This window comes from Strix uralensis, chromosome 3, assembly GCF_047716275.1.
Source record: "Strix uralensis isolate ZFMK-TIS-50842 chromosome 3, bStrUra1, whole genome shotgun sequence".
Taxonomy (NCBI): Eukaryota; Metazoa; Chordata; class Aves; order Strigiformes; family Strigidae; genus Strix; species Strix uralensis.
In genome coordinates, this window is record NC_133974.1 from 110,976,816 (window position 1) to 111,119,136 (window position 142,321).

General features: G+C 45.2%; 4 protein-coding genes across 4 annotated transcripts; all 4 read right to left on the reverse strand.

The window, feature by feature from the left end:
* Positions 1 to 11,613: 11,613 nt before the first annotated feature.
* On the reverse strand, positions 11,614 to 41,697 carry LOC141941655 (TOG array regulator of axonemal microtubules protein 2-like). The gene is given in 12 exon segments (XM_074864625.1): positions 11,614 to 11,989; positions 14,271 to 14,357; positions 28,341 to 28,557; positions 29,709 to 29,937; positions 32,537 to 32,640; positions 33,575 to 33,692; positions 34,569 to 34,727; positions 35,936 to 36,171; positions 36,753 to 36,858; positions 38,503 to 38,626; positions 40,688 to 40,852; positions 41,694 to 41,697. Coding segments are annotated over 12 exon segments (1,794 nt in total). The 3' UTR covers positions 11,614 to 11,744.
* A 193-nt stretch (positions 41,698 to 41,890) lies between these two features.
* Positions 41,891 to 49,111, reverse strand: LOC141941656 (TOG array regulator of axonemal microtubules protein 2-like). The gene is made up of 7 exons (XM_074864626.1): positions 48,856 to 49,111; positions 48,169 to 48,404; positions 46,348 to 46,601; positions 45,116 to 45,162; positions 43,098 to 43,291; positions 42,003 to 42,162; positions 41,891 to 41,946 (listed from the first exon to the last, which is right to left on the reverse strand). The coding sequence occupies exons 1-7, from the start codon at positions 49,109 to 49,111 to the stop codon at positions 41,891 to 41,893; spliced, it is 1,203 nt and encodes a 400-aa protein (XP_074720727.1).
* Positions 49,112 to 58,056: 8,945 nt separating this feature from the next.
* Positions 58,057 to 62,602, reverse strand: LOC141941346 (TOG array regulator of axonemal microtubules protein 2-like). The gene is made up of 5 exons (XM_074863905.1): positions 62,487 to 62,602; positions 61,670 to 61,905; positions 60,260 to 60,418; positions 59,266 to 59,383; positions 58,057 to 58,331 (listed from the first exon to the last, which is right to left on the reverse strand). The coding sequence occupies exons 2-5, from the start codon at positions 61,837 to 61,839 to the stop codon at positions 58,236 to 58,238; spliced, it is 543 nt and encodes a 180-aa protein (XP_074720006.1). The 5' UTR covers positions 61,840 to 61,905; positions 62,487 to 62,602; the 3' UTR covers positions 58,057 to 58,235.
* Positions 62,603 to 81,117: 18,515 nt separating this feature from the next.
* Positions 81,118 to 114,455, reverse strand: LOC141941347 (TOG array regulator of axonemal microtubules protein 2-like). The gene is given in 21 exon segments (XM_074863907.1): positions 81,118 to 81,479; positions 82,630 to 82,788; positions 82,791 to 82,833; positions 85,452 to 85,555; positions 86,490 to 86,607; positions 87,484 to 87,642; positions 88,873 to 89,108; positions 89,690 to 89,795; positions 91,440 to 91,563; positions 93,635 to 93,799; positions 94,958 to 95,117; positions 96,053 to 96,246; positions 98,071 to 98,117; positions 99,159 to 99,331; positions 100,899 to 101,134; positions 101,586 to 101,870; positions 102,593 to 102,727; positions 105,132 to 105,266; positions 105,542 to 105,682; positions 106,419 to 107,743; positions 114,432 to 114,455. Coding segments are annotated over 18 exon segments (2,706 nt in total). The 5' UTR covers positions 105,160 to 105,266; positions 105,542 to 105,682; positions 106,419 to 107,743; positions 114,432 to 114,455; the 3' UTR covers positions 81,118 to 81,245.
* Between the last annotated feature and the right edge of the window lie 27,866 nt (positions 114,456 to 142,321).

Here is a 142,321-nt window from a genome sequence, read left to right on the forward strand (position 1 = left end):
GCCCAGGCTTTGTCACCTGTGAGAGAAAAATTCCCTACTACCTATTGTTACCATTACATGGATGATATCCTGTTAGCATCAAACAGCAAGGAGCAGTTGAACGACATGGAGAATTTGGCCAGAGATTCATTACAACAATATGGATTGGTTGTTGCCCCTGAAAAGGTACAAAAGGTAGAACCCTGGAAATGTCTAGGAATGACAGTTACAGGTAAGCAGGTAATGCCTCAACCTGTGAAATTTAACCTTGAAGTTAAAACCCTTAATGATGCACAGAAATTAATGGGATCCTTGAATTGGATCAGGCCCTATCTCGGACTGACCAATTCGCAATTGCAACCATTACTGGAATTATTAAAAATTTCCAATGATCCAACAGAACCCAGAATATTAAATAAGGAAGCATTAAATGTAATTCACATGGTGGAACAATCTATACACGAGAAATTTGTTTCTCAAATAGATCTGTCTCAACTGGTACAACTCTTTGTACTAATTGACAAAACTGTGCCATTTGGTGCTTTAGTGCAGTGGAATCCTGAGTGGGATGACCCATTACATATTTTGGAATGGATGTTTCTGTCATTCCGACCACGAAAAACTGCTCCTGGACTGTTTGAGCTTATTGCTGATGTAATCATAAAAGCCAGAAAACGATGTTCAGAACTAACAGGGCGTGACCCAGCTACGATTGTTTTACCTGTTCAAAATTGGTATTTTGAATGGTGTCTGGTGAATAATTATGAGCTGCAAGCAGCCATGGCGGGCTTTCAGGGACAGATACCATATCACCTGCCATCACACCCGCTGCTGAAATTGACTCGAGAAGTACCATTTGGTCAGAAAAATTTAAGCCAACCAGAACCAGTGAACGGCCTTACTGTTTTTACAGATGGTTCAGGAAAAACAGGTAAAGCAGCAGCAGTATGGTATGAAAACCATGACTGGAAGAACAAGGTGGTATATCAAAAGGGCTCTCCACAGGTAGTAGAGCTACGTACTGTAGCTATTGTTTTTTCTAGTTTCACTTCTCCTGTAAATATTGTAACTGATTCAGCATATGTAGCCAACTTGATTGGTCGACTAGACAAAGTAGTTTTAACTACGTCGGACAATCAATTGTTATTTGAAGTACTCCTGGAACTCTGGAAGAGTATTCAACAGTGAGAAGAACCCTACTTTGTCATGCATATTCGTAGTCATACTACTTTACCAGGGTTTTATACAGAGGGTGATGTCAGAGCGGACGCTCTTGTTTCTGCTATGGCTCTGAGTACTGTTCCTAACATAAAGCAACAAGCTGTATTATCACATCAATTTTTTCACCAAGGATTTTGAGCTTTACGACAGCAGTTCGGCTTGTCTCACACTGAAGCTCGTTCCATTGTGGCTGCCTGCCCTGATTGCCAAGGGACTCACACACCAGTGTATTTTGGTACTAATCCCAGAGGTATATGAGCCTTGCAGATTTGGCAAACTGATGTTACTCATGTGCAGGAGTTTGGCCAGCAAAAATATGTTCATGTTTCTATTGAAACTTATTCTCATACCTTAGTAGCAACAGCACATAATGGAGAAACAAGAAAAGATGTAATTTGACATTTCCAAAAAGCTTTTTCTATGCTTGGGATACCATACCAAATCAAAACAGATAATGGCCCTGCATATGTTTCGAAGAAAGTTCAGACATCTTTTGATATGTGGGGTGTTACTCATGTTACAGGCATTCCTCATTCCCCCACAGGGCAAGCAATTGTTGAACGTGCGCATGGTACACTGAAGCAGCAGCTTCAAAAACAAAAAGGGGGAATGATTGGGGAACCCCCCCAGACACGTCTAGGTAAAGCAGTTTATGTTCTCAACTTTCTCCATTATGGGGATAATTCCTCTCTGCCTCCTCTTTTTCAGCATTTCTCTTTTTTCAAAACTGGATTTGCAAAAGGGCATCAAAGTGCATGTTAGAGATCTAATTACTGGCCAGTGGCGTGGACCATGTGAGCTGTTAACCTGGGGCGGGGCTTATGCTTGTGTCTCTACAGATGCCGGCCCTCGCTGGGTTCCTGCTCGGTGTGTTCGGCGTGAAGGATGGGTAGTTCCACAACCCAAACAGAATGTCTGGGTAACTCTGCATTGAAAAAACAAACAAATTTAGGGTGTTGGCTTAGCAAACAAACTGATGCTACCTCATTAGCCCTTAGTGGTCTTTTAACTGATGTTGATAGTGTTAGGCATGCCACCTTACAGAATAGAGCTGCTATTGACTTTTTGCTTTTAGCACAAGGACATGGGTGTGAAGATTTTGGTGGAATGTGTTGCATGAATTTGTCTGACCACTCAGAATCTATTTTTAAAAGCATACAGCAGCTAAAAGATGATGTCAAGCGTTTAACAGAAGATGATGCTCCAGGTTGGCTAACAAGGATGTTTAAAGTTGGGGACTTTCTGGATGGTTGATATCCCTGGTCAAAACTGTGGGGGTAACGATCTTGATAATTGTAACCGTGCTTTGAATGTTGCCCTGTCTTGTCAGTCTTCTGCAAAGGGCCCTGCAGAAGACTGCTCACGCAATATTTCTAGCACAAATACAAAAAGGGGGAGTTGTTGGGGGAGGCAGCGGGTCTGCCACCAGCCTGATTGAAGAAGAATTTAGCCTTGACGAAATTCCAGTGTACCCATGAGGGGCCGGAAAGTCCCGAGAAGAGCTGAACAAGCAAGATAAGAGAAACTGTGAGCTGAGAAACAGCATGAAGAAGCTGCAGTTCTGCACGTCTACACAAAGCACAAGGAAGAAAAAGAACTAGCCAATAGTAATGTTGAGGAACAACTTTATGACCCATAAAAAGAGCACACGGTATTGTAATGAGGATGTATAAGAAGAATGTGAATAATAAAATTATGAGACATTGCTTGCACCAGTTATTGTTGTCGTGTCCGTCTCTACCGTGACAACTGAGTGGGACGCTGGCCTTCCTCACATCCAACGCCCTGAAGGAAACATGCAGCTACCTGCAGTCTGCTGCAAGCAGCTTGGAAGGAAAACTGAAAGGAAAGCAAAGCTTTGATGAGCGCCTGCTACAGACAGTAAAGCTGCTGGAAGCCTCGGCGCTGGATCCTCTCAGTCCCGCAGTGATGACAGGACTCTCTATTCTGAGGACAGTGGCATTGGTGTGGACAATGAATCCCTCAAAGAGTTCAGTGCTCTCAGCCAGCATGGAGGACAAGCATGTGACTCCTGTGCATATGGACATCTGTCCCAAAAGCACACCAGAACAGTGGGGCACGTGCATGATGGGGCAGTGTCACCAGGGACAGCCGCATCCCGTGACTGTGCAGTTGAAAGGAATTCTAATGATATATTTTATTCATCCATGCGGAGTAAGGAAGCAACTTCTTGTCAGGGTGGAGCACCAGAAGGCATTTCTACCATGCCCCAACATGCAAGCTTGAGCAAAAGCCATTCCTGTAATTCGTTCCAGTCTGACTCCACTCAGGAAGGTGAACACTTCAAACTCTGTGAATCAACAGGTTTTCCTTCTGATGATGATGAGGATGACGATGAAGGGAGTACCCTGGGGGAGGATGATGACAACACAAGTTTATCAGAAATGGGGAAGGATACTCTGCCGAGGAGGCCCCGGTCTTCGCCTGCAGTAGCTGATAACACACAAAGGCAGTTCATCAAGAGGACTGAGAATGCAGAGACAGAGGAAATTATTCTGAAGATGAAAGATGCCATCAGTGAAAAAATCAAGTTTGTCCCAGCTAAATCTGGACGTAAAGAATGGATAGAGGATGAGAGCGGAAGAGCAGTCCTAACAACAAGGCCCAGTACAGCAACAGGCAGCCAGAAAACCTTCAGGAAACAACGACGGTCCAGGTCAGACGAGTCCCTCAGAAGCCAGGCAGAGGACCCGACCCTCCTAGAGCTTCAGAGAACTCAAAAAGAGCTAAGCAAAAGGCTGGAAATGTTTTACAGAAAGAAGGATACAGATAACAAACCAGAGACTCGGAAAACAAGAACAGCACCTTACTTGCAGGATGAGCAAATTACATCTAGGTCCTCTAGCAAACTGAAGGCGTGCCTCTAGCCCCAGGGTTCCCAGCCCACCCTTGCAGAAGAAGCTGCCCTCTCCACCACCCCAGCGAAAACCACTCAGCCCTCCCGCAGGGCACAAGCAAAGCTCGCCAACGCCACACCAGCTGCTGGGCTCCCCAGCCTACCGCCGAGATGCAAGCCCCCCTCCATTCCCCACCACCCCCTCCCCACCAACCTCCCCATCCCACTCTTACAAGGGGCCAAGAGCTGGGCTGGACGAGCTGGTGCTGGGGACGAGCACCAGCTCTCATCCTCCAAGAGGGGCAGCAACACCCGTTTGATATTTTGCCTGGCCACCTCTTCCTTATTCGAAGCCAGACCTCCTCTGGTACCCACCAAACCCACTGTGGAGCTGACCAGCCAGCCTGAAGCTTCATCGCTTTCCCAAAAGAGTAGTCTGCTTTTCTGGCAGCCTGGAGACCGGATCAGAAAGCTGTCCCTGAGTGCCACCAGTCCTCAGCCATTTGTGAAGAGAAGTTTCTCTGACCGCCGACCAGGGGTCCAGTTTTGTCTTCCAGCTCCCGTAACATCTGGCAGCCAACACATGCTTAACCAAGCAAGGTAAGAAACTTCCCACTTTAGACCAAGAAAGCAGAAGTATAGCACTGCATTGGCTTTCTAAACCCCTGAGGGGAAATTAATGTTGTTAAGGGCTTTCCCAGAAAAGTTCCCTGTTCATGTGCGGAACAGATGGCTGGGCAAAGATAACATTGCAGTTGGACTAGATGATCATTGTAGGTCCCTTCCAACTGAAATATTCTATTCTATTGTCTGGCCCAGATTTCAGTAGACTACCAGTCTGAATAAAGGGAAGAGTTAACTTTCCATGGCTTGCTCTAGCCTTACACTTACACATCTGCTGTGACAGTCACCCCAGGGAAAATTCAGTTTTGGTTTCATGGCATAGAACTCCACTTATTTGTGTGGGGGCTAAGGACATCCACATTCAATTTTTAAAAGCTCTGAACTAACCCTCAGGCTATAAACATCTTTCAATAACCATGAGAAGGTGGGCTTGGACAAAGAGACAGGGTATTGTTCCTAACATCAGCCTCTAAGACAGTAAACTGTTCAGCTGAAATCTGTATTAGAATGTTTCAAATCAGCTGGCAAGAATGGGGGACAGATAATGTGTAGTCAAGGATCTATATGGATCCTTATAGCTTGAAATTTTGAGCTTCTCGTGTGGGCTTTTAGATCTAGGTACTGATTGCAAGTTTTGATGGGTCCAAAGCCCAAGCCCAGTTTTTGAAGTGGAAAAAACCCCCATAGGTACTGGAGATTCATTGTACAGACAATGAAGGAACAGACTTCAGCCCCGTTGTGGCCCTAAAGAGGGCTGGTGGGTTAAGAAAATGTCTTTAAGAGAAAAACTGCCTAGTCAAAGTGGGTCCCACCAACCCTACTAGCACTGAATATACTAGTGTGTGAGGGCAGGCTGGGGGGTGGGGGGGGTGGGCTTGAGTATGAGAGGAGCGTTGAGGAGAAGGGTTTGTGGGAAGAGGAGGCACAGTGCTTGCCGTGGGCCAGATCAAATGTTTCTGGGCTGGACGTTCCCCACCCCTGCTTTAAGCATTCCAGACCCCACTGTGACGACACCGCGGCCCCCCAGGGGTCTGCAGACCGCAGGTGGAGAACCACTGCTTTAAGCTACACAAGAAGATTAAGACCCTTCTCAGGTAACCTTTCCTCATGAGAGGAGTATTTTTACTCTTGCCACAGAACAGCTGAAATCACATGAGTCACCTCCATGAGTAGGGATTGCAAGACCAACCCTAACAGGAGATAAAATTGCACGTGTAAGTGCACGAGCACTCAGAGAGTTGCAAGTACAGGGACAGTCATGGATACTGAACTCAGGTGTCCAGGCATTCCCTCCCCGAAGACAGAATAAGGGCTAAGTTTCCCACACTGACAGTAGAGGAACATGCTGAACAAAATCTGCAAAAAACCCTGGGAAATGCACTGTTTTGCATTCCCAGTTGTAATATTACATTATATTCTGACATTTGAAGATTTCCTAAAAGTTCTGTACGTTGTTGCTGGGTTTTCTGTTGTTATGTACTGTGTGAAGTCAGCTTTTTCTACTCCAGTGCCCGCTAGCAGAAACAAGTGTTTTCAAAAGAGGCTTTATGTCGAACCTTGCAAGACAAAAGCCCTGACGGTTTTATGGATCAGTTTTAAAAACAGTCTATTATAAATTGTTAGCTACTTTATGCTTCAATGGGGTGTATTATCTTTCTATTCTAGTCTGTCAGAGCATAGAAAGTAATATAAAAAACCACTGTAAATAAAATCATCTCTTTCATGAAAAAAATTACATATCCGAGTGTTATGATATACAGCAATTTGGAAGAACAAAATATATCCTGAGCCAAATTCAGCTTACCATTTATACAAATGGACATCAAAAGTAGTCCTACTGAGTTAGTCCTAATTTATATCAATATAAGCAAAAGGGAAATTTAGCCCATTAATTACCACATGCACTGATTTAAGATGCAATACACTACTGTGTGTTTTCTTACACTTCAAGTACAAATATCACAGCCCTGGAACTTTTGAGTGAAGAAGAGAAGGAGGAAGGAAATAAGACAAACAAGGAGGAAGACCAAGGTCCACCAAGGCCGGGTCATTCTAGACCAGGTATTAAAACCAGTTCTAAAAAGAACCCCAGAAGAGTCATTGCAGTGGGTGACTCCATTCTGAGGGGTACCGAAGGCCCCATATGCAGAGCAGACCCGTTTCATAGGGAAGTCTGCTGCCTCCCTGGGGCCCGCGTCAAGGACCTCAAGGCAAAACTCCCCGCTCTAGTGAGACCCAAGGACTACTACCCTCTCCTGGTTTTTCAGGTCGGTAGTGACGACATTACAAGGAGAAGTCCTAGAGCAATGAAGAGAGATTTCAGGTCCTTGGGGAAACTGATTAAGGGGTCGGGGGCACAAATTGTGTTCTCCTCCATCCCTTCAGTTGGGGGGATGGATGAAGAAGAATACCGGAGAAGTCAACAGATGAACTTGTGGATCCAAGACTGATGTTACCTTCAGGGCTTTGGATTCTTCAATCATGGGTTGGTATACAGGGCACCAGACCTTTTGGCATTAGATGGAATGCACCTGTCCCAGAGGGGGAAGAGGATCTTGGGGCAGGAGTTAGCTGGGCTCATTGACAGAGCTTTAAACTAGATTTGAAGGGGGAAGGGGACAAAACATCAGCCCATCTGAAGTGCATGTATACCAATTCACACAGCATGGGTAACAAACAGGAGGAGCTTGAAGCCATGATGAAACAGGAAAAATATCATGTTGTGGCTATTACAGAAACATGGTGGGATGTCTCCCATGACTGGAGTGCACCTGTTGACGGCTACAAGCTCTTTAGGAGGGACAGACAAGGTAGGAGAGGTGGTGGGGTGGCACTGTATGTTAGGGACTGTTACGATTGCTTTGAGCACAAGTGTAGTGAAGACAGGGTAAAGTGTCTTTGCGTTAGAATCAGGGGGAAGGCCAACAGTGCTGATGTTGTAGTAGGAATCTACTATAGGCCACCCAACCAGGACAGAGAGGTGGATGGAATATTCTGTAGGCATTTAGGAGAAATCTCACGATTGCTTGCCCTTGTTCTTGTGGGAGACTTTAACTTCCCAGACATCTGCTGGAAATACAACACAGCAGAGCGGGACCAGTCCCGGAGATTCCTGGAATGTGTGGGAGACAACTTCCTGACGCAACTGGTGAGAGAACCAACCAGAGAAGGTGCCCTACTGGATCTCCTCCTTGTGAACAGAGAAGGACTGGTGGATGATGTGGCGGTCGGAGGACGACTAGGGCACAGCGATCATGAAATATAATAGAGTTCTCTATTGTTAGAGAGGCCAGTAGAGGGCTAAGCAGAACCGACATCCTGGACTTCCAAAGGGCTGACTTTGTCTTGTTTAGGCACCTGCTTGAAAGGATACCTTGGGAGACGATCCTGAAGGGTATAGGGGTCCAGGAAGGCTGGGCACTCTTTAAGAAGGAAGTGTTAATGGCTCAGGAACAGGCAGTCCCCAGGTGCTGTAAGAGAAACCGGCGACAGAGAAGACCACCCTGGCTGAACAGGGAGCTTTGGCTGGAACTCAGGGAGAAAAGGAAAGTTTACCTCCTTTGGAAGAAGGGACTAGCCACTCACAGTGATTACAAAGATGCTGTGAGGCTATGCAGGGCAGAAATCAGGAGGTCTAAAGCCCAGCTGGAAATTACCCTGGCTTCAGCAATCAAGGATAACAAGAAATGTTTCTGTAAGTATATGAGCAGCAAAAGAAAGATCAGGGAGAGTATCCATCCCCTGCTAGACACAGGTTGAAACATGTTAACAAGTGACAAGGAAAAGGCTGAGGTGCTTAATGCCTTCTTTGCCTCAGTCTTTAATAACAAGACTAGTTGTACTGAGGGAACCCAGCCTCCTCAGCCAGAAGACAGAGACTGGGAGAACGACCCCCCCGCAATCCAGGAGACAGCCAGTGACCTACTGCATCACATAGACACACACAAGTCTATGGGACCTGATGGGATACACCCGAGGGTGCTGAAGGAGCTGGCTGGGGTGCTTGCCAAGCTGCTTTCCATCATTTACCAGCAGTCCTGGCTGACCGGGGAGGTCCCGACAGATTGGAAACTGGCCAATGTGACGCCCATATATAAGAAGGGTCGGAAGGATGATCCAGGAAATTACAGGCCTGTCAGCTTGACGTCGGTGCCTGGGAAGCTGATGGAGCAGCTCATCCAGAGTACCATCATACAACACATGCGGGACAACCAGATGATCAGGCCCAGTCAGCATGGGTTTATGAAAGGCAGGTCCTGCTTGACAAACCTGATCTCCTTCTACGACAGGGTGACCTGCTTATTGGATGAGGGAAAGGCTGTGGATGTAGTTTACCTCCACTTCAGTAAGGCCTTTGACACCGTTTCCCACAGCATTCTCCTGGCGAAACTGGCTGCTCGAGGCTTGGATGATCGCACGCTTTGCTGGGTAAAAAACTGGCTGGATGGCCGGGCCCAAAGAGTTGTGGTGAATGGAGTTAAATCCAGTTGGCGGCCGGTCATGAGTGGTGTCCCCCAGGGCTCAGTTTTGGGGCCACTCCTGTTTAACATCTTTATTGATGATCTAGATGAGGAGATCGAGTGCACCCTCAGTAAGTTTGCAGACGACACCAAGTTGGGTGGGAGTGTTGATCTGCTCAAGGGTAGGGAGGCTCTGCAGAGAGACCTGGACAGGCTGGAGCGATGGGCTAAGGCCAACTGGATGAGCTTCAATAAGGCCAAATGCCGGGTGCTGCAGTTCGGCCACAACAACCCCCAGCAGCGCTACAGGCTTGGGGAGGAGTGGCTGGAGAGCTGCCAGTCAGAGAGGGACCTGGGGGTGTTGATTGACAGCCGGCTGAACAGGAGCCAGCAGTGTGCCCAGGTGGCCAAGAAGGCCAATGGAATCCTGGCTTGTGTCAGAAATAGCGTGGCCAGCAGGGACAGGGAAGGGATCTTACCCCTGTACTCGGCACTGGTGAGGCTGCACCTCGATGACTGTGTTCAGTTTTGGGCCCCTCACTACAAAAAGGACATTGAATTACTCGAGCGTGTCCAGAGAAGGGCAACGAAGCTGGTGCAGGGTCTGGAGCACATGTCGTACGAGGAGCGGCTGAGGGAACTGGGGTTGTTTAGTCTGGAGATGAGGAGGCTGAGGGGAGACCTCATCGCTCTCTACAACTACCTGAAAGGAGGTTGCAGAGAGCTGGGGATGAGTCTCTTTAACCAAGTAATAAGTGATAGGACAAGAGGTAATGGCCTCAATTTGCGCCAGGGAAGGTTTAGACTAGATATTAGGAAGTATTTCTTTACAGAACGGGTTGTTAGGCGTTGGAATGGGCTGCCCAGGGAGGTGGTGTGGTCCCCATCCCTGGAGGTGTTCAAGAGTCGGGTTGACATAGCACTTAGGGATATGGTGTAGTTGGGATCTGTCAGTGCTTGGTTAACGGTTGGACTAGATGATCTTCAAGGTCCCTTCCAATCTAGATGACTCTGTGATTCTGTGATCTCCTTGCGATGGGGTATGGCTGCCGCAGCCTCGCAGGCCACTTGCCAACATTGAAAAAATTGCAATTTTTGGGAAGCTGTTAATAAGGTTTGTATAATCATGCACACGTCATACAGAGTCAATAAGTGTGCTGTAAAAATATGCTGAATGACTGAATTAGTATATGGTGATTTTAACCCATATTGTGCTACTGCTAATTTTGCCTCCTTAATCATTTTCCAATCTCAGGCCTCCCACTCATTGCTGTATGGGGTTACTATTACCGGAAACACCATTGGTCCAAGCTCGTTAAACTGCCCCTCAATTATTGCATCCCGAATAACTCCCTGCCATCAGTGTGCTGGATTACCATTACCACCTGCGCCTCCCAGTGTCGCCCTCCCATTTGAGCCAGCGGCCCGATTGCCACTGTTTCCCCCTGACCAACCACCCTCCCCCCCAGTGTCATGAAAAAAGGTGTTAATAGGAAGAGGGGGTGGCGGCGGTGCCGTAGGAATAGGCTGAGCTGATTCCTTCATTCACATTTCAAGTTGCTCTAGTTTTCTCGTTAGTTCTCACAAGTGTGGATTTTGTAAGCCAGAACGAGATTGTTCATGCACCAATCGGGGTGATGGAGGCGAGGACGGGGGCAGGGGTGGGTCGGCGCCTTCCTCTGGCGAGGCGGCAGCGCGCGCGGGGTCGGGCAGGAGGCGGCGGGAGTGGGGTGGGGTGCTCAGGTGATTGTTCCCTTGAGCTTGAATGGGGGGACTCAAGCGGTGGTGAATCTGTTGATTTTTGCTCTTGACTTTCCTGACGCACAGGTGCTGCGCGTGAAGCGTCCCCGTCCCTCCTTTTAGGAGCCGCCTTGGGGAACAGGGATCCCGCGAACGTCACAGCAGTAGCGGAATCCTGAGCGCCAGCGCTTTCTGCCTCTGCTGACAAGGCAGCGAAAGCAGAGGCGGGGGTCTGCCGTTCTGCTTTCAGTTCTGTCAGAGTCTCTAGGATCAATCTCCACAGGGTGGAAAATTTCCCACTGTCTTTAGAGCCTGAGCTAATGTCGTCCCACAGTGCCGCGCCGATCTTTTCCCAAGTAGCTAATTCAAAGGCTGCGCTCACTGAGGGGATTAATCCATGCTGCCGAGCCCATGACAACAACTTCCTCAGGTTTCCCTCATCATCCCTCTTAGAGAGTATATGTTGGAGGAGCTTAACCACTGCCGCTTCTTCTTTGCTTAGCCTGGACCCCATCTCCTCCCCAGCCGCTCACCTGATCAGGGCGAGATACCCGACGATTGCACGTGCGTCTTCCCAGGCGCCGGGGCAGCACCTGCTACGGCTGCTTCTGCCCCCTCTGGGCCGTCTTCTCTTGCTCGGGCGAGCACCGACGGGAGGGTCCCTGTTCAAGTACCACTTGCTGATGTGGAAGTCCCGGACACAATTTATACAACCAATGTGATCGAGTTAATGCCACTTTATTAAAGGACACACAGCCCTTTATACAATAGCATAAAGTAGACATGTTGCTATTTTATCGCGATATAGACAATTTCCAGCCATTCCACATCTCTCCATCAGCTCCCTGGAGCACACCAAGTCTTCACCCGATATTCAGGCCGAAAACGTTCCAGAGGTTCTTTGCCACATGCTGAGGCTGAGTGGCAGCGTGGTCCCTCAGGCTCAAGCCCATCACTTGGTTGAGGGTCTTTGCAAGCTTGGCAACCACAGCCCTGACATTGCTGCTTCCGACAGGCAGGGCTCTGTTTCCCAGGAAGAACCAGAGTATGGGCAGGGCATAGTGCTTGACAGCTTGGGGTTTCGAGGGATAAAGAGATGCCACGAGCACTGCCAAGTGAGAGAGACAAGCTTCTTAACAACCTTAATGCAAACAAGAACCTACCTTTATTTTTGGCTCTTGGAAGCCTTTTCTGGCTAATATCAGCAAGCACAAAGAGCCCGATGATCCAGAAACAGGCAACAGTGGTTGATCATCCACTGAACAGAACAACCAACTGCTGAGGACCTTTAATTTTTCCAAATCAGAGGCTTTGCATCCGTGACAGACTTAGTAAAGTGAATCACACACATTTTGTAAATCATTTCACTATCCACTTCTGCATTACAAATGACAAAAATGTCAAATCGCTGTTTCCTTCCATTCAGAAGTTGTCTAAACCAGCTGCTGAAGATTCTGAAATGCAGCTTAGAGAGGTAATTGAAAGATTTCTAATAAAAAGGATGATTACTCTTTTGGTGACCTTTGATGAAAAATGCCAACAGTCTAATCTGGCAGTTCCCTTTGCTCAGTGGCACACAGTAAACGGCAGTGTAATAACACACTTCAGAACTCCAGCCCACAAAAGATGTGTGCCACTTGACAGTTTTATTAGAAACATCAGTGACTAACTGATGTCTTTGGCACAATGGTCTAACCTGAGGTTTTTTCCCTTCATACTTGGTGGTTTCTAATGAACAGCTGTTTCAAACGTCAGGATGTCTTAGATAATTACCCAGACCCCATTGCCATGGCATTTGGACATCTCGCAATTTTAATGGCATTTACCCTCACAATGTTCCCTGAAATAGGGATATAGAGATAGAAAAAAATCTTACGCAGGGAGCTGAAATCTAACAAAAACCAAGCGTTCCCTCTCATTCTCTCTGAAGTCTGCTCTCAGCTCATTTTCTGAACTGAACTATATTGAATACAAACAAAAATTTACGACCAATAGGCTCCTTGCACGGCAGATTTTGCTGAGAGATCAAAATCTGAAATGGTCTGGAGACAGAGTTCTTATTTTCTTTTCAGTGGAAATGTTAATGTGATTCTGTTATAAAGTAACCATTTCTTATTCTGTAGTGGAAGGACCGCAATTTTCTCTATGCTGTTAATCTAGCATAAGTCATCAACATTTAAACAGCTCCTGAAAGTACCTAAAAACAATTCTGCTAAGAAGGGTTATGGTACCTATTTTAAAATGGGAGTTAATTTGAGTTTAAATGCTATTAAACACAGCGGTCACTATGGAGCTTCAGAAGAGACAGAGCTCTCTGTTTCCAGTAAATCGTAGAGAGAACATCTGCTCCCTCTAAAGCAGTCCCAATTTATGTTCAGATGCTTTATTTGAAAAAAGATTAAAATAACTGTAAAACTAATTCGATGTTTATGGAGATTTACTTTATGCAAATGATCTTTAAAGGCCCTTCCACATTCGCTATGGCTAAGCATGCCCTTTTGAGATTCATAATGAAGAAGCAAAGTGTATTAAACCTTGGATTAAAAGATGCTGGCATAATTAGCAGTGGATTCAGCCCTAACTGAAGCAAGGGTATAAATAGTCTTTTCTAGTATATATTGAGATTATCATTTTTTCCATTCCCTGGCTATTGCTGACATAGCAAGCTACTATTCTAAGTCAATTATCAGCTGCCTTTGTAGTGTGTCGGGCACCACTGATATAGAAATAGACTGTTTGCACACCCTGAAATGCTCGGAGTCCAATGTCATATCTGCAACACGGGCAGGGAGCCTCAGTGGGTTGGGCTAAATGGGTTGGGCTTCTGCCCCTCCGTCCCCAAATTCTGCCTTGCGCAAAATCCTTCCCTGTAACATGTGTGTTGAGTTTTCACCTACGCTATGACCCCCAGGCTCTGCAGAACTCAGCGTCAAAAGTTTCCGACAGAAAAATGAGAATCCCGTGATGACAAACCAAACTGATTGTCAGAAATACCAGTGACCACAATTTTTTCTGAAGGATGGTTGTTCACGTTAGAAAAGGGACCTCTTCCAGGTCCACGACATTTACGGTACTGTCCTTCAAAGAGAGGAGCCAGCCAGGGTATTTTTAGCCCCTCTTTTTCCTGGAGGCAGCTGCTGAGATGCCCCAGTGAGAGCTCAGCGCCGGAGCCCGAGTGCTGTCCTCATCTCACATGCTGCACACCTCTGCAGCAGCCAGGCAAACCCCTGCCAAATACACCTATTACGTGTATCTCACAGGAGAGACAAGCTCAGAACCTTCCAGTGTTTGATGAGCTACTGCACCGTCTATTCAGAGGCTTTCCCTCTAAATGTTCCCTCTGAAGACTTCTTCATTTAGAAGTGGAGATTAGCTGAAGCAGGCAATACCTGAGAGATGTTCTGTGACATCCAGCAGAGCCTGGCCGCTGAGGAAACGCACTCGGTGGCCAAAAGCTTGCAGCATCAGTCTGTTATCTGAAAGAGAAACATTTCTTTCTGCTCACACTGCTGAGGTTACAAGAAAAAAAAGAAAGGGGGAGGGGGAAGGGCAGAGGTAACTGCATTTTGTAAAATAAAGTAAATTTCAATCATTTTCTGAGTTCTTTTCTTCTTCTCTCCTTCCAGCTTTACTTGGGGGGATTTTAAATTCAAAAAGAAAAGCTTTCATTTCACATTTGTAAATACAAAGTTGGCCACTGTACAAGGAGCTATGTTAAACATTTCACATCAGGGCCCTCAAAATTTAAGTCCCAAGTAAGCAGTGAAAAGGTTTTGTGTCCCGGAGCTTTGCAGAAGTGACCTCCTCCCTCCTCTAAGGAGAAGGGTGAGAAGGCTCAGAAGTCCACACATCCATTCACACTTTAAAGATAAGCTGGTGTTAAAGATTTAAGTTACCTGTTGGGATCTATGGACAAGACTCCCAAGTTACTCTTACAACAGAGAATTACTGCTTATTGCCAACACCATCCACTCTCAGGGGCTCCTGTAACATCTCTCAAATCAGATCTTGGCAGAGAGACTGGAAAACAAACTCATTTTCCAATACTTGACTATCATATGTATTTTAGTTTTCCTATGCTGCCTGTTGTTGATTTGGGGTCTTGTTTGAATTTATGAACTGTTGCCCGGATTGGTCTGCAAGCCTCCCGTCTTACTGCTTCGATAAGCCAAGCAAAGCTTTTCTTGGAGGCAGAACGCACGTGGGATGCGCTACGATACCTCGCAGTGTCACCAGGAGTGGCACCGATAAAGCGAGCAACCTACTTCTTTGTGAACCGCTACAGAGACAAATCCCAAAGTGGTTTTAAGTAGCACTGTGCTATTAAGTGCTCCTTTCTGCATGAGATATAAAAAGGAAGACCCTAATGATCTTCTTGCAAGCATGCAGTAAAGAAGTGATCCCGCTATCCTAATTAAGCTTCTGCTTTGGTAATTACCCTCTTCTCATTCACCTTTTTAAACACTTCACTTTTTGCTTCACACACTTGCAGCATTGGCAGACACAGTTTCATACTTGCTGTTCCTCCCCAGAAAGTTACCTTACAACTGCTGCTTTGAAAAAAACACCCTGACATCTGGAGATCTTGAAGGAGCACAAAATGTTAATTAATCGTTAATATCAGGATCTACACAGATTTTCAGGGGAACACTTGGGTTTTGGGCGGGGGAGGGGGAACTGTTTGTTTCCTTGGTTTTTAGGAATCTATAGGCACTATTGACCTTTCAATTTAAGGGTTTCAAATGCCCCATGCATTTTGAAACACTAAAGCTCGAGTCAATAACAAATTTACCCAACCATTACTTTCGCTGCCTTGAGAGACCTAAAGACAGAGCAGCTTTTAATGGCTGTTAGAGAAAACAAGGCAGCAGGCAGTTCAATTCTTATTAACTCAGCTTTAATTCTCTGCGCTACGTAGTAGCTAAACCTGCTGGCTACAGGACAGGCAGCCCAGCATTTGCAATAAAAGCAAAAGAAGAATCTGCTTCTCCACACTCTCACTTTCACTGTGTCCCCCTCTTTGCTACGTTAACACCTACAGGAGAAACATCCTTCCCCTCTTGTAGAGGGCTGGTTCCTCCGGGAGCTACTCGGGCTGCTGGCCTGATTCCGCACCCTGGCGTCAGGCAGTGGCCATCTGAAGGGCATTTCTCTCATGACAGAGAACAGGGTAAGACAGACGTCAGAGGAGAGCAAGATCTACGTCATGGTCCCATTGCAGTTGGGCTTGATTTGCTGATTTGCCCCCATCTACAAGGTGGCTCCCTTGAGTGGGAATAGGTTCCCAAGTCACAGCTAAGGAATGTGTGTGGCCTTCAGCTGCAGACATTCAAGCCAATGTCACAGTCAAGCTAAACAAATTATTCAGGAGTTATTTGGAAGCAAATTAGTGTGTTTGTAGGTAGAATTTTGGTCTTGGGGATGGGGGGTTTTGTTTTGGGTTTTTTATTGAGTGTTTGGTTTTGTTTTTACATCAAGTGATCAAGGCATTTTCTAATCAGCTTGCATTTTTGCATGGATGATTAAAGGTGATAAATGAGGAAGCCTCAGAATCTGAGGCATGACAACCCAGTCTCAAAGCAATAGCTGGGCTCTTAGCTATGAAACTCAGTGGAGCAACGGGACAAGACATTGCGCTCACTTATTCTAAGCTATGAGCGTTGCACAATCCTTTAGAGTTCAGGGGGGTGTTGTCACTTGCCACTTGATTTTCAATTGTAAAGGCAGACAATTTTAAAGCATGTGGGAAGGTTTCGCTTGTGCATTTTTCCAGTAGAGCCTTCTTTCCACCACTAACTGAATTTTGAATTATTTGAGATTCAGCTGCCTGTTTGAATTTTTGCAAACATTCACAAAAATGAGCAGAACCAAAAAAATCTATCCCACCTTGTTTGCTTGAACGTGTCTCTGGGTAAAGGCAGTGTGATGCGAGACAGATGTGCCTTGCTCCTGTTCTGACATCTACCAGCACGGAAAATTTACAGTGCTCTCTCAGAATTGGTGAGAAGGGAATGACAGAAAGCTCCATACAAAACCCTGAAGGGATCTGTTTGCCACAACCTCTGTTAGCAGGATTCTGCAACTTTTCCCCAACCTTCTACCAGGCACCACAAAAAATGGGTAAGGGCCAAAAGCAGTACAGATCTCACACCCTTCTCCCCGCTTCATGATTGGGAACAAACCTGTACTTGGGACACAGAAAGGCGGTGGGTCAGCAAATTCACTGAGTTCACAAAGCAGCTGGTGTGGAGGAAGTTGTTCATTCCCCTTTAAGACCTGCCTCTTCAACACTAAATTTTTCAGGCATATTCACCCAGTGCTGCATTTTCACAGCTGACATAAATCTGCGTGGCAAGGGAATTTACAGCAGACCTTGGCTATGTAGTTATTGGCTATAGCAATCTTGCCCCATGCAGAACAACATGTGGAACAAGCCATCATTTACAGCTGGATTTATACCTGTTTGTTCTAAAGAAATGAACTTGGCAAATCATAAATTCCCTTTTATCAAAAGAAGACAAAGAAGAAAGGTGGGAAATAGATGGGACCAGCTAATGCCTGTAATGTAAAGCCTTCCAGAAAGCAGTTCTGCAGAAGCTCTGATGGGTCAGTGTCCCTTCACGCCAACAGCAAAGCAGTTCATTTGGGAAGTCAAATTGGGGCCAAACAACCTCCAAAAATCCCTTCGTCCCTGAATTCTAGCAAAGTTGTACTCCAGGATTTATTGTTCAGCTCCTTCTGCACCAAAGCAGACAAGCAGCGTAGAGCCGAAGGCTCCTGGGACTTTGGGGAAACGCTGGCACACAGTCCCCTGTCTGGGAACTGGTGCATAAGGACTGCATCACCACAGTTGCTGGTTACCCAGCTCACCAGTTACAGCTGGCAGGAATTCAGGTCCTTTGAAATATGGCATAAATGACACGAGTGAGTCACAAACCTGTCATCAACCATAGAACCCAAACACTTCATGTGGAACCTGCTTGTCTATAGTAGATCTTAATCAGTGTAAAAACACTCCTGGTGAACACTTCTATTGATGGCATTCATCTTTCCAAAACCAAATTCCTTGCATGCCTAGGTATGCACACACCAGCTCTCATCTCACATTTCAACAGAAGTCAGAGCTGGAGTAAACAGCACATGAAGAGCCCCAGGGACCACAAACTTCTGGTCACAGCTGCAGCGATGACAGTGGTAACACAAGTATTGCCAGTGTGCTGCTGAATCTACACCAGAAGATCAAAAGGGAAATTCAGGCCTGGATTCCTCTCACCAGACGTTAAACACTTCACTGGGGTTTCAGTGGGCAGACGTAAACACCTCCAGCAAGCTACACAGAGCAGTCTGAGTCTCCCTACACAATGGAAATGTGTGCAAAAAGAAAACCAGTGAATGTCAACACCTCTCCACTACATCCTTGCAGCTGGATTCTCCAGGGGATCCAGCTGCCTAAAATAAAGTGCCTAAGAATAACCTACGAGTCACAGAGAACACCACTTGCTACACACTTGGGTCCGGTTTTCAACCATGTCCCCTGGCTGCAACCAACCCCATCAGACCCTTCTGTACTCACTGTTGTGAATCATCAATATCAACCATAAAACTGGTGTGAGAGAAAAAAATCTTAGTATAATCCCGTTCTAGTTTACTCCTGTTCTTTCATTTCTGCTTTTCTGACTCCCTTCTTTTTAGGTTACTGCCTCCAAATCAAGGCAAATTGAAACCTGTGGCAGGTGAGGGAAAGCAGGGAGCTGACTTCAGGATAGCTTCTAAGAAATACATCCTACCCACATGCGTACAATCAGTTTCTAGAGCAGATCACAAGGGAACAATTCCAAATACACTGACCAAAAAGTAGCTGTTAAAAAACTCTTTTGATGAACTACGAAGACACCAACGTAGACTTCTGTAGTACTACCCATGAAGATGTTACCGAAAATCCGGAATAAAGAACTTATCAACACCAATTTGATGCAGATAAGCAGACACTTCTTTATTGACGGCCGGGCGCGCAGGGGAGTATTCTCACCAACAACGCGCACCAAGCACTGAAATCACACATCTTATATAGAACTTACTCATATACAATTCCCAAGGACACAGTTTCATACACAAACACAATTCCCAAGGACACAGTTTCATACACAAACATAATTCCCAAGGACACGGTTTCCTTGGCAGGTACTTGTAAACTGTTACCGTTGTTTCCCCCAGTTCCTGTTAATCCTAAACTTTGACAACTACTTGTATTCTCCTGGTCCTATATATATATATTACAAATCAACTTACAGATCAGTTTGTATTTGGTTACCTAGGTCCCAAACGTTTCTACTAAATGATTATGACCAATCTCTTTGGCCTCGGTATGGGACTGTATAGGTGATTTTAAAGCAGCAATCGGTTGCTAATACAAACCACAACAAGTAAAAATTTTACTAACTATTTCTTATGATTTTATATTTCTATTAAATCAAACACAATTTCTTCTACTTATTGGTAAATCGATAACATTTCCCCCCTTTGAAAGTGTTGAAAATTATTTCAATACTTTCACATTTTATTCATTTTCATTTTCAAAGTTAGTATTTGTTTCACCATATTTTGGTGGTGGACTGTATTCAGGTGGCATATGTGGTACTTCTCTCATAATCCTTCGGTGGGCTGCAAGTCTATTAATAAACTGTCTTTTAAGACAGGCATAAATTAACATGATCATCACAAAGACAATTAACAGCAAAAACAAGGTCTTGATTAGGGATTTCAGCCAAGAGCTCAGGTTCTATCCTAATCCACTAAAAATCTTTCCCAACCAATCTTCGGACATATCTTCTCGAATTGTTTCTGTTTCTTTTTCAATTTTGCCTAAGAGATCTAGATCATGCTCTACATCCTGAGTGACATTAGGAATATGAATGCAGCAATGATCTAAGCTATCCTTGAGAGATCCACACGCTCCATGCTCCTTTGGCAGAAGCATGTCTAATGCCATCCTATTCTGAAGCGTCATTCGGGAAGTTGCCTGTAATTGAATGTTTAATTCTTTAAATCCTTTCCTTGTGACGTTGGCCAATTTTTCTACTTGTCCTGTTAACTGATAGAGCCATTCCCTGTTTCTATATGAAGCTATTGGGTTCAAAAGGGACTCTAAGGCCCAGCCAATTTTCACTCCTGTTGATGATTCATTCCATGTGTCATCATCTGTTTCAGACCTCTTGGTTCGTTTTAATCTTAAATCTTCTAAGGGTCCTTTGAATGGTGATTTCTTCCAACTTGGACACAATGTTGACAGGCCTAAAGTAACTTGTTTCACCTTACCGTCTACTGGTAAGTGAGTTCTCCAGGTTCCATCACTTAATGCCCAAACTAAAGGTCCTGGACTCTGAATGGTAGATTTCTTACAACTAAAAAGGTATCCTCTCCTGGGTATAAATATACTTGTCAAAGTGAGGTTATTATGAAAACCTCGACAGTAACAACCAAACTTCAAAGCAGCTGCTAAGGGAGGAATTCTTTGAATTATTGAGTCTGCGTTGCTGCAATCATACACCTTTTCACACTTCCACCATGGTACTACATGTTCCTTTTCTATTTGTGTAGTACCTTTATCTACTACTGAAGGAAGAATTGCGAGTACACCTTTAATCCAAGTACCATCCCAAGTAAAACACCAGGGAGTTCTTATGTTCCAGGTTGGTCAAATTCACAGTTGAAATTCCCCAAGGAATAGATTCACCTACTGCTCTTGGTATTGGTAAACAAGCAGTAATCTGTGTAACATTCTGCAAATTGGCAAATCCCTTAATCAATCCTAACATCAAATTTTCTTCAGACATTTCTTTGGGAATGTTAATCAATTGTTCTGTGTCTTGTCTTTTGTTTCTCACCACCAAATCAGTCCACACCAGTGTCACCTGCCTAGCTAACACAAAGAGAATAATCACAAACTGATATAAATAAGTCTTTGGATCACGGCTAATAATCTTCCATGAAGTGGGCGCCTTCTTCACCCGGGTTTAGTGTATCCAAGCATCTGATTCTGCAATCTTGATAGCCGTAAAGGTGGTTAACAGTATCTGGAAAGGTCCCTTCCAGCGTTCTTGCAGAGGTTCGGAAGTCCACGTCTTCACATAGACATAGTCTCCTGGTTGAAAGTCATACACAGGGTTTTCCAGGGATAATGGTCTGTTCCACAGTATTGCGCTCCGAATTGCAGTCAAAGTTTTTCCTAAAGAAAGTAAATAGTTATACACATCTTGCTTCCCTTTCACATGCATATTTGGATTTGGTTCTGGGGATTCATAAGGTTTCCCATACAATAATTCATAAGGACTGACTGAGGTTCCACCTTTTGGTTGTACTCTAATTCGTAACAATGCCAGTGGAAGCGCTTGAGGCCATTTTAAATTAGTTTCTTGACAGATTTTGCTTATTTGTCTCTTTAAAGTTTGATTCATTCTTTCTACTTTCCCACTGGATTGTGGCCTCCATGAAGTATGTAAGTCCCAAGTGATACCCAAAATTTTGCTAATATTTTGGACTACTTCTGCAACAAAGTGTGGACCTCTGTCAGAGGTAATTCCAATAGGAACTCCAAATCTTGGAATTATTTCTCGTAGTAACCACTTTACTACTTCTTTTGCTTGTGTGGTGCGACAGGGAAAAGCTTCTGGCCATCCTGTAAAAGTATCAACCCCCACCAGGATGTATCGATACCCATTTTGTCTAGGTAATTCTGAAAAATCTGCTTGCCAATAATCTCCAGGTTCCGTACCAGATTTTAACCTACCCATTTGAACTCTTTTCTTGATCACTGGATTATTTTTCAAACATACTTCACATTTTGCAGTTATTAATTTAGCCATGTCCATCATTTTCACTGATATAACTTGTTTTTGTAAAGATGTTACTAGAGCTTCTGCTCCCCAATGACATTCTTGATGTTTGGTTTGTATTATTTCTCTCATTAATGAAGGTGGAACTACTACTCGTCCATGAGGAGTTATCCACCATCCAGCTAAATTTTTTCTTGGCATTCAAAAATTGACCTAGTTTCTCATCTTCCTCCGAATATTTTGGCTTTTCTCTAGGAAGGGTTACTGTCTTGGAGGGAATTAATGCCATTTGGAATGCTCGTCCCTTTGCTATTTTCTTTGCCATTCAGTCAGCCAAATTATTTCCAACAATTTCTTTTGTGTTCCCAATTTGATGTGCTTTACAGTGCATGATTGCTACTTGATCTGGTGTTTGAACTGCTTGTAATAATTGTAAAATTTCATTTTGATGCTTAATATTTGATCCCTGGGAGGACAATAATCCTCTTTCTTTCCACAAAGCTCCATGGACATGTACTACCCCAAAAGCATACTTTGAGTCTGTCCAAATATTTACTTTCTTCTTTTCACTTAGTTCTAAGGCTCGAATTAAAGCAATAAGTTCTGCTTTCTGAGCTGATGTGGTACCCGTCAATGCCTTTGCTTCTGTAACTGTGGTGTCTGTTCTTACCGCATATCCAGCGTATCGGACCCCTTGCTCCATAAAGCTGCTACCATCTGTATACAGTTCCCAGTCTGGTCGCTCCAATGGTACGTCCTTCAAATCGTCTCGACTGGGATAAACATACTCAATAGTAGCCAAGCAGTCATGTTCCAGTTGTCCTTCTTCCTGTATGGAACTTAAAAACACTGCAGGATTTACCAGGTTAGTTGTTTTTAGAATCACATCATCTTGTTCAGTCAGTATTACCTGGTACTTCATCATCCGGCTCGGAGACAGCCAATGTCCCCCCTTTTGTTCTAAAACAGTTATCACCATGTGTGGGACATAGACTGTTATTGTTCTTCCCAAAGTCAATTTCCGAGCTTCTTGTATGAGCATCACTGTTGCAGCCACTGCTCGAAGGCAGTTCGGCCACCCTTTACTCACTGTGACCAGTTGTTTGGAGAAGTATCCGACCGGTCGTTTCCAGCTTCCTATTCGCTGCGTCAGCACACCCAACGCCAGACGTTGTCTCTTATGGACAAACAACTGAAAATCTTTGGTTAAATCCGGAAGTCCTAAAGCAGGTGCAGACATTAAGGCGCGTTTTAATTCCATAAAAGCCTTTTGCTGTTGTGGGCCCCATACGAAAGGAAAGTTTTTCTGGGCCTCATACAATGGTTTAGCTATCAGACCGTAGTTCATGATCCAAAGGCGACACCACCCCACCATTCCCAAGAACGCTCTGAGTTCATGAATATTTTTCGGCTCAGGTATACTACAAATAGTTTCTTTGGGATCTTTTCCTAATTGTCGCTGCCCTTTTGAAATTTCAAAGCCCAGATAAATCACAGTCTGGCAGGCTATTTGGGCTTTCTTCCGAGACACCTTGTACCCATTCAGTCCCAGAAAATTTAAAAGGGCTGTTGTTACCTGTATGCAGGTAAATCTTTCTTCTGTGGCAATCAGTATGTCATCCACATATTGTAAAAGTAAATGTCCAGGCCTTGGTTTATCCTGTTTCCAAATTTCAAGCTCTTTTGCCAGCTGATTTCCAAAAATCGTTGGGCTATTTTTAAATCCTTGGGGTAGTCTTGTCCATGTCAACTGCATTTTTCGTCCCGTTTGTGGATTTTCCCACTCAAAAGCAAGCAATTTTCTGCTTTCCTTTTCCAAAGGTATACAAAAGAAAGCATCTTTTAAATCAAGCACTGTAAACCACTGATGAGTCTCCTTTAACGCTGTTAACAATGCTTAAGGATTTGCCACCACAGGATATATGTCCTTGACTATTTGATTTACTGCTCTCAAGTCTTGCACTAACCTATATTCACCCGAGGGGTTTCTAACTGGTAGAATAAGAGTATTATACTCAAATTCACACTCTCCTAAAATTTTGTACTCCAAAAATTTATCAATTAATTTCTTCAGCTCCTGTCTAACTTCTGGTTTGATTGGATATTGCTTAATTTTTACTGTCCCTGCACCTTCTTTTAAATCTATTTTCACAGGCTCTGCCAATTTTGATTTGCCAGGAATATCTGTTTCCCATACTGTAGGAATCACTGCAGAATCCACCTCTGGTGGAATTTCCTGCTCTTTCACTTTTTCCTGTATCATCAGGATTTCTCCTGTTTTTGATTCAGGTATTTTCAAGAAAAGTTCTCCTTCTTCAAAAACAATCTGTGCATTTAATTTGGATAACAAATCCCTTCCTAACAAGGGTATCGGACATTCTGGTACATACAAAAATTCATGTGTAATTATTTTATTTCCAAATTTTAAATCCAGGGGTTGCAGAAATGGCCTATTTTCCTCCTTCCCTGTTGCTCCTATTATGTTTGCTGGTTTTGTTCCAATTTTTCCTTTACAAGTATTCAATACCGAAAATGTTGCTCCCGTATCCACTAAAAATTTAACTTCTTTATCTCCCAGCTTAATTACAACCAGAGGCTCAGCTGGGTTCCCCTCCAGTCCCCTTCGGTCATCTAAAACCATCAATTTGGCTATTTCTTGCTGAGCATTCCCGTTTCTTGGGCAGTCTCTCTTCCAATGTCCTTCTTGTTTACAAAAGGCACACTGATTCACTCCTAAGGGGGTATTAAAGTTTTGATTACCATAGTTCATAAATCCTCCCCTTCCACCAATTCCTCGTCCTCTTCCTCTGCCCCTTCCTCTGCCTGCTGTCCCTGTCATTACAGCCAACAATCCACTTTCTCTGGTCTTCCTTTCCTCTTTTTCCCTGTTGTTATATACTTTCCATGCTGCTTCTAGCATTTTATTCAAACTCCTTGAATCCTCCCCTTCAAGTTTCTGGAGTTTCTTTCTTATATCTGGTGCCGATTGTCCCATAAAAATCAAAGCCAATTGTATCTGAGCCGCCTCTGTTTCTACTCTTAAGTCAGTATATTTTCGGGCTGCTTCCTTCAATCTCTCCAGAAACGCTGAGGGAGATTCATTCTTATCTTGTCTCACCTCATATAATTTAGACCAATTCAGAGACTTAGGCATGGCATGTTTAACTCCATACAAAATCCATTTCTGGTATCGATTCAGTCTTTCTCTGTGCTCTACATTATTTGGATCCCACTGCGGATCCCCAGATGGAAAATTCTGCTCTGCTGTTCCACCTGTTGTCCCACTCAATACAGCCACTTCTACCTGTGCTTTGCCAGTCTTTAATACCATCTGCTTTTCTGTATCATCCAGTAAATTATCCAAGATCACCTGTAAATCACTCCAGTCCGGATTCTGTGTTCTGATTATAGTATCTACCACTCTGCCTACTCTTTCAGGATCTTCTCTATATATATACCTGCTGCCTGTTTCCAAGCCATCAAATCCGTAACTGAAAAAGCCACTTTTACATACACTGGCCCATCATTACCAACGCCCTGCCGTAGAGGAGCTATTGTTTGCACCTGCTGCCGAGTTCTTCGGGAGACAGGAGTATGAATTACAATCTCAGACGGCCCTTCCTCCACATCCTCTATTCCACTACTCTCTGGTTCCTCCACCTGTTCCCTATATTCTCGCCCCCAATGTCTTTCTCTCCGCGGAGGGGATATATCTAATTCTGGCCCTTCATCCTTTTCAACAGAAGCAATTCTTTTCTTTAAACAATCTTTTCCCAACTCACATGTTGAACAACACTTTTTCACCTTTTTATCGTCAGAAGTCATAGCCATTACTAAATTATCCCTACTAATCAACTTAAATTCTTTTTGCCAATCTTTCCTCTGTCTTAAATAGAAAAATAAATCAACATATGGCACTTCACTCCATTTCCCTTCCCTTCTACAGAACAGCATTAACTGCAGAATGGTGTTATAATTCAGTGTCCCATTCATAGGCCATTTTTCCTGATCTTCCAAAATATACAGAGGCCACCACTGATTGCGATATTCAATCATCTGACTCTTTCGCAAATCATCATGCAAATCTCCCCAATGTGCTAACAAACATCCTAACGGAGAAGTTTTCGGAACTTTGTCACTTACGGCCAGATTACCCATGCTTTTACTTTTAAACAAATGAGTCAGCTTAGATGCCATAATAAATCACTTTACAATACAATATACAATCAATCACTCAAATCTGTCGCTTCGTTCTTCTCCGGCTGCACCCCTCGCAGAGTAACAGAAACGTGGATCCAAACTCCGCACTCTCTTCGTGCTCAATTGCACGTCTCACACTTACAAGCACACTCACACTCACACCTTTCCACAACTGTTACTATATACAAAGGTATATAACACAATATTATACAATTCTTAAATTCTTATACAATACTCTACAAAAAAATAAACAATTTTACAATATAACACATGTAAAACTTCTAACTTCTTGTTAGAGGCACTTCCTTTGAGAACACTATAGCATATAGGTTCTCTTGTTTCCCAATCCACAATTGTCCAACCCTGCAATAGCTTTCGCTTATGTCTTACGGGCAGACGCCTAGGCTTCCAATACACGAGGATCCTCTAGCCCAACCCTGCGCAGCTTTCGCCGCGTCTGACAGGCAGGCTTATACAGTGGGACTCTAACCCACTGTGGGGGACTCTAACCCACTTTCCAAGGGTGAGACTCTAACCCACTCCTAAGTGGGACTCTAACCCACTTTACAGGGTGGGACTCTAACCCACTCCTAGTACAAAAAAGAAGTGTCTTACCAAAATCCAGGGAACGTCGCGAAGAGCCTTATGGATCGGGGATTGATGGGTATCCCCGAGAAATCCTTGGTGCCGGCTGGAACCGATCAGGTCCCCAACTCCTCCGGTCTCTCTCAGCGAGGTCCCATCTGGGTCGCCAGAAACTGTTACCGAAAATCCGGAATAAAGAACTTATCAACACCAATTTGATGCAGATAAGCAGACACTTCTTTATTGACGGCCGGGCACGCAGGGGAGTATTCTCACCAACAACGCGCACCAAGCACTGAAATCACACATCTTATATAGATCTTACTCATATACAATTCCCAAGGACACAGTTTCATACACAAACACAATTCCCAAGGACACAGTTTCATACACAAACATAAATCCCAAGGACACGGTTTCCTTGGCAGGTACTTGTAAACTGTTACCGTTGTTTCCCCCAGTTCCTGTTAATCCTAAACTTTGACAACTACTTGTATTCTCCTAGTCCTATATATATATATTATAAATCAACTTACAGATCAGTTTGTATTTGGTTACCTAGGTCCCAAACGTTTCTACTAAATGATTATGACCAATCTCTTCGGCCTTGGTATGGGACTGTATAGGTGATTTTAAAGCAGCAATCGGTTGCTAATACAAACCACAACAAGTAAAAAATTTACTAACTATTTCTTATGATTTTATATTTCTATTAAATCAAACACAATTTCTTCTACTTATTGGTAAATCAATAATGAAGGAACATGCCACTGTATTTACCAGTCCAAGGCATGCAAACACATAGCTTTTGGACAGCCATAGGGGATGGGCTGGAGGTGCACTCTGCAGGGTAGGTGCTCCCAGCCAAAGCAAGCCTGACGATCCCCAAGAGCTTTAGCATGACCCTGGCAGGCAGCAGAAGACATGGTTCAGGACACAGGGCAGATTGGGACCTCACCCTGTCCCTACTGCAGGTACATATTTTACATCAGCAGGTATATATGTGGCCCCATGCTCAAGCATCCTGAAAAGGGGACGATAATGGGCTGCTTACACTTCTGGAAGAAGGAAGTCAAGGCATTTCTAACGCCACACACGTGGAGACCTCCAGGCTGACTATGGAACAAGCATTTCATCCTTCATCTGATCTCTGCTATGATCTTTCATAACAGCATTGTACTAAATTCAAGGTCTCAATCTTTGAATTCCAAAGGACATCTTCATTTGGGCTTTACATGGCTAAACTGCTACCTAAAACTGCAAAATTAGTAACTGAGTTCAAAACTTTTCATATTGAGGTCAGCAGGGGCCAGACGCATCTGCTCAGGAGAGCTGCCACTGCCACGGTGTGGAACAAAGTCCAGCAAGAGCAAAGAACCTCCACCACCCTTCCCACCATGCGTTCCAAGGAAAAAGCACATTCCTTTCATCTTGTTTTCGTGGATATAAACTTAATAGAAAGCACATCATAGAAATCCAATTCAATAAAAACAAAATGCATGCAGTTTCCCAGGAGGAAGGAAGAAAAATAATCATGACTGATGTTAGTCACTTCCCTCAAGCTCTTCTGGCAGGAACTTAAAATAATCCCTATAATGTCCTCTCTACTGAATTAATAATCAGACACATGATCCAGGTGATAAGCAGCATCCATTCAGCCGCACATCACAACATCGTACAACAGATTGGGATAGAGAGAATGCAGGCAGGACTTCATAATCATCTTGCAGCAGCTGGATACTTCCACAGATGACAACAGCTATCAACAGACTCAGTGTTCACTTAACTCCAAGGTGGAGAAAGCTGCAGTTGAGGAGAGCCAATGTCAGAGGTCAGCCTTACCTAGGTGAGCAATGGCTGCTTCCAGTGCTTTCACAGCTGCAGCATAAATCCCCGAGTGCTTGGAGTTCAGGTTGTCGATGACTGCTGATACCAGAGAGAATAGCACTGGGTGTAAGGCATCTTTGAGCACGGGTATTATCAAAGCCAGCACCTCCAGCGCCTGCTGGTTCACTTTCTTGTTGCAATCCTGAAGTCTCAGGACAAAAACATCAAAAATCTGTTAAGAAAACAAACGACATGAAAGTCTTTGTTTCAAGAAAGGATGTAGAAACAAGTACCCAGCAATGCAAAAGAGGAATGTAATCCTTTCTGTCAGGTCAGCGCTTGCCAGCACGATTTCATTGTTCTCCTGTAGTGGTTGCACAACCTCATGCTGGTTGAAAAGATTTTCATCTTTTATTAAGAGGTTTGGGTGGGGACAGGATAGTTCATGTGGTGTTTCTCTTTACCTATAAATCACTAAATTAATCCCATTTTAATAATGCAAAATAGTATCTTTGGTATAGAGGTATGAAACCAGGTATTTCTGATGCCCAGTTTTCTATAAAATTGTCTCAAGTACTGAGGATAGTTTTGATTTTGCCAAAACTGTGGCTGGATGAGATCCCAGTTTTGTTTTACCTGTCTCAGAACCTGCATCTGGAGGAGTGCAGGGCTCTGATGAACTCTTCAGGATCCAGACCATTTGCCTAGCTAACAGGTAGACTTCTGAAGTTTAATGGGCTGTGCAGTTCTCGTTAGAGCAGGTTCAGTCCCTTGGCAGCCACATTATCAGGCACCATTTCCTGAAAAAGGGGAAAAAAGCAGCTGCTAGGAGAAGAAGGAAGAGAAGATCTGTCTCTAGCCATTTTCCTCCTCTTTCCAAAGAGAAAAAAGGACCCCCAGGAAGAATAACAATCCCAAGCAGGAAAGGGATGAGGACAGAACTCAATAGGCAGAGTTGTGTCTGCACAAGACAAGATAAAGTTTACAGGAGCATCCTTTAAAAACAAATATTTTTTTTTTTTTTAAATCAACCCACCCTGATAGTTCTATCTCCCATCCCAACCCATTTTAGTTCTAGAGAATAATTGCCAAGCTTTCAGAGGCTGGATTTCCTTTATTTCAATCTAACTGGTTGTAGGAGACAGCAGAAGCTACAGCAACAGTACATTCTGTCATCATCTCATGAACAGCACCAATAGGCACCTGCCATCTGGACTGAAATTCCTTGCCCTGAAGCCTGGAGTTGAATTAAATTATTCTGGGTAAGAAGGGACCAGCCTGTCCCAAGCAACATGTAGTGCCAAGACACACTGAGTTAACTTTACTGGTACAGGCTTGGGAAGGGAGCTAACAGGAAAGGAGCAATAGAGAGGCTCTACATACCTGGAAAATGTTAGTGGAGACGAACTGGGGGCTGCTTTTGCAGTGATCTAGGAGGAGCACCACTCCCTCCCTTCGTGCCTGAAAGTCCTTGGCTGTCAGGAGATTGCAAAGCTCATTGAGCTGGTCAGCTTCTTCCACAGCCCGAAGAGACGTGCGACCTACTGTCTGATGGGGTAAACTGAGTACATCAAGTCAGACTTCAAACTGAAAAACAAACACAAGGGAAGACCTTTTGATAATATCTTCAGTTTTTTGTGAGGAAAATATCTCAAGAAGACTTCCTAATGATGTGATCTCAGCTACATCCTGACCTGAAAAACAACTTGATCTCATGACAATCATTACGGGAGGTAATCTGCAAGTAACATTATTGCTAGTGCTTACTCAGAGAAACCAAGGCACCGAGGATGGGATTCATCTCATTTGTCTTCAGATGTCTTCCCAGGTACTCGTCTAGCATCCCTTTGTGGGGAAAAATAGGCACTACTTCAAAGTTTAAATGCCTCATCTTATGGGAGGTGTCTGTATTATAAGGAAATTAGTTACTCTGGAGAAGTCTCTCTACAACAGGTATGGGAATCTGGATAAACAGCTCAGATGCATCTGAACAGATGAATCCTGCCCTGAGAGATTAAGGGCCATATCTGAAAGGATCCAGAGGATCAGTAAGAGTACGTGCTGGGTTTGGCTGGGATAGAATTAATTTTTTTTATAGTAGCTAGTATGGGGCTGTGTTTTGGATTTGTGCTGAAACCAGTGTTGATAATTCAGGGATGTTTTCGCTATTGCTGAGCAGTGCTTACACAGAGTCAAGGCCTTTTCTGCTTCTCACCCCACCCTGCCAGCGAGCAGGCTGGGGGTACACAAGAAGTGCGGAGGGGACACAGCTGGGACAGCTGACCCCAACTGACCACAGGGATGTCCCACACCATATGGCATCACGCTCAGCATATAAGCCAGTGGGAAGAAGGAGGAAGGAGGGGACGTTTGAAGTGATGGTGTTTTGTCTTCCCAAGTAACTGTTACACATGATGGAGCCCTGCTTTGCTGGGGATGGCTGAGCACCTGCCTGTCGATGGGAACCAGTGAATGAATTCCTTTTTTTTCTTTGCTTGCACGTGCGGCTTTTGCTTTACCTACTAAACTGTCTGTATCCCAACTCACAAGTTTTCTCTTTTAACCTTCTGATTCTCTTCCCCATCCCACCTGGGGGGGAGTGAGCAGATGGCTGTGTGGGGCTTAGTTGGGGTTAAACCACAACACAGAGATAAAAATAGAAGCCAGACATCCCACCACTGCGCTCACATTATTGCTTCCCCAGGTACTGTATCCAGAGCTTAACAAACCCAGTGGGAACAATTCTCTTGGATCAACCTCTCTCTGACATGAGCATGGGGAGGTCCCAACTATGCTAGTGAGGCATGTGGTCACCTTCCTGCCACCACTGAGCGCAACAGAGCTAAATAAATCCACTCTGTTATCAGAGGAGAACAGGTACAAGTAGATCTCCCTCTGGCATGGGCAGACAGCAAGTACCACATTCCTATCTTGAATGCTGATTGCAGCACAGGGGAAAAAAACATGCTGTCCACCAGACAACTAGTAATGGGTCTGAATGACATGAATAGCTACAGAAAAAGTCCACGTTGAGATGTCTTTTGACCAGAACTACTCAGGAATTGTCTTGCTGGTACTGTTTGAGGGTCACAAAGCCATGATTCAGCCAAGGCAAGCCACATGCATGGAAAGTGCTACTTTGGGGAATGGCATCTTTGTTCTAGACTGGGACTTCTCATGAAACCACCCATCTAAAAAAGACTCCACTCAGGTAAGAACAGCCTGATTGAAATTACTTGTCCCAAGTCAAAGAGGACAGACGTGACCCTCTCACAGCCTCCACAACACTGTGCTGGCCACTGCATTGGATCTTCTGAGCTGCAATCAGTGGCTGTCTCTTCCTCTCTCTCACTTTTTGTGGAAAGCCAGACAACTTGTGTTCAGCCTAATGCAGAAGTAGACATTTTTTATCCTAGAAGATTGTGAGACTCTGAAATGTCAAATGACTGTCTCAAAGCTTGCTTGAGTCTGTGCAAACCTCAAGGACAAGCTGCGGCCTTTGGATTAGTCTAAGGAACGTCACCCAAGGAAGCAGGAGTGTATCGAAGGATGCACCCCCCACTCCCTTGCAGTTGCATTGTCAAACTCCTTACATAAGCCTCAAAGGGGGAGACACCAAATGTTTATCACTGACTCCATCCTGTAGCCATTTGTGACTCTATTGTTTACGCCAGACACCATGCATGCATTGCTAACGGACTGATAAGAGGCGAGCATTTCATGCCCATGAAGCATAAAGTCAGCAAAAACCTGTGGGACCAGAGGAAAAACTAAAGGTGGGCAGATATGCTAATCATCTGAGACGATGAACTTCAAAGGCAACAGAAAACTCTGCTGCGTGCGCACCCACCACCGAAGAACTGAAGACTGAGGACCAACGGGACACCGCTGGGTACACGGTGGTGACTATTCTTGCAACTCTATTCCAGATGCTTGCCTGATTTCTGTCTTTTCCTTCCATTCTGTCCTATCGCTACCACTCTTCACTTTTAATAATAGAAACGGTTTGGGTGTACGGCATGTGACCTCGTTTGTGTCTTAATCTCACTCTTGGGATCATATCGAAACCTCCCCTGACACTGGATTGGGACAAAGATTTGTAGGGCAAGGAAGCAATCTCTGGCACAGCTCCTCTCCACCAGATTTTACTGAGGAAGAGACATGTAAAGCTTGTCATGTGCTTTGTCAGATATAACACAAGTGCTCAGTACCTTTCATTAGAAGACAGGTTTTGCTGGGCCGTCATCAAGCTGCTCTTCCTAGACTTCTTGGGGGCCTTCACAGATGGAAGGTCACATTTATGGTCTTCTCCGCCCTACATATATATAAAAACCCATGAATTTATAGAAGATAAAACAAGAAATTACTTGTTTAAAACACAAATTATAACCAGGACCACTGCTACCAAGAAAGGCTTAGGAAAACACTTCGTAACTTAGACAGGGAGACAGGTCAGAGATTCAGTGACGTCTACTATTTGTTTTCAATAACCCAAGGCTTTGGTGCTACCATAATGGGCAGCCATGTAAAATCCTGAATTCATGAGTCTTGAGCACAAATGGGAATAATGCGAACTGGTGGGGAACAAGCCTCCTGAAAGGGAATAGCGAGAAACTTTTGGACTGTCTGGAGGGTGGCCCATTGCGTTGCAAGTGGATTTGGTTCTCACTCACTCTCCCTGTTCCTGCACAAAGGCACATTCCTTTCTCAAATGTAAATGGAGAGGAATGGAAAAAAAAGGGTTGATTTTCCACTGGATGCTGAATTCACAAAGCTTCTTCCAGCTCCACAGTGCGTGACAGCAGGGCAGTGTTGCCAGAATACAGACAATAGATGTACTAACTGTGATTGCCTTGTGCATCTTTTGTATATTTGGAAATTTTCTTGGCACTACTACTTCTTTGTTGCTAAGACTCTATTAGCTTATCAGAAGCACTATTCTCACTGCCTTGCTTCATTTGGGGAGGGTGTAGTGTTGGGTTTTTTATGCTTGAAGGTAAAACCATTTTCTCCTACTTCCCTTTCCTGTTTGTGGCTGATATTCAAAATACACCCACTTTATTTCTAATGATACTACTTCCTTCACTGTCTGCAGATAAACAGGCTGAGGATCAACAGTTCATTCCCAGGAGCAAAATGATTCAGTGGAAGAAGAGTGAGATTGGTATATTTAGATTAGGTACATTTAATCTCATATTAGCGATGTCAGCACTTACATAAAGGAGACATTTCTCCTGCCAAGCACTTACTTTCTGCTTAAGTCTTGCCATAACATCTATCAAGTCACGTGAGGGGACAGACTGTTTCAAATACGTATCAAAATTTTTATGACTCATCAATACAGTCAGCATCTTCCGACCATAAGACCTAACACAGGAAAGAGAGAAATGAATACAGACTATTACTGTCTTTTCTCCCTTGGGAATAAACAAAGGAAACGTGTTAAGAGAATAAGCTGGTATTTTAAATTCATCATTGTGCAATACCTTCATGAGAAGGTTATTACCTATTCAGCAAAGAGAGATTATTTGCCTTCACTTGGAGTCACTGCACAATGCTGCCAGCTGACCACAAGAGGAAAGAGGAGAACACAGGGCAACAGGAAAATTCAATTTCACTCAGAAATTGTAATTTATCTTCCTTTAACTGGCAGAAAAGCCAGGGCAAATCACCTCATGCTTACTATTTATTATTCTATACTACATGTATGCACACAGGCAACTGGTTGCTCATGTGTTCTTGCCATCTATTAATGGGAATTTAATAATCAAAATAAGGATTTTTGGTTTGGTTTTGCTACTATGAAACTACACCTATCTTAAAGAAGAAATTTGGAGGTCATTCAGCCACAAGATGACAACATCATACAATGATTGGCAAGAACAATTTGTGACTATCATCGGTAACTAAATCTGCAGAAAGGGGGTAGAAAGACTGAATACGTTGGTTAAAGACAGCTGGAATTTTTCTAGGACAGTCTTAACCTTATCAGAAATAAATGCTTGGGGTCCTTCAGTGATGAACATCAGCCAACGCTTCAGCTTTGCATTGTGCACATAAGACCAAGCAAAATTGTTTGACTGAGTAATCTGAGCTCAGCTGATCTGCATAAAGAATCATTCAAGTCACAGGAATTTGGCAATGGTCCTCCTTGCTGGACAACCTCATCTTATCCAGTACAGTCATTTCCTGACAGATATCAAACAGTTTTCATATTTTAGGAGGTGAAATGAAGATCATCACCTTGTGTCCGGGTGACAGTCCTGAGCAAACCTCACCACTGTGCACACCAGCAGCTCAGTCCTGTCACGTGCACCCGACAGGAGCTTCCCAGCTCCAATTCGCTCCACCGCAGTCAGTAGGTGTTTGGCCGCACACCTCCGCACCAAGACGTTGCAGTGCCTGGAAACAAGAGAACAGACAGTGGAGCAGAGGAAAAAGGAGGGCCAGAAGCACAGGCCTCAGCCATAGCATGCTCCCCCTCATTGCTGGGGGAAGGAGCCGTCTGTTCTCCCTGCACTTTTAGCCACCTGTAGAAGATCCTGTCCTCAGATAAAACCAAAATTGGCATCGTACAGAGGGACTACCTGCAAGGAAGAGGGAGGAATTCAATCTCCCTGGACTATCTGATACTCAATTTCTTTTCCCAAATTAACTCTGACAAAGAGGGAAATGAAAGATAATTCATGCTGACTCATCAGAGGGCTCCCACTACACAGACAGAGCTGCAGCAGGATTGAAGCTTATTCCACCTGTTTATCTCCAAAATCTGAAGACCCTTGAAAAAAAAAAAATGGGGCTGAAAACCCTGTGGGGTATGAAGCTGCAGAATATCCAGCAATGCAGCCAGTTTGTTCTTTCAGGCTTGGCAAGAGGTACATTTGAGTGTTCTACCCTTTTCAAAAGGATAGCAGTCATTTTAGCCAGGTTGTCCTTTCTAGAGGGTGCGTGTCTGAAACTATCAAGCACAGCACGAATATTTTAAAGCAGCATTTGCTTCAGCTGTCCCATGGGAGTCGGCCTGTGAAGGCGCCTGTAAAGTGACTCACCATCTCAAGGCTAACATGCAGCGTGAATCTGTATAGAAAGTGGAGCTCTAAGGGCACCACAGTCAGACAGACTCCTCTCATCAGGAGCTGCGCCTCCTGTGCAAACTGTGCTGCACCCAGCAGGTTCTCCCTGATCTGCTCCGTGTCCCAGCAATTAGCCTCCTCATTTCTCAAGTTAATTGCATAATGATGATGCATGGGTTTTCCCAGTGCCTCTGTGGTTAGCGTTGTGAAATATCAAAGGGCGCTCACTGCTGGAATTGCCACTGTCCCTCTTCCCGCAAAGCCACAGGCTATGTCACCACCCTTTGCAGGGACTTTCACTTCCCCATCATTCACCACGTCTAGGCAGTGTTGACTGAGGAAAAATAGGCTGTAGTAGGACAGAAGTAGATGTCAAGAAGGAAGGAGCAAGGTTGATCAGAGAATCTAAGTGCTGAGTTCACAGAAGATGCAGGAGAAAGGACCCTTCCCTCCCATCATTCCCCTTCTGCCTCCCATCCCTTCCCTCTGCCCACACAATTTAAGGGGAAGGATATCACTAAGAGAAGAACAACATACTGGACTCCACTAGCCATGAGAGCAGTCATTGCTCGTGCAGCAGTCACACTCTTCACCATGATATCCAGGGATTGGTCGGCTGCTTTCTGAATGAACTTGCTGGAGTCCCCCATCCTCTGGAGCAAGACCTGAGCAATCCCATCCACCTCATGGTCCATGTGCTTCTTCATGGTCCTGAAGAGCTCTCCAAGAGTGCTGATGGCAAATTGAGACACCTTCGAGCGGAGGTTGTTCACCTGGGCAAGTCATGAAGGGAAATGTAAGAATCACCTTGTAAAGAAAATATGTTCCCCTAGACAAAGGTCCCAGGAAGCAACAAGACTTCTTGCTGTGTACAGCTGGAACATAAGAGCATGGTAAGCGCAGAAGACCACAAGCACAGAAACACGCTTACTCTGATAGCAACTTCTTCTCTGGCCTCAGGACCACTTCTAAAATACAGATATCAGGAAACACTGGAAAATAAATACCTGCAGTCAATCCCCCAGGATGCTGAGGAGGAGGCAGTGGGAGGAAGCTGGGAGGCAAAAGCTGCCGTGTTTAATTACAACTTGGGCAGAGACCTGGGCTGTTGCAAATCACCTGATCAGTGTCTCAGACTCTGCATTTGTATATGGCATAGCTCAAAGAGGAGAGAGACAGATGTCCAGTGGATATAGCTGTATGTACAGACAGATCATAGAGATAGGTGACATAACTATTAGAAAAATGAGTAATGAAGGCAGACACTGAGCACACATGTAGATGAACAAGCACATATCTACTCTACAACCCATGTACAAGGTACAAGGGACGCAACTGAACACAACATTCTCACCTCTTTGGTAACTGCCAAGGAAACAGCATGAAGCTTAGAAAGAAGGACTTCTGAGTGGCAGACAGCCAGGCATCTGATGCTGAAGAGTCCCTTTGCCTTCTGCTCCCTGAAAGGCAATTACCAAAAAGATTGATTTTTCTCACCACCCAAGAACTAGGCAGCACCCTCTGAAATTACCAGAGTGTCAGCTCAAACAAACAAAGGGAGGTGCTTCTCATACAGCACTTAATTCAGTCGTGGAACTCGTTGCCACAGGATGCTGTGGCAGTCAAAAGCACACATAAATCCAAAAGGCAAATAGATGCTTTCAGAGGGGATGGGTTAATTTGTGACCGTTAAACAAGACAGCCTTTCTGAAATCCCTGGCACATGAAGTCCCGATGTTGCTGCTTCCTAGAAGCTGGCAGACTACGCCGTGTTTCTGCTGCTTGCACCCTCCCTGTACCCCGTCCCTGAGATACAGTCCCATCTGGCTGTTACTGGGGCATTTTCCCTCTCCGCCATCCCCAGAGGGCAGTTCAGGAGTGAGAGTCTGCACTGCCACTCCAGAGATGAGTCTGCACTCTGCAATCTAGTCCACACGCCGTACACACACACCTGCCCCACCCCATCCCATCCCACAAAAAAAAGGCAGTATGTCCTAAAAGATTGCACACCTGGGCAAGAAGAGCCAAAATGCTGGATTTTCCCTGCTTAAAATAACACCCACAACAGCAACATGTTATTTAAAAGTCGTAAAAACCCACCTCTTTCAGCACTTCCTTTGTGAAAGACCTGAGCTGCATGAAGGCACGTGATGCAGTCACTGGTTCACCAGGGCTGCAGGCAAGGACTGGGAACCCATCCCCACCGGGGTCCCTGAGTGTAACCCAGACCCCCCACACCTGCAGCAGCTCTCTGTACCTCACAGGTCACCACACAGGAACAGGGAAGAGAAAGGGGAGAGGGGCAAAACAAAGCAACCGTGGAAGATTGTTCATGGTTATCCCAGTATGAACGGAGCCCTAGTGTGTGCTGACCCAGAAATCAAAAAGACAACCAATACTATCTGAAATTTGTAGAGCCTCCTCCTGTCTACGTCTAATTTCAGGACACACTGTGATTGTCAACAAAACATCTTTGGCCCATATTAAGCAGTGAGAAGGCAGAAGTTGAATTCTTAAAGTGCAAGATTCTGAAAGGATTGTTTTTTCTTTTGCCTTGTCTTCTGCCATGAGGTCTTCAGAAGAAATGACAGGCTGAGCAACTCTGCACCACATCTAAGTTCATCCCCAGAAACAGGAACTCCCTGTAAGCACTCCTGGGACTCACATGCAGGAGGTCACAGGCAAGCCCCATCTCCTGCTGCTGCTGCCAACAACAGGACCAGAGATAAATCCTTACTCAGTCCCACCTGGGCCAGTGACCTGAGGCCCCCAAGACTCTAAACTCAAGACCACTTCTGTCCTGCTTCTGGCTTCAGCCAGCAAATCACATTGTTCCATAACTTTCCCTCTTCCCTGAAGATTTTGTTTGCAGTTACGTGGACCAGAAGGCAAAGCCAGGAAACAGCATGGACCTGCTGCAGCTGTAGCACTGCTATTAGGACCAAGGCAAGTAAAAGGCTGCTCTCGCACCTTCATACTGTGACTGCTTTGGAGTAGTTTCACCAGTTCCCTTTGGACATCTGGGCTCAGAGGCACTAGGAAAAAACCTTTCCAGTTTAGCTTTACACTGAGAGGGAGAAAGAGTGAACAGGGGTCTATCTTACCAATCGTCGCTGCTGAGCCCTGTGAGTGCTTTGAGCAGCTCCTGCTGTGGCTTAGGGACGGGTCTGGCTTCCCAGGTGTCCCCACACTCCAGGAAGTCCAGATCATTGGCCAGCAGCGAGTTTGCTGTAAGGAGAGGGTTAGACATCAGCATCGCATACCCCAAGGCAAGGCACCCCACCATCGAGCAGACCGCAAGCCAGTCTCCCAGCCAAGACTACAAACGGGTGCAAACTGGCATTGGTTCAGAGACTTCCCTGCTGTCTGGCTCATTGCTTTCCCCAGCACCCAACCATCTCCCAGTCACCCCCAGCTGGGCACCAGCTCCTTGTTTAATCCTGAAAATTGCACACACAGAGCCAGCTCCCAAGTCCATAGAGGTACCACAGCCAGCCTGCAGATTCATAGTGCCACAGAGCTCAAGCTCACTGCTGCCCAGTGAAACTTGCTACCCTGGGAGTAAGCTCCTGAGATGTGCACATACCTCCCTCTATCACCTCCCTGTAACCTGGAGCACTGGGAACAGAGACACGCTGTAACTTTCCGAGGAAGCATCTCCAGATGCCCTCAGTGAGCACCAAGCCTGAACAACTGAGTCCTGTTGGGCTCGGGCGAAACCCCAAGGAGCAACCACCAGGCAACAGTGAAACCTGACCCTCTAAATCTGACAGTGCCTCTGTTTCCATTTACTTCAAATATTCTAGACAGAAGGCAGCTGAGTGCACGTACATTTTAGCATACTGTTGGGAAAGTAGTAGTTTATGGATTTTTCTATTTTCCGAGTGTTATGAATATTTACTATTTCAGAGGTACCCACTAGCTGTATTTCGAAGATGCTGAGGTGAAATTTATTTGTTATCAAATGTACTTGTTTGCAAACTGCAGTGCCTAAGCTTTCTCTTGTGGAAAAATGCAATTTCTAGTCGAGATAGTTGTGACAAAAAAGCCTTCCAAATGTGAACTGAGAATAAAAATATGTAAATATAAATGCAAATTGTTGGCAAACACATTCTCTTGATGATAAATATACAAGGTATAAGAAAATTCAGATGACAAATGCATTTGTTATGAAACCTATTTGTCATCAGAAGCACCACAGGTCAAAAATTTCATGTCTTGCACTCAAAAGCTCATTTTCTAAAGTGTAAATGAAAACACCTGAGCTGTCTAAAAGTATTGAGTATAAATATTGCACAGAATCTAGATGAACTGCTATGGACTCTGTAGGGTTTTTATGCTACCTTGCATGTTCTACAAAGTACAGAGGATGGAGAAACTGTAAAATCAAAACTATTCAGGTGGGGCCTAATTTGGGTGTCACCAATATCCCTGTCAATGACATCAGTGATGTCACTGCACAAGTATGTAGATATACACAACTATATTCAATATGAATGGAGAGCCACGTCAGGATAGTTCTGGTCAATTTTGAAAAGCAGAGTAGCATCACTAGAAAAGAACGTTCAAAGTATCATTCCTAGCTCCCTTTTTCTTAACTCATGCTACTCAGGATCATAACACAAGGTAGGCTACCCACAAAGGAGAGACAAGAATCACTGCAGACTCACTATCTGCTGTATATTTACTGCACGTAGCAAGAAGCCTGGGACGACCGGACAGCCTCTCCTGTATGTTGTCTGCTACACACAGCCACCGTATTTGGGTGGGGGGACAGAAGAGGCACTGCTTCTTCCCAGCTTGCGTGGCAGGCGGTAGGATGGGAGAGCCTAGAAGCCGTTAGGCACTTGTAGGTCCAACAACAGGATTGTACCAAGTCACTAACTTCCATGCAGAGACAACCCTTGCTGTGACAGCAGAAAAGCTGGCTGGAGAGCCAGACAGCAGCACAGGCGGAGGGCCAAGATGGTGAGTGGCTAACTGATCACAGTGGTACATGTATGTGCACAGTGAGCACCTTGCCAGGCTGCACCGGAGCTCAGCCCTGCAGTTACAGCTGCCTCCCGGCAGCAGTGTTATATTTTGGTATGGACAAAAGCTAGAGCTTAAGGCTTTACCACTACTTCATTCAGCTCAACTTTCCAACGGATCTGTAAGCACCAACTGCTCCAGTATCACTAAGCTGGAATGGATCCAAAGCAGGTTTGCTGTCAATCCTCAGAACAGTCTTTGGACCTAAGATCCTACCTGTGGTTAAAGAATGAGGTAGTTTGTGCTCCTTGTCCTCACCTGAGGATTTGCGCGGGAAGCTGTCACCCTGGCTGATGACAGGGATGCTGGGAAGTGGCGGCCCGTTGACCCGCTTCCTCAAGGCAGTACCAGCGCGCTCTCCGTGTGCGTTGCTCGTGCTGGGAGACATGAAATCTGTCCCATTGACAGGCTGTGGGCCAAAGCCTGCAGAGACCGAAAAGGACCTTGTAAAATGGAGAGTGACAGCTATGGGCTGGGAAAGGTCTAGAACTCTTGCTGGAGCGGGGAAACATCCCTTTGTTGTCCCAAACAACTCCCAGCATAACAGTTGCACACTAAAGTGGGACAGTGATCATAGAATGATGGAATCGTGTGGGTTGGAAGGGATCCTTAGAGGTCATCTAGTCCAATCCCCCTGCAATGAGCAACAAGATCAGGTTGCTCAGAGCCCCATGCAACGTGACACTGAATGCCTCCAATGATGGGGCATCGACAGCTTCTCTGGGCAACCTGTTCCGGTGTTTCATCACCCTTATTGTAAAAATATCTAGTCTAAATCTACCCTCGTTTAGTTTAAAAGCGAATGCAGTGATGCTTTCCCTAAGAAATGAGGAAAACTCAGTACTGCTTTTCTTTTGCTTTCCTGTTTCAGAGGCTGGATAGGGAAGTTACATTTCTGGGGCTCCCACCTCAGCACTCCTCACCAGTATACAAAATAATAGCAAGAAAAAGAGCAGGGAACCTCGTCCAATGCCCTTGGGCTGAGTGCTGACTCTGTGACATGGTAGCACATGCAGCAGTCCAATCAGAGCCCACCAGCTGTGATGAAGTCAGTAACACTGCTGGCTCATGGGGTAAGACATAAGCACTGCCTAAGGGCTCCAGCGCAGCTCTGCAACGTGAGATCCTCAGCAGGGAGTGGTGTGAGCAGCATAATCTGTCCTATCATGTGATCAAGATCGTTTGTGGTTTAATTAGAAATAGTTTAATTTGTTTCTTCCACCTTGGTGTGCACCTTGGTTGAAAAGCATTCTTTTGGACTCACCCATTCACCTTTCCCGGAGGCTAGACTCAGAGAGTCTGAAGCCCCGATGTAGTTTGCAATACAGAATTATCTAGTCTGAAAGATAGGAGAAGGGGGGAAGGTGATATTCTGTGACTGCCTCAGTGTGGGCCATGGGCAAGATGCTTCATGCCTCTGTATTTTTCTTTGGAAAATGGAAATAAATCCTATTCTAACTTTCACTCAGATGCAACTGTAACAGCCTTCCAGTGTGATTTCATAGACATTTGCAACACTATTTAAAGAGCAAGCAAGTGAACAAAAAGGCCCACAACTATAGTAACCACTTACTTTCTTTGGCTGTATCCCCAGGGTCAACACTCTGTGTAGGAAGCTGCAAGGACTTCTCCTTTTCTCTCTCTTTCTCCCTCTCTCTACGCAAAATCTCCATCTGTCTCATTCGCTTCTCGTCTATTTTCTTTTGAACTGACTTGGACAAGGTAACATGGATCTAGTTGCAATGAAAATACATCATGGAGCATAAAGATTGATACACGAACCATATAAAACACCTCATCAGGAACACGGTGGTAGAGTGTCATAGTCTTTAATGCAGCTCCATATACATCCCCATAGTTTCAGAAGAATTTCTCCTGTCCTCACCTTGGCATACAGTTACACCCAGTGATGTATAACACTTCAGTGCCATAACCTTCCACTGGCCCAAGGTACTGTTTCTCAATCTATGTCAGGAAGCCCTGCTTGAACCAAGAGCGTCAGAGGAGTGCTTCCAGACATATGAAGAGCTCACGTTACCAGTGAACAGGCAGTTCAGTTCCTACAGGCCAGGGCCGGGGAATAAAAACCATCTGCAATAACCAGCAGTGAGAGGTAATTTGCTGTTTCTTAACACTCACAGACAGTAATCGCAGCTGCTTCTCACGGACTCAAACGCTCTCTGAGAACATGAGTCCAAAAACGGAGTCATGTGAAAACAAGTTGGAGAAACATTGGTCTTAATGAATACAAAAATGAGAATGAGAGAGCTGCGAGATACAGCAAGAAGGTAACCAAGAAAAAGCAAGCTCTTCCATTTTAGTTTGCAGCCTTGCTTATTACACTCAACATTATAATCTTTGCTTCGGTGCTTCCGAGCATGCACTTTGCACATGTTCACTGATGTGTAACTTGCTCTGCCGTTCAGATCTGCTCTAAATTGGCCTTCGTACATAAAGAATACTTCTCATGTAACTTTACCACCATGTCCCAACCAGTGACTTCTGCACCAGTGAAAATACTCAAGCAATTGCTCTGTAGCTGTCAAATGTATTCCCAGGAGAAGCTGCTCCCCAAGAGGGGAAGATACTGATTTTCAGTGACATTTTGTGCTAAGCACTGAGCAGTCACTGAAGAGGAAGGCTGCTCACCCCTGTCCTTAGCCCTTACCCTTCCATTGCTGTACTTCAAGTCGTCATCACTCAGAAGGGAAGGGTTCATGAGATGATCCACCTCCTTGATCTGCCTGAGTGGGGGGCCTGTTAACGGGGACAACACAGTTTCACATAAATGTCCAGAAGACTTCAGGCCACCATCAACACGATGCTGGAGAACAGGCATGATGGGTTCCAGAGTCTGGAGCTCTGATAAGACATGGATATAGATTGTGTGTGAGAACAGCAAGGTACATGTAACCTCTCCAAAGAGATGGGGTACTACCATGGTGCACTGGCAGCAGAAATGACATTACTTTGTTGGCCATCAGACTCAGAACTACTGCATGATACAGGCCTCAGCCCTTGGCTTCTCGTGAGCAGCTTTGCTTGACAGAGAAGAGCAAAAAGAAGGAGATTGCTCTTGACAAAAGGGTTCTTATCTGTTCCTATCCATTTTGATTTTAGTAAACATCCTCATTTTCCCAGTTACCCCTGTTTTTTAATAGCTATATGCCTTTGTAGAGAGGAAGAATCAACATTCTCTCTTCTTTGCTGGAATATTTTAGAGGGCATTTAAAGAAAAGCTTAGGATTGCTAGAGTGTTACCAAAACCAGAATTGTGTTCTTGAAGCTAGCGAATTCATTTTCCCCAAGGAGTTTCATTCTAAAATGTAGCAGATCAGCCCACCTTCCAGGCAGCCTGACTAAAGGCTGATTTTCTTAATGGGAATAGCACAATGCAGCTCATTCTGAAATACTTTCCAACACTGCTGTTAAAACTCAGAGAACTAATCATTCCTTACATGGCTTCACAGATGATAAAATCATGTGATAGCCAAGCAGTAAAAAAGGAATAACTTTCTTAAATCGGGAGGTTTTATCCCTGCAGAATGGTCAGGTCAATAAGAAGAGAGAAAAATGGTTTCATGATATAGCTCATTTCTAGTCCAGAATGTATCCAGCAAAAATGTCACCTTACTTACTCAGCAATAATTCTCCCTAGTTGTACTCAGCTTCCTAGCTGCATATCAGCAATAAAGGAATCATTCCTATGGGGCGTGCCCAGTATTTGGCAGAACTAACACTGAGCTCAGGGACCAGTGGATCTTATCCCTTTTTTCACATCAGCAAAATTATTTGTTAAATTCTCATCTTTCCTATTGCTACAAACCCACAGATGACAAAGGAACAGCAACGGTGTCACTGAGGTTTTCAGCTTACAAGTACTGGCTGACACAGATCCACCAGACACTGCATTTTGCCTTGCAGAACTCTTATCGCTAGTGATAATGTGAGGCGGGGAGGGGAGAGAAGCCAGTAGGCATCTCCTACCGCAGCCTCAGTTTGCAATACTGACATATGCAGATAGAGTAGGGGAAGAGATTGGTAATCATAAAACTAGCAGATGTGGCTTGAGGCACATGAGTTGCACAAAGGAAACCTCAGTTCATTACTCAGCATTTAATTTAGGCTTGTGCTTTAAGAGGACGGAAAGCTCAGATCCTGCATAGGCTGGATCCTTTTTTAAGTCTCTTTCTCTGTAAATGGAAAATTCACAAGGACTTCCTATCACGCAAGGTTCCACTATTTCTCCCAGAGCAAAAATAGGCAATGTTGATTAATCTACCTCATATCTCAAAGACCTTGGTTCAGAAACTGCACCAAGGGAAGGTTTTCTCCTTCAAGTGTAGGAGGAAGGAGTGGGAACATTTCTCATTTCATGTGAAATGCCTTGTTTTTCTCTAATCTTTGTGACATTAGAGACTGTGCAGGGATGTTTTCTTTTCCTGCTGTGCATTTCCAGGGCCTCAAGGTACCCGCTCCAGCTCCTGCCATTCATAACCCCATGCTGGAGTCATTTTCACTGAATCACCAGAGCACATTTCCCAGTGACTGGGTTCTGGGGGAGCCATCTGAGCATATGAAGGAATTGAAAAAAGTGACAAGATGGTATTCAACCAAACTTTCACAGTGCCACCCATGGGTCAGGACTCCTATGGTCATTTTAGGACAGCCATGCCCTGTACCTACCTTGAAATTTAACGGTCTTCTCTTCAATTCTGCTGCCTGATCTTGGCCTTAAGAAAAACAATAAAAGAATATATGAGGAGATAGAAAGAGAAGGAGGGGTAGCGTTAAAGGCGGCAAACTTTCTTAGCGTGGTCGTCCTGATGAAGGAGGACATGCAACTCATAAACCCAAGAATATGCAAAGCTGATTAATTGTTATTAAACTTTCGGTTGCTGGAGTCACACAGAGCTCATCAAGCTCTAGTTGAAACACAGAAGTCATTCTTCAGTTTGGGCCAATTCTATCCAATTCTGCTGTCTCTCCTTTTGGAGCTACGTGGCTCTCACTGTTACATACGTCCTTTCTGACTCAGCAAGAGAGGTTAAGCCGGCTGCCTTTACTCTGCTGCAGAAGCCTAACTTTGCCCGGTCATGACTTCAGCTGATGACAGAATCTTGCTATACATGGTAATACCACTGCTGTCTCCTTAGAATAATATTACACCTCCCTGCTCTCCCAAGGAAAAGAAAGGTTTTTCCCACTCAACTGGGAGGTAAGTATATTCAGATTGCATTTTAAAAGTCATGCTGAAGCATGGAACTATATTTCTATGTCTCCTTATTTATTGCTATAACTAGGATAAGGTTGACAGCTAGATTTCCCCACGCATATCCAAGCAAATATCTTTTCATCAGTTACAGCCCTATAACTGTTCTCTAGTACCTTGTCCCCTTTGATCTTAAAACCATATGTAAATATTAAATATCTATAGGATTATACATCTATAAACCAAGATTTATCTGGGCTCTCATTTCACAGTGAAGACCCAGACACAGAGAAGCTACAACTGACACTTACAGAAGCAGCATCTGAATTTGCAGACAGCTATACAACAGCCAATACTTGCCCTAACATACTCTTGCAGGTACAGAAAGATCACACACAAAACCAGATGCTGTATTCAGATCTATGCAATACAGTTGCCAAATGGCACACAAAGATTACAGGATGAATCGGTATCAGAGTTCAGCAGAGGACCTGCTTTTAAGGTTCTCTTAAGTCTTGCCTCCTCCTCCCCACCACCACTCTTAGAGTGTATGATGTCAGTTTTGATATTGTGCTGGATCATCACAGACACACAAAATGGTGAATGCACAGAAGTTTGCCTAAATATATTGGAGAGCTGACTGAGCAAAAAAAGACAAGAAGTGCAAGGTGAATGGCATATTGGAGAAGCAGACACCTTGGCTTACCTCATTTCCAGGGCCTTTTGGAAAACCAGGTGCGGAGAGCTTGGGGGAGGCACTGCGCTTCTGCCAGGAGCCTCATCAGATGGTTTTGCAGTCTTGGGGATAGGGGGAATCAAAGCCAATCCCAGTGACTTCACTGCGCTTCTGCCAGGAGCCTCATCAGATGGTTTTGCAGTCTTAGGAATAGGGGGAATCAAAGCAAATCCCAGTGACTTCTTCCTATCCCCACCATTGCAATACAAGGGCAGCAGGGAAGCCTGGAAATAGAAGAACACAGTGCTCAGCTTGAGCATCCAACCTTCCCCCTCTGATGCCACAAGAAGTTTAGCCATGCTCTCAGCTAGGACTTGGCAGGAAAAGTCAAGCGGATGGAGTAGCTTGGCCTAGAATGGGCAATGGAAAGGGAAGTGTTGAGGGAGAGACTGTGTCCCACACTGTTGCCAACTCTCTTCCCCTCTCTCACCTCTCTGGTAGTGGCTGCATTACCACCTGGCATCCATCTGCTTGGCATAAGGATGTTCTAGGGTGCCATTGCCTCTGTTAGCCTTTCTGAGGGTACAGGAACGGGTTTAGATCACTGTCCTCTCACAGTCCCTGAAGCGCCTACCAGCCATTACTGAACTCTGGCCAAGTCCCCACAAAGTCATTTTGCATGCTGTCAAAACCTGCTTTTCTCAAGCCCCTAATTTTTGTCTGCTTCTACCCTTCCTACAGTCCCCCACCAGCCTTCAGCCCAGATGCTAATGTGCTTTCTGGATGCTCAGTGCTCTCCAGCTCCCACACAATTCATCATCTCAGGCTCACTGTCATTTACGAAGTTCAGCAGAGCTCCCTACCCTGCTGTTCTGCGTAAGGTCTCTCTGCCTGCTGAAATTACTTCAGGCTCCCCAATGACATGGCTAGGAAGGGGGATGGAGGGAGCGGGGGCAGACACACACCCTTTCTTAGTATCCCATCATTCTTGTCACAGCTAAAGAGCCAGATCAAGACCTGTTCAAACTCCAGTGAAACCAACAGAGTTAATGTCAAGCATACATTTGCCCCTGTATCTGTAAGACTGAAATAAAGTACACTATAGCCTTTTATTGGTTATCCTGTTCACAAAAGCTGTTACTCATCTGCCTTCTCCTGTCCACCACGGCAAAACCAAAACAACTGCAGCTTCTGCCCCTCCTGCAAAGGCAATCGAGTGGATGGGGTCTGGACTTCATTCCCCATGGCCAGAATTGCCAGTTTCCATCACTTACCCATGGGCAGACCCATGGGGGAGGATGAAGCTGCACAGAAGCCCCTGAACTCCAGAAATATTGGTAGAGATAACTGCGCAGGAGAACATGACTGTACAACTCAAAAGCTGAGACAACCTCAAGTTGAGTTTACAGGACTGCCTGCTCCAGCAATGATACCTTTTTCTATCTAAACCAGACAGAGCTGAATTAAAAAGCCACCAGGACACTGGTGTGTCTGCACTGGTGTCACAGACGCCTGTATTTTACTAACTGTAGAAGGATATGCTTGACCAGATTAGACACATTTAGTTGCTCCAACTGGTTGCTGGAGTTTTCTCAGTCATAAAACACAGCAGGAGCCACCAGAGAGCACAGAAACTATTTAGACACCTCTTCTCCTATTGATGTACACTGAGGACATGAAGTCTGTGGTATGCATGTTGCAAAGACATCTTGCAGCACAATGTCCAGCTGAGCTCTTCCTTGGATCAGCTGCTTCCCTGGACTCGCACCACAGGGAAAGAAGATCTCAGAGCTCTGCCTACAGGCAATAAACTGAGGAGGCACCACATGTGATTTGGCTTGGTTTCCTTACTTGAGCTCCTTTTGCCTCTGACGTCAGCTTCTTGTTATCCCCATCACTGTCGTCACAGCCTGTGCCATTTTCCCCATGCTCCTGCTCTCCGTTGCTCATACTGCTGAGCTCAGAGGGAGGAAGGCTGTTCTGGATGGGAGGCAGGGGCTTGGAGGTTGCCAGGAACCTCTGGGAAGCTGACATGGAAACTAGTGGCTTCAGGGGAACCCCCCCAGGGTCACTGCCGTTAGTCAGGCCTGCAAAGTAGAGACACAAAGTGTAATAGAAACAGCACTGCAAACATAAAGCACTCACCGCTAGATATTTCATTGGACAGATTTCTTGGAAACTTCTAAATAACTGCACAGGGAAACATGCTCATGCTGGCAGCCACTTGAAGCAGGCCAGTGGACAACACTTACCCACTTCCACAGAGCCATCAGAGAAACACCTGTTAGACAACAGGGAGCCCACGGACCTGTGCTTACCCTGAATGTCACCTGCACACACAACCTCCCACTCCTCTCCCTGCCCCCCAGTTATGCACTCCTACAGCAACAGGAGGGCTACACAGGGAACTGAGAGCAGGGCAGGTTATTTCAGGGGGGCACATGCAGGGGAGAACTGTTCAGTGGGAATGGCAGCTAGCTCTCTAGGCTGGGAAAAGACCCTTCTTCCCACAAGAGAGTGGGCAGGCTCCCGCCTTACCTCTATGTGAGGCTAAGAGATCCTCAGACATCCTCCTCATCTTCAGCTTGTCCTTGATCGGAACAGTTTTTCGGGCAGCACTGCTCACCTCCCTCTCTTGGAGTTGCTGGGTCAAGGGTTGGTGAGAATGGTGGGAGAGATCACCACCATCCCCAGTACTGAGGATGTCCAAACTAGCCTTCATCCAGCCATCCAGGGGAGGAATGGCCCTTGGGTACGGATGTTCCCCATCCCATAAATTAGGCTTCTCTTCCATCTCGGTTGTTAATATGGACTGAAAAGAAGCTGTAGATCAGGTAAAAGAGAAGTGAGTTAGAGCTGACCTCACACCTTTACAATCAACCCATCTAATGAGTGAGGCATTCAGGGGCTTTTTTAATCATTCAGAAGATCAGTTTATTTGTATTTTTCATAAAACTAGCATCAGTTTAATTCTTCTGAACAGCATTGAGTTAGCAAGCCAGGAGAGAGAGGTTGAAGGCCCCACTGGTAAGAGGGAAAAAAAAAATTCCCATTTCAGGACTTGGCTTCTGTGAAGACTACCAGTAAAGACCCACTCAGTGCTACTGATATTTCTGGAAAGCATAAAGACATCTCAGCAAGCAGGCAGACCATGCCAGCATTTCTACAGCATCTGAGGGGCAAGCAGAGGAAGAACTGGGAATTTACCTACGGCGAGACCATACATCAATAGCAAGAATAGAAACAGAACTCACATCTCATTACCATGCCTGATTCACGGCCAGTTGGGCCACAGTCTCTGTACTGTACACAGTGATCTGGCTACTGTTGATAAAGGAGAAAGCATAATGAACTAGTAGAGAGATGTGATGCCATGCACACCACTGGAGGAGGGCAAGATCATCTGCAGCTCTCTGTCAGCCACCTACTCTGACACAGAGTCAGCACATGAGGACTGACTTCCAGTGAACATTTCTCTCTGAAATCAGCTTTTTTTTTCATTTGGCTGAGGACACCTATGCACATTCAACCCCTTTCCATCCTCACCTTCTTCTTCAGTGGTCCACTTGCTGCCACAAAACTGCAAGTTTGAATCAATGCTTCCGCCTCGCAGAGCTATGTATCTGGGTTTGAATTTGGGAATGCTCCCACAGTAGACAGCAACCGGGGTGTGGTACTTAGCTTTAAAAGAAGGACAGTACAAATTACTCAAATTTGCAATACAGAATCGTAGAGTCATAGAATGGTTTGGGTTGGAAGGGACCTTAAAGATTACCCAGTTCCAACCCTGCCCTGCCATGGGCAGGGACACCTTCCACTAGACCAGGTTGCTCAAAGCCCCGTCCAACCTGGCCTTGAACACTGCCAGGGAGGGGGCAGCCACAGCTTCTCTGGGCAACCTGTTCCAGTGTTTCACCACCCTCACAGTAAAGAATTTCTTCTCATAGCTAATTCAAATCTATCCTCTTTCAGTTTAAAATCATCACCCCTTGTCCTATCACTATACTCCCTTATAAAAAACCCCTCGTCATCTGCCCTGTAGGTTGGCCACGTCATCTGACAGTTCCCTCACGACCCATAGATGCATCTCATCAGATCCCAGGGACCTGTGCACCTTCAGGTTCCTTAGATGGTCTCAAACCTCATCTCCTCCTACAGTGGGCAGTTATTCATTCTCCCAGTCTCCACCTTTGCCTTTTTTGTCTTGGGCAGTGTGGCTGCAGCCCTTGCCACTGGAGACTGAGGCAAAACTGTCATTGTGTACCTCTGCCCTCTCCGTATCCATAGGAATCAGGTGTCCCATTTCCTTCCAAAGAGGGCCCACATTTTCCCTAGTCTTCCTTTTATCACCAAGGTATTTATAGAAGCTTTTCTTGTTGCCCTTGATGTCTCTGGCCAGATTTAATTCTGTCAGGGCTTTGGCCTTCCTAACCTGATCCCTGGCTGCTTGGACAGTTCCTCTGTATTCCTCCCAGGCTACCTGTCCTTGCTTCCACCCTCTGTAGGTTTCCTTTTTGTGTTTGATTTTGCATTTGATATGGAGAGGAAAAAACAGACACCCCTTCTCCATAGAAGACTAACACACTGTGATGGTTTTGGCTGGGATAGAATTAATTTTTTTTATAGTAGCTAGTATGGGGCTGTGTTTTGGTTTGGTGCTGAAGCCAGTGTTGATAATTCAGGGATGTTTTCACTATTGCTGAGCAGTGCTTACACAGAGTCAAGGCCTTTTCTGCTTCTCACCCCACCCCACCAGTGAGCACAAGAAGAGCACAAGGCTGGGAGCGCACAAGAAGTTTGGAGGGGACACAGCTGGGACAGCTGACCCCAACTGACCACAGGAATATCCCACACCAATGGCATCACACTCAGCATATAAACTAGGGCAAAGATAAGAAAGAGGGGGATGTTCAGAGTGATGGTGTTTTGTCTTCTCAAGTCACCATTACGCATGATGGAGCCCTGCTTTGCTGGAGATGGCTGAGCACCTGCCTGTCAATGGGAACCAGTGAATGAATTCCTTGCTTTGCTTTGCTTGCATGAGCGGCTTTTGCTTTACCTAGTAAACTGTCTTTATCTCAACCCACAAGTTTTCTTACTTTTACCCTTCCGATTCCCTCCCCATCCCACCAGGAGGGAGTGAGCGAGCGGCTGTGTGGAGCTTAGTTGCCAGCTGGGGTTAAACTACAAGACATACCAAGTAGCGACCTGCAGTCCTGGCGTCCACAGCGATCTGTTTGCCCTCATGCTATTCTGCTTTGTGATGCGCTTGCATTCCAGCACTGTGACAGACTGCTGAACATTCTATAAATTTGCATATGTCTGGCAGTTGCGTATCCATGGCTACAGGATTCCTTCCCTCTCCTTTTAAAGGGTAGGCAACACACCATGGTCTCTAGAATTTGACAATGTCTAGTCAATAGATGTTTTCAAAAGCTAGTTTGAAAGTGCTTTGTTTCTTTAATTTCCACTCAATTTTGAGTTGGGTTTTGTTGGTTTTCTTATTTCCCTTCACAACACAGAAAGTACGAGGACACAGTTAATCACCAGGTGTTATAACTAAAAGGTCTTCCCTCTGCATTACATGTCCCCAATATTCAGTGGGCTAATTTGATTACTCTATATGTAGGATCAGATTGTCCATCCAACCATTCTCCTTTGTTCTGCGTCACTGTTACAGGGGTTTATTCTGTGCTTTCTTCACTGCAGAGACACACAACCCCAACATAAACAGGGCCTGCCTCAAAAAATTTCTAATCTTGGCTGTTCCTGAAAATTCAAAATTGTACACAGCTTGTTTCCCTGCCCCTTGTCTTGGCCAATATCTTGCCCATTACCCAGCCCCTAAGGCTGGGCCCTCACTTGTACAGCATGAAGAATAGTTGCTGCACTGGCCAGCATCTCCAGGCTCTCATGATCAGCGCTTTGAATGCAGCTTTTGTACACGCTCTGCCTCCCTGAGCTGAGCAGCATTCCTGGGCACTGTCACTGCTGCTGCAGGCGAACATCCTCCAGGAAAAGGCTGCAGGAACAGGATTGCAACAAGCCCTGGCTGAAGAAGTCTCCAGTCTGCTGCAGTCCTTTACCTGCTGCAAAATCATCTTGCGTTGCCATGGTGGGGGGGGGGCATTGGGCTCTCTGCAGAGGAGAGTCTGCTCGATGTGCTGCTGGTCGCTGGGCCTGATACAGCTGCTGGTGGGTTCCTCTGCAGCATCGGGAGCCTACATGGAAAAATAACACAGCTAGTGCAAGTCACAGCCACCAATCCCTGGCATTACCCTGCCTACTGAGGTTCCTGTGTACGAAACTGCTCAAGTCAGGTGGTGTTAAAACAACATAAAAATACATTCAAGCTATGCTTTCAGCAAAATCATGGCCATAAATTCCAAATGCTGGAGGAAGATCGCTGTTGACATAATGGGGGAAACATAACTCCACCCCAGCAGCTGCTCTCCCCATGGCTGTATGAGCACGGCAGTAGAGGCACGTCTCTCACCGTGGCCGCTGCTGTTGGGCCCAGCGCAGCACACTGGAGTGGTTCCCGCTGAACTCAGCGCTGCCGCTGCAGCAGGAGCATCGTTTCACATATTTGACAACAAAGAGCTGTAACGCCACTCTGGACTTGCTCCAACAACAACTGAAAAAATGAGGGATATAATAGTTTGCTCATTTTTAATACAAATGTACAGGGATTTAAGGGGAGGGGGGGGGGGGCACTGGGCTAACAATACTGGAAACTGGTTGGTGTAACCCCTATGTCTAGCACTTTCTACCAGTCTGTAAGATTTTTTCTGTAGAAAGGGATAGATAAGATTTTATGACACATCCATGAGTAATTCTGAGCCACAACTCAAACCACAAGCCAAATACTTCAAATCTGCCACCCATTGGGAAAGGAGGGAGAAAAGCAGTTGAAAAAAACTGCTGTTGTAGATAAATTGCCTACATTTATAGTGTTGCTGAGGTACCTATAGCACTTGCAGCACCTCAGAAAGCCTGAGGCTACAGCATAACCCTTATTTAGGGATGCCAGCTACCCAGAAACTATCCACCATGCTCACATCAGCAAATGCACATCCCACAGGACTAGTGGAGATGTAGACAGCGTTATAGTTCGCAGGGCATATGAGGGTAAAGGAGGTTTATGCTTAGCCCTTCAGGTTAGGGCTACAGCAAAACGTGACACTTTTCGGCTTCAGTCCCTGCAGTTCGTTTCCTTACCAGTTTGGTTGCTTTCATTTCGAAACTCTATAGAAATTTGTTTTCACCTTCTGACTGACTTGCGGAAAACAGACTCTACAACTCGAATAGAGTTATAAGGCAGGTATGTTTACTCTGGCGCCGGGGTGCAAGGGGATTTCTCCACAAAGCTTGCACAACCCCAGCACATTTTACCAAAAACTTACAGAGTGTGGATACACATACTCACTGGATTACATAACACAAACATACACATGCATGAGTAAGGCTGGGTTAGTTCGAAAGGCTGATGCCAACAGTTTATGTTCTCTTTGCACCTGTGCACTCCCTCCTGGTGGTCGTCTTCGGGGATCTTTGGGAGGAAGGCTCGTAGTCTTTCTCGCCTTGTTTCTTCCCCGGAGCATGCGCAGATTCTCCTAGCCAATTTCTTGAACAACAAAAATGTTTTTCAGCTGGTTTACTCATCCTATCTTATTTAAGGGAACCAATGAAACTTCTACAACCCGTATATGGCTATCTTTACTCATTACCGAGGCCCAACTAGTTAGAGCACACCTGTTCCTCAAGGACAAAGCCATGATATTTTGCTGAACACTGCAGTTCTTGGTAGATTTTCACAGTAAACTGCTTTGTTTTGATGGACACAGTAGTCCTTGGTAAAATTCCACAGAACAGTCTGGGCAAGCAGGCTTCTTAGCAATATTTAAAAAATACTATAAGTAATACTATAACTTGCTAGAAGTAAGTAAATAAGTTGCTAAGCAGTTTTCTATAAGTAAATAAGTCTTAAAACAAGTAATCATTTCTCTGTATCAGTAGGAAAGAGCTGAGCTTCAGTAACAAGTACAAGCTGTGCTCCAATGCCTCCTCCACTGATAAAAATTAATGTGAACCGAAATACCAACATACAGAAGAGGTGTGTATGAAGGCCTTTTATTTTTAAAATGTTCATTTTCATCAATCGTGAATACACAGTAATAGAAAAAGAGACAAAAAAGCTGGACAGACAACAGGAAGAGTACAATACTGCTGTATCTGCTTCTCTCTATCTACCTCTGTTTTGCCCAGCCCTGAGGAGCATCAAGACCTTCCTGGCTTTTCCTTATTCATTAGACACTGTCCCTTAACTAGCAGAGGCCGAGGCCTTTGAGAGGGATACCACCTTCTAAAACCCTTCCTCCACCAAGTGCTGTCATGAAGAATAAATCAAATCATCAAGGAGTGACAAGAGAAGTGTGCAAGGCACACACCTCAAGGCCATGAAAGGCAAGCAGAGAGGAGCTGTTACGATACAAAAACATGCAAGGTAGAAAAACCTGCAGCTTCAGCATCTCCATATTGAGAAACCTCTGTTGCAGTGGAAGACTTCTGCACCGCTGCGTGCTGAGGCCAACACCTGAAACAAAACTCTCAAAAAACCAGTGCTTCAGTTTCCTTAAAGGACATGTGTTCTCTGAACAAAGCTCATGAAAGAAAACAGGAAAGGAAATGACAACTTTACACTTGAAAGCATAAAAACACAGAAATACTGAGGTCAGGGAAACTTATGACAGTAATACTTTGGACTTGTAATTAATTATATTGCAATTTACCTCTAATGAGCCCAGAGCAGTTTGCATTGCCACAAATGCAAATGAAGGAGCTGGCTGGGGTGCTCGCCAAGCCGCTTTCCATCATTTACCAGCAGTCCTGGCTGACCGGGGAGGTCCCGACAGATTGGAAACTGGCCAGTGTGACGCCCATATATAAGAAGGGTCGGAAGGATGATCCAGGAAATTACAGGCCTGTCAGCTTCATGTTGGTGCCCGGGAGGCTGATGGAGCAGCTCATCCAGAGTACCATCACACAACACATGTGGGACAACCAGATGATCAGGCCCAGTCAGCATGGGTTTATGAAAGGCAGGTCCTGCTTGACAAACCTGATCTCCTTCTACGACAGGGTGACCTGCTTATTGGATGAGGGAAAGGCTGTGGATGTAGTTTACCTCCACTTCAGTAAGGCCTTTGACACCGTTTCCCACAGCATTCTCCTGGCGAAACTGGCTGCTCGAGGCTTGGATGATCGCACGCTTTGCTGGGTAAAAAACTGGCTGGATGGCCGGGCCCAAAGAGTTGTGGTGAACGGAGTTAAATCCAGTTGGCGGCCGGTCACGAGTGGTGTCCCCCAGGGCTCGGTTTTGGGGCCACTCCTGTTTAACATCGTTATTGATGATCTGGACGAGGGGATCGAGTGCACCCTCAGTAAGTTTGCAGACGACACCAAGTTGGGTGGGAGTGTTGATCTGCTCAAGGGTAAGGAGGCTCTGCAGAGAGACCTGGACAGGCTGGAGCGATGGGCTGAGGCCAACTGGAAGAGTTTCAATAAGGCCAAATGCCGGGTGCTGCAGTTCGGCCACAACAACCCCCAGCAGCGCTACAGGCTTGGGGAGGAGTGGCTGGAGAGCTGCCAGTCAGAGAGGGACCTGGGGGTGTTGATTGACAGCCGGCTGAACAGGAGCCAGCAGTGTGCCCGGGTGGCCAAGAAGGCCAATGGCATCCTGGCTTGTGTCAGAAATAGCGTGGCCAGCAGGGACAGGGAAGGGATCTTGCCCCTGTACTCGGCACTGGTAAGGCCGCACCTCGATGACTGTGTTCAGTTTTGGGCCCCTCACTACAAAAAGGACATTGAATGACTCGAGCGTGTCCAGAGAAGGGCAACGAAGCTGGTGCAGGGTCTGGAGCACATGTCGTACGAGGAGCAGCTGAGGGAACTGGGGTTGTTTAGTCTGGAGAAGAGGAGGCTGAGGGGAGACCTCATCACCTCTACAACTACCTGAAAGGAGGTTGCAGAGAGCTGGGGATGAGTCTCTTTAGCCAAGTAATGAGTGATAGGACAAGAGGTAATGGCCTCAAGTTGCACCAGGGAAGGTTTAGACTAGATATTAGGAAGTATTTCTTTACATAACGGGTAGTCAGGCGTTGGAATGGGCTGCCCAGGTCCCCATCCCTGGAGGTGTTCAAGAGGCAGGTTGACATAGCACTTAGGGATATGGTGTAGTTGGGAACTGTCAGTGCTAGGTTAATGGATGGACTAGATGATCTTCAAGGTCCCTTCCAACCTAGATGATTCTGTGATCTCCTTGCTGAGGGGGTGTGGCTGTGCAGCTTCGCAGGCCACTTGCCAACATTGAAAAAATTGCAATTGTTGGGAAGCTGTTAATAAGGTTTGTATAATCATGCACACATCATACGGAGTCAATAAATTTGCTGTAAAAATATGCTGAATGACTGAATTAGTATATGGTGATTTTAACCCATATTGTGCTACTGCTAATTTTGCCTCCTTAATCATTTTCCAATCTCAGGCCTCCCACTCATTGCTGTATGGGGTTACTGTTACCGGAAACACCATTGGTCCCAGCTCTTTAAACTGCCCCTCAATTATTGCATCCCGAATAACTCCCTGCCATCAGTGTGCTGGATTACCATTACCTCCCATGCCTCCCAGTGCCCCCTCTCCCATGCGAGCTGATGATGGCAGTGGCCCGATTGCCACTGTTTCCCCCTGACCAGCCCCCCACCCCCCCGTCATGAAAAAAGGTGTTAATAGGAAGAGGGGGAGGTGGCGGTGCCATAGGAATAGGCTGAGCCAACTAGTTTTCTCCTTAGTGCTCACAAGTGTGGATCTTGTGAACCGTAACAAGATTGTTCATGCACCAATCGGGGTGATGGAGGCGAGGACGGGGGCAGGGGTGGATCGGCACCTTCCTCTGGCGAGGCGGCAGCGCGCGTGGGGTCGGGCAGGAGGCGGCGGGAGCGGGGTGGGGTGCTCCGGTGATTGTTCCCTTGAGCTTGAAAGGGGGGACTCAAGCGGTGGTGAATCTGTTGATTTTTGCTCGACTTTCCTGACGCACAGGTGCTGCGCGTGAAGCGTCCCCGTCCCTCCTTTTAGGAGCCGCCTTGGGGAACAGGGATCCCGCGAACGTCACAGCAGTGGCGGAATCCTGAGCGCCAGCGCTTTCTGCCTCTGCTGACAAGGCAGCGAAAGCAGAGGCGGGGGTCTGCCGTTCTGCTTTCAGTTCTGTCAGTCTCTAGGATCAATCTCCACAGGGTGGAAAATTTCCCACTGTCTTTAGAGCCTGAGCTAATGTCGTCCCACAGTGCCGCGCCGATCTTTTCCCAAGTAGCTAATTCAAAGGCTGCGCTCACTGAGGGGATTAATCCATGCTGCCAAGCCCATGACAACAACTTCCTCAGGTTTCCCTCATCATAAGATGATCCTCTCTCAGAGAGTATATGTTGGAGGAGCTTAACCACTGTTACTTCTTCTTTGCTTAGAGTAGACCCCATCTCCTCCCCAGCCGCTCACCTGATCAGGGCGAGATACCCAACGATTGCGCGCGCGTCTTCCCAGGCGCCGGGGCAGCACCTGCTATGGCTGCTTCTGCCCCCTCTGGGCCGTCTTCTCTTGCTCGGGCGAGCACCGACGGGAGGGTCCCTGTTCAAGTACCACTTGCTGATGTGGAAGTCCCGGACACAATTTATACAACCAATGTGATCGAGTTAATGCCACTTTATTAAAGGACACACAGCCCTTTATACAATAGCATAAAGTAGACATGTTACTATTTTATCACTATATAGACAATTTCCAGCCATTCCACATCTCTCCATCGGCTTCCTGGAGCACACCAAGTCTTCAACCGACATTCAGGCCCAAAACGTTCCAGAGGTTCTTCACCACATGCTGAGGCCGAGTGGCGGCGTGGTCCCCTTCCTAGACTTCCTGGGGGCCTTCACAGATGGAAGGTCACATTTATGGTCTTCTCCGCCCTACATATATATAAAAACCCATGAATTTATAGAAGATAAAACAAGAAATTACTTGTTTAAAACACAAGTTATAACCAGGACCACTGCTACCAAGAAAGGCTTAGGAAAACACTTCGTAACTTAGACAGGGAGACAGGTCAGAGATTCAGTGACGTCTACTATTTGTTTTCAATAACCCAAGGCTTTGGTGCTACCATAATGGGCAGCCATGTAAAATCCTGAATTCATGAGTCTTGAGCACAAATGGGAATAATGCGAACTGGTGGGGAACAAGCCTCCTGAAAGGGAATAGCGAGAAACTTTTGGACTGTCTGGAGGGTGGCCCATTGCGTTGCAAGTGGATTTGGTTCTCACTCACTCTCCCTGTTCCTGCACAAAGGCACATTCCTTTCTCAAATGTAAATGGAGAGGAATGGAAAAAAAAGGGATGATTTTCCACTGGATGCTGAATTCACAAAGCTTCTTCCAGCTCCACAGTGCGTGACAGCAGGGCAGTGTTGCCAGAATACAGACAATAGATGTACTAACTGTGATTGCCTTGTGCATCTTTTGTATATTTGGAAATTTTCTTGGCACTACTACTTCTTTGTTGCTAAGACTCTATTAGCTTATCAGAAGCACTATTCTCACTGCCTTGCTTCCTTTGGGGAGGGTGTAGTGTTGGGTTTTTTATGCTTGAAGGTAAAACCATTTTCTCCTACTTCCCTTTCCTGTTTGTGGCTGATATTCAAAATACACCCACTTTATTTCTAATGATACTACTTCCTTCACTGTCTGCAGATAAACAGGCTGAGGATCAACAGTTCATTCCCAGGAGCAAAATGATTCAGTGGAAGAAGAGTGAGATTGGTATATTTAGATTAGGTACATTTAATCTCATATTAGCGATGTCAGCACTTACATAAAGGAGACATTTCTCCTGCCAAGCACTTACTTTCTGCTTAAGTCTTGCCATAACATCTATCAAGTCACGTGAGGGGATGGACTGTTTCAAATACGTATCAAAATTTTTATGACTCATCAATACAGTCAGCATCTTCCGACCATAAGACCTAACACAGGAAAGAGAGAAATGAATACAGACTATTACTGTCTTTTCTCCCTTGGGAATAAACAAAGGAAACGTGTTAAGAGAATAAGCTGGTATTTTAAATTCATCATTGTGCAATACCTTCATGAGAAGGTTATTACCTATTCAGCAAAGAGAGATTATTTGCCTTCACTTGGAGTCACTGCACAATGCTGCCAGCTGACCACAAGAGGAAAGAGGAGAACACAGGGCAACAGGAAAATTCAATTTCACTCAGAAATTGTAATTTATCTTCCTTTAACTGGCAGAAAAGCCAGGGCAAATCACCTCATGCTTACTATTTATTATTCTATACTACATGTATGCACACAGGCAACTGGTTGCTCATGTGTTCTTGCCATCTATTAATGGGAATTTAACAATCAAAATAAGGTTTTTTGGTTTGGTTTTGCTACTATGAAACTACACCTATCTTAAAGAAGAAATTTGGAGGTCATTCAGCCACAAGATGACAACATCATACAATGATTGGCAAGAACAATTTGTGACTATCATCGGTAACTAAATCTGCAGAAAGGGGGTAGAAAGACTGAATACGTTGGTTAAAGACAGCTGGAATTTTTCTAGGACAGTCTTAACCTTATCAGAAATAAATGCTTGGGGTCCTTCAGTGATGAACATCAGCCAACACTTCAGCTTTGCATTGTGCACGTAAGACCAAGCAAAATTGTTTGACTGAGTAATCTGAGCTCAGCTGATCTGCATAAAGAATCATTCAAGTCACAGGAATTTGGCAATGGTCCTCCTTGCTGGACAACCTCATCTTATCCAGTACAGTCATTTCCTGACAGATATCAAACAGTTTTCATATTTTAGGAGGTGAAATGAAGATCATCACCTTGTGTCCGGGTGACAGTCCTGAGCAAACCTCACCACTGTGCACACCAGCAGCTCAGTCCTGTCACGTGCACCCGACAGGAGCTTCTCAGCTCCAGTTTGCTCCACCGCAGTCAGTAGGTGTTTGGCCGCACACCTCCGCACCAAGACGTTGCAGTGCCTGGAAACAAGAGAAGACAGTGGAGCAGAGGAAAAAGGAGGGCCAGAAGCACAGGCCTCAGCCATAGCATGCTCCCCCTCATTGCTGGGGGAAGGAGCCGTGTGTTCTCCCTGCACTTTTAGCCACCTGTAGAAGATCCTGTCCTCAGATAAAACCAAAATTGGCATCGTACAGAGGGACTACCCGCAAGGAAGAGGGAGGAATTCAATCTCCCTGGACTATCTGATACTCAATTTCTTTCCCAAAATTAACTCTGACAAAGAGGGAAATGAAAGATAATTCATGCTGACTCGTCAGAGGGCTCCCACTACACAGACAGAGCTGCAGCAGGATTGAAGCTTATTCCACCTGTTTATCTCCAAAATCTGAAGACCCTTGAAAAAAAAAAAATGGGGCTGAAAACCCTGTGGGGTATGAAGCTGCAGAATATCCAGCAATGCAGCCAGTTTGTTCTTTCAGGCTTGGCAAGAGGTACATTTGAGTGTTCTACCCTTTTCAAAAGGATAGCAGTCATTTTAGCCAGGTTGTCCTTTCTAGAGGGTGCGTGTCTGAAACTATCAAGCACAGCACGAATATTTTAAAGCAGCATTTGCTTCAGCTGTCCCATGGGAGTCGGCCTGTGAAGGCGCCTGTAAAGTGACTCACCATCTCAAGGCTAACATGCAGCGTGAATCTGTATAGAAAGTGGAGCTCTAAGGGCACCACAGTCAGACAGACTCCTCTCATCAGGAGCTGCGCCTGCTGTGCAAACTGTGCCGCACCCAGCAGGTTCTCCCTGATCTGCTCCGTGTCCCAGCAATTAGCCTCCTCATTTCTCAAGTTAATTGCATAATGATGATGCATGGGTTTTCCCAGTGCCTCTGTGGTTAGCGTTGTGAAATATCAAAGGGCGCTCACTGCTGGAATTGCCACTGTCCCTCTTCCCACAAAGCCACAGGCTACGTCACCACCCTTTGCAGGGACTTTCACTTCCCCATCATTCACCACGTCTAGGCAGTGTTGACTGAGGAAAAATAGGCTGTAGTAGGACAGAAGTAGATGTCAAGAAGGAAGGAGCAAGGTTGATCAGAGAATCTAAGTGCTGAGTTCACAGAAGATGCAGGAGAAAGGACCCTTCCCTCCCATCATTCCCCTTCTGCCTCCCATCATTCCCCTTCTGCCTCCCATCCCTTCCCCTTCTGCCTCCCATCCCTTCCCCTTCTGCCCACACAATTTAAGGGGAAGGATATCACTAAGAGAAGAACAACATACTGGACTCCACTAGCCATGAGAGCAGTCATTGCTCGTGCAGCAGTCACACTCTTCACCATGATATCCAGGGATTGGTCGGCTGCTTTCTGAATGAACTTGCTGGAGTCCCCCATCCTCTGGAGCAAGACCTGAGCAATCCCATCCACCTCATGGTCCATGTGCTTCTTCATGGTCCTGAAGAGCTCTCCAAGAGTGCTGATGGCAAATTGAGACACCTTCGAGCGGAGGTTGTTCACCTGGGCAAGTCATGAAGGGAAATGTAAGAATCACCTTGTAAAGAAAATATGTTCCCCTAGACAAAGGTCCCAGGAAGCAACAAGACTTCTTGCTGTGTACAGCTGGAACATAAGAGCATGGCAAGCGCAGAAGACCACAAGCACAGAAACACGCTTACTCTGATAGCAACTTCTTCTCTGGCCTCAGGACCACTTCTAAAATACAGATATCAGGAAACACTGGAAAATAAATACCTGCAGTCAATCCCCCAGGATGCTGAGGAGGAGGCAGTGGGAGGAAGCTGGGAGGCAAAAGCTGCCGTGTTTAATTACAGCTTGGGCAGAGACCTGGGCTGTTGCAAATCACCTGATCAGTGTCTCAGATTCTGCATTTGTATATGGCATAGCTCAAAGAGGAGAGAGACAGATGTCCAGTGGATATAGCTGTATGTACAGACAGATCATAGAGATAGGTGACATAACTATTAGAAAAATGAGTAATGAGGGCAGACACTGAGCACACATGTAGATGAACAAGCACATATCTACTCTACAACCCATGTACAAGGTACAAGGGACGCAACTGAACACAACATTCTTACCTCTTTGGTAACTGCCAAGGAAACAGCATGAAGCTTAGAAAGAAGGACTTCTGAGTGGCAGACAGCCAGGCATCTGATGCTGAAGAGTCCCTTTGCCTTCTGCTCCCTGAAAGGCAATTACCAAAAAGATTGATTTTTCTCACCACCCAAGAACTAGGCAGCACCCTCTGAAATTACCAGAGTGTCAGCTCAAACAAACAAAGGGAGGTGCTTCTCATACAGCACTTAATTCAGTCGTGGAACTCGTTGCCACAGGATGCTGTGGCAGTCAAAAGCACACATAAATCCAAAAGGCAAATAGATGCTTTCAGAGGGGATGGGTTAATTTGTGACCGTTAAACAAGACAGCCTTTCTGAAATCCCTGGCACATGAAGTCCCGATGTTGCTGCTTCCTAGAAGCTGGCAGACTACGCCGTGTTTCTGCTGCTTGCACCCTCCCTGTACCCCGTCCCTGAGATACAGTCCCATCTGGCTGTTACTGGGGCATTTTCCCTCTCCGCCATCCCCAGAGGGCAGTTCAGGAGTGAGAGTCTGCACTGCCACTCCAGAGATGAGTCTGCACTCTGCAATCTAGTCCACACGCCGTACACACACACCTGCCCCACCCCATCCCATCCCACAAAAAAAAGGCAGTATGTCCTAAAAGATTGCACACCTGGGCAAGAAGAGCCAAAATGCTGGATTTTCCCTGCTTAAAATAACACCCACAACACAGGTTTTATTTTGTGTACTGCAAATCCTAAATGAGTTGTCTGCGCCAATATTCCTTTTATTCTTAATTCTTTTAGTTTTTTCCCAATATTTTAATATACTGATGTATCATCATGTCTTCTATTAATGGATGCCCTAAAGGCATACCTTGGGAATATGGCATCCCATAGAACATTTCAAAAGGTGAAAGTCCTGTCTCTGAATTTGGCATAGTCCTAATATGAAGTAAGGCTAAGGGTAAGCATTTAATCCATGAGTATTTGGTTTCTATCATTAGTTTAGGTAACTGTTGTTTCAAGGTCTGATTCATTTGTTCTTCCCGTCCAGAACTTTGTGGATGCCACAGAGTGTGATATTCCCAAGTGATGCCCAGAGGTTCTGTAATTAACTTTATGATCTTAGATGTAAAATGAGTACCTTGATCTAAATCGAGTACTTTTACAATTCCAAATTGTGGTATAATTTGCTCCAATAAATTTGGTGCTAGGAAAGGCTTCTACCCAGTAAGTTAATTGATTTACCCTTACCAGTAAATAGTTGTATTTCCCAACTTTCGATAGTTCTGTGAAACCTATTTGGATCCTTTCATTCACTGCAGAAATTATTCTGCTGGTAGAAATACATGACATACTTTTAGTTTTCTCAAACATATTGATTTTAGGATCACATTCATTAACATTTTTGTCACCAGGTAAAAGATCAGAGTGCCTGCTTTTTATCCATGATGTGCCATTAATGGTATGCACTGCACAGCCATCAAGATCTTTCTTCTTGTTTGTGGCTTGAATTCTTAACTGGTTTTCATTAATCTCTTTTACACTGTACCCATCACCCAGAAGTTTCACTTCAATTCTGGTCTGGTTTGCAGAGTCTTCTGCAATTCTCCCTGTATCCCTATTGTCTAGAAGGATCCATTTCCCATTCACCACAGTGGCCCCCAATTTCTCAATCTCTGTTAACCAGATCTTTTCCTTGAGTATTAATCATTCCCCTTTCTTCCCAGATTTTTCCAAAGGTGTGAACCACCCCAAAGGCATTATTTAGAATCGGTGTATACAGTGCCTTTCGAGTCTTTGAAAATTTCAAGAGCTCGATATAAAGCACATAGTTCACATGCTCGAGCTGACCATGCAGGACTGGGAGGGCCTGATTCTTTAACCACCAACTTGGTTCCATCAACTATTGCATACCCCGATTTTCGTTTCCCATCTACAACCCTAGAGGACCCATCTATAAACAACTTTTTGCCTTCAGATAATTCAGTTTCTTCTAGATCAGGTCTTACTTTCATGTGTAATTCCATTACTTCAAGACGATTGTGACTTAATTCACCCCTAGGATCCCCATATAAAAACTGAGCAGGGTTTTGAGCACCGGTTACCCTCAGTTCCAATCCTGGTGCTCTCATTAAGATAGTCTCATACTTCAATAGCCGACTATCAGTGAGCCATTTCTCAGCCTTTTGCTGCAGTACCCCACGCACATCATGAGGGGAAAACACTGTGATAATAGCTCCAAAAGTTACCCTTCATGCCTCTTCAATTAGTAAGACTGCTGCCACTAAAGATTGTAGGCATGCTGGCCAGCCCCTGCTTACGGCATCTAATAATTTTGAAAAATATCCAACTGGTTTCTTACTTCCAGCCCAATCTTGGGTCAGAACCCCATAAGCAGTTTGATCTGAGGTAGTTACAAACAACTGAAAAGGCCTTTTAACGCCCATCAAACTTAACACTGGAGGCTCAGCCAGTGTTTCTTTTTAGTTTCTGAAACCTATTCTCCTCTCTTCTAACACGCACCTCCTGCGCTTCCCTTAACAATTCCTGTAGACCCCGCTCTTGCCAATCATCGAATTCTTCTAACTTCTTTCTAATATCTCCCCACAATTCGGCCGCGAATCGAGTTTTTAACAAAGCCTCCCCCACCGGGGATGCAGGGTCTACTCCCGAATACATCTGTGAAGTTTTTTACTCGCTCGCCGCTTTATTCCCCGGCCGGGCTCCTCCAGCAGCGCGCTCAGACCAGAGCGCTCGGCGCAGCCCCCGCGGGGGTGCAGCCGCGGCCGGGCCCCCTCCCTGCGGTGCCGCGGGGGGGCCGCGTCCTGGTGCGGGGTCGTGCCGCGGTCCTAGGGGCCGCCCGCCGCCGCCAACACCTCCCCAAACCTCTGCCCCACTATTTTCTAATTGTTTGTTTTTCTCGGTTACGGGTTCGGCTGCTGGTGGAGGGGAAGGAGCGCTAGGTTTCGGTTCCTCATCCTCTGAGCTTCCCTCATAAGGAGGAGGAGGATTTTCTAAAGGTTGCCATTCTTTATCTTTAGAAGTTTTCTTACCTGCATTCTTATTTTTCAACAGTAGGGTTTTTGATATTGTCCGGGAACCTTTCCACATGTGTGCATAGTCACATTCCTCTTGGTTGTAGGGTTTTTTATTACTTACATATAAATTTAATGCCTGACATGCCCAATCGCCAGTAGTTCCAAATTTCGGCCAAAATAAATGATCAGATCTGATAGGTTCTTTGGTCCATTCGACCATACAGTATTGAATCATTTTTTCTTTACTTTTTCCTTTTGTTTCAGACCAATTAGACCGATTTTTTAACATACCGCCCAGGGGACTGTCCTGGGGAATGTCCGCTAAATCGCTCCCTTTCTTGGAACCTCTCCGTGGGTTCCCCGAGCCGCGGGATTTACTCCCTTTCTGACCCAGACTAGTCACCCTGGTTCCGTATCACCCTGGGATAAAACCAGTCCCGTATCAACCCTGGGATAAAACCTATCCCGAATCTCCTGCCGGCAACCCTGGGACAAAACTAATCCCGTATCGACCCTGGGATAAAACCTATCCCGAATCCCTTGCCTGAGACCTTCCAAACTTCTCCTTTCGCTTCACCCTGTCACCAGCCAAGCTCCTCGCGGAACTCTGGAACCGCGGCTAGAAGGGCTCCGCACTCGCTTCGTGACACTGTCACGTCTCAGTCACACCGCACTCACTCAGGCAGAAAACCCTCCCGCACCAGGCGTCACTCACAGTCCGAGGTCTTCGCCTGGATCCTTCGCGGGGAAATCTCCGGGAGCTTCTTCTGCGATCTCGCTTCTCTTTTGCGTGTTCTTATTGCCCTTTGTTCGTGATACTGCCGGTCCGAGGGAGCACCGGAGTCCAGGGGACACCTAAAAGGTGGGGCGCCTCCCCTGAAAACCAACACTCCACGGGTTCCGCAGTGTCACGCCGGGGTCACCAAATTGTTATAAATGCAGAAGCAGAACCAGAAAATAGTTTTATAAATTGAAATAAGAACGAACAAACAAAAAAAAAAAAAAAAAAAAAAAAAGCTTGGTACGGCGGGTGAAGCATTTCCCGCTCCACACCAACGCACACTAGGGGGAGCTGTGCCACCCCTCTTATAGTCTACCCTCATGCATATTCACAAAATGGGCGTAATTCTCCCCAAAAAGTTTCCACCTCCTGGCTGCGCAAGCGCAATAGAGTTTCTCGAACCTTCCCCAGTCCGCACACGCGCAGCAGAGCTTCTCGAACGTTCCCGGGTCTTTCTGGTGTTGCTGGGGGCTCCTGGCAGGGGTCCCTCCAGTACTTTTCCACTTGCGCAATAGCAGTCCATAGGAGTCTGTGTTTACAGAGGGGAAAAAAAAAAACCTCCAAACCATTTTAACAACAAAACCACGGTAAATCCCCTTTAACTTATATACATTGCAAAATACCAGTAGCACACCTGCTCCTCATATTAAAGTCACTATATTTTTTAACATGAATCACCACCATATTCTTCACAGCTGGCATGCAAAAGCAGGAGCATATCCTCTAACGAGACCAGTTTAATTATCCATTTTATTACTCTTACATCTATTCCACTAAAGTCCCTGTACTATTCTTAGTGCTGTATTAACCTTGAAATACAACAGTTACCACTGCTCTGAATTTATTCCCATAAATTCCCATATTATATCATCTAATTCCACAGGCATTTAAATCCTTAGAGTGCCCAAGTGTCCACGTGCTGATGCCTGCTAAACACAGGGGCTGTCTTGCATCTGACCTGTTGCTCAGAGCCCCACACTGTAGTGCACGGAGGGCCCAGTGCAGGATCTTCAGTCAAGGTGGACAAACACCTATTTTCTAATACCTACCAGCTGGCAGCATCTACCTTGGGTGAGCCAGGTGCCAGTAAGAGGTAAAGGAGTAACACGCTGTCTCTGCAACAAACTGCAGTGCTTACAGGGAGGGGTACAAAAAAGAGCTGCCAGATTTGGACACACAGCACAGTAGAGCTGGCTGACAAAACCTTGCAACAATTTGGCTCACTGACCTGACAGAAAACACCACGTTGCCCCACTGCCATCACTTCCAACGTCCAAAAGTGAACATAGCCAAAGAACAGCATGAAAAGTGGAAGACTGCAGAAGCAGGGCTAGCTCTGCTGCTGATTCGTTGCCTGGTCTGCAGAGAAATAGAAATATAAATCTTAAGGCCAGAAATATAAATCTTAAGGCCAGAAAAAAGTTGGGAGCATATAAATGTGACCTCTGCAGGCCACAGATTTTGAACAGGTCAACTTTAGTTTCTTACAGGTCAGTATCTCCAACTGAAAAATGCAGATGATGCTTAGAAGCTTTGCAAAGCTCTCAAAGGCCCTGGCATGACAGATATTGCACAAATACACGTGGTTACCATTGTCATTACAGCAGTGGTCTCTGCAGCAGAGCCCCAGCTTGCTGAATTGTTAGGGGTGAGGGAGCATGGATATTACCAGGAAGAAAGGGAATGAAAAAAAGTGAAGCAAAGGCATTCTCTCCAGAAAGAAGGAGAGAAACAGGACAAAGTAACCAGCAAACACCCCTGATAATGAGCAGAGTCCCTGTATCTCAGCCCTTCAGAGAGTTCGGTTTGTCCTCCCTCTGCTGCTGTGGCAGGTCAGCATCTCCACAACCCAAAAGAAATTCAAGATGCGTTAGACTGTGGATCTTCCCTCCTCATACTCCCCAGATCCAGTTTTCAGAGATTCATACTTTTAGTAATAAACCCCTTTGAAAACAGAGGCTAAGCTGCAGGCAAGTATGTTCATCAGAGTGGTGTTGCTTTGCGACTAGACATTTACGTATCGGAGAGCCTGTGAGCTCACTGGAGTTCACTTCTCCTCTCTTTGCTTGGAGTAGAATTATTCCACTTGTCCCCCACATCCTTTGGAGTGAGGTGTCAATGTTAAACTTGGCGAAACATAGCAATTTAAGCCATTGACAAGAGCAGACTTGATTACCATCCTGCAGTGGTGAACCATCACCCCTAGGAGCCATATAACATTGACCTAAACCTCGGCAGGGGACAATTCAGAACGGTGATTTGAGTTTGACCTTCCTAGATTGTACCTGGAAAATAACAGTGTGAGCCCAGGAAGGACCAAAGGTGTACTTTTTGCTTTTTGGCCCCAGTCAGAGCAAGGAAAGTTTGAGCAGGAGCTGAGCACAGACTTGCCCGTTGGCCCACACACAGCAGCAAAGGCAGCCTGAGGGCAGCAGCTGAGCCAGGGTGGGAGCTCTCATTCTGGCATGACAGAGGCTCTCACTCTTCTTATGAAGAGGAGCTCCCCTGTCAACAAACCACCCCGTCTGTTCTGCAGTTCCTGCCTGTCCTCCTCTCCCCTCCTTCCATCCACCACCCCAATCATTGCTCTTCTTCCACACCTCCCAGGACCGTGTCTCTTTTAAATGACACCCAAGATGTCCGGTACACAGCTGGAGTCACCCAGCAGAAGCTTCCTTTGTGTGGCTTTAAGACTTTTCAAAACAACTTTTTGAACAGAGAAAAATAAAAGGAAAAATCATCAAATCTTTCTCCCAGATTTTATTGCCTTCTGAGAGAGGACGCTTGCACCAAGCAACCTCCACCAGAGCACAGTAAAAGCAACCCCTCTCCTGGCTCCTGCCAGCCCCTGCCAGAGCACCACCTTGCTGAGAAAGCAACAGCACACGAGACAGGCTATCCACCAACCTCCTTCACAAACACGCGTGTTCTTCACTTTGGAAATCTAGCTCCACGTTGTTAAGCTCGTAATCTCCCCAGGAGCTGTAAAGCTCCGCTGTGGGTTGCCTCCCACAGGGCAGTGAGGATTTCTTCTGCTCCAGACCCCGTGTTTCCAAAACTGGAAGCAGGGACAGCCATTTGTCAAGCCAGACCCCTTCTCCAGGAGGACAACAGGTTCCCCCTTCCAGGTGTACAAGCTCAGCAAGCACACAGTGTCACATACCAGGAATAAACAAGGCTGCATAGCAACCACTTCTCTGAAGAAATCTTGAGCGTGAGATGCAAGGATTGTCATTTGCCACTTGATTTTCAATTGTAAAGGCAGACAATTTTAAAGCATATGGGAAGGTTTCGCTTGTGCATTTTTCCAGTAGAGCCTTCTTTCCACCACTAATTGAATTTTGAATTATTTGAGATTCAGCTGCCTGTTTGAATCTTTGCAAACATTCACAAAAATGAGCAGAACCAAAAAAATCTATCCCACCTTGTTTGCTTGAACGTGTCTCTGGGTAAAGTCAGTGTGATGCGAGACAGATGTGCCTTGCTCCTGTTCTGACATCTACCAGCACGGAAAATTTACAGTGCTCTCTCAGAATTGGTGAGAAGGGAATGACAGAAAGCTCCATACAAAACCCTGAAGGGATCTGTTTGCCACAACCTCTGTTAGCAGGATTCTGCAACTTTTCCCCAACCTTCTACCAGGCACCACAAAAAATGGGTAAGGGCCAAAAGCAGTACAGATCTCACACCCTTCTCCCCGCTTCATGATTGGGAACAAACCTATACTTGGGACACGGAAAGGCGGTGGGTCAGCAAATTCACTGAGTTCACAAAGCAGCTGGTGTGGAGGAAGTTGTTCATTCCCCTTTAAGACCTGCCTCTTCAACACTAAATTTTTCAGGCATATTCACCCAGTGCTGCATTTTCACAGCTGACATAAATCTGCGTGGCAAGGGAATTTACAGCAGACCTTGGCTATGTAGTTATTGGCTATAGCAATCTTGCCCCATGCAGAACAACATGTGGAACAAGCCATCATTTACAGCTGGATTTATACCTGTTTGTTCTAAAGAAATGAACTTGGCAAATCATAAATTCCCTTTTATAAAAAGAAGACAAAGAAGAAAGGTGGGAAATAGATGGGACCAGCTAATGCCTGTAATGTAAAGCCTTCCAGAAAGCAGTTCTGCAGAAGCTCTGATGGGTCAGTGTCCCTTCATGCCAACAGCAAAGCAGTTCATTTGGGAAGTCAAATTGGGGCCAAACAACCTCCAAAAATCCCTTCGTCCCTGAATTCTAGCAAAGTTGTACTCCAGGATTTATTGTTCAGCTCCTTCTGCACCAAAGCAGACAAGCAGCGTAGAGCCGAAGGCTCCTGGGACTTTGGGGAAACGCTGGCACACAGTCCCCTGTCTGGGAACTGGTGCATAAGGACTGCATCACCACAGTTGCTGGTTACCCAGCTCACCAGTTACAGCTGGCAGGAATTCAGGTCCTTTGAAATATGGCATAAATGACACGAGTGAGTCGCAAACCTGTCATCAACCATAGAACCCAAACACTTCATGTGGAACCTGCTTGTCTATAGTAGATCTTAATCAGTGTAAAAACACTCCTGGTGAACACTTCTATTGATGGCATTCATCTTTCCAAAACCAAATTCCTTGCATGCCTAGGTATGCACACACCAGCTCTCATCTCACATTTCAACAGAAGTCAGAGCTGGAGTAAACAGCACATGAAGAGCCCCAGGGACCACAAACTTCTGGTCACAGCTGCAGCGATGACAGTGGTAACACAAGTATTGCCAGTGTGCTGCTGAATCTACACCAGAAGATCAAAAGGGAAATTCAGGCCTGGATTCCTCTCACCAAACGTTAAACACTTCACTGGGGTTTCAGTGGGCAGACGTAAACACCTCCAGCAAGCTACACAGAGCAGTCTGAGTCTCCCTACACAATGGAAATGTGTGCAAAAAGAAAACCAGTGAATGTCAACACCTCTCCACTACATCCTTGCAGCTGGATTCTCCAGGGGATCCAGCTGCCTAAAATAAAGTGCCTAAGAATAACCTACGAGTCACAGAGAACACCACTTGCTACACACTTGGGTCCGGTTTTCAACCGTGTCCCCTGGCTGCAACCAACCCCATCAGACCCTTCTGTACTCACTGTTGTGAATCATCAATATCAACCATAAAACTGGTGTGAGAGAAAAAAATCTTAGTATAATCCCGTTCTAGTTTACTCCTGTTCTTTCATTTCTGCTTTTCTGACTCCCTTCTTTTTAGGTTACTGCCTCCAAATCAAGGCAAATTGAAACCTGTGGCAGGTGAGGGAAAGCAGGGAGCTGACTTCAGGATAGCTTCTAAGAAATACATCCTACCCACATGCGTACAATCAGTTTCTAGAGCAGATCACAAGGGAACAATTCCAAATACACTGACCAAAAAGTAGCTGTTAAAAAACTCTTTTGATGAACTATGAAGACACCAACGTAGACTTCTGTAGTACTACCCATGAAGGTGTTACCGAAAATCCGGAATAAAGAACTTATCAACACCAATTTGATGCAGATAAGCAGACACTTCTTTATTGACGGCCGGGCGCGCAGGGGAGTATTCTCACCAACAACGCGCACCAAGCACTGAAATCACACATCTTATATAGAACTTACTCATATACAATTCCCAAGGACACAGTTTCATACACAAACACAATTCCCAAGGACACAGTTTCATACACAAACATAATTCCCAAGGACACGGTTTCCTTGGCAGGTACTTGTAAACTGTTACCGTTGTTTCCCCCAGTTCCTGTTAATCCTAAACTTTGACAACTACTTGTATTCTCCTGGTCCTATATATATATATTATAAATCAACTTACAGATCAGTTTGTATTTGGTTACCTAGGTCCCAAACGTTTCTACTAAATGATTATGACCAATCTCTTCGGCCTCGGTATGGGACTGTATAGGTGATTTTAAAGCAGCAATCGGTTGCTAATACAAACCACAACAAGTAAAAATTTTACTAACTATTTCTTATGATTTTATATTTCTATTAAATCAAACACAATTTCTTCTACTTATTGGTAAATCGATAACATTTCCCCCCTTTGAAAGTGTTGAAAATTATTTCAATACTTTCACATTTTATTCATTTTCATTTTCAAAGTTAGTATTTGTTTCACCATATTTTGGTGGTGGACTGTATTCAGGTGGCATATGTGGTACTTCTCTCATAATCCTTCGGTGTGCTGCAAGTCTATTAATAAACTGTCTTTTAAGACAGGCATAAATTAACATGATCATCACAAAGACAATTAACAGCAAAAACAAGGTCTTGATTAGGGATTTCAGCCAAGAGCTCAGGTTCTATCCTAATCCACTAAAAATCTTTCCCAACCAATCTTCGGACATATCTTCTCGAATTGTTTCTGTTTCTTTTTCAATTTTGCCTAAGAGATCTAAATCATGCTCTACATCCTGAGTGACATTAGGAATATGAATGCAGCAATGATCTAAGCTATCCTTGAGAGATCCACACGCTCCATGCTCCTTTGGCAGAAGCATGTCTAATGCCATCCTATTCTGAAGCGTCATTCGGGAAGTTGCCTGTAATTGAATGTTTAATTCTTTAAATCCTTTCCTTGTGACGTTGGCCAATTTTTCTACTTGTCCTGTTAACTGATAGAGCCGTTCCCTGTTTCTATATGAAGCTATTGGGTTCAAAAGGGACTCTAAGGCCCAGCCAATTTTCACTCCTGTTGATGGTTCATTCCATGTGTCATCATCTGTTTCAGACCTCTTGGTTCGTTTTAATCTTAAATCTTCTAAGGGTCCTTTGAATGGTGATTTCTTCCAACTTGGACACAATGTTGACAGGCCTAAAGTAACTTGTTTCACCTTACCGTCTACTGGTAAGTGAGTTCTCCAGGTTCCATCACTTAATGCCCAAACTAAAGGTCCTGGACTCTGAATGGTAGATTTCTTACAACTAAAAAGGTATCCTCTCCTGGGTATAAATATACTTGTCAAAGTGAGGTTATTATGAAAACCTCGACAGTAACAACCAAACTTCAAAGCAGCTGCTAAGGGAGGAATTCTTTGAATTATTGAGTCTGCGTTGCTGCAATCATACACCTTTTCACACTTCCACCATGGTACTACATGTTCCTTTTCTATTTGTGTAGTACCTTTATCTACTACTGAAGGAAGAATTGCGAGTACACCTTTAATCCAAGTACCATCCCAAGTAAAACACCAGGGAGTTCTTATGTTCCAGGTTGGTCAAATTCACAGTTGAAATTCCCCAAGGAATAGATTCACCTACTGCTCTTGGTATTGGTAAACAAGCAGTAATCTGTGTAACATTCTGCAAATTGGCAAATCCCTTAATCAATCCTAACATCAAATTTTCTTCAGACATTTCTTTGGGAATGTTAATCAATTGTTCTGTGTCTTGTCTTTTGTTTCTCACCACCAAATCAGTCCACACCAGTGTCACCTGCCTAGCTAACACAAAGAGAATAATCACAAACTGATATAAATAAGTCTTTGGATCACGGCTAATAATCTTCCATGAAGTATCCAAGCATCTGATTCTGCAATCTTGATAGCCGTAAAGGTGGTTAACAGTATCTGGAAAGGTCCCTTCCAGCGTTCTTGCAGAGGTTCGGAAGTCCACGTCTTCACATAGACATAGTCTCCTGGTTGAAAGTCATACACAGGGTTTTCCAGGGATAATGGTCTGTTCCACAGTATTGCGCTCCGAATTGCAGTCAAAGTTTTTCCTAAAGAAAGTAAATAGTTATACACATCTTGCTTCCCTTTCACATGCATATTTGGATTTGGTTCTGGGGATTCATAAGGTTTCCCATACAATAATTCATAAGGACTGACTGAGGTTCCACCTTTTGGTTGTACTCTAATTCGTAACAATGCCAGTGGAAGCGCTTGAGGCCATTTTAAATTAGTTTCTTGACAGATTTTGCTTATTTGTCTCTTTAAAGTTTGATTCATTCTTTCTACTTTCCCACTGGATTGTGGCCTCCATGAAGTATGTAAGTCCCAAGTGATACCCAAAATTTTGCTAATATTTTGGACTACTTCTGCAACAAAGTGTGGACCTCTGTCAGAGGTAATTCCAATAGGAACTCCAAATCTTGGAATTATTTCTCGTAGTAACCACTTTACTACTTCTTTTGCTTGTGTGGTGCGACAGGGAAAAGCTTCTGGCCATCCTGTAAAAGTATCAACCCCCACCAGGATGTATCGATACCCATTTTGTCTAGGTAATTCTGAAAAATCTGCTTGCCAATAATCTCCAGGTTCCGTACCAGATTTTAACCTACCCATTTGAACTCTTTTCTTGATCACTGGATTATTTTTCAAACATACTTCACATTTTGCAGTTATTAATTTAGCCATGTCCATCATTTTCACTGATATAACTTGTTTTTGTAAAGATGTTACTAGAGCTTCTGCTCCCCAATGACATTCTTGATGTTTGGTTTGTATTATTTCTCTCATTAATGAAGGTGGAACTACTACTCGTCCATGAGGAGTTATCCACCATCCAGCTAAATTTTTTCTTGGCATTCAAAAATTGACCTAGTTTCTCATCTTCCTCCGAATATTTTGGCTTTTCTCTAGGAAGGGTTACTGTCTTGGAGGGAATTAATGCCATTTGGAATGCTCGTCCCTTTGCTATTTTCTTTGCCATTCAGTCAGCCAAATTATTTCCAACAATTTCTTTTGTGTTCCCAATTTGATGTGCTTTACAGTGCATGATTGCTACTTGATCTGGTGTTTGAACTGCTTGTAATAATTGTAAAATTTCATTTTGATGCTTAATATTTGATCCCTGGGAGGACAATAATCCTCTTTCTTTCCACAAAGCTCCATGGACATGTACTACCCCAAAAGCATACTTTGAGTCTGTCCAAATATTTACTTTCTTCTTTTCACTTAGTTCTAAGGCTCGAATTAAAGCAATAAGTTCTGCTTTCTGAGCTGATGTGGTACCCGTCAATGCCTTTGCTTCTATAACTGTGGTGTCTGTTCTTACCGCATATCCAGCGTATCGGACCCCTTGCTCCATAAAGCTGCTACCATCTGTATACAGTTCCCAGTCTGGTCGCTCCAATGGTACGTCCTTCAAATCGTCTCGACTGGGATAAACATACTCAATAGTAGCCAAGCAGTCATGTTCCAGTTGTCCTTCTTCCTGTATGGAACTTAAAAACACTGCAGGATTTACCAGGTTAGTTGTTTTTAGAATCACATCATCTTGTTCAGTCAGTATTACCTGGTACTTCATCATCCGGCTCGGAGACAGCCAATGTCCCCCCTTTTGTTCTAAAACAGTTATCACCATGTGTGGGACATAGACTGTTATTGTTCTTCCCAAAGTCAATTTCCGAGCTTCTTGTTTGAGCATCACTGTTGCAGCCACTGCTCGAAGGCAGTTCGGCCACCCTTTACTCACTGTGACCAGTTGTTTGGAGAAGTATCCGACCAGTCGTTTCCAGCTTCCTATTCGCTGCGTCAGCACACCCAACGCCAGACGTTGTCTCTTATGGACAAACAACTGAAAATCTTTGGTTAAATCCGGAAGTCCTAAAGCAGGTGCAGACATTAAGGCGCGTTTTAATTCCATAAAAGCCTTTTGCTGTTGTGGGCCCCATACGAAAGGAAAGTTTTTCTGGGCCTCATACAATGGTTTAGCTATCAGACCGTAGTTCATGATCCAAAGGCGACACCACCCCACCATTCCCCAAAACGCTCTGAGTTCATGAATATTTTTCGGCTCAGGTATACTACAAATAGTTTCTTTGGGATCTTTTCCTAATTGTCGCTGCCCTTTTGAAATTTCAAAGCCCAGATAAATCACAGTCTGGCAGGCTATTTGGGCTTTCTTCCGAGACACCTTGTACCCATTCAGTCCCAGAAAATTTAAAAGGGCTGTTGTTACCTGTATGCAGGTAAATCTTTCTTCTGTGGCAATCAGTATGTCATCCACATATTGTAAAAGTAAATGTCCAGGCCTTGGTTTATCCTGTTTCCAAATTTCAAGCTCTTTTGCCAGCTGATTTCCAAAAATCGTTGGGCTATTTTTAAATCCTTGGGGTAGTCTTGTCCATGTCAACTGCATTTTTCGTCCCGTTTGTGGATTTTCCCACTCAAAAGCAAGCAATTTTCTGCTTTCCTTTTCCAAAGGTATACAAAAGAAAGCATCTTTTAAATCAAGCACTGTAAACCACTGATGAGTCTCCTTTAACGCTGTTAACAATGCTTAAGGATTTGCCACCACAGGATATATGTCCTTGACTATTTGATTTACTGCTCTCAAGTCTTGCACTAACCTATATTCACCCGAGGGGTTTCTAACTGGTAGAATAAGAGTATTATACTCAAATTCACACTCTCCTAAAATTTTGTACTCCAAAAATTTATCAATTAATTTCTTCAGCTCCTGTCTAACTTCTGGTTTGATTGGATATTGCTTAATTTTTACTGTCCCTGCACCTTCTTTTAAATCTATTTTCACAGGCTCTGCCAATTTTGATTTGCCAGGAATATCTGTTTCCCATACTGTAGGAATCACTGCAGAATCCACCTCTGGTGGAATTTCCTGCTCTTTCACTTTTTCCTGTATCATCAGGATTTCTCCTGTTTTTGATTCAGGTATTTTCAAGAAAAGTTCTCCTTCTTCAAAAACAATCTGTGCATTTAATTTGGATAACAAATCCCTTCCTAACAAGGGTATCGGACATTCTGGTACATACAAAAATTCATGTGTAATTATTTTATTTCCAAATTTTAAATCCAGGGGTTGCAGAAATGGCCTATTTTCCTCCTTCCCTGTTGCTCCTATTATGTTTGCTGGTTTTGTTCCAATTTTTCCTTTACAAGTATTCAATACCGAAAATGTTGCTCCCGTATCCACTAAAAATTTAACTTCTTTATCTCCCAGCTTAATTACAACCAGAGGCTCAGCTGGGTTCCCCTCCAGTCCCCTTCGGTCATCTAAAACCATCAATTTGGCTATTTCTTGCTGAGCATTCCCGTTTCTTGGGCAGTCTCTCTTCCAATGTCCTTCTTGTTTACAAAAGGCACACTGATTCACTCCTAAGGGGGTATTAAAGTTTTGATTACCATAGTTCATAAATCCTCCCCTTCCACCAATTCCTCGTCCTCTTCCTCTGCCCCTTCCTCTGCCTGCTGTCCCTGTCATTACAGCCAACAATCCACTTTCTCTGGTCTTCCTTTCCTCTTTTTCCCTGTTGTTATATACTTTCCATGCTGCTTCTAGCATTTTATTCAAACTCCTTGAATCCTCCCCTTCAAGTTTCTGGAGTTTCTTTCTTATATCTGGTGCCGATTGTCCCATAAAAATCAAAGCCAATTGTATCTGAGCCGCCTCTGTTTCTACTCTTAAGTCAGTATATTTTCGGGCTGCTTCCTTCAATCTCTCCAGAAACGCTGAGGGAGATTCATTCTTATCTTGTCTCACCTCATATAATTTAGACCAATTCAGAGACTTAGGCATGGCATGTTTAACTCCATACAAAATCCATTTCTGGTATCGATTCAGTCTTTCTCTGTGCTCTACATTATTTGGATCCCACTGCGGATCCCCAGATGGAAAATTCTGCTCTACTGTTCCACCTGTTGTCCCACTCAATACAGCCACTTCTACCTGTGCTTTGCCAGTCTTTAATACCATCTGCTTTTCTGTATCATCCAGTAAATTATCCAAGATCACCTGTAAATCACTCCAGTCCGGATTCTGTGTTCTGATTATAGTATCTACCACTCTGCCTACTCTTTCAGGATCTTCTCTATATATATACCTGCTGCCTGTTTCCAAGCCATCAAATCCGTAACTGAAAAAGCCACTTTTACATACACTGGCCCATCATTACCAACGCCCTGCCGTAGAGGAGCTATTGTTTGCACCTGCTGCCGAGTTCTTCGGGAGACAGGAGTATGAATTACAATCTCAGACGGCCCTTCCTCCACATCCTCTATTCCACTACTCTCTGGTTCCTCCACCTGTTCCCTATATTCTCGCCCCCAATGTCTTTCTCTCCGCGGAGGGGATATATCTAATTCTGGCCTTTCATCCTTTTCAACAGAAGCAATTCTTTTCTTTAAACAATCTTTTCCCAACTCACATGTTGAACAACACTTTTTCACCTTTTTATCGTCAGAAGTCATAGCCATTACTAAATTATCCCTACTAATCAACTTAAATTCTTTTTGCCAATCTTTCCTCTGTCTTAAATAGAAAAATAAATCAACATATGGCACTTCACTCCATTTCCCTTCCCTTCTACAGAACAGCATTAACTGCAGAATGGTGTTATAATTCAGTGTCCCATTCATAGGCCATTTTTCCTGATCTTCCAAAATATACAGAGGCCACCACTGATTGCGATATTCAATCATCTGACTCTTTCGCAAATCATCATGCAAATCTCCCCAATGTGCTAACAAACATCCTAACGGAGAAGTTTTCGGAACTTTGTCACTTACGGCCAGATTACCCATGCTTTTACTTTTAAACAAATGAGTCAGCTTAGATGCCATAATAAATCACTTTACAATACAATATACAATCAATCACTCAAATCTGTCGCTTCGTTCTTCTCCGGCTGCACCCCTCGCAGAGTAACAGAAACGTGGATCCAAACTCCGCACTCTCTTCGTGCTCAATTGCACGTCTCACACTTACAAGCACACTCACACTCACACCTTTCCACAACTGTTACTATATACAAAGGTATATAACACAATATTATACAATTCTTAAATTCTTATACAATACTCTACAAAAAAATAAACAATTTTACAATATAACACATGTAAAACTTCTAACTTCTTGTTAGAGGCACTTCCTTTGAGAACACTATAGCATATAGGTTCTCTTGTTTCCCAATCCACAATTGTCCAACCCTGCAATAGCTTTCGCTTATGTCTTACGGGCAGACGCCTAGGCTTCCAATACACGAGGATCCTCTAGCCCAACCCTGCGCAGCTTTCGCCGCGTCTGACAGGCAGGCTTATACAGTGGGACTCTAACCCACTGTGGGGGACTCTAACCCACTTTCCAAGGGTGAGACTCTAACCCACTCCTAAGTGGGACTCTAACCCACTTTACAGGGTGGGACTCTAACCCACTCCTAGTACAAAAAAGAAGTGTCTTACCAAAATCCAGGGAACGTCGCGAAGAGCCTTACGGATCGGGGATTGATGGGTATCCCCGAGAAATCCTTGGTGCCGGCTGGAACCGATCAGGTCCCCAACTCCTCCGGTCTCTCTCAGCGAGGTCCCATCTGGGTCGCCAGAAACTGTTACCGAAAATCCGGAATAAAGAACTTATCAACACCAATTTGATGCAGATAAGCAGACACTTCTTTATTGACGGCCGGGCGCGCAGGGGAGTATTCTCACCAACAACGCGCACCAAGCACTGAAATCACACATCTTATATAGAACTTACTCATATACAATTCCCAAGGACACAGTTTCATACACAAACACAATTCCCAAGGACACAGTTTCATACACAAACATAATTCCCAAGGACACGGTTTCCTTGGCAGGTACTTGTAAACTGTTACCGTTGTTTCCCCCAGTTCCTGTTAATCCTAAACTTTGACAACTACTTGTATTCTCCTGGTCCTATATATATATATTATAAATCAACTTACAGATCAGTTTGTATTTGGTTACCTAGGTCCCAAACGTTTCTACTAAATGATTATGACCAATCTCTTCGGCCTTGGTATGGGACTGTATAGGTGATTTTAAAGCAGCAATTGGTTGCTAATACAAACCACAACAAGTAAAAAATTTACTAACTATTTCTTATGATTTTATATTTCTATTAAATCAAACACAATTTCTTCTACTTATTGGTAAATCAATAATGAAGGAACATGCCACTGTATTTACCAGTCCAAGGCATGCAAACACATAGCTTTTGGACAGCCATAGGGGATGGGCTGGAGGTGCACTCTGCAGGGTAGGTGCTCCCAGCCAAAGCAAGCCTGACGATCCCCAAGAGCTTCAGCATGACCCTGGCAGGCAGCAGAAGACATGGTTCAGGACACAGGGCAGATTGGGACCTCACCCTGTCCCTACTGCAGGTACATATTTTACATCAGCAGGTATATATGTGGCCCCATGCTCAAGCATCCTGAAAAGGGGACGATAATGGGCTGCTTACACTTCTGGAAGAAGGAAGTCAAGGCATTTCTAACCCCACACACGTGGAGACCTCCAGGCTGACTATGGAACAAGCATTTCATCCTTCATCTGATCTCTGCTATGATCTTTCATAACAGCATTGTACTAAATTCAAGGTCTCAATCTTTGAATTCCAAAGGACATCTTCATTTGGGCTTTACATGGCTAAACTGCTACCTAAAACTGCAAAATTAGTAACTGAGTTCAAAACTTTTCATATTGAGGTCAGCAGGGGCCAGACGCATCTGCTCAGGAGAGCTGCCACTGCCACGGTGTGGAACAAAGTCCAGCAAGAGCAAAGAACCTCCACCACCCTTCCCACCATGCGTTCCAAGGAAAAAGCACATTCCTTTCATCTTGTTTTCGTGGATATAAACTTAATAGAAAGCACATCATAGAAATTCAATTCAATAAAAACAAAATGCATGCAGTTTCCCAGGAGGAAGGGAGAAAAATAATCATGACTGATGTTAGTCACTTCCCTCAAGCTCTTCTGGCAGGAACTTAAAATAATCCCTATAATGTCCTCTCTACTGAATTAATAATCAGACACATGATCCAGGTGATAAGCAGCATCCATTCAGCCGCACATCACAACATCGTACAACAGATTGGGATAGAGAGAATGCAGGCAGGACTTCATAATCATCTTGCAGCAGCTGGATACTTCCACAGATGACAACAGCTATCAACAGACTCAGTGTTCACTTAACTCCAAGGTGGAGAAAGCTGCAGTTGAGGAGAGCCAATGTCAGAGGTCAGCCTTACCTAGGTGAGCAATGGCTGCTTCCAGTGCTTTCACAGCTGCAGCATAAATCCCCGAGTGCTTGGAGTTCAGGTTGTCGATGACTGCTGATACCAGAGAGAATAGCACTGGGTGTAAGGCATCTTTGAGCACGGGTATTATCAAAGCCAGCACCTCCAGCGCCTGCTGGTTCACTTTCTTGTTGCAATCCTGAAGTCTCAGGACAAAAACATCAAAAATCTGTTAAGAAAACAAACGACATGAAAGTCTTTGTTTCAAGAAAGGATGTAGAAACAAGTACCCAGCAATGCAAAAGAGGAATGTAATCCTTTCTGTCAGGTCAGCGCTTGCCAGCACGATTTCATTGTTCTCCTGTAGTGGTTGCACAACCTCATGCTGGTTGAAAAGATTTTCATCTTTTATTAAGAGGTTTGGGTGGGGACAGGATAGTTCATGTGGTGTTTCTCTTTACCTATAAATCACTAAATTAATCCCATTTTAATAATGCAAAATAGTATCTTTGGTATAGAGGTATGAAACCAGGTATTTCTGATGCCCAGTTTTCTATAAAATTGTCTCAAGTACTGAGGATAGTTTTGATTTTGCCAAAACTGTGGCTGGATGAGATCCCAGTTTTGTTTTACCTGTCTCAGAACCTGCATCTGGAGGAGTGCAGGGCTCTGATGAACTCTTCAGGATCCAGACCATTTGCCTAGCTAACAGGTAGACTTCTGAAATTTAATGGGCTGTGCAGTTCTCATTAGAGCAGGTTCAGTCCCTTGGCAGCCACATTATCAGGCACCATTTCCTGAAAAAGGGGAAAAAAGCAGCTGCTAGGAGAAGAAGGAAGAGAAGATCTGTCTCTAGCCATTTTCCTCCTCTTTCCAAAGAGAAAAAAGGACCCCCAGGAAGAATAACAATCCCAAGCAGGAAAGGGATGAGGACAGAACTCAATAGGCAGAGTTGTGTCTGCACAAGACAAGATAAAGTTTACAGGAGCATCCTTTAAAAACAAATATTTTTTTTTTTTTAAATCAACCCACCCTGATAGTTCTATCTCCCATCCCAACCCATTTTAGTTCTAGAGAATAATTGCCAAGCTTTCAGAGGCTGGATTTCCTTTATTTCAATCTAACTGGTTGTAGGAGACAGCAGAAGCTACAGCAACAGTACATTCTGTCATCATCTCATGAACAGCACCAATAGGCACCTGCCATCTGGACTGAAATTCCTTGCCCTGAAGCCTGGAGTTGAATTAAATTATTCTGGGTAAGAAGGGACCAGCCTGTCCCAAGCAACATGTAGTGCCAAGACACACTGAGTTAACTTTACTGGTACAGGCTTGGGAAGGGAGCTAACAGGAAAGGAGCAATAGAGAGGCTCTACATACCTGGAAAATGTTAGTGGAGACGAACTGGGGGCTGCTTTTGCAGTGATCTAGGAGGAGCACCACTCCCTCCCTTCGTGCCTGAAAGTCCTTGGCTGTCAGGAGATTGCAAAGCTCATTGAGCTGGTCAGCTTCTTCCACAGCCCGAAGAGACGTGCGACCTACTGTCTGATGGGGTAAACTGAGTACATCAAGTCAGACTTCAAACTGAAAAACAAACACAAGGGAAGACCTTTTGATAATATCTTCAGTTTTTTGTGAGGAAAATATCTCAAGAAGACCTCCTAATGATGTGATCTCAGCTACATCCTGACCTGAAAAACAACTTGATCTCATGACAATCATTACGGGAGGTAATCTGCAAGTAACATTATTGCTAGTGCTTACTCAGAGAAACCAAGGCACCGAGGATGGGATTCATCTCATTTGTCTTCAGATGTCTTCCCAGGTACTCGTCTAGCATCCCTTTGTGGGGAAAAATAGGCACTACTTCAAAGTTTAAATGCCTCATCTTATGGGAGGTGTCTGTATTATAAGGAAATTAGTTACTCTGGAGAAGTCTCTCTACAACAGGTATGGGAATCTGGATAAACAGCTCAGATGCATCTGAACAGATGAATCCTGCCCTGAGAGATTAAGGGCCATATCTGAAAGGATCCAGAGGATCAGTAAGAGTACGTGCTGGGTTTGGCTGGGATAGAATTAATTTTTTTTATAGTAGCTAGTATGGGGCTGTGTTTTGGATTTGTGCTGAAACCAGTGTTGATAATTCAGGGATGTTTTCGCTATTGCTGAGCAGTGCTTACACAGAGTCAAGGCCTTTTCTGCTTCTCACCCCACCCTGCCAGAGAGCAGGCTGGGGGTACACAAGAAGTGCGGAGGGGACACAGCTGGGACAGCCGACCCCAACTGACCACAGGGATGTCCCACACCATATGGCATCACGCTCAGCATATAAGCCAGTGGGAAGAAGGAGGAAGGAGGGGACGTTTGAAGTGATGGTGTTTTGTCTTCCCAAGTAACTGTTACACATGATGGAGCCCTGCTTTGCTGGGGATGGCTGAGCACCTGCCTGTCGATGGGAACCAGTGAATGAATTCCTTTTTTTTCTTTGCTTGCACGTGCGGCTTTTGCTTTACCTACTAAACTGTCTGTATCCCAACTCACAAGTTTTCTCTTTTAACCTTCTGATTCTCTTCCCCATCCCACCTGGGGGGGAGTGAGCAGATGGCTGTGTGGGGCTTAGTTGGGGTTAAACCACAACACAGAGATAAAAATAGAAGCCAGACATCCCACCACTGCGCTCACATTATTGCTTCCCCAGGTACTGTATCCAGAGCTTAACAAACCCAGTGGGAACAATTCTCTTGGATCAACCTCTCTCTGACATGAGCATGGGGAGGTCCCAACTATGCTAGTGAGGCATGTGGTCACCTTCCTGCCACCACTGAGCGCAACAGAGCTAAATAAATCCACTCTGTTATCAGAGGAGAACAGGTACAAGTAGATCTCCCTCTGGCATGGGCAGACAGCAAGTACCACATTCCTATCTTGAATGCTGATTGCAGCACAGGGGAAAAAAACATGCTGTCCACCAGACAACTAGTAATGGGTCTGAATGACATGAATAGCTACAGAAAAAGTCCACGTTGAGATGTCTTTTGACCAGAACTACTCAGGAATTGTCTTGCTGGTACTGTTTGAGGGTCACAAAGCCATGATTCAGCCAAGGCAAGCCACATGCATGGAAAGTGCTACTTTGGGGAATGGCATCTTTGTTCTAGACTGGGACTTCTCATGAAACCACCCATCTAAAAAAGACTCCACTCAGGTAAGAACAGCCTGATTGAAATTACTTGTCCCAAGTCAAAGAGGACAGACGTGACCCTCTCACAGCCTCCACAACACTGTGCTGGCCACTGCATTGGATCTTCTGAGCTGCAATCAGTGGCTGTCTCTTCCTCTCTCTCACTTTTTGTGGAAAGCCAGACAACTTGTGTTCAGCCTAATGCAGAAGTAGACATTTTTTATCCTAGAAGATTGTGAGACTCTGAAATGTCAAATGACTGTCTCAAAGCTTGCTTGAGTCTGTGCAAACCTCAAGGACAAGCTGCGGCCTTTGGATTAGTCTAAGGAACGTCACCCAAGGAAGCAGGAGTGTATCGAAGGATGCACCCCCCACTCCCTTGCAGTTGCATTGTCAAACTCCTTACATAAGCCTCAAAGGGGGAGACACCAAATGTTTATCACTGACTCCATCCTGTAGCCATTTGTGACTCTATTGTTTACGCCAGACACCATGCATGCATTGCTAACGGACTGATAAGAGGCGAGCATTTCATGCCCATGAAGCATAAAGTCAGCAAAAACCTGTGGGACCAGAGGAAAAACTAAAGGTGGGCAGATATGCTAATCATCTGAGACGATGAACTTCAAAGGCAACAGAAAACTCTGCTGCGTGCGCACCCACCACCGAAGAACTGAAGACTGAGGACCAACGGGACACCGCTGGGTACACGGTGGTGACTATTCTTGCAGCTCTATTCCAGATGCTTGCCTGATTTCTGTCTTTTCCTTCCATTCTGTCCTATCGCTACCACTCTTCACTAATAGAAATGGTTTGGGTGTACAGCATGTGACCTCGTTTGTGTCTTAATCTCACTCTTGGGATCATATCGAAACCTCCCCTGACACTGGATTGGGACAAAGATTTGTAGGGCAAGGAAGCAATCTCTGGCACAGCTCCTCTCCACCAGATTTTACTGAGGAAGAGACATGTAAAGCTTGTCATGTGCTTTGTCAGATATAACACAAGTGCTCAGTACCTTTCATTAGAAGACAGGTTTTGCTGGGCCGTCATCAAGCTGCTCTTCCTAGACTTCCTGGGGGCCTTCACAGATGGAAGGTCACATTTATGGTCTTCTCCGCCCTACATATATATAAAAACCCATGAATTTATAGAAGATAAAACAAGAAATTACTTGTTTAAAACACAAGTTATAACCAGGACCACTGCTACCAAGAAAGCCTTAGGAAAACACTTCATAACTTAGACAGGGAGACAGGTCAGAGATTCAGTGACGTCTACTATTTGTTTTCAATAACCCAAGGCTTTGGTGCTACCATAATGGGCAGCCGTGTAAAATCCTGAATTCATTAGTCTTGAGCACAAATGGGAATAATGCGAACTGGTGGGGAACAAGCATCCTTAAAGGGAATAGCGAGAAACTTTTGGACTGTCTGGAGGGTGGCCCATTGCGTTGCAAGTGGATTTGGTTCTCACTCACTCTCCCTGTTCCTGCACAAAGGCACATTCCTTTCTTGAATGTGAATGGAGAGGAATGGGAAAAAAAGGGTTGATTTTCCACTGGATGCTGAATTCACAAAGCTTCTTCCAGCTCCACAGTGCGTGACAGCAGGGCAGTGTTGCCAGAATACAGACAATAGATGTACTAACTGTGATTGCCTTGTGCATCTTTTGTATATTTGGAAATTTTCTTGGCACTACTACTTCTTTGTTGCTAAGACTCTATTAGCTTATCAGAAGCACTATTCTCACTGCCTTGCTTCATTTGGGGAGGGTGTAGTGTTGGGTTTTTTATGCTTGAAGGTAAAACCATTTTCTCCTACTTCCCTTTCCTGTTTGTGGCTGATATTCAAAATACACCCACTTTATTTCTAATGATACTACTTCCTTCACTGTCTGCAGATAAACAGGCTGAGGATCAACAGTTCATTCCCAGGAGCAAAATGATTCAGTGGAAGAAGAGTGAGATTGGTATATTTAGATTAGGTACATTTAATCTCATATTAGCGATGTCAGCACTTACATAAAGGAGACATTTCTCCTGCCAAGCACTTACTTTCTGCTTAAGTCTTGTCATAACATCTATCAAGTCACGTGAGGGGACAGACTGTTTCAAATACGTATCAAAATTTTTATGACTCATCAATACAGTCAGCATCTTCCGACCATAAGACCTAACACAGGAAAGAGAGAAATGAATACAGACTATTACTGTCTTTTCTCCCTTGGGAATAAACAAAGGAAACGTGTTAAGAGAATAAGCTGGTATTTTAAATTCATCATTGTGCAATACCTTCATGAGAAGGTTATTACCTATTCAGCAAAGAGAGATTATTTGCCTTCACTTGGAGTCACTGCACAATGCTGCCAGCTGACCACAAGAGGAAAGAGGAGAACACAGGGCAACAGGAAAATTCAATTTCACTCTGAAATTGTAATTTATCTTCCTTTAACTGGCAGAAAAGCCAGGGCAAATCACCTCATGCTTACTATTTATTATTCTATACTACATGTATGCACACAGGCAACTGGTTGCTCATGTGTTCTTGCCATCTATTAATGGGAATTTAATAATCAAAATAGGGATTTTTGGTTTGGTTTTGCTACTATGAAACTACACCTATCTTAAAGAAGAAATTTGGAGGTCATTCAGCCACAAGATGACAACATCATACAATGATTGGCAAGAACAATTTGTGACTATCATCGGTAACTAAATCTGCAGAAAGGGGGTAGAAAGACTGAATACGTTGGTTAAAGACAGCTGGAATTTTTCTAGGACAGTCTTAACCTTATCAGAAATAAATGCTTGGGGTCCTTCAGTGATGAACATCAGCCAACGCTTCAGCTTTGCATTGTGCACATAAGACCAAGCAAAATTGTTTGACTGAGTAATCTGAGCTCAGCTGATCTGCATAAAGAATCATTCAAGTCACAGGAATTTGGCAATGGTCCTCCTTGCTGGACAACCTCATCTTATCCAGTACAGTCATTTCCTGACAGATATCAAACAGTTTTCATATTTTAGGAGGTGAAATGAAGATCATCACCTTGTGTCCGGGTGACAGTCCTGAGCAAACCTCACCACTGTGCACACCAGCAGCTCAGTCCTGTCACGTGCACCCGACAGGAGCTTCCCAGCTCCAATTCGCTCCACCGCAGTCAGTAGGTGTTTGGCCGCACACCTCCGCACCAAGACGTTGCAGTGCCTGGAAACAAGAGAACAGACAGTGGAGCAGAGGAAAAAGGAGGGCCAGAAGCACAGGCCTCAGCCATAGCATGCTCCCCCTCATTGCTGGGGGAAGGAGCCGTCTGTTCTCCCTGCACTTTTAGCCACCTGTAGAAGATCCTGTCCTCAGATAAAACCAAAATTGGCATCGTACAGAGGGACTACCTGCAAGGAAGAGGGAGGAATTCAATCTCCCTGGACTATCTGATACTCAATTTCTTTTCCCAAATTAACTCTGACAAAGAGGGAAATGAAAGATAATTCATGCTGACTCGTCAGAGGGCTCCCACTACACAGACAGAGCTGCAGCAGGATTGAAGCTTATTCCACCTGTTTATCTCCAAAATCTGAAGACCCTTGAAAAAAAAAAAATGGGGCTGAAAACCCTGTGGGGTATGAAGCTGCAGAATATCCAGCAATGCAGCCAGTTTGTTCTTTCAGGCTTGGCAAGAGGTACATTTGAGTGTTCTACCCTTTTCAAAAGGATAGCAGTCATTTTAGCCAGGTTGTCCTTTCTAGAGGGTGCGTGTCTGAAACTATCAAGCACAGCACGAATATTTTAAAGCAGCATTTGCTTCAGCTGTCCCATGGGAGTCGGCCTGTGAAGGCGCCTGTAAAGTGACTCACCATCTCAAGGCGAACATGCAGCGTGAATCTGTATAGAAAGTGGAGCTCTAAGGGCACCACAGTCAGACAGACTCCTCTCATCAGGAGCTGCGCCTGCTGTGCAAACTGTGCCGCACCCAGCAGGTTCTCCCTGATCTGCTCCGTGTCCCAGCAATTAGCCTCCTCATTTCTCAAGTTAATTGCATAATGATGATGCATGGGTTTTCCCAGTGCCTCTGTGGTTAGCGTTGTGAAATATCAAAGGGCGCTCACTGCTGGAATTGCCACTGTCCCTCTTCCCACAAAGCCACAGGCTACGTCACCACCCTTTGCAGGGACTTTCACTTCCCCATCATTCACCACGTCTAGGCAGTGTTGACTGAGGAAAAATAGGCTGTAGTAGGACAGAAGTAGATGTCAAGAAGGAAGGAGCAAGGTTGATCAGAGAATCTAAGTGCTGAGTTCACAGAAGATGCAGGAGAAAGGACCCTTCCCTCCAATCATTCCCCTTCTGCCTCCCATCCCTTCCCCTTCTGCCTCCCATCCCTTCCCTCTGCCCACACAATTTAAGGGGAAGGATATCACTAAGAGAAGAACAACATACTGGACTCCACTAGCCATGAGAGCAGTCATTGCTCGTGCAGCAGTCACACTCTTCACCATGATATCCAGGGATTGGTCGGCTGCTTTCTGAATGAACTTGCTGGAGTCCCCCATCCTCTGGAGCAAGACCTGAGCAATCCCATCCACCTCATGGTCCATGTGCTTCTTCATGGTCCTGAAGAGCTCTCCAAGAGTGCTGATGGCAAATTGAGACACCTTCGAGCGGAGGTTGTTCACCTGGGCAAGTCATGAAGGGAAATGTAAGAATCACCTTGTAAAGAAAATATGTTCCCCTAGACAAAGGTCCCAGGAAGCAACAAGACTTCTTGCTGTGTACAGCTGGAACATAAGAGCATGGTAAGCGCAGAAGACCACAAGCACAGAAACACGCTTACTCTGATAGCAACTTCTTCTCTGGCCTCAGGACCACTTCTAAAATACAGATATCAGGAAACACTGGAAAATAAATACCTGCAGTCAATCCCCCAGGATGCTGAGGAGGAGGCAGTGGGAGGAAGCTGGGAGGCAAAAGCTGCCGTGTTTAATTACAGCTTGGGCAGAGACCTGGGCTGTTGCAAATCACCTGATCAGTGTCTCAGATTCTGCATTTGTATATGGCATAGCTCAAAGAGGAGAGAGACAGATGTCCAGTGGATATAGCTGTATGTACAGACAGATCATAGAGATAGGTGACATAACTATTAGAAAAATGAGTAATGAAGGCAGACACTGAGCACACATGTAGATGAACAAGCACATATCTACTCTACAACCCATGTACAAGGTACAAGGGACGCAACTGAACACAACATTCTCACCTCTTTGGTAACTGCCAAGGAAACAGCATGAAGCTTAGAAAGAAGGACTTCTGAGTGGCAGACAGCCAGGCATCTGATGCTGAAGAGTCCCTTTGCCTTCTGCTCCCTGAAAGGCAATTACCAAAAAGATTGATTTTTCTCACCACCCAAGAACTAGGCAGCACCCTCTGAAATTACCAGAGTGTCAGCTCAAACAAACAAAGGGAGGTGCTTCTCATACAGCACTTAATTCAGTCGTGGAACTCGTTGCCACAGGATGCTGTGGCAGTCAAAAGCACACATAAATCCAAAAGGCAAATAGATGCTTTCAGAGGGGATGGGTTAATTTGTGACCGTTAAACAAGACAGCCTTTCTGAAATCCCTGGCACATGAAGTCCCGATGTTGCTGCTTCCTAGAAGCTGGCAGACTACGCCGTGTTTCTGCTGCTTGCACCCTCCCTGTACCCCGTCCCTGAGATACAGTCCCATCTGGCTGTTACTGGGGCATTTTCCCTCTCCGCCATCCCCAGAGGGCAGTTCAGGAGTGAGAGTCTGCACTGCCACTCCAGAGATGAGTCTGCACTCTGCAATCTAGTCCACACGCCGTACACACACACCTGCCCCACCCCATCCCATCCCACAAAAAAAAGGCAGTATGTCCTAAAAGATTGCACACCTGGGCAAGAAGAGCCAAAATGCTGGATTTTCCCTGCTTAAAATAACACCCACAACAGCAACATGTTATTTAAAAGTCGTAAAAACCCACCTCTTTCAGCACTTCCTTTGTGAAAGACCTGAGCTGCATGAAGGCACGTGATGCAGTCACTGGTTCACCAGGGCTGCAGGCAAGGACTGGGAACCCATCCCCACTGGGGTCCCTGAGTGTAACCCAGACCCCCCACACCTGCAGCAGCTCTCTGTACCTCACAGGTCACCACACAGGAACAGGGAAGAGAAAGGGGAGAGGGGCAAAACAAAGCAACCGTGGAAGATTGTTCATGGTTATCCCAGTATGAATGGAGCCCTAGTGTGTGCTGACCCAGAAATCAAAAAGACAACCAATACTATCTGAAATTTGTAGAGCCTCCTCCTGTCTACGTCTGATTTCAGGACACACTGTGATTGTCAACAAAACATCTTTGGCCCATATTAAGCAGTGAGAAGGCAGAAGTTGAATTCTTAAAGTGCAAGATTCTGAAAGGATTGTTTTTTCTTTTGCCTTGTCTTCTGCCATGAGGTCTTCAGAAGAAATGACAGGCTGAGCAACTCTGCACCACATCTAAGTTCATCCCCAGAAATAGGAACTCCCTGTAAGCACTCCTGGGACTCACATGCAGGAGGTCACAGGCAAGCCCCATCTCCTGCTGCTGCTGCCAACAACAGGACCAGAGATAAATCCTTACTCAGTCCCACCTGGGCCAGTGACCTGAGGCCCCCAAGACTCTAAACTCAAGACCACTTCTGTCCTGCTTCTGGCTTCAGCCAGCAAATCACATTGTTCCATAACTTTCCCTCTTCCCTGAAGATTTTGTTTGCAGTTACGTGGACCAGAAGGCAAAGCTAGGAAACAGCATGGACCTGCTGCAGCTGTAGCACTGCTATTAGGACCAAGGCAAGTAAAAGGCTGCTCTCGCACCTTCATACTGTGACTGCTTTGGAGTAGTTTCACCAGTTCCCTTTGGACATCTGGGCTCAGAGGCACTAGGAAAAAACCTTTCCAGTTTAGCTTTACACTGAGAGGGAGAAAGAGTGAACAGGGGTCTATCTTACCAATTGTCGCTGCTGAGCCCTGTGAGTGCTTTGAGCAGCTCCTGCTGTGGCTTAGGGACGGGTCTGGCTTCCCAGGTGTCCCCACACTCCAGGAAGTCCAGATCATTGGCCAGCAGCGAGTTTGCTGTAAGGAGAGGGTCAGACATCAGCATCGCATACCCCAAGGCAAGGCACCCCGCCACCGAGCAGACCGCAAGCCAGTCTCCCAGCCAAGACTACAAACGGGTGCAAACTGGCATTGGTTCAGAGACTTCCCTGCTGTCTGGCTCATTGCTTTCCCCAGCACCCAACCATCTCCCAGTCACCCCCAGCTGGGCACCAGCTCCTTGTTTAATCCTGAAAATTGCACACACAGAGCCAGCTCCCAAGTCCATAGAGGTACCACAGCCAGCCTGCAGATTCATAGTGCCACAGAGGTCATGCTCACTGGGAGCCACTGCTGCCCAGTGAAACTTGCTACCCTGGGAGTAAGCTCCTGAGATGTGCACATACCTCCCTCTATCACCTCCCTGTAACCTGGAGCACTGGGAACAGAGACACGCTGTAACTTTCCGAGGAAGCATCTCCAGATGCCCTCAGTGAGCACCAAGCCTGAACAACTGAATCCTGTTGGGCTCGGGCGAAACCCCAAGGAGCAACCACCAGGCAACAGTGATACCTGACCCTCTAAATCTGACAGTGCCTCTGTTTCCATTTACTTCAAATATTCTAGACAGAAGGCAGCTGATTGCACGTACATTTTAGCATACTGTTGGGAAAGTAGTAGTTTATGGATTTTGCTATTTTCCAAGTGTTATGAATATTTACTATTTCAGAGGTACCCACTAGCTGTATTTCGAAGATGCTGAGGTGAAATTTATTTGTTATCAAATGTACTTGTTTGCAAACTGCAGTGCCTAAGCTTTCTCTTGTGGAAAAATGCAATTTCTAGTCGAGATAGTTGTGACAAAAAAGCCTTCCAAATGTGAACTGAGAATAAAAATATGTAAATATAAATGCAAATTGTTGGCAAACACATTCTCTTGATGATAAATATACAAGGTATAAGAAAATTCAGATGACAAATGCATTTGTTATGAAACCTATTTGTCATCAGAAGCACCACAGGTCAAAAATTTCATGTCTTGCACTCAAAAGCTCATTTTCTAAAGTGTAAATGAAAACACCTGAGCTGTCTAAAAGTATTGAGTATAAATATTGCACAGAATCTAGATGAACTGCTATGGACTCTGTAGGGTTTTTATGCTACCTTGCATGTTCTACAAAGTACAGAGGATGGAGAAACTGTAAAATCAAAACTATTCAGGTGGGGCCTAATTTGGGTGTCACCAATATCCCTGTCAATGACATCAGTGATGTCACTGCACAAGTATGTAGATATACACAACTATATTCAATATGAATGGAGAGCCACGTCAGGATAGTTCTGGTCCATTTTGAAAAGCAGAGTAGCATCACTAGAAAAGAACATTCAAAGTATCATTCCTAGCTCCCTTTTTCTTAACTCATGCTACTCAGGATCATAACACAAGGTAGGCTACCCACAAAGGAGAGACAAGAATCACTGCAGACTCACTATCTGCTGTATATTTACTGCACGTAGCAAGAAGCCTGGGACGACCGGACAGCCTCTCCTGTATGTTGTCTGCTACACACAGCCACCGTATTTGGGTGGGGGGACAGAAGAGGCACTGCTTCTTCCCAGCTTGCGTGGCAGGCGGTAGGATGGGAGAGCCTAGAAGCCGTTAGGCACTTGTAGGTCCAACAACAGGATTGTACCAAGTCACTAACTTCCATGCAGAGACAACCCTTGCTGTGACAGCAGAAAAGCTGGCTGGAGAGCCAGACAGCAGCACAGGCAGAGGGCCAAGATGGTGAGTGGCTAACTGATCACAGTGGTACATGTATGTGCACAGTGAGCACCTTGCCAGGCTGCACCGGAGCTCAGCCCTGCAGTTACAGCTGCCTCCCGGCAGCAGTGTTATATTTTGGTATGGACAGAAGCTAGAGCTTAAGGCTTTACCACTACTTCATTCAGCTCAACTTTCCAACGGATCTGTAAGCACCAACTGCTCCAGTATCACTAAGCTGGAATGGATCCAAAGTAGGTTTGCTGTCAATCCTCAGAACAGTCTTTGGACCTAAGATCCTACCTGTGGTTAAAGAATGAGGTAGTTTGTGCTCCTTGTCCTCACCTGAGGATTTGCGCGGGAAGCTGTCACCCTGGCTGATGACAGGGATGCTGGGAAGTGGCGGCCCGTTGACCCGCTTCCTCAAGGCAGTACCAGCGCGCTCTCCGTGTGCGTTGCTCGTGCTGGGAGACATGAAATCTGTCCCATTGACAGGCGGTGGGCCAAAGCCTGCAGAGACCGAAAAGGACCTTGTAAAGTGGAGAGTGACAGCTGTGGGCTGGGAAAGGTCTAGAACTCTTGCTGGAGCTGGGAAACATCCCTTTGTTGTCCCAAACAACTCCCAGCATAACAGTTGCACACTAAAGTGGGACAGTGATCATAGAATGATGGAATCGTGTGGGTTGGAAGGGATCCTTAGAGGTCATCTAGTCCAATCCCCCTGCAATGAGCAACAAGATCAGGTTGCTCAGAGCCCCATGCAACGTGACACTGAATGCCTCCAATGATGGGGCATCGACAGCTTCTCTGGGCAACCTGTTCCGGTGTTTCATCACCCTTATTGTAAAAATATCTAGTCTAAATCTACCCTCGTTTAAAAGCGAATGCAGTGATGCTTTCCCTAAGAAATGAGGAAAACTCAGTACTGCTTTTCTTTTGCTTTCCTGTTTCAGAGGCTGGATAGGGAAGTTACATTTCTGGGGCTCCCACCTCAGCACTCCTCACCAGTATACAAAATAATAGCAAGAAAAAGAGCAGGGAACCTCGTCCAATGCCCTTGGGCTGAGTGCTGACTCTTAAGTTCCCTGCTGCTGCACTCATGGTAGCACATGCAGCAGTCCAATCAGAGCCCACCAGCTGTGATGAAGTCAGTAACACTGCTGGCTCATGGGGGTAAGACATAAGCACTGCCTAAGGGCTCCAGCGCAGCTCTGCAACGTGAGATCCTCAGCAGGGAGTGGTGTGAGCAGCATAATCTGTCCTATCATGTGATCAAGATCGTTTGTGGTTTAATTAGAAATAATTTGTTTCTTCCACCTTGGTGTGCACCTTGGTTGAAAAGCATTCTTTTGGACTCACCCATTCACCTTTCCCGGAGGCTAGACTCAGAGAGTCTGAAGCCCCGATGTAGTTTGCAATACAGAATTATCTAGTCTGAAAGATAGGAGAAGGGGGGAAGGTGATATTCTGTGACTGCCTCAGTGTGGGCCATGGGCAAGATGCTTCATGCCTCTGTATTTTTCTTTGGAAAATGGAAATAAATCCTATTCTAACTTTCACTCAGATGCAACTGTAACAGCCTTCCAGTGTGATTTCATAGACATTTGCAACACTATTTAAAGAGCAAGCAAGTGAACAAAAAGGCCCACAACTATAGTAACCACTTACTTTCTTTGGCTGTATCCCCAGGGTCAACACTCTGTGTAGGAAGCTGCAAGGACTTCTCCTTTTCTCTCTCTTTCTCCCTCTCTCTACGCAAAATCTCCATCTGTCTCATTCGCTTCTCGTCTATTTTCTTTTGAACTGACTTGGACAAGGTAACATGGATCTAGTTGCAATGAAAATACATCATGGAGCATAAAGATTGATACACGAACCATATAAAACACCTCATCAGGAACACGGTGGTAGAGTGTCATAGTCTTTAATGCAGCTCCATATACATCCCCATAGTTTCAGAAGAATTTCTCCTGTCCTCACCTTGGCATACAGTTACACCCAGTGATGTATAACACTTCAGTGCCATAACCTTCCACTGGCCCAAGGTACTGTTTCTCAATCTATGTCAGGAAGCCCTGCTTGAACCAAGAGCGTCAGAGGAGTGCTTCCAGACATATGAAGAGCTCACGTTACCAGTGAACAGGCAGTTCAGTTCCTACAGGCCAGGGCCGGGGAATAAAAACCATCTGCAATAACCAGCAGTGAGAGGTAATTTGCTGTTTCTTAACACTCACAGACAGTAATCGCAGCTGCTTCTCACGGACTCAAACGCTCTCTGAGAACATGAGTCCAAAAACGGAGTCATGTGAAAACAAGTTGGAGAAACATTGGTCTTAATGAATACAAAAATGAGAATGAGAGAGCTGCGAGATACAGCAAGAAGGTAACCAAGAAAAAGCAAGCTCTTCCATTTTAGTTTGCAGCCTTGCTTATTACACTCAACATTATAATCTTTGCTTCGGTGCTTCCGAGCATGCACTTTGCACATGTTCACTGATGTGTAACTTGCTCTGCCGTTCAGATCTGCTCTAAATTGGCCTTCGTACATAAAGAATACTTCTCATGTAACTTTACCACCATGTCTCAACCAGTGACTTCTGCACCAGTGAAAATACTCAAGCAATTGCTCTGTAGCTGTCAAATGTATTCCCAGGAGAAGCTGCTCCCCAAGAGGGGAAGATACTGATTTTCAGTGACATTTTGTGCTAAGCACTGAGCAGTCACTGAAGAGGAAGGCTGCTCACCCCTGTCCTTAGCCCTTACCCTTCCATTGTTGTACTTCAAGTCGTCATCACTCAGAAGGGAAGGGTTCATGAGATGATCCACCTCCTTGATCTGCCTGAGTGGGGGGCCTGTTAACGGGGACAACACAGTTTCACATAAATGTCCAGAAGACTTCAGGCCACCATCAACACGATGCTGGAGAACAGGCAGGATGGGTTCCAGAGTCTGGAGCTCTGATAAGACATGGATATAGATTGTGTGTGAGAACAGCAAGGTACATGTAACCTCTCCAAAGAGATGGGGTACTACCATGGTGCACTGGCAGCAGAAATGACATTACTTTGTTGGCCATCAGACTCAGAACTACTGCATGATACAGGCCTCAGCCCTTGGCTTCTGGTGAGCAGCTTTGCTTCACAAAGAAGAGCAAAAAGATGGAGATTGCTCTTGACAAAAGGGTTCTTATCTGTTCCTATCCATTTTGATTTTAGTAAACATCCTCATTTTCCCAGTTACCCCTGTTTTTTAATAGCTATATGCCTTTGTAGAGAGGAAGAATCAACATTCCCTCTTCTTTGCTGGAATATTTTAGAGGGCATTTAAAGAAAAGCTTAGGATTGCTAGAGTGTTACCAAAACCAGAATTGTGTTCTTGAAGCTAGAGAATTTGTTTTCCCCAAGGAGTTTCATTCTAAAATGTAGCAGATCAGCCCACCTTCCAGGCAGCCTGACTAAAGGCTGATTTTCTTAATGGGAATAGCACAATGCAGCTCATTCTGAAATACTTTCCAACACTGCTGTTAAAACTCAGAGAACTAATCATTCCTTACATGGCTTCACAGATGATAAAATCATGTGATAGCCAAGCAGTAAAAAAGGAATAACTTTCTTAAATCGGGAGGTTTTATCCCTGCAGAATGGTCAGGTCAATAAGAAGAGAGAAAAATGGTTTCATGATATAGCTCATTTCTAGTCCAGAATGTATCCAGCAAAAATGTCACCTTACTTACTCAGCAATAATTCTCCCTAGTTGTACTCAGCTTCCTAGCTGCATATCAGCAATAAAGGAATCATTCCTATGGGGCGTGCCCAGTATTTGGCAGAACTAACACTGAGCTCAGGGACCAGTGGATCTTATCCCTTTTTTCACATCAGCAAAATTATTTGTTAAATTCTCATCTTTCCTATTGCTACAAACCCACAGATGACAAAGGAACAGCAACGGTGTCACTGAGGTTTTCAGCTTACAAGTACTGGCTGACACAGATCCACCAGACACTGCATTTTGCCTTGCAGAACTCTTATCGCTAGTGATAATGTGAGGCGGGGAGGGGAGAGAAGCCAGTAGGCATCTCCTACCGCAGCCTCAGTTTGCAATACTGACATATGCAGATAGAGTAGGGGAAGAGATTGGTAATCATAAAACTAGCAGATGTGGCTTGAGGCACATGAGTTGCACAAAGGAAACCTCAGTTCATTACTCAGCATTTAATTTAGGCTTGTGCTTTAAGAGGACGGAAAGCTCAGATCCTGCATAGGCTGGATCCTTTTTTAAGTCTCTTTCTCTGTAAATGGAAAATTCACAAGGACTTCCTATCACGCAAGGTTCCACTATTTCTCCCAGAGCAAAAATAGGCAATGTTGATTAATCTACCTCATATCTCAAAGACCTTGGTTCAGAAACTGCACCAAGGGAAGGTTTTCTCCTTCAAGTGTAGGAGGAAGGAGTGGGAACATTTCTCATTTCATGTGAAATGCCTTGTTTTTCTCTAATCTTTGTGACATTAGAGACTGTGCAGGGATGTTTTCTTTTCCTGCTGTGCATTTCCAGGGCCTCAAGGTACCCGCTCCAGCTCCTGCCATTCATAACCCCATGCTGGAGTCATTTTCACTGAATCACCAGAGCACATTTCCCAGTGACTGGGTTCTGGGGGAGCCATCTGAGCATATGAAGGAATTGAAAAAAGTGACAAGATGGTATTCAACCAAACTTTCACAGTGCCACCCATGGGTCAGGACTCCTATGGTCATTTTAGGACAGCCATGCCCTGTACCTACCTTGAAATTTAACGGTCTTCTCTTCAATTCTGCTGCCTGATCTTGGCCTTAAGAAAATCAATAAAAGAATATATGAGGAGATAGAAAGAGAAGGAGGGGTAGCGTTAAAGGCGGCAAACTTTCTTAGCGTGGTCGTCCTGATGAAGGAGGACATGCAACTCATAAACCCAAGAATATGCAAAGCTGATTAATTGTTATTAAACTTTCGGTTGCTGGAGTCACACAGAGCTCATCAAGCTCTAGTTGAAACACAGAAGTCATTCTTCAGTTTGGGCCAATTCTATCTAATTCTGCTGTCTCTCCTTTTGGAGCTAAGTGGCTCTCACTGTTACATACGTCCTTTCTGACTCAGCAAGAGAGGTTAAGCCGGCTGCCTTTACTCTGCTGCAGAAGCCTAACTTTGCCCGGTCATGACTTCAGCTGATGACAGTATCTTGCTATACATGGTAATACCACTGCTGTCTCCTTAGAATAATATTACACCTCCCTGCTCTTCCAAGAAGAAAAAGGGTTTTTCCCGCTCAACTGGGAGGTAAGTATATTCAGATTGCATTTTAAAAGTCATGCTGAAGCATGGAACTATATTTCTATGTCTCCTTATTTATTGGAGATAAACCAAGATTTATCCGGGCTCTCATTTCACAGTGAAGACCCAGACACAGAGAAGCTACAACTGACACTTACAGAAGCAGCATCTGAATTTGCAGACAGCTATACAACAGCCAATACTTGCCCTAACATACTCTTGCAGGTACAGAAAGATCACACACAAAACCAGATGCTGTATTCAGATCTATGCAATACAGTTGCCAAATGGCACCACAAAGATTACAGGATGAATCGGTATCAGAGTTCAGCAGAGGACCTGCTTTTAAGGTTCTCTTAAGTCTTGCCTCCTCCTCCCCACCACCACTCTTAGAGTGTATGATGTCAGTTTTGATATTGTGCTGGATCATCACAGACACACAAAATGGTGAATGCACAGAAGTTTGCCTAAATATATTGGAGAGCTGACTGAGCAAAATAACCTCATGAGACAAGAAGTGCAAGGTGAATGGCATATTGGAGAAGCAGACACCTTGGCTTACCTCATTTCCAGGGCCTTTTGGAAAACCAGGTGCGGAGAGCTTGGGGGAGGCACTGCGCTTCTGCCAGGAGCCTCATCAGATGGTTTTGCAGTCTTGGGGATAGGGGGAATCAAAGCCAATCCCAGTGACTTCTTCCTATCCCCACCGTTGCAATACAAGGGCAGCAGGGAAGCCTGGAAATAGAAGAACACAGTGCTCAGCTTGAGCATCCAACCTTCCCCCTCTGATGCCACAAGAAGTTTAGCCATGCTCTCAGCTAGGACTTGGCAGGAAAAGTCAAGCGGATGGAGTAGCTTGGCCTAGAATGGGCAATGGAAAGGGAAGTGGTGAGGGAGAGACTGTGTCCCACACTGTTGCCAACTCTCTTCCCCTCTCTCACCTCTCTGGTAGTGGCTGCATTACCACCTGGCATCCATCTGCTTGGCATAAGGATGTTCTAGGGTGCCATTGCCTCTGTTAGCCTTTCTGAGGGTACAGGAACGGGTTTAGATCACTGTCCTCTCACAGTCCCTGAAGCGCCTACCAGCCATTACTGAACTCTGGCCAAGTCCCCACAAAGTCATTTTGCATGCTGTCAAAACCTGCTTTTCTCAAGCCCCTAATTTTTGTCTGCTTCTACCCTTCCTACAGTCCCCCACCAGCCTTCAGCCCAGATGCTAATGTGCTTTCTGGATGCTCAGTGCTCTCCAGCTCCCACACAATTCATCATCTCAGGCTCACTGTCATTTACGAAGTTCAGCAGAGCTCCCTACCCTGCTGTTCTGCGTAAGGTCTCTCTGCCTGCTGAAATTACTTCAGGCTCCCCAATGACATGGCTAGGAAGGGGGATGGAGGGAGCGGGGGCAGACACACACCCTTTCTTAGTATCCCATCATTCTTGTCACAGCTAAAGAGCCAGATCAAGACCTGTTCAAACTCCAGTGAAACCAACAGAGTTAATGTCAAGCATACATTTGCCCCTGTATCTGTAAGACTGAAATAAAGTACACTATAGCCTTTTATTGGTTATCCTGTTCACAAAAGCTGTTATTCATCTGCCTTCTCCTGTCCACCACGGCAAAACCAAATCAGCTGCAGCTTCTGCCCCTCCTGCAAAGGCAATCGAGTGGATGGGGTCTGGACTTCATTCCCCATGGCCAGAATTGCCAGTTTCCATCACTTACCCATGGGCAGACCCATGGGGGAGGATGAAGCTGCACAGAAGCCCCTGAACTCCAGAAATATTGTTAGAGATAACTGCGCAGGAGAACATGACTGTACAACTCAAAAGCTGAGACAACCTCAAGTTGAGTTTACAGGACTGCCTGCTCCAGCAATGATACCTTTTTCTATCTAAACCAGACAGAGCTGAATTAAAAAGCCACCAGGACACTGGTGTGTCTGCACTGGTGTCACAGACGCCTGTATTTTACTAACTGTAGAAGGATATGCTTGACCAGATTAGACACATTTAGTTGCTCCAACTGGTTGCTGGAGTTTTCTCAGTCATAAAACACAGCAGGAGCCACCAGAGAGCACAGAAACTATTTAGACACCTCTTCTCCTATTGATGTACACTGAGGACATGAAGTCTGTGGTATGCATGTTGCAAAGACATCTTGCAGCACAACGTCCAGCTGAGCTCTTCCTTGGATCAGCTGCTTCCCTGGACTCGCACCACAGGGAAAGAAGATCTCAGAGCTCTGCCTACGGGCAATAAACTGAGGAGGCACCACATGTGATTTGGCTTGGTTTCCTTACTTGAGCTCCTTTTGCCTCTGACGTCAGCTTCTTGTTATCCCCATCACTGTCGTCACAGCCTGTGCCATTTTCCCCATGCTCCTGCTCTCCGTTGCTCATACTGCTGAGCTCAGAGGGAGGAAGGCTGTTCTGGATGGGAGGCAGGGGCTTGGAGGTTGCCAGGAACCTCTGGGAAGCTGACGTGGAAACTAGTGGCTTCAGGGGAACCCCCCCAGGGTCACTGCCGTTAGTCAGGCCTGCAAAGTAGAGACACAAAGTGTAATAGAAACAGCACTGCAAACATAAAGCACTCACCGCTAGATATTTCATTGGACAGATTTCTTGGAAACTTCTAAATAACTGCACAGGGAAACATGCTCATGCTGGCAGCCACTTGAAGCAGGCCAGTGGACAACACTTACCCACTTCCACAGAGCCATCAGAGAAACACCTGTTAGACAACAGGGAGCCCACGGACCTGTGCTTACCCTGAATGTCACCTGCACACACAACCTCCCACTCCTCTCCCTGCCCCCCAGTTATGCACTCCTACAGCAACAGGAGGGCTACACAGGGAACTGAGAGCAGGGCAGGTTATTTCAGGGGGGCACATGCAGGGGAGAACTGTTCAGTGGGAATGGCAGCTAGCTCTCTAGGCTGGGAAAAGACCCTTCTTCCCACAAGAGAGTGGGCAGGCTCCCGCCTTACCTCTATGTGAGGCTAAGAGATCCTCAGACATCCTCCTCATCTTCAGCTTGTCCTTGATCGGAACAGTTTTTCGGGCAGCACTGCTCACCTCCCTCTCTTGGAGTTGCTGGGTCAAGGGTCGGTGAGAATGGTGGGAGAGATCACCACCATCCCCAGTACTGAGGATGTCCAAACTAGCCTTCATCCAGCCATCCAGGGAAGGAATGGCCCTTGGGTACGGATGTTCCCCATCCCATAAATTAGGCTTCTCTTTCATCTCGGTTGTTAATATGGACTGAAAAGAAGCTGTAGATCAGGTAAAAGAGAAGTGAGTTAGAGCTGACCTCACACCTTTACAATCAACCCATCTAATGAGTGAGGCATTCAGGGGCTTTTTTAATCATTCAGAAGATCAGTTTATTTGTATTTTTCATAAAACTAGCATCAGTTTAATTCTTCTGAACAGCATTGAGTTAGCAAGCCAGGAGAGAGAGGTTGAAGGCCCCACTGGTAAGAGGGAAAAAAAATTTCCCATTTCAGGACTTGGCTTCTGTGAAGACTACCAGTAAAGACCCACTCAGTGCTACTGATATTTCTGGAAAGCATAAAGACATCTCAGCAAGCAGGCAGACCATGCCAGCATTTCTACAGCATCTGAGGGGTAAGCAGAGGAAGAACTGGGAATTTACCTACGGCGAGACCATACATCAATAGCAAGAATAGAAACAGAACTCACATCTCATTACCATGCCTGATTCACGGCCAGTTGGGCCACAGTCTCTGTACTGTACACCGTGATCTGGCTACTGTTGATAAAGGAGAAAGCATAATGAACTAGTAGAGAGATGTGATGCCATGCACACCACTGGAGGAGGGCAAGATCATCTGCAGCTCTCTGTCAGCCACCTACTCTGACACAGAGTCAGCACATGAGGACTGACTTCCAATGAACATTTCTCTCTGAAATCAGCTTTTTTTTTCATTTGGCTGAGGACACCTATGCACATTCAACCCCTTTCCATCCTCACCTTCTTCTTCAGTGGTCCACTTGCTGCCACAAAACTGCAAGTTTGAATCAATGCTTCCGCCTCGCAGAGCTATGTATCTGGGTTTGAATTTGGGAATGCTCCCACAGTAGACAGCAACCGGGGTGTGGTACTTAGCTTTAAAAGAAGGACAGTACAAATTACTCAAATTTGCAATACAGAATCGTAGAGTCATAGAATGGTTTGGGTTAGAAGGGACCTTAAAGATCACCCAGTTCCAACCCTGCCCTGCCACGGGCAGGGACACCTTCCACTAGACCAGGCTGCTCAAAGCCTCGTCCAACCTGGCCTTGAACACTGCCAGGGAGGGGGCAGCCACAGCTTCTCTGGGCAACCTGTTCCAGTGTCTCACCACCCTCTCAGTAAAGAATTTCTTCTCACAGCTAATCCAAATCTATCCTCTTTCAGTTTAAAATCATCACCCCTTGTCCTATCACTATACTCCCTTATAAAAAACCCCTCGTCATCTGCCCTGTAGGTTGGCCACTTCATCTGACAGTTCCCTCACGACCCATAGATGCATCTCATCAGATCCCATGGACCTGTGCACCTTCAGGTTCCTTAGATGGTCTCAAACCTGATCTCCTCCTACAGTGGGCAGTTATTCATTCTCCCAGTCTCCACCTTTGCCTTTTTTGACTTGGGCAGTGTGGCTGCAGCCCTTGCCACTGAAGACTGAGGCAAAACTGTCGCTGTGTACCTCTGCCCTCTCCGTATCCATGGGAACCAGGTGTCCCATTTCCTTCCAAAGAGGGCCCACATTTTCCCTAGTCTTCCTTTTATCACCAAGGTATTTAGAGAAGCTTTTCTTGTTGTCCTTGATGTCTCTGGCCAGATTTAATTCTATCAGGGCTTTGGCCTTCCTAACCTGATCCCTGGCTGCTTGGACAGTTCCTCTGTATTCCTCCCAGGCTACCTGTCCTTGCTTCCACCCTCTGTAGGTTTCCTTTTTGTGTTTGATTTTGCATTTGATATGGAGAGGAAAAAACAGACACCCCTTCTCCATAGAAGACTAACACACTGTGATGGTTTTGGCTGGGATAGAATTAATTTTTTTTATAGTAGCTAGTATGGGGCTGTGTTTTGGTTTTGTGCTGAAACCTGTGTTGATAATTCAGGGATGTTTTCACTATTGCTGAGCAGTGCTTAACAGAGTCAAGGCCTTTTCTGCTTCTCACTCCACCCCACCAGTGAGCACAAGAAGAGCACAAGGCTGGGAGCGCACAAGAAGTTTGGAGGGGACACAGCTGGTACAGCTGACCCCAACTGACCACAGGAATATCCCACACCAATGGCATCACACTCAGCATATAAACTAGGGCGAAGATAAGAAAGAGGGGGATGTTCAGAGTGATGGTGTTTTGTCTTCTCAAGTCACCATTACGCATGATGGAGCCCTGCTTTGCTGGAGATGGCTGAGCACCTGCCTGTCAATGGGAACCAGTGAATGAATTCCTTGCTTTGCTTTGCTTGCATGAGCGGCTTTTGCTTTACCTAGTAAACTGTCTTTATCTCAACCCACAAGTTTTCTTACTTTTACCCTTCCGATTCCCTCCCCATCCCACCAGGAGGGAGTGAGCGAGCGGCTGTGTGGAGCTTAGTTGCCAGCTGGGGTTAAACTACAAGACATACCAAGTAGCGACCTGCAGTCCTGGCGTCCACAGCGATCTGTTTGCCCTCATGCTATTCTGCTTTGTGATGCGCTTGCATTCCAGCACTGTGACAGACAGCTGAACATTCTATAAATTTGCACATGTCTGGCAGTTGCGCATCCATGGCTACAGGATTCCTTCCCTCTCCTTTTAAAGGGTAGGCAACACACCATGGTCTCTAGAATTTGACAATGTCTAGTAAGTAGATGTTTTCAAAAGCTAGTTTGAAAGTGCTTTGTTTCTTTAATTTCCACTCAATTTTGAGTTGGGTTTTGTTGGTTTTCTTATTTCCCTTCACAACACAGAAAGTACGAGGACACAGTTAATCACCAGGTGTTATAACTAAAAGGTCTTCCCTCTGCATTACATGTCCCCAATATTCAGTGGGCTAATTTGATTACTCTATATGTAGGATCAGATTGTCCATCCAACCATTCTCCTTTGTTCTGCGTCACTGTTACAGGGGTTTATTCTGTGCTTTCTTCACTGCAGAGACACACAACCCCAACATAAACAGGGCCTGCCTCAAAAAATTTCTAATCTTGGCTGTTCCTGAAAATTCAAAATTGTACACAGCTTGTTTCCCTGCCCCTTGTCTTGGCCAATATCTTGCCCATTACCCAGCCCCTAAGGCTGGGCCCTCACTTGTACAGCATGAAGAATAGTTGCTGCACTGGCCAGCATCTCCAGGCTCTCATGATCAGCGCTTTGAATGCAGCTTTTGTACACGCTCTGCCTCCCTGAGCTGAGCAGCATTCCTGGGCACTGTCACTGCTGCTGCAGGCGAACATCCTCCAGGAAAAGGCTGCAGGAACAGGATTGCAACAAGCCCTGGCTGAAGAAGTCTCCAGTCTGCTGCAGTCCTTTACCTGCTGCAAAATCATCTTGCGTTGCCATGGTGGGGGGGGGGCATTGGGCTCTCTGCAGAGGAGAGTCTGCTCGATGTGCTGCTGGTCGCTGGGCCTGATACAGCTGCTGGTGGGTTCCTCTGCAGCATCGGGAGCCTACATGGAAAAATAACACAGCTAGTGCAAGTCACAGCCACCAATCCCTGGCATTACCCTGCCTACTGAGGTTCCTGTGTACGAAACTGCTCAAGTCAGGTGGTGTTAAAACAACATAAAAATACATTCAAGCTATGCTTTCAGCAAAATCATGGCCATAAATTCCAAATGCTGGAGGAAGATCGCTGTTGACATAATGGGGGAAACATAACTCCACCCCAGCAGCTGCTCTCCCCATGGCTGTATGAGCACGGCAGTAGAGGCACGTCTCTCACCGTGGCCGCTGCTGTTGGGCCCAGCGCAGCACACTGGAGTGGTTCCCGCTGAACTCAGCACTGCCGCTGCAGCAGGAGCATCGTTTCACATATTTGACAACAAAGAGCTGTAACGCCACTCTGGACTTGCTCCAACAACAACTGAAAAAATGAGGGATATGATAGTTTGCTCAATTTTAATACAAATGTACAGGGATTTAAGGGGGGGGGCGGGGGGCACTGGGCTAACAATACTGCAAACTGGTTGGTGTAACCCCTATGTCTAGCACTTTCTACCAGTCTGTAAGATTTTTTCTGTAGAAAGGGATAGATAAGATTTTATGACACATCCATGAGTAATTCTGAGCCACAACTCAAACCACAAGCCAAATACTTCAAATCTGCCACCCACTGGGAAAGGAGGGAGAAAAGCAGTTGAAAAAAACTGCTGTTGTAGATAAATTGCCTACATTTATAGTGTTGCTGAGGTACCTATAGCACTTGCAGCACCTCAGAAAGCCTGAGGCTACAGCATAACCCTTATTTAGGGATGCCAGCTACCCAGAAACTATCCACCATGCTCACATCAGCAAATGCACATCCCACAGGACTAGTGGAGATGTAGACAGCGTTATAGTTCGCAGGGCATATGAGGGTAAAGGAGGTTTATGCTTAGCCCTTCAGGTTAGGGCTATAGCAAAACGTGACACTTTTCAGCTTCAGTCCCTGCAGTTCGTTTCCTTACCAGTTTGGTTGCTTTCACTTCGAAACTCTATAGAAATTTGTTTTCACCTTCTGACACAGACTTCAGTCACCATACAGGGCTTGAGCTTCCTTAAACGTATTAGCCCATTTCTTACGGTCTAAGTGAGAAGTAAGGGGATTTTCCAGAGCGTACCTTAGGATAAGAGGTCAGGATGGTAAGGCAGCAGTAAAATTCCTATAAACGTCAGTGAGTACAGAAGGGTGCCAATGTGAACTGCTTTTGAAAATCCACTCTTAGGTGCCTCTAGATCTCTGCAAACAGAATGACTATCAGCTAAATATAGTCAGAAGGATCAATCACAGACACAGTTCAGTTAAATTATTACAGAAGGAAAAATTCCTCCGTGCTCAATGGAAGAAGCAAAGGCAGGTCCCTATTAATATGTTCTGTAAGCTTAAAACAAATAACAAAGAGTGCCTGTACAAGGACTTTAGATACTCTACTACCAATCAAATTTACAATCAGATAAAATGGTATCCTCAAGAAAATGTCAATAGAAATTGTTCATAAGGCCCTGTACTGCTCCACCCCCTGCCCAAGATATTTAACTCCGCTCAAAAGCTGTCAAAGCGTTCATCTAGAGTAAAGCAAGTGATTTCCGAAAGGCTGGAGTTAGCTGAGACAGTTAACCCACTTCCGACTTCCACTCTTTTTGTTAGTCTAGATAATTCACAGAGACAGCTTAAGGTCAAGGAATGAAGGTGCTTAGAGGGTTTTTAGAGATAGCTCCCATTACTTTCAATGAAAGGCAGGCACTAAATGGCCTAAAAAATACAAATGTAAATCTATTTGGACTGTGTACTTTAAAACAAGGATTGGAGGTTTTATTGTGAGTGGGATTAGGGCATAAAGCAGGGATTAAGGTATGTTTTCTTTGGTCTCATTGCATAGGATGAATATCTAAGAAATATGCCAGTGGCAATTTTGGCTGGTTAAGATCACCTCCTAAATGAAGCTGAGAATGCCCCATTGCTTAAGGTATTAAAAATGCCCAAGAGAAAACAGTAAGTACCAGAAATGAGTGTATCCTGTAGCTAGAAGGCTGTCTCTGCCACTGACTTACCCTGTAACACAAAGCCAGGCTCTCCATGTCTCAGTTTTGTTACTCTGCCAGGCTGTCCTACCTAAATGCTAGCGCACTATAAAGCGTAATGAGAAAGGGCATTACTTATGGCACCTCCATGGCCCCCAAAGGCTTAATTGCCTAAATTCAGGGCATAGTTCCTAATTCAGGTCAGCTACATGATGTGAAAACCCCCAAATGTACAGCTATGTAGGGTCACCCCTTTCTCCCTTGCACCAACACCACTGTGACTGAAACGATAATGGCAGTCATTTGCCTGCAGCCTGGGGGAAGCGCTGAGTGAGCAGGATTCATCTTTTGGCACTGCTGACAGGAGCATGGAAAACAAGCTGGTTCCATTCTCTGTAGAGTGAATAGTGGCAGTGGTTCGCTGCTGAGTGAAAAAAAAAGTGTTAGAAAATGGTTTCTGAAGAGGAAAAAAATGAAACCCAGCTGCATTTGAACAGCTCTAGGCCCTTGTGATGTTTCAGTAGACAGTAACTGTACTCCTTGTCATTCCTCTGCTGGGTTAATCAAAAGGAAATGCATCCTCTGGGATTTTCAGCTTCTTTGGATCACTAGCACCCAGTAAATGAAAACAGAGATTATTTAATGTTATCGTTACTTACTTTCCCAACTAACACGCTATTTCTCTGGTGGCATCCCAGCACAGCAAACATACAGTATCGTCACGTGAAGCATGCTGATGCCAACAACCCTACAGAACCTGTCAGGACTGGAGCTGCTGTGGATGTTGAACCCAATATCTCACCAGCCAGAGGCTTGTTGTGAGGGTAAAATGAAATTGGAGTGATCACGGTCGTTTGGGGGTTTTTTGGCCAGTGGATTTCAGCTTACAGGACCATAATGCATCTGTAGCATGAAGTTTTTATGTAGAGTAAAAAGCCCTCGTCTAGTGGAACTGGGCAGTTTCCCCAGGCCTGTGAGAGAATCACGAGGCAGATCCCTGTGCTCCTAATTGCATCTCTCCCCACTTTTCTAAGTTCTTGGTGTCAAAGCCACTTAGGTTAGACACACAGCTCACAAGAATTGCTCCTGTATCTTTCTGCACAATGATCCAAGTGGGATTACACATCCAAAATCTGTTTTCTCTTACCGTTGAATTTACTGTTTTGAGGAATTTCTGAAGCAGTAAACTTGCTTCCTCAAATGTTTACTGTGCATGGCAAGGAGCACAGACAAAAGATGTAACATGAAAAGCATCACCCATGTGATGCTCTTTTTACAAGTTCTGCCCTCAGCTTTCATTTGGAAGATCTTAAAAGTTCAATGCCCCTATCAAAAGCTCCTGCAATGGCTGCTTCTCAGCAGAGCAGGGCCGCTCAACCATGAAACAAGAGTTACCACAAGCAGCAGCTAACCCAGGGAAGCAAATCAAGAGTTTGGAATAAGCTGATCTGAATGCCAAACCTCATTAGCTCCTTCAAAAAGCACTTGAACAATCCCTCATTCCAGCTCTAATGAGGTGTTGTGCTGGACACCACAGTTATTTGAGTACTGTACACAAGTTTGCTCCCACTGAGCACTGCGACGTTCTCTGTTGGAGCTGCGGCCAAGACTGGTTATTCCCCAAAGGTGGGTGATTGATTGCTCTGTGGGCTCCTGTGACTGCCGGGCACAATGAGATGAGAAGGAGCCAAGTACACTGACACACCTTTGCCTGGAGCATAACCTAGCCTCACAAAAAGTGCTGGAAGGTTTCCCCTCCTTATTGAGGCACTTTGAAGAAGACCCTGAAATTGCAAGATCCTGAGCCCACGCAGGGCGTTGTAGAGCACCTCATGCGGAGATGTCCTCACCCTGAGGGGCCTCCGGGTGCTAATGCTGTATGAACATGAATTAGCTGACAGCAGTAAAACTGCAGGGGCTAGCACTAGAGAAAGCACGCAACAATCAGCTGCTGCTTCTGAGAGCAAGTCTTCAGGGCACATAGGACTTCTGCCATGAAGGACTCTAGGAAAGGCTCTAGATGCCCAACATTTAAAGTTTGGGTACAGAAGCAGTCACAATCAGCACCTTGAACTAATACATCCTCAAATTAAGTCCAACCAGTGGCCCATGTCTTAGAATGTTAGGCCAGATGCTTGTTGGCTCACGTCATTTTCTTGTAAAAGCACTTCCTTAGAAATAGCAGGCTTCTCTCCCTCAGTGCCTTCCTCTCAGCTGCCTTGGGGAGAGGGACCCCATAGTTCTGTGTGAAGCCATCCCAGAGGGCTACTAAAATACATTCCCTGGCCAGTAGTTTTCTCCTGGTAGGGCCTTGCATACTGTTCCACACACCTTTCATAAAGGCACAAACCAACTCCAAGCACTCTGACTACAGCAACTTTCCACAAACAGCTGCATAAATCCAAGGTAACTCCAAGTGAGCATCCTAAGGGCTCTTGTCCTGTCCCTGTGTAATCATCAGGCAGGGAAATCCTCAATGATCTGAAGCAATTTTATTCAGCTGCAACATAAGATCTGAGTTTTGTATTGAAATTTTTCATTATGAGTAACAAGCACTGGGAGCATAAGGTGCAGGGCTGATGTGCAAAAGCAGGAGCATATCCTCTAACGAGACCAGTTTAATTATCCATTTTATTACTCTTACATCTATTCCACTAAAGTCCCTGTACTATTCTTAGTGCTGTATTAACCTTGAAATACAACAGTTACCACTGCTCTGAATTTATTCCCATAAATTCCCATATTATATCATCTAATTCCACAGGCATTTAAATCCTTAGAGTGCCCAAGTGTCCACGTGCTGATGCCTGCTAAACACAGGGGCTGTCTTGCATCTGACCTGTTGCTCAGAGCCCCACACTGTAGTGCACGGAGGGCCCAGTGCAGGATCTTCAGTCAAGGTGGACAAACACCTATTTTCTAATACCTACCAGCTGGCAGCATCTACCTTGGGTGAGCCAGGTGCCAGTAAGAGGTAAAGGAGTAACACGCTGTCTCTGCAACAAACTGCAGTGCTTACAGGGAGGGGTACAAAAAAGAGCTGCCAGATTTGGACACACAGCACAGTAGAGCTGGCTGACAAAACCTTGCAACAATTTGGCTCACTGACCTGACAGAAAACACCACGTTGCCCCACTGCCATCACTTCCAACGTCCAAAAGTGAACATAGCCAAAGAACAGCATGAAAAGTGGAAGACTGCAGAAGCAGGGCTAGCTCTGCTGCTGATTCGTTGCCTGGTCTGCAGAGAAATAGAAATATAAATCTTAAGGCCAGAAAAAAGTTGGGAGCATATAAATGTGACCTCTGCAGGCCACAGATTTTGAACAGGTCAACTTTAGTTTCTTACAGGTCAGTATCTCCAACTGAAAAATGCAGATGATGCTTAGAAGCTTTGCAAAGCTCTCAAAGGCCCTGGCATGACAGATATTGCACAAATACACGTGGTTACCATTGTCATTACAGCAGTGGTCTCTGCAGCAGAGCCCCAGCTTGCTGAATTGTTAGGGGTGAGGGAGCATGGATATTACCAGGAAGAAAGGGAATGAAAAAAAGTGAAGCAAAGGCATTCTCTCCAGAAAGAAGGAGAGAAACAGGACAAAGTAACCAGCAAACACCCCTGATAATGAGCAGAGTCCCTGTATCTCAGCCCTTCAGAGAGTTCGGTTTGTCCTCCCTCTGCTGCTGTGGCAGGTCAGCATCTCCACAACCCAAAAGAAATTCAAGATGCGTTAGACTGTGGATCTTCCCTCCTCATACTCCCCAGATCCAGTTTTCAGAGATTCATACTTTTAGTAATAAACCCCTTTGAAAACAGAGGCTAACCTGCAGGCAAGTATGTTCATCAGAGTGGTGTTGCTTTGCGACTAGACATTTACGTATCAGAGAGCCTGTGAGCTCACTGGAGTTCACTTCTCCTCTCTTTGCTTGGAGTAGAATTATTCCACTTGTCCCCCACATCCTTTGGAGTGAGGTGTCAATGTTAAACTTAGCGAAACATAGCAATTTAAGCCATTGACAAGAGCAGACTTGATTACCATCCTGCAGTGGTGAACCATCACCCCTAGGAGCCATATAACATTGACCTAAACCTCGGCAGGGGACAATTCAGAACGGTGATTTGAGTTTGACCTTCCTAGATTGTACCTGGAAAATAACAGTGTGAGTCCAGGAAGGACCAAAGGTGTACTTTTTGCTTTTTGGCCCCAGTCAGAGCAAGGAAAGTTTGAGCAGGAGCTGAGCACAGACTTGCCCGTTGGCCCACACACAGCAGCAAAGGCAGCCTGAGGGCAGCAGCTGAGCCAGGGTGGGAGCTCTCATTCTGGCATGACAGAGGCTCTCACTCTTCTTATGAAGAGGAGCTCCCCTGTCAGCAAACCACCCCGTCTGTTCTGCAGCTCCTGCCTGTCCTCCTCTCCCCTCCTTCCATCCACCACCCCAATCATTGCTCTTCTTCCACACCTCCCAGGACCGTGTCTCTTTTAAATGACACCCAAGATGTCCGGTACACAGCTGGAGTCACCCAGCAGAAGCTTCCCTTGTGTGGCTTTAAGACTTTTCAAAACAACTTTTTGAACAGAGAAAAATAAAAGGAAAAATCATCAAATCTTTCTCCCAGATTTTATTGCCTTCTGAGAGAGGACGCTTGCACCAAGCAACCTCCACCAGAGCACAGTAAAAGCAACCCCTCTCCTGGCTCCTGCCAGCCCCTGCCAGAGCACCACCTTGCTGAGAAAGCAACAGCACACGAGACAGGCTATCCACCAACCTCCTTCACAAACACGCGTGTTCTTCACTTTGGAAATCTAGCTCCACGTTGTTAAGCTCGTAATCTCCCCAGGAGCTGTAAAGCTCCGCTGTGGGTTGCCTCCCACAGGGCAGTGAGGATTTCTTCTGCTCCAGACCCCGTGTTTCCAAAACTGGAAGCAGGGACAGCCATTTGTCAAGCCAGACCCCTTCTCCAGGAGGACAACAGGTTCCCCCTTCCAGGTGTACAAGCTCAGCAAGCACACAGTGTCACATACCAGGAATAAACAAGGCTGCATAGCAACCACTTCTCTGAAGAAATCTGGAGCGTGAGATGCAAGGAATATCTTTTGCCTGTAGGGCTGGCAGGCAGATTCCCGGGTGCTGCAGCCACAAGGACCCGAGGGACCTCAGGAGCACCCAGACCTTCAGGCAGGGACACCCTCTGAACTGCAAAGTGCTCCCGGTCCCTCCCTGCCTGCTAGTGACTGCTGCACGAGAATCATCCCTAAAGCTTTGCACAACGCACAAGCAAACAGCAAAGAACGCATCTGCTGGAAACTGATAAAGTTTCCACCCCCTTTGCTGCAGGATTTGATCACGTCTCTGCACAGTAAATTGCTTAGCTAGGCAGCGTGAGCTTGGAGCCCCTCTCGGTTAGATGGGTGTAAATCCATACCAGCCCTACAGAAAGCACCACATTCAGGCAAGATTAGGAAAAGAGGAGAACTAACTCCTTCAGCCTGGCCCTCCAGCATGGCATGGCCACAGTCACTGCACCCTGGGCTGTGGAAAATTACGCAATATGCAACGCACAGCAGGTATTTCGTTTTCTACTCTGTGTGTTTTGTTGTTGTTATGCTCATTCAAAAGCTACTTTCAAATGTAAAAATAATCACATTTTCATCATTTCCATGTCTAGTTTGGAAGTCTTCCATAACAAGGTCACTGCTGGCTGTTTTTAGAAACACCCATGTACACAAAAAGAGAGAGAAACTTTGTGCAGAGGTGCAAGGGCTCACATGAGGTTCTCTGTTAACTATGAGTAACAGCAGCTCAAGCTGTCTTTACAATCATTTGGACGCAGAGTGTCCACATGAGTACTATGAGAAAAGGAATTCAGACACTAAGCAGTGAGTCCTCAGCAATTGTATCCAACCTACAAGCCAACGGATAAGTGAGAAGGCGCTCTTTAGCTGTAAAAATGTGCAGTAATTCAGCTCCTACAGGAGAAAAAAGGCCACAGAAAACCATCTGCAGGAGTTAGCAATCTTTCTCCAACTAGCAAAGGCAGCACATGCACCCTGTTGCAATTTGGGGAGATGACTGTCACATCACTTGGTAAAAGCAGCAGCAAAGCCAAAGGGAAACATCCTCCTGCCACTGCTGAGCCACCCCGTAGGTACCAGCGCTGTAGGAGTAAAGGATTCAGCCTTACGATGAGTCACCTTAAACCACGCAATTCTCTCAGCTTCTCCAAGGCTGAGTAATCAGATATGTGAGAAAATAACAACCCTATATATCGCAGAATGGCAGAAAATGAGCTGACTGCAGCAAATGGGTCTCCAAATGTGACATCTCCTGCATGAAACAGGAGAATTCTCTCAAAAGGCTTCTCCCTTTTGCTACAAACAAGAGGCAGAGGACTGCCCTCGGACTTCAGCACTGCTTTAGACCTTAGGAGACACAAGAAAAATTCTGCCTCAGCTGTGTTGTGGGCTTTAGGCAAGATTCAATCTGCTCCAGCTCCTGCCTGAAAAGCAAGCATAGCAGAAATGCTGCTTGTTCACCTTTCTCAATACTTTCTTTTAAGGCAATAAACCCTTTAAGGTAGGAAATTGTCTCTTCCTACACATGCGTGCATCATCTAACAGAGCTGGTCCCACCATCAGCTAGGAACATTACCATAAAATAGTGGTGGCAGTAGCTCTTCAAAGGACTTCCCCAATACCGTTTTAGGTTTTTCCCTTTAATTAAGGAGCCAGCAATGAGCTACCAGCTCAGCTCTAGTGAAAAAGTTAAGCTCCTGGGTGTCTCAAAATGAGCACTTCTACGGGGAAACAGCATTAGCAGCACTGAAAAGTGTGACCCTCATTAAATCACCAAAAGTGACAAAAGTAGAGCAAAGATGGTCAGCTGGTCAGACTAAGACCACCTGGGAGCATCTATGTCCAGTCTCTCTCCCTGAGCACCTGCTTACACTCTCTTTTCTTTTGGTTCAGTAATACTGAAGCTGATGGGACAGATTCAATCAAAGAGAAACCTGAAAGACTACATGCTTAGCCGTAAAAACAGTAAGCCAAAGTTTTATTTCATCCTTTCTAAAAGGAAATAAAAAACTGCAGCCATAATCAGGGAACAGAGTACCTTCCCTCCTTGGGTCAGACCCACTTCACCTCCAGCAGCGTCACTCACGTGGTCGTGCTCTTCTGTCACCTGCACACCCTGTAATGATGCATTACATTACACGGGGAAGGGGCAGCGTCCATGCACTCACATACGTCCTGGAAATGAACCTGGTGACAGCTATCATGCCATTGCTTGAGACAACATGGTATAAGACCTTGCTACAAGGTTAAACCCTCTCTCTCATCCAACCATAGCACCCCAAGAACCTCCACCAGTCCCCCCGACAGAAGAGTCCAATCATCCCTCACAAGTTAACAAAACAAGTTGCCTTGAAATCCCTTTCCCTAGACATGAAGCATGGCCTCTCTATGTCAACAAACACATCCTGGACTTATTTGACTAAACCTCCAGACTCTGCTTTGAAGCCTGGGAGCACTGCAGGCAGGAGCACAGGGCTGAACAGGGCTTTTCCCCCCATCCGCAGCAGGGATGGAAATCATGCCACCTCACACGCTTGTATCCAGAAACCTGCTCAGCTGTTCCTCTCAGCACGTTTTCTTTCACACAGCACGCTTGCTGAGCAGCGCGGCCCTTTGCGGCAGCCTCCTGGCATGCAGGCAGCTTCTTTTTTGTTCACAGTAACCTCTGACGGATTGGGAGCCCTTGGGCTTTCCCCATGGCAACCACTTTTGTGCATTGGGCAAGGGCAATCGATACTGCATGGCATCCAAGCCCATGAGGGAAACAGCCCAAGCGCAATGAGTAAATGTTAATTAGAGCCCAGCAGACAGGTCTGGAGCCAGGGAGCTTACACAGACCTTCTGGTTACGTGACCTACAGTAGCAGAAGCAGGTTATTAATTTAGTACTGGAGGTGCCAATGAAGCTTTGCAGACTTGTAGGAAAGAGCTGAGCTTCAGTAACAAGTACAAGCTGTGCTCCAATGCCTCCTCCACTGATAAAAATTAATGTGAACCGAAATACCAACATACAGAAGAGGTGTGTATGAAGGCCTTTTATTTTTAAAATGTTCATTTTCATCAATCGTGAATACACAGTAATAGAAAAAGAGACAAAAAAGCTGGACAGACAACAGGAAGAGTACAATACTGCTGTATCTGCTTCTCTCTATCTACCTCTGTTTTGCCCAGCCCTGAGGAGCATCAAGACCTTCCTGGCTTTTCCTTATTCATTAGACACTGTCCCCTAACTAGCAGAGGCCGAGGCCTTTGAGAGGGATACCACCTTCTAAAACCCTTCCTCCACCAAGTGCTGTCATGAAGAATAAATCAAATCATCAAGGAGTGACAAGAGAAGTGTGCAAGGCACACACCTCAAGGCCATGAAAGGCAAGCAGAGAGGAGCTGTTACGATACAAAAACATGCAAGGTAGAAAAACCTGCAGCTTCAGCATCTCCATATTGAGAAACCTCTGTTGCAGTGGAAGACTTCTGCACCGCTGCGTGCTGAGGCCAACACCTGAAACAAAACTCTCAAAAAACCAGTGCTTCAGTTTCCTTAAAGGACATGTGTTCTCTGAACAAAGCTCATGAAAGAAAACAGGAAAGGAAATGACAACTTTACACTTGAAAGCATAAAAACACAGAAATACTGAGGTCAGGGAAACTTATGACAGTAATACTTTGGACTTGTAATTAATTATATTGCAATTTACCTCTAATGAGCCCAGAGCAGTTTGCATTGCCACAAATGGCACTTACCACCTCTTCATGAGGTGACTGGAGAAGTGTTAAAATACACTGGGAAACTGAGGCAGGCAAAAGCACTTCAAATCTCACTTAGGATTTCAGAGTAAATAAACTGCAGTGAGACTAGCAAAACACAGCTTCTCTTGATCTAGCAACAACTGAGGTTGAGTCAGCTGAAGGGCAAAATGCTGAGGTGTTTCAAAAAGAAGTCTAAAACAACATAGGGTTTAAAGGCACTGTTCTCATTTACAGAGGTACTATATTAAGAACTTCCAGCTAAGCATTATCAGAGCTTTACATGTGGGGATTAGGGGCTTTCAGACTGATGGAGAGAGTATCTTGACTACCTTTTGTCACATTTTTTTGATGGAGAATGCAGTGATTCCACAAAATTGATGTGATCTGTGAAAATGCACTTGTTTCAACTGTTTCTGTGAAAAAGTAAGTTTTAGACCTGAACATTTGATATTTATTCTCAAATTCTTCCATGAAATTATAAAATTATCTCCATTCTGAGTGACTCTAATTCTACACAATGAAAACCTGCCCACCACCTACCTCAGACACATTTCCAGATCAGACCTTGATGAGACAAAAGCCCACTTCCAGTGGTTCTTAAATATAGCAGTGGAGTAGAAAATGCCTGGGAAGTCATGGAGAATGTTTTAACTTCTGTAAGGGTTGAAAAAAGGACTTCAGGATGTGTCTTGGACACTCGTGATACAAAGGGATGAAGAAGGCAAATAAGCTCCAAACTGCAAGTGTGCCCTAGAGGACAAGGACGAGGTGTCCCAGACATACAAGCACATCCAGTGCCAGTACCCAAATAGGACCCACAAATTGGAACAGGAACCTCCATGAGGCAGCAGAAAACCAGCCCAGTTTAGGACTGCCCAGAGCCCCTCTAACACCCTCTGGCGATCCAGGACACTGTAGACGCACCATGCTTTGCTACCTAATTCATTCAGGATCAGATGGTCCTAAACCAAGGCCACTTGGTTCTCCCTGTTGCTAATCTAGTTAACTGCATATTGGCTAATTGCAGGCTTTAACTATCTGCCAAGTGCGGCATCTCGCTGTCTGTTTGCTCTGGCTACCTGAAGAGTCAGCAGCTGCAAGAAGCCACACCTCATCTGGGGACAAAGAGAAACCATCTGCTAACGCCTGCCCTCGAGTGCAAGTCTGCCTTTCATTTGCTTTACCATAATAGAACTATTATTATATAACAAGGAAAACGACCTAAAACCAAAACAAACAAAAAAAATATCATCACTTCAGGTCACCCTTCGCAAACACAAAGTCTGGGGGCAGATGGACAAAGGAAAAAAAAAAAAAAAAAAAAAGGAAGAAAAAGAAAAAGACCCCAGTTCTTACACAAGCATGTCAAAAGCAGGGCCAGTGAACCACTTTGCAAATGCAGTGTCTGCAAATACACCTCTCATATTCCGGAGGGTCAGATATGACTCAAAAGGCCAAAGCTTTTCCCCCAAGTTTACCAGAATTTAGCCCAAATAATTTTGAAAACTGAACCCAGCTGCTATGGTTTTTACCAAATGCCCGGTCTCTTGAACGTCAGCATGAGTACCTGTCAGTTGGGAGGCAGACCTGGGCTGGTGCACGTCTAACAGGGTGGGCATAAGTCCATTAGCTCCACTGCTGCTGCACCACGGACCACTGCTAGAGAGCAGCACGCTGGTGCTAACTGCAGCTCTGCTCTACTTGCTCTGCTGCCTTGAAGTGCAACTGCAGGGGTTACAGACCTTGATGACTTGCTTTTAAGTGCTTCAGTGAGCTACTGGATGCAATGAGGCAGCTGTGGAACATCAAAGCTGCACAAAAATAAAGCACTTTCCCACAACACCACATTAAAGCCAAGGCAAAAAAAACATGAATTGAGCCCCAGTGATGCAGAGTTCAGTCCTCAGACTTTAAAATCCTTCTGTTCCTACAGAAAGATTAGTTGCACTTGTCCCAAGAGCCCCATTTTTCCCCTCAATACCGTTCACATGCCGAGCAGAAAGTCTGCACATTTTGGGGTGCGGGGCTGAGGCTTCAGGACTTCACATCTGATTTGAAGGCTTCATGAAGATTACAAGCAGAGAACACAAAACCTCAAAACCTGTAAAACAACAATGATCATGGTAACAGAGACGGACCACCATGGAGAGGAAGGATGAAGGTGCAGGGCAGGCATGTTTAGAAGCCCACATTTCCCCATGTTTTACCAGGTGGCAGCCACCAACCCATGTTTGGGATGCTGGACCTGCTAAGTGCTCTCGGTACCCCCCATAGCACAGCATGGGTCAGACAGCAGCCAGCCCTGAATGCACTGGGGGAGAAGTGACACAGAGAAGCAGATCTTTTTCTTTACGTCTTACAAACAGCTGGAAAGTATCTCCTTTCATTCATTTCTGAAAGAGAAAAAAGTGTGATCATTTGGATGGAAAAATAGAAGTGCTAGCAGATGAAAAGATTTGTTCAGGCTATTTGAACATCCATGTAATGAAGGTGATGGAGACTTGAAATGGAGATAGAGACAAGAGAAATTAGGCCTGCAACTCGTTTTACCTGCCATCAACTTTGAAGAGGTCCCGAAAAACTCTTTCAGCTTCCATCAGTCCCTGATAAGAGCTTGGCACGGTGCATACCGCAAGCTGGAGGATACCCAGACTCACAGGCAGGTAACAGCCTGTCTCAAACAGACGACGATGTAACAGCTTCTTCCTCGCTCTCCTGTACTGTAGGACGTCGTGACAAAATAAACATGGAGACGAGACATGATGAGGAAGGACCCCATTTCCTTTTAACAGCTTTCCATTCAAGTTCTCTACAGCTCCAGAAATTAGCTGCCTGAGCACTACGGAAAGGAAAAATAGGCACAGGCTGGTGGGTTTTTCTTAAAAAAAAAACCACAAAATCCGAGTATTTACAGGCCACAATAAATTCATGGAGAAGACTGCAGTGGTAGATGGATATATTCCCCTTTTCACCGTCACAATTTTAACCAAAACTCAGTGCCTACAGTGGAGAAGAGTTTTGTTTGACTACCTTGAACTTAACTTTTGTGAAAGGGGTGGTGGGGTTTGGGTGGGTTGGTTTGTTTTGCTTATATAGCTGTTCTTGAAATAAAATCATATAGGAAGCAGTTCTGCCCTCTTTTCCCTTCGTTGAACCTGCTGGGGGGGAAAAGAGTAGGAATTAGAGGAACAAGTCTGATCCTGCTAAAATCAAACAGTCGCCATGCCTAGCCTGTGGACATTTTGAGAAATGGCTCCTCTTCTGAATTGCATTATCCCTGTCAGTCTTGGGCAGAAAATGATTTCCAGTCACTAACCCACAGCAGATGATAATAACAAATGAAAAATAGCCAAGCTGTCATCTACACTAGATGCCAGAAATGAAGTATGAGGGAATTCTGCGGGCACAGCGCATCGGTGGGAGAAGCGAGGAGGAACGGCATCGCCCCTGCCCACTCCGAGGTGGTGGCAGCACGGTGGGAACAGCTTATTTAACAGACAGCTCTTTTTCACCAAGCTGGTAGCTGTGTGCTGAGCCTTTTGTACAAAGTGAAGTTTGCTCACGAAAAGAGGCAAACAACAAGTGTATTGAAATGCCATAAATCCCGTGTTGGCAGCGCTTGAAGCAGTTTGAGCCTCCATGCAAAATTAGGCCTCATGACCACACCTAGAGGCAGGCAGGTAATTGAAACATCAGTACATCTAGAAGAGACCTTGTGAATGCCAAAAATGGAGAATATGGGAACAGAGTGAAAAATTTCACATGGAACTAGTGCCTGGGTAGAGGTGACTTAGCCAGTTTGTGGATCCCAAGCCAGCTGCTCCTCGGGGCCCTGCAAAGTAGATCCCACATGGCCTCACCAAGAACAAGGGTCAGCAGTTCAACGGGGTGCTGCGTTTTGCAGTGCATTGTCATGTACCTTCTCATATCTTCTCTGCACTCCGACTGCAACAGCATGTTCTTCCCCACATCTTGTGACGGTCTTGCCCAGCTACACTGCAAGCTTGCTCAGGCTGGAGGTTCTTTTGGCAGTGTTTTCCTCAGGAACAAAGGAAATTCAGCAGCATGCACTTTGTCTCCACCATGCCTTTTTCTGCAAGAAACTCTAGGCATTCAGCCACAGATAAGAAAACATTTTGGTAAACTAGCTAAGTAGGGTTATCCCTTCTTTGCATATTGGGAAACTGAGGCACGGAACTTGGAAACACAAGTTTTCAGCATTGACAGTCACTGGTTTCCCATCGCTCAGTTCTGAGATACTTTGGATACCACTGTGATAGCTTCAGCTGCTAAGGAAACAAATCTTTTTTCATACACCTTACTCATGCTGTGTCATTCAATTCCTCATCTGAGTGAGAGCAATTATGTTGGCGATTTCACCATTATCATAAACCAAAGCCAGGACATCACCATCTTTCTCAAACATAAAACTCCATCATCTAGTTAGCAACGTTTTCTGAGACTTTAGCGAGGCTTTTTACAAGACATGCTGCCTCTCAAGAAATGAGAGGACTAAAAGGTGAGCTTCCCACAGGAAGAAGCTTTGTGCTCAGCTGTAGGGCATCAAGTGCTGCTCTGTATCAACACGGGCATTTCTTAATGCTGAACTTGATTATTTTTGAGCAGTTACTGAAAGACAGTGGAGGTTTGCATTGTTTGTACCGAGGAGTAGCAAGATAAGCACCCAAAGAAGTGTCCTTGAAGTCTGGGTCTAACAGCAAGCTTAATACTATGACAGGTTCCGCTGGAGGCTCAGGCAAGGTCATTTTCCTTTCTACAGCTGCCAAAGATCTCTGGGTCTGTGGGGCAAACACTGACCATGAAATTATAATAAACCCTAGGACTGATTGATTCTGGCTGCTCAAATCTTTGTTTCTGAGTTTGTTTTGGCTGGGGTTTTTTAAACCATAGGAGTCACAGGAAACCATGAGGAGAGATGACAGTTTAGGACTTCTCTCTTTTCCATCAGTGCTAATAGCAAACCTGTAATTGATTTTAAATGCCAGGGAAAAACCTCCAGCACTCAGACTAAAAGATAGAATAAAGCTTCTTTATGTAGCCTGTTGTCTGTGCATTTTTTAAAAAATGCAATAAAAAGCTTCACTGGAAATACATTCTTCAATAAAAATACAAATTTTCTCCAAACACATAGCTTGCTTGTGATCTGTTATTTTCCACAGAACAGGTAAAAAAGATCAAAACAATTTTCAGCTGAACAGCAGTTGAGGTGTTCAGAAACATTTGACAAAGCCATGCAAACATCTGAAACAAAAAAAGCTCTCATTTTTATGTCAAATGCTTGACTTGTTAAGTTTCTACTAAAAAGAAAAAAAAAAATCATATTTTGTCTAACATGCCTAGTGCTTTTGTGGGAAGTTTAAAGTTTTAGAAATTTCCCAGGGAAGCTGTAGCTTCCGAGAGGAAGTTCTCGGCACATTTTTTTTGTCAAGCAAAGGAATGGCCCAATGGAGTCTCATTGGTCCCACCGGTCCCCAGAGAATCCCCTAAGGAGAGCCCTGGAGGAACTGTGGGAGGGACTCGGTGCACACAAGACTTGCACACAGTCCTGCAATCCACACTGGCACAGCATTCAGCAACGGAGCCTTGTCTGGGATAGACTGGAATGTGCCACCAGTTCAGCCAGCAAAGGAGTGAGCACAGAGGCTGGCTGCAGAGCCCTGAAACTTGTTACACTGGGCATTTAAGGCAAAGCTAACTGTGTGTGATGAAGGCAAATCACAGACCTGTTCCTCCCAGCTCTAATGCAGTCTGTTTGAACTGAACATCTGCTAAGGCTCACCCCAAAAGCACTGGTGCACCCTTGTATGGATGGATCCAGGCACCCTCCTCACGCTGACCAAAAGGCCAGCCACTCTCATTTCAGCATCCGAGTGGCCTTCCCGGCGTGAAAAGACACGCAGCACACCAGTGCCACTGGCTACAGGCTGCTTTTTCAGAAGTGTCAGAATTTTGTGTACCAGTCCTTACACATAAAACATCTGCTACAGAGCTGTTGGTGCATCACCACAGGAGACAGGGAAGGAGCTAGCATGCATTTGCTAGGAATAACGAAGGTTATTATAATTCTGCATTCCCAAATGACCATTTAAAAGAAAAATTTTTTGAAACTATGACTCAAACTCTAATAAGTAAAATCTATTCCCATGCAGCTAGCCAAGGAGTTCAAGCACCTTTGGCAAAGGGCATTAACCACAAAGCAAATAACATGTTTCCTGCAAGAATGACAAGAAGGGAGACCTACCTTCATCTTTGTGTTTTGTTTACATGCTTCCATTAGTACCCAGGGGAGTTTAACTCTGGGCTGGGGGACATGGCATGGTCAAGTCCTCAGGTTCCAGCACTCCTCTGGCTATCCATCACCCTGCAACTTCTCCTCAGCAATTCAGTCCCGAGGCATTAAGCTGTCACAGCTCACTAAGAAATGAGACTTGATGACACCTAAGCAGATTCATTAATGCATTAAGCAAATGCAATCTGATTGGTTCCTTTTTTTAGGCATTTGGCAAGCAGTGTGCAAACAAACCTGGAGGATGAGGCTCCCAGGGGAGGGCAGGCAGCTTGCCAGTGTTCTTGCTTAAACAGAGGGAAAGAAAGTACCAGCTCCACAAAGCTGCACTAGAAGAATTTACAACCTACTGCTAATTTCAAGACAGTAAAAGACAGAAGGTGGCATCAGTTGCTTCTGCCTTCTGGAGAGATGATGCGTTTTCCATACATATCATAGCACACAGGGCATTTCAACTGTAAAGGCAATACGGCACTAACCATGACCAAAACAAATCCCAAGGGACTAACTGTCCCTTGCACGTGGATTGGATGACACAAACCACCTCTAGATTAATCTTCAGGACCATACAGGGAATACTCTCGTCATCCATAACTGCGTGGCTGCTGGCTATGCAGCTGCACTGACTTACAGCCTTTATCATTCACGGCTCTTCCATCCTAATAACACAGCCTAACCAACGAGGCCACCAAACCAAAGCAGGCAAAGGGAGGCAGTTACTGGCATCAGGCACATATCTTCACTGTTAATTCTGTCACAGCCCATAGCATGCACCAGCTGTCACAGGTGGTGAGACTCAAACATCTGTCCTTCCCAGAGACTCACATTTCATTGCTGATAAATATAGCTATTGGCCCTGTAATTTGGTAGAGTTACAGTTTTGCAGGACACTTGAATACATTATGATTGGCATATATTTGACTTGTGCAGACAGCTTCCACATAATACTTTCACCTTGGGCTATGATCTCATTAGACCTCACAAATTAAGCAGGACCAGGCTGGAAAGATACTTGGAGGACAATCCTTAAGTGAAACAGGACACAGGACACACAATTCCATAAGAAACACACTTCTAGAAGATATGACTATGAACAGTTTGGTAAGACATTTTGTGCATGACTGCAAAATATGCCTTCTTTGGTGGGGGGAGAAATCAGTGAAATGCACACCTGTATGGTCCATACGTTAAGTATAGCTATACTTAAGTACAGGAATGTTATCCATGTGATCTGGTCAAATAGGATGTAGCCATCTGCAGTCTGCTCACCCACCACATGCAATGCCATTCACTGCAAGGTGACTGTAAAGCACCCATACAGCAGAGGACAACGCAGCGGTTCCCTGCGTGGCACAAGAGCGGCCAGTGGCCGTACGCTGGGTCAGCCCGAGGGTCTGCCTTGCCCACAGCAGTCCTCTGCAGCGGGCTGCAGTAGATGCTGGATGAAAAGTAAGAACAGGCATGCACATAGCGGTGCTTAACCTCCTCTCCAAGTTACTGCTTGATTTTGTCTCTCAAGAACTAATGCTCTTGATTATTTTTCTATAGTAAAGACAAATGCCAGCCTCACAGTTCTGAAGAACCTAGCAAGAACACAGTTACACACATGTAGCTCCATGCTTATTCCTTCCTCCAATATCCAAGGAGTCCACGCAGCCTGACACTGCAACCGTCTCACTGTGATAGAGTAATGCCCATTTCTACTCAGGGTTTGCACTTATGGATGGAAGGTCCTCATGTGCCACTTCTCCAGGAAAAAGCTACCTAGATTGCCACTGAAGCAAGGGAGGCAAATAGACTTCAGAGCCCCTGCCGATAATTTCCTCGTTTTATTTTAAAAATCTTTTGTTGCTCTCAACACCTATTTAATTCTACTGCTAAATATTTAAAGAGATGATTTGCTAAAGTTTTAACTTAGCTGCTGCTTCAGGTAATGGCTAATAAAGCTCTCAAGTTTTAAAGCAAAACAGTATCTATTGACACAGATATTTGTTTAGAAAAACAAGCTTTGGTTGAAATGTTTGTGAATAAATTAGCTGACAAATAGAGCTCATTTTGCTATCTACAAACCAATACTGACTTTTATGCAGAAATTGATTATTAGCAAATATTTTCCAAATAGCTCACAGAAGCAACATTCAGCTGAGTAATTATTCTTGGAACAATTTGCCACACTACTGCCTCTGCGCTCGGGGTACATGCGCAAGTGGGTGCCCAAGCCATATGGCATTGTTTCTGCTTCCCAAGTAATTGAAGCGGGCAAAAAACAGAAACAAAATGAACCCTAAATTACAGCTGCTTTTCAGTTTGAATTTTGAACAAGCAATTATATGTACTAAAATTCTCGAATCTTTGCCGTTTCTGAATATTTCACTGAACAAACCAGTAGCTAAGCAAAAAACCTCCTGCAATGACAACCACAGCACAGCTTTTCACAGAAGATATCACAACGTGATCGTGCATTTTATTCATAAAAACACAAACCAACCTTTCTTTGACCCATCCAGCCTGCTGTATTAGTTTTTCATCATAGGACTCTTGGTGAGTCTGAAGTTCTGGACAAAGTAGTCATTTGCTGCAAAAGAAGGTATAGCTGTGTTAAAGTATAAGTTTTTTCTGCGTGTGTCCTACTAGACAGATATTCAGGGGCTCTGCAACTGCTTGGATAACACTGGAGAAGGCATTTCTGTTTTCCGTGCCCCCAGTGTCCGGAAGGACATAAGACCACACAGTTCCACAGCCCCAAATCTCCACCAGCTTCCCCTGGCACCCAGCCCACCCCCTGCTACCTCCACAGGGAAACTTTTCTGCTCACAAGCCCCAAACAACTGCGTATCTCAGCAGTAGAGCTGAAGGAGTAAATCGACGCCTGTCCATTATTGCATTATTTGGGTTTTGCTTTGACATATTAGGAGGCTTACATGAAGATAGACCAGATCCTGAATAGGAGGCAGCATCACCATATGACCCATCCACTATATTTTGAGGAAGGGAGTGAGAGAAGAGCAAGAACCACCATGCAGGAGTGTGGTTTGCCTGCTCATCACAAAACCTTTATAACACATCTAACATACCAGCAGTCTCCTGACCAAAAACTGCAAAACCTCTAGACTCCTGCCTGGCACTTAAATAGTTAAATATATTTCAGTGCAAAAGCCCCTATCTCCTCTTTCCAAGTAGGAGTCAATGTCTTATCCTCTTTCACATCTGGCCATCACTTCATTTATTTTTTTAAGCTGTCTAATTAAGAGCTTATATAAAGTTGATTTAAAGAGAGGCTGCACTCTGGATGACTCCACTGAGAGCGAGGTAAAAGAGCCTTGACAGGTCGGGGTTGGCTTCATTTGCTTTGTTTCCTCGAATATCTGAAGTTTCAAGGAGGGGTCCTAGGGAGTGCAAAGGATCTGAACAGAGGTGTGACTTGGAAACCAGATCCCTTGGGGATCTTCAGTTCTTGTCTACTTCCTAAATTTCCCAACAGCTCACATGAAGCACTCTGAAGCAGAGATCAGGACTGGGTTTATGCCCTCTGTTAGGATGAAATAGCCTATCTGCCCACAGCAGGGCTCTCCTGCCTTGCTCCAAAAATACCAAGGCCAGGACTGGCAGAGATGGGACAAGACTAGTGACCTGAGCCCCATCCCACCTCTCCCATTCACACATTCCTGATTAAGCACACCTCGACTCTCACCTTTGTGAAACAGGCCAGTTAAGTTAGTTGTAGCTTTGTACTCTTGCAAACCTCTGCCTAATTTTCAACTAGCTGATTTCACAGCCCTTTGCAGCCACCTCATCAATCGCTGATTTATAAATACCTTCTCAAGCTTCATACACAGTGCTGGCAGGTGGTCGTCACAGCTCCAAAACCAGGTGCACACTCCAAAGGCAGAGCTGGGTGGATACACCTTCATGTCTGTGCCATCTTTAGCAAAGCTATTTCAATAATATATAGCCAGGGTGTTTCAGAGTGCCCAGCAAAGGTTTGTGGGTTCAGGTGCAAGTCCTAAGCACCCTGCAGAGCCTATTTGAGGGTTAATGGGGAAGGGAGGAGGGAGTAGGAAACCACAGAGCGAGGTAAGGGCTGAGGACTGCTGTCAAGGGGGCAGTTTCTTATTTTCAGTCAGATTACTGACCCTCAGCTGTGGGAAACGGCCCTCTGGAATGAGACTGGGAACCCTCTGAAGAGAGGGAGGAAGCAAAATCGAAGCAGTGCCTGAATGTTCCCAAGTTAATAGCACCTGTTTAGCACACACTCTTTGGTGGGGTATTGGGTGCACAGGCCTCAGTGAGGAGAGGCCCGGGGCTGCCCTGGGGAAAAAAACACGCTTAAGGAAAGGACAAGAGTGTCTTGCCGCCAAGACAAAGAGGCATGAGGAAAAAAGTGAAAGGGCCCTGCGAGCAAAGCGCCAAGGTCAGAGGAGGTGGAGGGGAGGAGGTGCCGCAGGCCGCAGGGCAGGGGTTGCCCTGCCGGCCTCAGGGAGGAGCCCACGGTGGAGCAGGTACCCACGCCCAGCCCGAGGAGGAGCGCACACCGGAGGAGGAGGTAGATATTTCCTGAAGAAAGCTGTGGCCCAGGGAGGGCCTGTTCATCACGAAGGACTGCAGCCCATGGAGAGCACCCACGCTGGGGCAGGAGAAAAGTGTGAGGAGGAAGGAGCAGCAGAGTGGAGCTGTTAAGGGCCTGACCACAGCCCCCCTCCCCCTGCGCTGCCCCATCGAGGGCAACGGGGGAGGTAGAGGTGTCAGGAATGAAGGGGTGGAGTTCAATCCAGGACAAAGAGGAGGGGAAAGGTGGTGTTTGACTTTTGCTTTTGCTTCTCACCATCCAAATCTCTTTTAACTGGCAATAAATTAAATTAATTTTCCCCAAGTTGGGTCTGTTTTGCCTATGATGGTCACTGGTATGTGATCTCCCTGCCTTTATCTCAGCCCATGAACTTTTTACCATCTTACTTGCTCCCCTGCTGTCCCATTGAGGAGTGGGAGTGAGAGAGCAGCTGGGTGGACTGCTGGCTATGGTCAACCCACCACAGGTGACATCGCTACACTGGCACTATAGTGACAAGAGGAGAAGAAAAACATAGGATCTCCACATAAGCTCCAAGAGAAACATGGGGGTACCAGACTCCACAAAACCCACTCTAATTGCTACGAGATAGCTCAGATACAAAGGCAAGAGGTACCAGTATAAAACACTACGATAACTCCTAGAGGCCCCCTTTGGCGAGGCCTGGAAAACCAGCGAAGGTATCTGCAGCTGTTTTAAGACTTCTCATTGCTTGCAGCTCTATTCATATTTCTAAAAGGAAATTACAGGGCTGCACTTGAGTTCTTCCCTCGAGGCACTCATCAGAGTTGAACTTGCACAGTCACTCATTTTTGTTCCCCCCCAACTTCTAATGAACAAGGATTTCTTGCACACACATACACCTCCCTTCTGCTCTGTCAGCCTTTCCTCTCCTCACATACTGAGCCAGAATTGTTCCCTGTGAAATCATACTTTAAACCCTTTTAGAGTACAGAAATGCAGAATGCTGCAGTTAAGATAGCTGGAGCAGATGAGACCCCTCCAAGCCTCCCCTTTCTTCAAGATATTACAGAACTATCATACAAAACAGTGTTAAGTGCTATTTTCTAAACAGCACTGATCATTTGGCCCTGGAAACTGAGAGGTGATAACCAAAGGAAGGACTGACAAACGTAGAGATGCTGAGAAGAACAAGAGTTCTTAGGAGATGCCAATCCAGCAACTGAAAGTGTCGAGCTGACTGGGGCGGTTCATGGAGGAAGATTTGTACAGGAGAATCTACTCTAATCCTTCAACAGCCATAATGCGATGACACTTGGAGCCCCACTCAACAAGCCCTATTTTTGATGTTCAGGGCATTTCTTAGCAGATGCAACTAAGGCTCCAGTCTTAAAACCTCAGGAGAAAATAAATCTTTGGCCTCAAAGTTAGAGGGCTTGTCTAATCAGTCATTTCCTCTCCTGAGTGACACAGTGCCATCGTCTCCTGTACCTGGCCTCAGCACTGTATGCTGAACTCCCTCCAGCAGTTCGCTACCTCTCAACAGCCTCGGCAGATGGCACCTACAACTGTCCCAGGCCTCTGGGATACCAGCTACTCTCTCTACCAGTTCCGACTCCCAGCACATCAGTGACATCTCAGTATCAGACCCTCTCAAAAGGGCAGCCTCTGCAATGTATTTAACCACATACTTCAGTCTAGAGCAGAAGTTTCAACTGTGGCAAATGCCACTCTGCAACCATCACTGCCTTCAGCAGACTTGTGGAGAGATCAAGGGGAAAATATGGCCTTTACAGAGGAACTAATGGAGGCATTTATTTAGAATAGCTTTTTTGCAGGCACCCCCTGAGGAACATAACAGAAATACGGCTATCCCTGCCCTAACCTCAGCATTTTGCTCTGATCCCCTCCCCTTTTCACACTGGCCCCTACTAGCAGGGAAAGGGCTAAGTGTGGACAACAAAACCACATCACCAGGTTTTAGGACTGGAACGCCAGCCAGCAAAGAATGGGGACTTGCTGTTTCAGACCACCTGTGTATTCAGCCTGTTCACCAATAAAGTAGGCTTGGTTCTCTTGGGAGGTGTTTTTTGAAGCCACAGGAACTCAAATTACACTTAAAAATCTATGAAATCTGAGATTCTGTGCACACTAGCAAAGCTTCATGCACCAGAGAAACACACTGTATAAATTAATTTGGATACACAGACCACGCTTATCTAACTCTCTTTTCTACAGATATCTTCTCACAAGGACTGGATTGACATCCTTTATGGTCCCTGAGTGCACTTAAGTTCTGCGTATTTCCAAAAGTGCTATCACTGCTTTACTTAAAAAGCGATCATCAAGTTCTTCCTTTTTTTCTGTCACTCCAACATTTTAAGAACATTGCAACAGCCTTCCCCACAGAGAAGACAGACTGATGCAGCGTGAGACAAAGAGGCAAAAGTCCCATTCAAAGGGGCACATGCTGAGGTTTGCCTGCGTGATGGACCACAAAGGCCTGGGGACAGATCCTAGGCAGTGCAGACGGGGATGGAGTACTACAGCGGTTTTGTGTGAGCTGTATTTTCCCCAGCATTTTGCAAAGCAATCAACAGCTTGGAGTTGCAGCCTGAAAAAAAAGAAGAAAAACCTGCTTTGATGGTTATTTGGTCTCTTCCAATCCCCCCAAAACTATATTCCCCCTTCTGAGGGTATTTTAGGTGTTTCACTGCCTGGCCCAGCAACAGAAGCAATCTGACATTTGGTCACCTTTCCAAAATAGCTTGGATTACAGCACTGTTATCAACACATCCATTTTTAGATGCTAGACTATGACTAGTCCCAGGAACACCGCTGCTTCCCAGAGCAGTTCTGAACATGAAAAACTGAGAGCATCTTGCATCTGGTGAGCACCTCTGGAGCAGGATTTCACTCACACTGCTGCCCACTGTACTACCCCTCAGCAGTTCTCTGTGCCAGGAGCAAGCATGAAACAAAATTTTCAGATTAAAATCTGAATTTCAGATGGATGAATTCAATGTGCTGGAATTTAAAAACGAAAAAGCCCAACAACAAAAAATACCCCACCCAAAACCCAAAACTGATATAATTGGGGTTTGTTTTAAGAGTACCTGAGAGATTAAATGAAAATATTAAAGTCAGTTTAAAACCAATCAATTCCAAAGTGAAAGTCAGCAGTTCTGTTAGAATACTAAAATAAAATGCTTCAGCCTCTCCCTAATAAAAACAGCCAAAAAACTTCAAAACTTCTCTTCAACTTTTCCCTCTCTTATTCACTTCATCCTCTCCCTTTTTTGTGCATCAAACAATTAGTCTGCTCAAAATTCATTTTTTCTTCTGCAAATGTACTATTTCCAAGTTGAATTGAAATCTCATTTCAGACTTCAAGCTTCCAGAAAAGCAAAATATTCAGACACCACTTCTGAGCTAGGAGCAACCTTACATCAATAACAAGATACATTTCTCCTAACAGACAGTCAGACTAAAAGGAGATCATCCGTGAAGAGCAGTGAGGACGGCAGTTCTGACCCGTGGTGCAGAGACAAGGGTGGCCTTGCCTAGGACAGAGGAGGAGGGTGTTAATCAGCCCACCAGCGTGTGCAGCGGGGTTTCCTACTTGCAACATTTGGAAGTACCAAGAAGAACCTGGATGCCACCTAGTGCTGTTCCACTCAGGCTTCAATTGTATAGAAATGCAAACACTCATTTTTCCCATCTTTTACAGGTTCAGCACATTGTGTGCATCTGGCTGGCTTATCATCGCTCCAGGGATGATCCTTTGGAAGAGTCAGGGATGTGCAGCCAAAGTCCTCTGCGCACTCACGAGCACGCTGGGTGCCAAGCACACGGTTGCAATTCTTCTGCTTGCAGATTCTAGCAGTGGTCATCACTCATCACAGCACTAATACATGTTAGAAAAAATCATCCAGAATAAGCAAAGATTGGCAAACTAAGTTAAAATGTATGTAACTGGGGGGGGGCGGGGGGGAGGTGACAATCCCTGCAGGCACCAACCAAGCTCCAAAATTGTTATCAGACCCCTTCACGAAGCAGTAGCAAGTGCAGGTTTCAGTGCTTTACAAAGGGAATCTTCTGTGGAATTACCTTAGTTAGAGAGAAATTTCTTTACAGATTGAGGGAAAAACCCTTCTTATAAACACAAATAAGGAAATAAGGAGACTGTAGAAAAGGAATTGTCACTTTGAAACTTCCTTTATTTAAAGGTAAAGTCATTTGGTTTGAAGCATCAACCAAAGTTCATATTTTCCAGAACAGCTTTCCCTTCATCCTGTTGTTACCTTCACTAAATGTACAGCTTTGCCAAGTTTTTAATTGTATCTACAAAGTCTGTTTCAGCTATACACCTTGCTTTGAGGAGCCAAATGTACAATAAAGCTTCAGAGAACCACAGGTTTGGAGAGAACCCAAGCTCCTTCCAACCTACAGGTGCTGGAAGCCAGTCAGCTGAAACAGTGACTACAAATACCGGTGTTCCCGCATTCCCCGAGCTCACACCATGAGATTTTTTGCATTGCAGAAATCTCTGAACTAACACAGTGCAACTCCAGCAAAAGCAGCTTCTACCAACCTTCGCTGTCAATACCCCTTCCCAGAAAACCCAGGTTCAGCTGGGGGCAAAAACCATTTCTTTGATCTGATTATAGGAACTTCCAGCTTGAGGCATCTGAAAGGGTCATCGGTTCCTCTACCAGACATTCTCTGTGATATCATTTCAGTCTGATTTACCTCTAACACCACCTTTTTGTAAAGTGTCACAAATGGTCTCACCCGATTCAGAGTGGGAAGATTTTTAATACTTTCATTGATGTGGACATAAAAAAGATTCTTGTTGATGCCAGTTTCCCACAGCAACTGTTGCCATGGTTATAAATCATTTATTGCCGCCCGTCGGCCAACAGCTGAATATAAAGAATGAGTTTACTATGTGCGAGAGCATGACAAACACACAAGCCTGCTCCTTCTGAAACGTGCCATCAGGCATCAAAATCCTGTTGACTATTTTATGCAGGGCCTTTGGGAAGTCATTAAAATAGCCAACAGACAAGTGTTCTCTAACGCTGATGAAAGCAAACAGTCCTCCAATTCACAGATGCAGAGATCAAGGGGGTCCTAAGCTGGTGTGTGCAGTAATCATTACAGAAAGAACCTAGAGACAACCCCCTCCCCTCCAAGTCTCTGTGGAGCTTAAGGGAAATATTTTCTTCTCAAGGACAAAATGCACCATTAATTCCTTAAGTTATTCCTCAATAACTTATAGTGCTCATTACTGAGCCAAGGTATTTGAAATAACAGAGTTAACCCCATCTCTGTGATTGGAAGAGCTTTGGATAGGTTCCAGGTCTGACCATGACTTCACTTCCACTCCTAGATAACATGAGATTCACTCACACAAATCTTATTTATCTCTCATACCTCCTTGCTGAGCAATTTTGTATCTTGCTGCCAAAACAGAGATGAAGGCACTTGGACAAAATTTTCCTCGTGCAGAGGCCCAGACTCTTCCACGCAGGATTTTTTTTATGATCTTCTTGATTTTGCAAGTGCTGGGTATCAGGTAGTTTTGGAGAAAAGACCTAAAAAAGAAACAAAGTTTTAGGCAGAAGTCGAGTCAAAAACAGTCATGCTGGCAACAACCAAACAGTTTTTAGCAAGTTATTTCTTCTCCTTGAGTGCAGTGGCTTCCCAGACGTTATTTCTGCAGCCCTAACAGGAATAGATCTCTCTCGCTCTGGTTCAAAACAAGTCCTTATAGGTGTTCAGATGAACTGAAAACCACCACAGCTGTCACAACATAAGAGCTGAGGCACCCAGACACCGTAACTCAGTATTACGCACTACCTGCTTTACAAGATCACCTTCAAACCAGAGCTCCAGCAGCCCTCCCGGTGACTCCAGGTGCTTTGCACACCCAGTCAGAGAGCTTAGGGACCTACATGCTGGGAGGGAGATGGCAAGACTGATCCCAAACCTGATCCCTAACTGGAAAGGTATGGCCACCTGGCAACCAGCTACAGCAGCAGTCACCCACTTTTAGCAGACTGGAGATGTAGGAATAATTGTTGCTTGTCAATCAAACTGCTCTCTAAAGCAAAACTGAAGTTTTGAGCTGCCCACCACAAATTAACTTGTAAAATATCTTGTCTTTCCTACAAACCAGGGAAATGGAGAGTCTCCTGGATGCTTCATCAAGGTCCCACAGCTGTGAGTTTGGACACACCTGCAAGGAAACAGAGAGTCTGCCACAATTATCTCTCTCCAGCCCCCTCCTTCCAGGGAGCAGTGAACCAACATCCCAAAGGCCACAGATGAGTTTCTTAAGAGACTTAATCTTGGTGTATGCACTGGTTAAAGGGTCAAAGGGCAAAACTGTGCACAGAATGAGTCTTCCTTATCACCAGACAGTTCCCTCCCACACAAAGAAGGGTGAATACAGTACCAGGCCCTTGTTTCATCACAAGACAGCCTAAACTACAACTTGGCTATCAAGCTATATGCCATGTCCATAATTTTCACGTGCAATTTTCAAATGTCTACATGCTGATGTTCCCAGTAATCAGGAATTTTCTAAGAATTAGTTGTGCATCCTAGATTTTTCCTTCTTTTCTCCCTTTCCATGTCCTCCTCCTCCACCCTCTCTCCAACAGCATGCTGTGCTTTTGCTTGCTTCTTCTTAACCAAGGTCATTGAGATAGTTGTTTTGTGACAGAGAAGCCATTAGCAGAAGTAATTGAAAGGATGAACCAAAAAAACCTTTTGTTTTTTTAAATGACTTCCCATAGCATGCAGGGAGACCAAAAGCAAAACATCCATACTCCAAGTCCTTACACAGCAGAACCTTGAATAGGCACAGGTATGCATCCCACATGGGCAGTTCCTATTCCCCTACCAAACTTCCGAGAATCAGGTGAAACACTGAAATATTTAGCAAGAGAAGCACCTCTGTCACCAAGTCCCGGAGTAGTACTAAGTCCCTTTGGAAGTAGGACAATAACAAGAGGGGAGGATGGGAGCCACAGCATCTTACAGCAGGATGTATTTAGCAACAATGAGATTATGCTGTCCTCAAAGGCACAGTTCACAGGTTGACTTCCCTGCCCGGTAATCCAAGGAATTTTTGTGAAACTGGTGTGACACCCGCTGGCCATCTATGGTATTGCTCCTCATCACATTCAAAGTTTATTTACTTCCATGACTTGGAAATAAGGTCACCACACCACATGAAAAACGACAAACAAAAATCCCTTACGCTGTGCAGTGGTGCCTGGACAAACGTTGGATACGTTTGTGTCCCTATAAATGGGACATGCATAATCTGACCATGAGGTGGAAGAAATGTTTCTATAAGTAAGCGCAGGGAAATAGGGCAAGAGAAGGCTGGCATGGTTAAACATTCTGGATTCCGAAATGCACAGTGCCCCACATGTGCCTCTGCACACAGGCTGCGCGTGAGTCTGCACTTCCTATATGCAAATATGGCATCTTTCAGCAAGATGATCCAGAATTAGAGTTTGGTGGCCCACTTGTTTGAACTGTTAAAATTATTCTTTCGTGCTGCTATTCTTCTTCACTTTCATTTTCTGGTTCCAAATCAGAATCACCATTGATTTCCTTTTCAACAGTCATTTCTTGTTCATCAGATTGCTCCTCTTTTTCCTCATCTTCATCCCAGTTTTCCTGAGGAAAAAATAAACATTTTCCAATAAGCTGGAAAGTTGTACAAGATTTGCAGAATAAGGCTCAGAAGTATGGAATGAATTCTCCTGAGGTGATGCAATTAATCAGAAATATTAGTACAGATCTTTTATGCCCTTATGATATTACTCATCTGGCACAAGTATTGTTTCAACCTATACAACTCCAGGTGTTTCAATCTACGTGGAGGCAAATGGCCCCAGCCACAGCACAAAACAATCGGAGATTGCTGCAGGGTGACCCCTGATTAGCCGTTGGGGAGGGTGCACTGTTGGGCGAGGGGCCATTTAGTAATCCTCAACTGCAGGCCACTTGGCCCCCTATTATATTGGAACAGTCTCAACAGGTGGGACTCACTGCATTGAAAAAGACGATGGAATTGGCAGCCCCCAAACAGAAGTATGTGGCTATTCGACAAGGCCCTAGGGAGCCTTTTTTGCAATTCGTAGAGAAGATTTCGGCTGCCCTGGAAGGTAGAGGATGAGGGATTGAGGCAAATGCTATGTAAACAATTGGCAAAAGATAATGCTAATGAAGATTGTCAGAAAATTATTGAAGCGTTGCCGGGTGATCCCTCTGTATCAGACATGGTTGCTGCCTGCCCTAAAGTAGGCACTATAGAACATAAAATGACAGCACTAGCCGCAGCAATGAAAAGCAAAGCACCAGTGAGATGCTATGGATGTGGGCAAGAGGGGCATGGTAAAACAGCCTGTCCACGTAAGAGATCCCCTTCGAAACAGGGGAATGGAATGCAAACAGGAACTACCTGTAACAAATGCGGTAAATTAGGCCATTTTGCAAAGCAATGGCGGTCTAAGTTTCATGTAAATGGACAACTGCTTTGGGGACACGGCAAGAAGAGCGCGAGAGGGCGCGCGAGGATACGAAATCCCTGCTCAGCAGCGGCTCCTCAACCGCACTTTGCGACCGGCTGTCCGCCGCCACCGCCGGCTCCGCAGGGAGGGATGTATCCACCGCCGACACAGGAACGCTTTTAACAAAAGACATTGTTAAAGTGCCGCTTGATGCGCAAGGACCTCTAGGGCGAGGTCTAAGTGCCCTATTGGTTGGAAGACCTAGTAGCACTTTGAATGGATTAATTGTGCATATGGGAATTATTGATGCTGATTTTACTGGACAAATTTGTGCTATGATTTCTACTCCTTATCCACCTGTGACAATTCCAAAAGGCACTTGCATTGCTCAACTTGTACCTTTTTTGAGTTGTGTTCTGAAAGCAAAGCAGCACCTCTGTGGGGATGGCAGCTTCGGATCGACCAGAGCGCCGATGGCTTTTTGGTCACAACCCATTGAGACTCATCGTCCGCCCATGAAATGTGTCATCTACAACCGAGACAGTCATCCTCCCTCTGCTGAAGTTCGTGGACTTCTGGACACTGGAGCAGACGTAACTATTATCTGTCGTACTGACTGGCCGATCAATTGGCCCACAGTGGCGGCAGACGCAGGGATTGTGGGGTTGGGGGGAATGTCTCATTGTGAGCTCTCTGCTCTTCCAGTCATGATTGTGAATCCTGAGGGGCAGAGAGCCACAGTGCGACCTTATGTTACAGTAACACCTTTAACTTTGTGGGGACGTGATTGTTTATCTCAGTGGGGTGTGAGAATTACCACGGATTTTTGATGGGGGCCACTGTGTTGCAGGGTGTTAAACAACCAACACTTGCATTAACCGGGTTAACAAATGACCCTGTGTGGGTGGATCAGTGGCCCCTGACAGTTGAGAAATTAAAAGCCCTGCAAGAATTGGTGGCAGAACAGCTAGCTGCTGGACATATTGAACCTTCTCATAGCCCATGGAATACCCCAGTATTTGTAATCAAAAAGAAATCAGGAAAATGGCTATTTTTACATGACCTATGGCAAATTAATGCTGTCATGACTACGATGGGAGCCCTACAAGCAGGCCTACCCTCACCTGCCATGATTCCTATGGATTGGGAAATTATTGTGATGGATTTAAAAGACTGTTTCTTTACTATTCCATTGGCCTCCCAAGACAAAGAGAAATTTGCATTTTCTGTGCCTTCTGTAAATCATGAGGAACCTTCAAACAGGTATCAATGGAAGGTTTTGCCACAAGGCATGAAAAATTCGCCAACAATTTGTCAGTGGTTTGTAGCCCAGGCTTTGTCACCTGTGAGAGAAAAATTCCCTACTACCTATTGTTACCATTACATGGATGATATCCTGTTAGCATCAAACAGCAAGGAGCAGTTGAACGACATGGAGAATTTGGCCAGAGATTCATTACAACAATATGGATTGGTTGTTGCCCCTGAAAAGGTACAAAAGGTAGAACCCTGGAAATGTCTAGGAATGACAGTTACAGGTAAGCAGGTAATGCCTCAACCTGTGAAATTTAACCTTGAAGTTAAAACCCTTAATGATGCACAGAAATTAATGGGATCCTTGAATTGGATCAGGCCCTATCTCGGACTGACCAATTCGCAATTGCAACCATTACTGGAATTATTAAAAATTTCCAATGATCCAACAGAACCCAGAATATTAAATAAGGAAGCATTAAATGTAATTCACATGGTGGAACAATCTATACACGAGAAATTTGTTTCTCAAATAGATCTGTCTCAACTGGTACAACTCTTTGTACTAATTGACAAAACTGTGCCATTTGGTGCTTTAGTGCAGTGGAATCCTGAGTGGGATGACTCATTACATATTTTGGAATGGATGTTTCTGTCATTCCGACCACGAAAAACTGCTCCTGGACTGTTTGAGCTTATTGCTGATGTAATCATAAAAGCCAGAAAACGATGTTCAGAACTAACAGGGCGTGACCCAGCTACGATTGTTTTACCTGTTCAAAATTGGTATTTTGAATGGTGTCTGGCGAATAATTATGAGCTGCAAGCAGCCATGGCAGGCTTTCAGGGACAGATACCATATCACCTGCCATCACACCCACTGCTGAAATTGACTCGAGAAGTACCATTTGGTCAGAAAAATTTAAGCCAACCAGAACCAGTGAACGGCCTTACTGTTTTTACAGATGGTTCAGGAAAAACAGGTAAAGCAGCAGCAGTATGGTATGAAAACCATGACTGGAAGAACAAGGTGGTATATCAAAAGGGCTCTCCACAGGTAGTAGAGCTACATACTGTAGCTATTGTTTTTTCTAGTTTCACTTCTCCTGTAAATATTGTAACTGATTCAGCATATGTAGCCAACTTGATTGGTCGACTAGACAAAGTAGTTTTAACTACGTCGGACAATCAATTGTTATTTGAAGTACTCCTGGAACTCTGGAAGAGTATTCAACAGTGAGAAGAACCCTACTTTGTCATGCATATTCGTAGTCATACTACTTTACCAGGGTTTTATACAGAGGGTGATGTCAGAGCGGACGCTCTTGTTTCTGCTATGGCTCTGAGTACTGTTCCTAACATAAAGCAACAAGCTGTATTATCACATCAATTTTTTCACCAAGGATTTTGAGCTTTACGACAGCAGTTCAGCGTGTCTCACACTGAAGCTCGTTCCATTGTGGCTGCCTGCCCTGATTGCCAAGGGACTCACACACCAGTGTATTTTGGTACTAATCCCAGAGGTATATGAGCCTTGCAGATTTGGCAAACTGATGTTACTCATGTGCAGGAGTTTGGCCGGCAAAAATATGTTCATGTTTCTATTGAAACTTATTCTCATACCTTAGTAGCAACAGCACATAATGGAGAAACAAGAAAAGATGTAATTTGACATTTCCAAAAAGCTTTTTCTATGCTTGGGATACCATACCAAATCAAAACAGATAATGGCCCTGCATATGTTTCGAAGAAAGTTCAGACATCTTTTGATATGCGGGGTGTTACTCATGTTACAGGCATTCCTCATTCCCCCACAGGGCAAGCAATTGTTGAACGTGCGCATGGTACACTGAAGCAGCAGCTTCAAAAACAAAAAGGGGGAATGATTGGGGAACCCCCCCAGACACGTCTAGGTAAAGCAGTTTATGTTCTCAACTTTCTCCATTATGGGGATAATTCCTCTCTGCCTCCTCTTTTTCAGCATTTCTCTTTTTTCAAAACTGGATTTGCAAAAGGGCATCAAAGTGCATGTTAGAGATCTAATTACTGGCCAGTGGCGTGGACCATGTGAGCTGTTAACCTGGGGCGGGGCTTATGCTTGTGTCTCTACAGATGCCGGCCCTCGCTGGGTTCCTGCTCGGTGTGTTCGGCGTGAAGGATGGGTAGTTCCACAACCCAAACAGAATGTCTGGGTAACTCTGCATTGAAAAAACAAACAAATTTAGGGTGTTGGCTTAGCAAACAAACTGATGCTACCTCATTAGCCCTTAGTGGTCTTTTAACTGATGTTGATAGTGTTAGGCATGCCACCTTACAGAATAGAGCTGCTATTGACTTTTTGCTTTTAGCACAAGGACATGGGTGTGAAGATTTTGGTGGAATGTGTTGCATGAATTTGTCTGACCACTCAGAATCTATTTTTAAAAGCATACAGCAGCTAAAAGATGATGTCAAGCGTTTAACAGAAGATGATGCTCCAGGTTGGCTAACAAGGATGTTTAAAGTTGGGGACTTTCTGGATGGTTGATATCCCTGGTCAAAACTGTGGGGGTAACGATCTTGATAATTGTAACCGTGCTTTGAATGTTGCCCTGTCTTGTCAGTCTTCTGCAAAGGGCCCTGCAGAAGACTGCTCACGCAATATTTCTAGCACAAATACAAAAAGGGGGAGTTGTTGGGGGAGGCAGCGGGTCTGCCACCAGCCTGATTGAAGAAGAATTTAGCCTTGACGAAATTCCAGTGTACCCATGAGGGGCCGGAAAGTCCCGAGAAGAGCTGAACAAGCAAGATAAGAGAAACTGTGAGCTGAGAAACAGCATGAAGAAGCTGCAGTTCTGCACGTCTACACAAAGCACAAGGAAGAAAAAGAACTAGCCAATAGTAATGTTGAGGAACAACTTTATGACCCATAAAAAGAGCACACGGTATTGTAATGAGGATGTATAAGAAGAATGTGAATAATAAAATTATGAGACATTGCTTGCACCAGTTATTGTTGTCGTGTCCGTCTCTACCGTGACAACTGAGTGGGACGCTGGCCTTCCTCACATCCAACGCCCTGAAGGAAACATGCAGCTACCTGCAGTCTGCTGCAAGCAGCTTGGAAGGAAAACTGAAAGGAAAGCAAAGCTTTGATGAGCGCCTGCTACAGACAGTAAAGCTGCTGGAAGCCTCGGCGCTGGATCCTCTCAGTCCCGCAGTGATGACAGGACTCTCTATTCTGAGGACAGTGGCATTGGTGTGGACAATGAATCCCTCAAAGAGTTCAGTGCTCTCAGCCAGCATGGAGGACAAGCATGTGACTCCTGTGCATATGGACATCTGTCCCAAAAGCACACCAGAACAGTGGGGCACGTGCATGATGGGGCAGTGTCACCAGGGACAGCCGCATCCCGTGACTGTGCAGTTGAAAGGAATTCTAATGATATATTTTATTCATCCATGCGGAATAAGGAAGCAACTTCTTGTCAGGGTGGAGCACCAGAAGGCATTTCTACCATGCCCCAACATGCAAGCTTGAGCAAAAGCCATTCCTGTAATTCGTTCCAGTCTGACTCCACTCAGGAAGGTGAACACTTCAAACTCTGTGAATCAACAGGTTTTCCTTCTGATGATGATGAGGATGACGATGAAGGGAGTACCCTGGGGGAGGATGATGACAACACAAGTTTATCAGAAATGGGGAAGGATACTCTGCCGAGGAGGCCCCGGTCTTCGCCTGCAGTAGCTGATAACACACAAAGGCAGTTCATCAAGAGGACTGAGAATGCAGAGACAGAGGAAATTATTCTGAAGATGAAAGATGCCATCAGTGAAAAAATCAAGTTTGTCCCAGCTAAATCTGGACGTAAAGAATGGATAGAGGATGAGAGCGGAAGAGCAGTCCTAACAACAAGGCCCAGTACAGCAACAGGCAGCCAGAAAACCTTCAGGAAACAACGACGGTCCAGGTCAGAGGAGTCCCTCAGAAGCCAGGCAGAGGACCCGACCCTCCTAGAGCTTCAGAGAACTCAAAAAGAGCTAAGCAAAAGGCTGGAAATGTTTTACAGAAAGAAGGATACAGATAACAAACCAGAGACTCGGAAAACAAGAACAGCACCTTACTTGCAGGATGAGCAAATTACATCTAGGTCCTCTAGCAAACTGAAGGCGTGCCTCTAGCCCCAGGGTTCCCAGCCCACCCTTGCAGAAGAAGCTGCCCTCTCCACCACCCCAGCGAAAACCACTCAGCCCTCCCGCAGGGCACAAGCAAAGCTCGCCAACGCCACACCAGCTGCTGGGCTCCCCAGCCTACCGCCGAGATGCAAGCCCCCCTCCATTCCCCACCACCCCCTCCCCACCAACCTCCCCATCCCACTCTTACAAGGGGCCAAGAGCTGGGCTGGACGAGCTGGTGCTGGGGACGAGCACCAGCTCTCATCCTCCAAGAGGGGCAGCAACACCCGTTTGATATTTTGCCTGGCCACCTCTTCCTTATTCGAAGCCAGACCTCCTCTGGTACCCACCAAACCCACTGTGGAGCTGACCAGCCAGCCTGAAGCTTCATCGCTTTCCCAAAAGAGTAGTCTGCTTTTCTGGCAGCCTGGAGACCGGATCAGAAAGCTGTCCCTGAGTGCCACCAGTCCTCAGCCATTTGTGAAGAGAAGTTTCTCTGACCGCCGACCAGGGGTCCAGTTTTGTCTTCCAGCTCCCGTAACATCTGGCAGCCAACACATGCTTAACCAAGCAAGGTAAGAAACTTCCCACTTTAGACCAAGAAAGCAGAAGTATAGCACTGCATTGGCTTTCTAAACCCCTGAGGGGAAATTAATGTTGTTAAGGGCTTTCCCAGAAAAGTTCCCTGTTCATGTGCGGAACAGATGGCTGGGCAAAGATAACATTGCAGTTGGACTAGATGATCATTGTAGGTCCCTTCCAACTGAAATATTCTATTCTATTGTCTGGCCCAGATTTCAGTAGACTACCAGTCTGAATAAAGGGAAGAGTTAACTTTCCATGGCTTGCTCTAGCCTTACACTTACACATCTGCTGTGACAGTCACCCCAGGGAAAATTCAGTTTTGGTTTCATGGCATAGAACTCCACTTATTTGTGTGGGGGCTAAGGACATCCACATTCAATTTTTAAAAGCTCTGAACTAACCCTCAGGCTATAAACATCTTTCAATAACCATGAGAAGGTGGGCTTGGACAAAGAGACAGGGTATTGTTCCTAACATCAGCCTCTAAGACAGTAAACTGTTCAGCTGAAATCTGTATTAGAATGTTTCAAATCAGCTGGCAAGAATGGGGGACAGATAATGTGTAGTCAAGGATCTATATGGATCCTTATAGCTTGAAATTTTGAGCTTCTCGTGTGGGCTTTTAGATCTAGGTACTGATTGCAAGTTTTGATGGGTCCAAAGCCCAAGCCCAGTTTTTGAAGTGGAAAAAACCCCCATAGGTACTGGAGATTCATTGTACAGACAATGAAGGAACAGACTTCAGCCCCGTTGTGGCCCTAAAGAGGGCTGGTGGGTTAAGAAAATGTCTTTAAGAGAAAAACTGCCTAGTCAAAG

Coding starts and splice junctions, on each gene's coding strand:
- LOC141941346 (XM_074863905.1), bottom strand. CDS start 61,839: ATGAAGAAGCACATGGACCATGAGGTGGATGGGATTGCTCAGGTCTTG. Junction 60,419..61,669: donor CTCATGGCTAGTGGAGTCCA/GTATGTTGTTCT, acceptor TCTTGTTTCCAG/GCACTGCAACGTCTTGGTGC. Junction 59,384..60,259: donor GACTGTCACCCGGACACAAG/GTGATGATCTTC, acceptor TTCCTGTGTTAG/GTCTTATGGTCGGAAGATGC.
- LOC141941656 (XM_074864626.1), bottom strand. CDS start 49,111: ATGGAAGAGAAGCCTAATTTATGGGATGGGGAACATCCGTACCCAAGG. Junction 45,163..46,347: donor CAAAAGGCCCTGGAAATGAG/GTAAGCCAAGGT, acceptor GTTTTTCTTAAG/GCCAAGATCAGGCAGCAGAA. Junction 41,947..42,002: donor TGGGGATACAGCCAAAGAAA/GTAAGTGGTTAC, acceptor CTCTTTAAATAG/TGTTGCAAATGTCTATGAAA.